Source organism: Heterodontus francisci, chromosome 2 (assembly GCF_036365525.1).
Source record: "Heterodontus francisci isolate sHetFra1 chromosome 2, sHetFra1.hap1, whole genome shotgun sequence".
Taxonomy (NCBI): domain Eukaryota; kingdom Metazoa; phylum Chordata; class Chondrichthyes; order Heterodontiformes; family Heterodontidae; genus Heterodontus; species Heterodontus francisci.
In genome coordinates, this window is record NC_090372.1 from 122,641,445 (window position 1) to 122,785,623 (window position 144,179).

General features: G+C 44.3%; 1 protein-coding gene across 1 annotated transcript; it reads right to left on the minus strand.

Moving 5' to 3' along the window:
* Nucleotides 1-30,420: 30,420 nt before the first annotated feature.
* galnt12 (UDP-N-acetyl-alpha-D-galactosamine:polypeptide N-acetylgalactosaminyltransferase 12) lies at nt 30,421-105,623 on the minus strand. Its single transcript, XM_068010024.1, has 10 exons — nt 104,853-105,623; nt 74,215-74,384; nt 68,877-69,066; nt 63,157-63,342; nt 48,062-48,179; nt 46,622-46,798; nt 46,073-46,204; nt 38,627-38,740; nt 34,293-34,448; nt 30,421-33,765 (listed from the first exon to the last, which is right to left on the minus strand). Exons 1-10 carry the CDS (start codon nt 105,248-105,250, stop codon nt 33,625-33,627), a joined length of 1,782 nt encoding a protein of 593 aa, XP_067866125.1. The 5' UTR covers nt 105,251-105,623; the 3' UTR covers nt 30,421-33,624.
* Nucleotides 105,624-144,179: the final 38,556 nt, after the last annotated feature.

Sequence of the window (144,179 nt, forward strand, 5' to 3'; positions counted from 1 at the left end):
GAGAGCCGTGGGGAGCGAGCAGCCAAAGACCTTGGTGTCGCCGGTTGTGGGGACCGGCTGGTAAGTCTTTTGCTGTTGCATTTACGGCGCATGCACAGAAAAACGCACTCCTCCTCCGCTCCGCTGCTTCCCCCCAACCCCCGCTCTGCTGCTCCCCCCCGGTCCCCCCGCTCCACTGCTCCCCCCAGGTCCCCCCACCCCCCCCCCCGCTCTGCTGCCCCCCCCCCGCTGCCATGTGTCTGTTAGGTTGCCTCTGTGTGATTCTTTGAGCAGCGCCATCTTTAGTCCTGGCAGCTGCTACAGTCGCAAGCTGTGACGTTTTAGTGGCACATGCTGTATTTGCGCATGTGCCATAGCAGCGCCACCTACCGATAGCGTTGTCAACAAATGCAGTCTTAAAACTAATCCCACAGGCCTCCGTGGTGGTTTCCTGGCTCCATCCCATCCTCAGGCCATTTCCTGGAGGTGGGATGGTGATTGCGGGGTTGCAGCAGGACTACCCAACTGCATGCAGTGAGTAGCTAATTAAACCAATTAAGGGCCCATTAAGCATGTCAAGATGCCAGTTAAGGGAGGCAGTTTAACGGACTGGAGGTAACTTCCTGGTGGCAGACCAGGGGCCAGTGTTCCAGGTAGGTTTAGAGGCCCTTCCTGCCTGCCTGAGTGCAAGAGCAGCCACTGACCACCATGTAGAGGGGATCACACCACCTCCCCACCCTGCCCCCAACCCCCCCCCCCACCCCCTGCCAACCCCATAGTGGTGGCCTGGCTGCATGGCTGCAAAAGCCATTGTTTATTTTAACTTTTATAAAGTTGGAGAGAGATTACCTCCATTTTGAAGTGTCCTCTCCCTCACTTACCTGCCATGATATCCTGCTGCTTTCAAGTTGGAACAACTCTGATTAGCCCTCCAGCTTCGAGAGGCTGCCTGCTGTACTTAATTAGATGGCGAGCCTGCCCTCTGGCCATTGATTGGCTGTTCTGGGTGTATCCCACATAGTGCAGGTTTCTGACATACATTTAAGCCAGACAGCGGGTTTCAGAAGCCTGCAGGGAAAATTCTGCCCATAGAAAGGATACAAACAAAGGAACATATGAGTTTGGAGCAGGAGTAGGCCACTCAGCCCCTCGAGCCTGCTCCGCCATTCAACAGGATCATGGCTGATCTGATTGTAACCTCAACTCCACATTCCCGCCTACCCCCGATAACCTTTCACCCCCTTGCTTATCAAGAATCTATCTACCTCTGTGTTACAACCAGGTGAGAGGGGTCTAGGGGTTCCGTTTCAGCCTTTGCCTGGTTTAACCGTAACAGGGTTTAATTTTTAAAAACACCATGTTTTAGCTCCCCCTTAGTGAATCCTTGTTCATCACTTTCCAATTGTATGGCAAAGATATCAATTCAGAAATGTTTTCTTAGATTTTAATCAAGAAAGGTAGAAGTTTATTAATCTTAAACTATAATCCAGTTACCGACGACAAATATGCGACACGACTACACTAGCATGCATACGCGATAAACACATTCACAGTTAGAGACAGAAAAGTAGAAAAGAATAAAGAGGAAAAGTTTGAGGCAATAGATGGGATTCTATTTTACTGCAGCACCACCTAGTGGTAGCGTTGTCAGCAAACGCAACCTTTACATAAATTGTAAAAATTTGAGGCTCCAGCACTGATCCCTGTGGCACACCACTCATTACATCTTGCCAACCAGAAAATGACCCATTTATGCCTACTCTTCTGATTCTTCTGACGCCCTACGACATTTTGATAATTTCCAGTTTCCTGGCCCTAACTACCTCCTCTTAACTATGGACGTCCAATCTCTCTACACCTCCATCCCCCACCAGGATGGTTTGAGGGCTCTCCGCTTCTTCCTTGAACAGAGGCCCAACCAGTTCCCATCCACCACCACACTCTTCCGCCTGGCTGAACTTGTTCTCACATTGAACAACTTCTCCTTCAACTCCACTCACTTCCTTCAAGTAAAAGGTGTTGCGATGGGTACCCGCATAAGGCTTTTGGATAGGTATATGGATAAAGGAGAATGATGGGGTATAGATTAAATTGTCCTTGACAGAGGACAAAGGATCGACACAACATTGTGGGCCGAAGGGCCTGTTCTGTGCTGTATGTTCTATGGGTCCTAGTTATGCCTGTCTTTTTGTGGGATATGTTGAACATTCCTTGTTCCAGTCCTACGCAGGCCCCCTCCCCCAACTCTTTTTCCAGTACATTGATGACTGTATTGGTGGCGTTCCCTGCTCCCGCCCAGAACTGGAAAACTTTATCAACTTTGCTTCTAATTTCCACCTTTCTCTCACCTATACATGGTCCATCACCAACACTTCCCTTCCCTTCCTCGACTTCTCTGTCTCCATCTCTGGGGATAGGCTGTCTACTAATATTCATTATAAGCCCACCGACTCCCACAGCTACCTCGACTATATTTCTTCACACCCTGCCACTTGTAGGGACTCCATTCCATTCTCCCAGTTTCTCCGTCTCTGACGAATCTGCTCTGATGATGCAACCTTCCATGACAGGGCTTCTGATATGTCTTCCTTTTTCCTCAACCGAGGATCCCCCCTCCACTGTGGTTGACAGGGCCCTCAACCATGTGCGGCCCATTTCCCACACCTCGACTCTCACCCCTTCCCCTCCCTTCCAGAACCGCGACAGGGTTCCCCTTGTCTTCACTTTCCACCCCTTCAGCCTCCATATCCAAAGGATCATCCTCCGCCATTTCCACCACCTCCACTACCAAATGTATCTTCCCCAACCCTCCCATCAGCATTCCAAAGGAATCGTACCCTCCGCGACACCCTGATCCACTCCTCCATTACCCCCACCATCTCATCCCCTTCCCACAGCACCTTCCCCTGCAATCACAGGAGGTGTAATACCTGCCCATTTACCTCCTCCCTCCTAACTATCGAAGGCCCCAAACACTCCTTTCAGGTGAAGCAGCAATTTACTTGTACTTCTTTCAATTTAGTATATTGTATTCGCTGCTCACAATGTGGTCTCCTCTACATTGGGGAGACCAAACACAGACTGGGTGACCACTTTGCAGAACACCTCTGCTCAGACTGAAAGCATGGCCATTTCAACACTCCCCCCTGCTCTCATGCCCACATCTCTGTCCTGGGATTGCTGCAGTGTTCCAGTGAACATCAACACAAGCTCGAGGAACAGCATTTCATTTACTGATTAGGCACGCTACAGCCTGCCGGACTGAATATTGAGTTCAATAATTTCAGAGCATGACGGGCCCTCCTTTATATTTTTATTTTTAGTTATTTTTTATTTTTTTATGTGTTTATTTTATTTTAGTTTGTTTCTACTGTGCCTACCCACTGTTTTTTTTTTCATGTTTGTGCTTGGGGCCAGGCTGTTCAGTTTTCTGTCCATTAACACCCTCTCTGTACTAACGCTTTGTCTTTCACCACACCATTAACATCCCATTTGCCTTTGCTCCATGACCTTCTGGTCGGTTATTCTCTATGACCTTGTCCTATCAACATCTCTTTTGTTATCTCTTGCCCCACCCCCGCTTTACTTGCTTAAAACCTATTACATTTCTGGCTCTGCCAGTTCTGATGAAGGGTCACTGACCTGAAATTTTAACTCTGCTTCTCTCTCCACAGGTGCTGCCAGACCTGCTGAGTATTTCCAGCATTTCTTGTTTTTATTTCAATTATGCCTACTCTCTGTTTTCTGTTAGCTAGCCAATCTTCTATCCATGCCAATATATTACCCCCTACACCAAGAGCTTTTATTTTCTGCAATAACTTTTGATGTGGCACCTTATCAAATGCCTACTGGAAATCTAAGTACAGTACATCCACCAGTTCCCCTTTATCCACAGCACATGTTACTTCTTCAAAGAACTCCAATAAATTGGTTAAACATGATTTCCCTTTCACAAAACCATATTGACTCTGCCTGATTACCTTTAATTTATATATGTGCCCTTCTATAACGTCTTTAATAACAGTCTCTGTTATTTTCCCTCTGACAGATGTTAAGCTAACTGGCCTGTAGTTTCCTGCTTTCTGTCTCCCTCACTTTTTGAATAAAGGAGTTACATTGGCTATTTTCCAATCTAATGGAACCTTCCCCAAATCTAGGGAATTTTGCAAAATTAAAACTAACGCATCAACAGCACAGAGGAGGCCTTTCGGCCCATCGAGCCTGCGACAGCTCTCTGCAAGAGCAATTTAGCTAATCTTACTCTCCAGCCCTTTCCCCAGAGCCCTGCATAATTTTCTCCTTCAGGTGCTTTTTCCCATTCTCTTTGAAAGCCACAATCGAATCTGCTTCCACCACACTCTCAGGCAGTGCATTCCAGATCCAAACCACTCGCTGCATAAAAAGGTTTTTCCTCTTTTGCCAATCACTTTAAATCTGTATCCTCTGGTTCTCGACCCTTCCACCAATGGGAACAGGCTCTCTATCTACTCTTTCTAGAACTCTCATGATTTTGAACACCTCTTATCAACTTTCCTCTCAACCTTCTCTTCCCTAAGGACAGCACCCCCAGCTTCTCCAATCTATCCATGTAACTGAAGTGCCTCCTCACTGGAAACATTCCTGTAAATCTTTTCTGCACCCTCTCTGAAGCCTTCACATCCTTCCTAAAGTGTGGTGCCCAGAATTAGACACAATACTCTAGTTGAGGCCGAACCTGTGTTTTATAAAAGTTTATCATAACTTCCTTGCTTTTGTAAACTATGCCTCTATTTATAAAGCCCAGGGTTCACTATGCCTTTTTAACCACTTTTTTAACTTGCCCTTCCACCTTCAACGATTTGTGCCCATATACCCCCAGTTCTTTCTGTTTCTGCAACCCCTTTAGAATTTTATCCTTCATATTTTATTAGCTTTCTTCATTCTTTCTACCAAAATATATCACTTCTCTTCGCACTTCTCTGCAGTAAATTTCATCTGCCACGTGTCCATTCATTCCACTAGCCTATGTCCTCTTGAAGTCTATCACTATAATTCCAAGTTTTGTGTCATCTTCAAATTTTGCAATTGCGCCCTGTACACCCAAGTCCAAGTAATTAATCTCTATCAAGAAAACCACTGACCCCTGGGGAACACCACTGTATACCTTCCTCCAGTTTGAAAAACAACTTTTTTTTACAAAAATCATATGTGAAATGTGTTTAGAGGGGATTATCTTAAAACTTGATCAAATTATTAATTACTTAACAAATGGCAATGAAATGATGCAAAATGTATTATTGCCATGTCACTTGTACATGATATCATTATGATAAAAATGGCTACAGTTTACCTGGCTCATTTCATTCCCAAACAATAATCAAGAAAGAACCTTCTTAAGCAGCCATAACTCAATTCTTGATGGAGAGCCACAGCAAAAAAAATGGTCTGTGATTTGTGACTAATGGGCACTAAATTTCCAGACTTATTACTATTCTGGTTATACAGTACTTGCCAATTGGAACAACTGAATTTGGCAAAGATCAGCTATCCAATAAAAATCCTCTCAAACTGGGCAGGAGTGGAAGTAAATTAATGTAAAGTGCTGCTTTCCATCCAGTTTGCCCAAGATCCAGTTACAGCACATCCATCAGCTGGGTTTGGCTCTTGCGTGCACTGCACACCCAGGATACATTATGTGACACAGTGCCATTGTGTTGTTGCTCAGAGATGTAGCAACACTCCACAGATGTGTGATTTTTGTGCAACTAGCCCAACTGAGTGAAATTTAATTTGCAAACTTCAAAAATAGAAAGTAGAATGACTTTGGAATCACGATGCAGATATATATGAGTATAACATGAGCTACAAAGTATGGAGAACAGAATCACACTGATGCAGTAGAGCTGGGTTGTCCAACTTTTCGGGCAGAGGGCCACAATGCAATTTTTGCTCGGCCCAGGGGGCCAGTGAGCAAATTTCGAAAGATAAAAGCATTAAAAATTTATCTTTCTAATCAAAGCAACAACAGCTGTGCATTTTTGTGAAGAAGCTTTAAATGAGAAGATTAATTTATTGACTTGCTTTCTCATCACTATATTGAAAACTGATTTAGTGACATACCTGGCATTGTTTTTGCTTGCATAAGTAGTCAATCCCTGCCCGCACATTTGATGTAGCGATGCAGAGTATTCTGGATACATAGCCATCTGTCAGGAGACACCTTGATCTCTCTCTCCCCCCTCTCCCTGCGCTCTGTGTGTGTCTCGTTCTTTCTTTCCCCCAAACCTCCCCCCAGCCCCATCTCTAGGACTAGAGGACACAGATTGAAAGCTTTGTGCAAAAGCTGCAGGGGGAATACAAGGAAGCACTTTTTTGCATGACAGGTGGTAATGACCTGGAACTCGCTGCCCACAAGGGTGGTGGAAGTGGAGATAATCAATGACTTCACAAGGAAGTTCAATGACCACCTGAGAGAAATAGGCTTGCAGGGCAATGGGGATCGAGTCAGGGAATGGGACTAACTACATAGCTCCATGAAGAGCCGGCATGGACTCAATGGCCCAAATGGACTCCTTCAGTGCTGTAAGTAAATGACTCACTCCCGCTCCCCTCTCTCTGTCCCTCTCCCCCTCATTCTGTCTCTCTCACCCCCCCACACTCTGTCCCTTTCTCCCCCCGACCATCTCTCCCCCACTCCCCCATCCCCCTCTCCCCCCCCCTCTCCCCACAGCTCCCCCCACCGTGTCTTCCGTGTTCGCTGCTCCATGTTCCCCAGTTAGTGTTCCCAACTCAGTCTTCCCGGTTCCCTGTTCAGTGTTTCCCGCTCCCCATCCCCATTCCCCGCTCAGTGCTCCCCACCCAGTATTCCCAATTCGCTACTCCCTATTCCTGGTGCCCCACTCCCCGCTCAGTATTCCCCATTCAGTCTTTCCCATTCAGTGTTCCCCACTCTGTTCTCGGTTCACTGCTCTTCGTTCAGCGTTCCCCACTCAGTGTTCCCGGTTCACCGCTCTCCGTTCAGCGTTCCCCACTCAGTGTTCCCGGTTCACCGCTCTCCGTTCAGCGTTCCCCACTCAGTGTTCCCGGTTCACCACTCTCTGTTCAGCATTCCCCACTCAGTGTTTCCCACTCCCCGTTCAACATTCCCCAATCAGTCTTCCCAGTTTCCCGCTCAATGTTCCCTGCAGCAGCCATCCCCACAACCGGATACTTACCATGCCCGTTTTAATTAAGTTGAGGTGAATGGAGGCGGGAACCTGCCCAATGTGCAGGATACAGGACATTAAAGGCCTGCTCTGGTCTGAAATTGAAACCCAACCTGGGCCCGACCCGACCACATCCAACCCGAACCCGACCCGAGTCCTTTGATATTTTTCCCTCTCCCAAGCCGACCCAACCCGACTACCGTCATAAAGTTAATTATATCAAACAGGTTATTGTGCTCTACCTTGTCCACATGTTGTGATCCTCCGTTCCGGCAGCAGGCTATTCCTGCAGAATCGTGCAGATGGAGTTGGGAATCTGAGCTTGATCTCGTCACCAATGGCATAACCCCCACCACCGCACCCCCCCCTCCCCCTCCCCCCCAACACAGAGGCCAATTATTATTTTCTTACCTGCTATTCCACCCAATGAAGGTCTTTGTGAATTGTAGTCACTGTTGTAAAGAAGGAAATGCAGCATTGCCCACAGCAAGCTCCCACAAACAGAACTGTGATAATAACCAGATAAAGCAGAAACAAATCGTGTCAGACCGTAGATTAAAAAGAAAACAAATAGCCTACTCCAACGAAGCACCCAATAGGCAGTCAGGTGAACATTTGATTTAGTAGTCTCAGTTACAGACAGAGCAAGTAAGTAGTCTCAGTTACAGACAGAGCAAGTAAGTAGACTCAATTACAGACCTGGCAAAAAAAAGAAAAGAACAAAAGGTTTTATAAATTGTCATGTAAAAAAAGAATAGAGTCAACAGTGGAAGGCTTAAGGACAGTCCTCCGCTGGTCGATTGTCCTTCCAGCTATGCTGATTTCGTCTCACTGCTGCTACTGCTCGTCAGAATGCAAAGTATACTTCTAGTCAGCCTGGCCAACTTTGGGGAACGCAACACTGTGTTCCTTCCACCAGCCCAACAGATCACACTCGTTTGCCATCACCAACACAGCAGGCCCCTGTGCTGTGTACTGCCGCACTTCCTCATTTGTGTCCATTTCTTCATGAACATTCTCCCATTCAGCAAATTCGGTCACTCTGCTTTTTTGGCAGCTGTAGGTTCCTCGTCAACCACTTTCATTTCCTTCACAGGGTCTTCTGTTTTAAAGTTCTGATACGTCTGCACATTTCAGAATGAACTTCATCCCCATCATGGCTGGACAACATTCGCAGCTGATTAAATTTAGGCCAGAGAAATGTTACTATCTTGTGCACGTCATTTACTTCAACTTTCTTCAGAAGTCACTCTCTGTGCTGTTGCCTGACAACTGCTTGCATTGGAGTATCTGAAGAAAGTGGCATACTGAGTGGCAAACCACAGAATTACCAGGTTCAATGTAGAATACTGGTCTCCCTCGAGTTCCCTCTGAGCTTCATAAAATGGCCGGAGGAAATCAACCAAAAACTGCAAGACATCGGGGGAGATGTTTTCCAGCTTGTAGTTTTCCCCACACTGTTCCAGTTTCTCGTGCAGCTCATGATAAATATCCTAAATTGAATTCAGTGTCAAATACACAGTCTTTCTTTTGGGCCTCCTTATCTCGAGAGACAATGGATACGCGCCTGGAGGTGGTCAGTGGAGTGACCTCTCCATGGCGCATGCCTGGGCAAATTTATGGAGTTTGAGAGTTGCCCTTTAAAGTTTTAGACAACTGTGCAGCAAGACCAGACTGCTTAACGTATGTCAACAAGGCTTTGGCATGATGTATAGTTTCTACAACATCCGGAGCTTCGGAAGCTAATTCCTTTGGATCAAGTGAATGTCGAAGGACTGTGTTATATACGTGGTCCTGACAATCCAAGTATCGATATGGTCTAAGAGTAAGCACTATGTTAGGGCCTTGATCTGTTAAATTTGCTGGGTCAAATCCAAAAGTATTCACTAGCAGCTTTAAAATCTCACGCCTGATGTTTTAGCCAGTTTTGGCATCCTCCAGTGGAAACATTGCTGTTGTTAAAACTTTGGCATTTTGAAAATCTATTGTGATGTAATGACAAGTTATCGACATATAATGGATTTTACGGTAGTCATCCATCCACGTCAGTTGTCATTCCCACAGTCACATCCTTCAGTATGTCAGTAATCTGGGAAATGAGTTGTTTTCTCTTTTCTGCAGCCACATCACGACACCTTCTTGAAACTGTACTTGGATTTGCTAACACACTTGATGCTGATACTCGACCGTATGTAGCACCCACATTGATAAACTCTTGTGCTAACTGAACAAACCCTTCGTCAGAGACAGTTTGGAAAGGTCGTATATCCTTGCAACTGAGACTCACGCATTTGTATGTAATTTCTGATTTCTTGTGAGCGGGTATGCTTTTTTCGTTCGTCTGTACAAACTAAGTTATGTATGACTGACTTGGCCCTGCTGTGGGTCGAGTACAACCTTTTTCAGTGTGCCACTGCAAAGATGAATTTCCCGTCTTTTTGCTGGCATATTTTAGTAGAAGTTTGCAAGATTTGCAGTGTACAAATCCACTTGAACTTTTACTATCGTGGAAAACAACAGCATTGAAATGTTTCCAAACAGAAGATTTACCTTTTCCGGCTACAGGACTTTCCACTGCTAAACATTCTCCAGTTGACAGCATTTGTTTTACATCTGTAGTGCACTGTGCTTATCACTTTTGGATGGATGGAATGGAAGCTACAGCATGAGCGCGATGACATTGTAGAGACGCTCACTCGCTCTCTGCAGAGTGCGGAGTCCAGACGTCCCGGCTGAATGTTCAAATTTTGAAGATTATTTCCCTCCCTGAGCAAGGCAGCACTGTGTCCACCTCCAGCCCGACCCGACCCAAGCCCGAATGCCAGACCTGGAAGAGCGACCCGACCCACCCCAAACCCGACACGTCGTCGGGTCTGGTCGGGTAGCTATGCTTTACAGGGCATTTACTAAACCGTGCAAAAGCAGCAGGGTGCCTGTGCCTCATTCCACCAATCAGTGCTAATGCTGCCTGGGCAGGCCCTGTCAGTCACTGGGAGTGACCAATCACAGACAGAGGTCCCCCTGCCCATCAGACAGAGGTCCCACCTAAACCCACTGCCTGACGTACAGGGAGTTGTCAATCAGAGGTGAGCCACAGGCAGATTGGCAGGCCGGATGGAAACCTTTGGTGAGCTGGGTTCTGGTCCACGGGCTGTATTTTGGACAACGCTGCAGTAGAAGATACCATCCTGAGATAGGGATACGCTACATTGTTGGAGTATAGTGGAAGAAGCTTTATTGAATTGATCATGGAAATGGAAAAGGGTTAATTTCTCAACTCTTCATCTCTCATCTTAAAGGGCATAAAATTCAAAAATGTTGCAAGTGTAATAAATTTCCTAAACCTTTTTTTAATCAAGGAGCCAAAAGAAAGAATGCAAATTGGCAATTTGCCCATTAAGCCTGCACATACTATAAACTTTGTACAACATTCTATTCTGCACCACCCAATCAAAACCTCCAAGAAAATAAAGCTACATGAAATATTCTTAAGAGCAACCAACAAAAATTGCAGCATAATGGTCTAGACTTGCAACTCACAATCTCCAATTCTAACCAATCATATCCAACAGGTCACTCACCCATTATCTCAAAAGCACAGCAGGCAACATTTTCCACGGAGCATTATTACATTTGTAATTGCCTTTACTTTTATGACTTCCAATGGCATTCCTGCCCAGATATGAACTAACTTGTTTTTAAGAAAAACAATATGCATAATACAAGGTTTCTATACCTTGAATTTATGTACCTTTTTTTTTTATTTAGAGATACAGCACTGCAACAGGCCCTTCGGCCCACCAAGTCTGTGCCGACCAAGAACCACCCATTTATACTACCACTACAGTAATCTCATATTCCCTACCACCTGCCTACACTAGGGGCAATTTACAATGGCCAATTTACCTATCACATGCAAGTCTTTGGCGGTGGGAGGAAACCGGAGCACCCGGCAAAAACCCACGCAGTCACAGGGAGAACTTGCAAACTCCACACAGGCAGTACCCAGAATCGAACCCGGGTCCCTGGAGCTGTGAGGCTGCGGTACTAACCACTGCGCCACTGTGCCGCATATATAATGATTTTGCAGTCAGCAGCAAACAAACAACACTTGTCATTCAATAACACTTACACTTGCCCATACATGGACTTTCTATGAGCGTTTGCACTGGAACTTGCAGCAATTAGAAATTCATTTTGGTGTAGTGCTCACTATAGGGAGTTTGGGACTTGCTTGAACAAGCTATGCCTAGAGCACTCCGACAAGGATTTTGATGGACGAGGCTACAGTCATCCACAACAAAATGCTTGGTGCATTGGGAAGCCTGCCAAAAAGCCTGCAGTCAATGTCAAGGAGAATGGGGAAGCCTGGGACCAACTTCGCACAGGACTTTGTGCAGAGGATGGAACTGGTGGCCAACTCCATCAACACACTTGTGGACCCAACTATGATGCAGCATGTGTTGGCAGATGTCTCAATTTCCATTGCAGCAAACATCTGAGTGCTGCAGTGAAAGCTCAGACTGAAATCATGTAAGGTCATCTTGTTGTCTTGCAAGCTCAGAGGGCTGCCATCATAGATGTGGATAGCAGTGTTCAAAGTGGCTTGCAAGGTGTCACAATAGTCCAACATAATAATCTGTCCTCCAATAGATTGCTAGTATTGTTGAGGTGCCACCCTGAGGAAGTGGCAGCAGCTCCACTGAGAACAAACTGCTCTCCTCCTTCCAAATGACAACATTCATCTTCCCACCACTGCCACTCCACCAGTGTCCTTCCTGTTGCCTGTCAGCCAGACAGCCCAGACAGCTGCTGCCCATCCTGAAATACAGTCTGAAGCCGGGCCTTCTAGGCCCAGAGCTGCTCGAGGTTGTCCTCCAAGGCCTGCTGCAGCCTCCTCAATGGAAAGTCAGCAACCTTCCACCAGCTATGCTGCAACCATTGGAGTAGCACTTCATAGGAGCATTAGGGCATGCAGAAGACAGGCAGCAATGGAATGCACAAGGAACATTAGTTTGTTTGTATGCAATATGGCATGATTCCATTTATAAATTTTATTTGGAATGTGTGTGTTGTGTTGGCTTTTATTTTTGCATTGTGGACAAGAGGAGGATCTGGTGGTCAGTGACAGAGGGAAGGTAAGAAGTGTGGGACTGATGGTGAATGGGAAATTGGAGTTGAGGTTACTGGTATCGCACCTGAATTAATTCTTCACATACAGCCCGGGCAGAAAGGGGTTGTCTAGGTTATAGCCTTCCTTCCTCTTTGCCCTTCGGTTCCTCAGCTTCTCACCTGATACGTGGTGACAAGGTCGGCCCCTCTTGATGGCTGGTTTGTGCAGTTTGCAGCAGACCACCACAAATCCTGAGACCCATTCAATCAAGTACTGCAGGGCTCCTCTAGAATGGTTCAGACAGTGGAATCATTGCTTCAGCACGCCAATGCTCTATCACAATTTTTGTGGCAGCATGGGTCTCCTTGGATGCATGCTGCACATATGTAGGTGGGGCGTGCACCAGATTCATGAGCCAGGTCATCAGCGGATAGCGCTTGTCACCTAGTAGCCACCCTTTGGTTTGCCATGGTGTTTGAAATACAGCTGGCCCAGCGGACTGCTACAGAATGAAGGCATCAGAACTGCTGCCAGGATACCGGACATTGACCCGCATGATTCATTGCCTATGGTCACACAGCTGCTGGGCATTGAAGGAATGGCATCTTTTCAGCTCAAATACATGTGGCAGAGTTGACATGCGACATCCACAGAGCAATGTGCTTGCAGTCAATGGCACCCTGCACCATGGGGAAGTGTGAAAACCTTGCAAACCCGCATACTTGCTCTGTCTGCTTGCCTCTGGCAAAAGGGAAATAAATTAATTGAACTCTCTTAAGTTGAGAGTCTCAGTGACCACCATTATGCAAATTGCAAGATGTTGCTAATATCTCCAAAAACTACCTGGAAAGAGCCAGACTCAATAAAGTTCATAGCCACAGTTATCTTCACAGCCACTAGCAATGCAGTCCTTGGTTTGCCTTCAGTTTGGAATTGTGGGTGCAGCATTTGACAGATGTCAGTGACAACCTCCTTAGTGAAACACAGACAACTCAAACATTGGTCATGCTGAAGTGCAAGTAGGAGAATTGTTTCCTGAAGACTCTGGTAAGATATGGCTTTCTGCTGAGAGCTCTTCTCTCTTTCCTGCTCTTTGTGGTCTCTGCTCATTTGTCCAGTTATGCTTGACTCCAAGAGGAAGGCCTACTAGCGCAACCATTTAGCAACTGGTTTGTGCAGAAGCCTTCAAGTCAGCGAAAAGTGTTCAGCATCAGCCACAGCACTCCCTGCAGAAATTTGAAGCTTGAAACAAAAACATGTAGAATTGCAGCAACAGCTTGAAGAAATAAGCCAGGAACTAGCTTGTAAGTAGTTGATGATTGCTTGAAATAGAGCTGTTGGAATCCTTCCTGTTGTTTAACTTATGCTCAGCTATGTGAGCTTAAGAGGTCGTCGGCTGGAGCATTGAGCTCTAGCTTGGCAATGCTGGCATCAAATCACCTTTGCACGCTGATTGACGTCATGATCTGCCTGCTCTGAGGGTGTTAACTGTGCGCATTAACGCCTTTACAAAACTGGCATCTGGCAAGCTTTGCATCAGAAGTGTGCACACACACCGTGGGCACTATTTTGAATCTCTAACAGCTCTCAAAGCGCCCAAAACACGGGCGCTACTGAGGCCAATTTCTCGGCCATTGTGCTTTCACATTTTTCCTACACTTGGACAGTTGTTTGATTCAGGAAGCTACTTGCAATATGATGAGATTACAAGGTGACTGCCTTATCAGTAAGGGAAGAATTTGCTTATTTGAAGATGCATTGATTCAAAAGGCTGTTTGTGCAAAGAAATTAGCAGAGAGTATTTCCATCACAACAGACTTTCTGCTGCAAACTAAGAAAGGCTTCAGTGTATTTCAGCAGAAATACATCAAAGAACCCAAGATGAATGGCTCATAAATATTCACATCAAGACCAGGTTTTCAAAATCTTAACAAATGAAGCCAGAGCAAATTTAGTCACCTGATTTAGGTATTAACATTTTCAAACTCTTGCTTTGATGTAATTCATGGAACAAAATATTTATTATTATATATAACCATGCAACACAGCTTTATTGTACATTACCACCCATTTGAAAGAGTCTCTCCTTTGAAAAATGAAGTGATTTTTAAACTGGAATGCAAATCTTTGCAAATTGTGTTTTAAGACAACTGGCAGTTACCTGGCATATGCCTTCATTATTCTGGGATGAAAATAATTAGTGATATTTATGCAATTGAACTTTATCATATTAACCTGACATTAAAAGTTGTCCAAAATCAGAATCCTAGTCACATATCTTCAATTCATTTTTTTCCTTTTCTTCTTTCTCCCCTGAAGGTATGGCTCCTTGCTGGGGTATGATTCCACTGTTTCCAGCCATTCCTTGTTACCTTAGCCAAGTGAGCATCACTAGGTTACTTGTCTACAAGGGGCATCACAGCCAAGTCCAAGACAATCTATACCTGCCATTGACACACGCATTTCCAGCAGGGGTCATGGACAGCAATCTGGAGCAGGAACCCTGATTCATCTTTCTCCCATCCTTAGCCCAGGTCTATTGAGATCGATTGCAGCAGCTCTTACTACAGTGACAGCTGACATCGGTTAAACCAGTGCAGACAAGGAATCGCATCTGGGACACTTTTGGTCTGTATTGCTCCACTATTCATTGGGTATATTTGAAGTGCATACAGGAAAAAAAGAACCTAGATTCAGTCCCTACTTTGCAATAGCCAGCAGATTGGCGGGATTGCCACAATCGGACTCAGTATTCCTGGACTAGAAGTATACCAAAATAAAAATAAAATTTTATTTCCAAAATATACTTTATTCATAAAAATCTGTAAAAAATTACATTCCCAAACAGTTTAAAACAGCATCAAGTCAGAAAATACAAACAGTGCAAAGGTGATCAGTTTCCTTCTATACAATCATGAGTTGCCTCACAATCCTTCCATTTCATTGTCATGCCATATACATTTTTACATTTACAGCACACAAAATTTCTCCGATACAGTTCGAGGGGTTTCCCATGGATCCAGCCCCTCAGTTCAGCTTGGTGGGGGGACCTTACACTGTGGTCTTTCCCCATTGAGCCTTTGCTGCGGCTGCCCCAAGCTTCAGTGCGTCCCTCAGCACGTAGTCCTGGACCTTGGAATGTGCCAGTCTGCAACATTCGGTGGTGGACAACTCTTTGCGCTGGAAGACCAGTAGGTTTCGGGCAGACCAAAGGGCGTCTTTCACCGAATTGATAGTCCTCCAGCAGCAGTTGATGTTTGTCTCGGTGTGCGTCCCTGGGAACAGCCCGTAGAGCACAGACTCCTTTGTTACAGAGCTGCTTGGGATGAACCTCGACAAAAACCACTGCATCTCTTTCCACACCTGCTTTGCGAAGACACATTCCAGGAGGAGGTGGGCAACCGTCTCTTCCCCACCACAGCCACCGCGGGGGCATTGTGCGGAGGGGTCGAGACCGGGTGTGCATGAAGGATCTGACGGGGAGGGCCCTTCTCACCACCAGCCAAGCTACGTCTTGGTGCTTGTTTGAAAGTTCTGGTGATGAGGCATTCCGCCAAATGACTTTGACGGTCTGCTCGGAGAACCATCCGACAGGATCCACCGTCTCCTTTTCCCGTAGGGCCTTGAGGACATTCCGTGCAGACCACTGCCTGATGGACCGGTGGTCAAAGGTGTTTTCCCGCAGAAACTGCTCCACGAAGGATAGGTGGTACGGCACCGCCCAACTGCATGGAGCGTTCCGCGGCAATGTGACCAGGCCCATCCTTCGCAACACCAGGGACAGATAGAACCTCAGCACGTAGTGACACGTGGAGTTTGCGTACTGGAGGTCTACACACAGCTTGATGAAGCCGCGCACGAAGGTGGTCATCAGGATGAGGGCCACGTTGGGTACATTTTTCCCGCCCTTGTCCAGAGATTTGAACATCGTGTCCCTCCGGACCCGGTCCATTTTACATCCCCAGATGAAGCGGAAAATGGCTCGGGTGACTGCCACAGCGCAGGAGTGGGGTATGGGCCAGACCTGCGCCACGTACAGCAACAACGTGAGCGCCTCGCACCTGATGACCAGGTTCTTACCCACAATGGAGACAGATCGCTGTCCCCACATGCTCAACTTTTGTTGTACCTTGGCTACTCGCTCCTCCCAGGTTTTGGTGCACGCCCCGGCACTTCCGAACCATATCCCCAGCACCTTCAGGTAGTCTGACCTGACGGTGAAGGGGACAAAGGTTCGGTCAGACCAGTTCCCAAAGAACATGGCCTCGCTCTTGCCGTGGTTAACTTTGGCTCCCGAGGCAAGTTCGAACTGGTCGCAGATGCTCATCAGTCTGTGCACGGACAGCAGATCCGAGCAGAAGACGGCGATGTCATCCATGTACAGGGAGGTTTTAACCAGAGTCCCTCCGCTGCCTGGGATTGTCACCCCTCTTATGCTCGCATCCTTCCTAATAGACTCAGCAAAGGGTTCAATACAGCAAACAAACAAGACCGGGGAGAGAGGACAGCCCTGTCTGACTCCAGATTTGATCGGGAAACTTTCCGATTCCCACCCATTGATTGTGACTGCGCTACTGATGTTTGTGTAGAGCAGTTGGATCCAATTGCAGATTCCCTCCCCAAACCCCATTTTGGAAAGCACGTCCATCATGTAGGTGTGCGATATCCTGTCAAAAGCCTTCTCCTGGTCCAGGCTGATGAGGCAGGTGTCCACCCTCCTGTCCCGTACATAGGCGATCGTATCCCTGAGTAGCGTGAGACTATCAGAGATCTTCCTGCCGGGTACAGTACAGGTCTGATCGGGGTGAATCACCAACTCCAGAGCAGATTTGACTCGACTGGCTATGACTTTGGACAGAATCTTGTAGTCGACATTAAGCAGTGAGATGGGCCGCCAATTTCTGATTTCTGCCCTCTCCCCTTTCCGCTTGTAAATGAGGGTGATGATGCCTTTCCTCATGGATTCTGACATGCTGCCGGCCAGGTGCATACTCTCGTATACTTCCAGCAGGTCCGGGCCGACCCAGTCCCACAGGGCCGAGTACAACTCAACCGGTAAGCCGTCGCTTCCGGGAGTTTTACTCGTCTCGAAGGACTCGACGGCCTTTGTCAGTTCATCCAGAGTTAGCGGCTTGTCCAGTCTCTCCCTCCTGCTGTCATCTAAGACCTCTGATAGATGGCAGGAAGGACTGGGAGGTTCTGCTGTCTGTGGGCTTCGCGTCATACAGCCCAGCATAAAAGGATTTGCTGATCCTTAGTATGTTGGACTGCGAAGACGTTACCGAGCCATCTTCTTCCTTCAGGCTGCTGATAACAGAGCTCTCTCTATGTACCTTTTGGAAGAAGTAACACGAGCACGTCTCATCCTGCTCGATGGAGCGGACTCTGGACCGGAAGATGATCTTGGAGGCCTCCTTGGCAAAGAGCGAGGCCTGCTGGCTCTTCACCTCTTGGAGGTCCTCCTTGACCTTGACCCCCATTGACTGCAACCGGAGCAGATTTTGCATACTTTTCTGGAGTTGGGACATTTCCCTCTGTCTCTCTCTTGCTCTCTGAACACCTTTGTGGATGAAGAACCTCTTGATGTTCTCCTTGATTGCTTCCCACCAGTGAACTGGAGACTCAAAGAGGGGTTTCACGGTCCTCCAAACTTTGTAATCCCTTTTGAGTTCCTCAACGTTCTCTGGGGTCAGCAGTGTAACATTGAGCTTCCGCGTCCCTATGCCGACCCGCTGGTCGTCCTGGAAGTGACAGTCGGCCAGTAAGAGGCAGTGGTTGGAGAAGAACACCGGCTTGACGTCGGTGGATCCGACCGTGACGGGACGGGACACAAACAGGAAGTCAATCCTGGAACGGGCAGACCCGTCCGATCTTGACCATGTGTATCTGCGCTGCGCTCCGTCTGCAGGTTTGCTGAAGACGTCGTGCAGTTTGGCATCTTTAACTGTTTCTATTAGGAATCTGGACGTAGCGTCCAGTTTGCTGTCGTCACTGCCGGATCGTCCAGCCGCATCGATGATGCAGTTGAAGTCACCGCCTAGGATGACCGGCCTGGATGTCACCAGCAGCAGTGGGAGCTGCTGGAAGACGGTCAGCCGCTCGCTGCGTTGTACCGGGGCGTACACATTGATCAACCGGAGCGGAGCGTTGTTGTACATTACGTCTGCTACGAGGAGGCGACCGCCCACCACCTCCTTAACTTCGGAGATGGTGAAGTTACCTCCCCGCAGCAGAATACCCAGGCCATAGGAAAGGCAATCATTACCCCCCGACCAGATCGATGGCCCGTGGGACCACCATCGCGACCACTGCCTGTAGGTGCTGAGGTGTGGTATTCCACACTCCTGCAGAAACAGTAGGTCGGCTTTGACCTTGGCGAGGTAATCCAAGGTTGAAACACATCGCGTAGTAGATTTAATGCTACGCACATTAATGGAAGCAATCTTTATACCAATTTCTTTAAAGTTAGTTGTTGCTTCCCGTACCATTTGTCCTTGCTTGTCCCAGTCCTTCGGGATGTTCCTGCATACCCATCGTGTGAGCAAGCTGTTTCACAATAGTTGGGCTCAGAAACCCCTCCTGGCTTTTCATGCAGGGGTTGTTCCGCTGCGGTGACATCAGGGGGGTCTTGTAGGCAGCAAAGATTGGGTTATCCTCTGCTGCTTCCATCTGTTCCTCCTCGAAAACATCACTGCTCCCAGCTTCCCGGAGCTGAGGTGCGCCAGACGTGTCTTTGCTCTCGGTGTCCCGGAGCTGAGATGCGTTGGCCACGTCGTTACATGTGGCGCTTTGGGGTTGGGGCACGCCGGGCCCATCACAGCTTCCCGTGCCCGGGGGCTGGGATGCTTTACCTTCCATCTCCTTGGAGTTCTGCCGCCTCTTTTGAAGGGACTGTCGTTCCAGCATTCCCCCGTCCAGTGAAGAGGAGCTGTTGCAGTCTGATTCAGAAGGTAGCCTCCTCTTGCCACTGGTTTGGGTGGTGGCCTGTTCCGCTTTTGGATGTTTTTTCTTGGTGGTTTTCCTCTGGACCACTTGCCACTGACCTGTTTGTCCATCTGCTGCCTCCTCCTCCATTGATTCTGTCTGTGGAGGAGGGGTTTCCGAGCGCAGGGTAGGTGCTGGGTCGCTGGTTTCAGCTGCCTCCCCTTCCTTCTCCTTCTCAGGTTGAAGTTCCTCACTGCGGAGAAGGTTGCTGGTCTCCTTTCGAACACCGGACGCCTTCGTCGAACCTTCTCCTGGCCTTTCCTTGGACCTTGCCGCCTGAGCATAACTGAGGCAGCGTTTGGGGCAGGTTTTGTAGAGATGGCCTGCCGCACCGCACAAGTTGCAACATTTAGTCTGCTTACAGTCCTTGGTCTGATGGCCTTCCTCCTTGCAGTTCTTGCAAACAACCGTGCTGCAGTTGGCCGCCACGTGACCAGATTTGCCACAAGTGCGGCAAACTCTGGGCTGCCCAGCGCAGACCAAGAAGCCTCGACTTCCCCCGATAGCGAAGCTGGAGGGAGGGTGGATGATGGCTCCATTGGCATCGACCTTCAAGCTCACCTTGATCTGCCGCTTGCTGGTCCAAATCCCAAAGGGGTCCTCGACATCAGTGCTGCTGCCGGCCACCTTGACGTACCTGGAGAGAAAGGTGAGTACATCCACCACCGGAACATGGGGTTGTAGAGGTGAATCATCACCACCCGGTCCCTTTGTGACGGAAGCGTGAAGAACGGCTCCGCTGTGAGGATCGACAGTGGCGCCCGGTCCCCTTTCTCCTTGAACGCCTTCAGGAACTTGATGCATCCTGCCACGTTCCGGAACGTCACGTCGAAGTATCCACTGCTGGGGAAATCCTGCAGGCAGAAGACGTCCATCGCTTGAATACTAAAATAAAAATTGGACCAAGTTCCTGCTCTTGATTTCTATCAGTGGCCTTATGAACATTGAGTGTGGAGAGGATTGGGCTCAACTGCAATGCACCGTATGGTCAAATGGCCAGCTGATACTTAGCCATGAGACTCCAATGAAAAATGCAGGCTCGAGTTACTATACTCAAGAGAAAGGATAAAGGGGGGAGTGGGGCTAGGTGAGTTGTTCTTGCAGAGAGCCAGCACAGACATGATGGACCAAATGGCCTTCTTCTGTGCTGTAACCATTCTCTGATTTTATGAGAGAAATAAGAAATCGTGCAATTTATGTTTGAAGATATAAATTGTAATGAGTTTATTGGCAAAGTTAATTATCATCTATTTGTATTGTCAATGATAAATGCAGATGCACCTTGTTGATGAATGCTGAGTTCAGGGTTAAATATCCATAAAAGCTGAATCAGCAGAGAATGAACGGCCTGACATAACAGTGCACTGGGGCTCCACAAGAGGAATTCTCAATCTAACACATAGCAACACAAGGCAATACACATGGAACTGCAAAAATTGTGAGCTAATTTTCATGTCTAGACAAGGCTTGGCAAAGTGATTAAAATGCAAATGACCCTTCCTGTCGTAATGGTTGCATTTCTCCAATTAATAAAAAAAAAAATGGGTTTAAAATTCTGGTCCCCCCCACCAACCCCACAAGAGAAAGGTTATGAAATGGATTCCCCATCTGTGGCTAACTAAGGAAGTTAAGGATGGTATCACAGTGAAAGAAAAGGGATACAATGCTGCGAAGATTAATGGTAGGCAAGAAGACTGGAGAAATTTTAGAAACCAGCAAAGGATGGCTAAAAATAAGGAGAAATTAGAATATGAGAGTAAACTAGCAAGAAATATAAAAACAGACAGTAAAAGCTTTTACAAACCACAAATTTACCATGGGAAGTATGATGGAGATCTTATTGCAAAAACCTCAGAATCTTCGATTCCATCATGAACTACAACCAACTCCAGCTCATGAAAGGGAAGTTGAACAAAGGGTTTAGTTGTAAATAAGAGGGTGGGGATTATGTAGAACCGACATTGGAACATGAGGTGGTCATTTAGTGCCTCGAGGCTGTTCTGGCACTTTATGATATCATGGCTGATCTGCAATCTACTGGGATCGAGCAGGCAAGTGGAACAAACTGAATAGCTCTGTGGAGAGCCGACATGGACTCAATGGGCTGAATGGCCTCCTTCTGTGCTGTAAATGACTCTAGGACTTTATAAGTATATAAAATCGAAAAGAGTAGCTAAAGTAATTGGTGGCCACTTAGAGGATGAGACTTGGGAATTTATAATAGTAAATAAGAGGAATAAACTTTGGACAAGTATTTTCTATGTGGCTTCACAATAGAATACATAAAAATCATCCCAAGAATAGTAGAAAATCAAGGGGCAAAAGGGAGGGAGGAACCTGAAACAATCACTATCACTAGAGAAAAAAGTACTAGGAAAACTAATGGAATTAAAGGCTGACAAATCCCCTGGATCTGATGGCCTGCATGCTAGAGTCATAAAAGAAGTGGCTGTAGAGATAGTGAACACATTGGTTGTAATCTTCCAAAATTCTCTAGATTCTGGAAAGGTCTCAGCAGATTGGGAAACCACAAGTGTAACATTTCTATTCAAGAAAAGAGGAAGACAGAAAGCAGGAAACTATAGTTTAGTTAGCCTAATGTCTGTCATTGGAAAAAATGCTAGAATCCATTATTAAGGAAGTAGTAGCAAGATATTTAGAAAATCATAATACAAACAGGCAGAGTCAGCATGGTTTTATGAAAGGGAAATGGTGTTTGACAAATTTATTAGCATTCTTTGAGGATGTAAAAAGCAGAATGGATAAAGGGGAAATCAGTATTTGGATTTCCAAAAAGCATTCAATAAGGTGTTATATAAAAAGTTACTACACAGGAGCTCATGGTGTTGGGGGTAATAGACGATGGCTAAGTAACAGGAAACAAAGTCAGAAAAAATGGGGCATTATCAGATTGGCAAAGCGCAACTAGTGGAGTGGCTCAGGGATCACTGCTGGGGCCTCAATTATTTGCAATTAATATTAATGACTTGGATGAAACCAAATTTGATGATGGTACAAAAATGGTTAGGAAAACAAGTTGTGAGGACACAAAGAGTCTGCAAAGGGATATAGATAGGTTCAGTGAGTGGGAAAAAAATTGACAATGGAGCATAATGTCATAGAGTCATAGAGAAATACAGCACTGAAACAGGCCCTTCGGCCCACCGAGTCTGCGCTGATCATCAACCACCCATTTATACTAATCCTATATTAATCCCATATTCCCTACCACATCCCCACAATTCTCCTACCACCTACCTGCACTAGGGGCAATTTACAATGGCCAATTTACCTATCAACCTGAAAGTCTTTGGATGTGGGAGGAAACCGGAGCACCTGGTGGAAACCCACGCAGTCACAGGGAGAACTTGCAAACTCCACACAGGCAGTACCCAGAACCAAACCCAGGTCGCTGGAGCTGTGAGGCTGTGGTGCTAGCCACTGCGCTATGGGATTGGCCATTTTGGTAGGAATTACAGAAAAGCAGATCATTATTTAAATGGAGAGAGACTGCAGAATGCTGCAGTACAGAGACTTGTGGGTGCCCTTGTTCATGAATCACAAAAAGTTAGCATGGAGGATGGGTTATTAAAGGCTTTCTGAAGGGAATTAGATAATTATCTAAAGAGAAAGAATTTGCAGAGCTACAGGGAAAGAGCAGGGGAGTGGGACTAACTGAATTGTTCTTGCAGAGAGCCAGCATGGACTGAATGGCCTCCTTCTGTGCTACAACCAATCTGGCAGACCTGTGGTTTAGCCATTCACCGCCTTAACTGGCTGGACCACATAAACCAGTATTGGGTCCTGCTCGTGTCTGCAAAAACTGACGACTATTCCAGGATCATCCTGCAATGTAAAGGCAACCTCCAGCTTTTCTTTATTGCAAACCATCTTCTCCCGAGTCCCCTCCACCCTCATCTCCAACAAAGTGAGAGCAACGCATTAAATTTCTTTGTCATTAAGATTCAGACCATCTGATCAACTACCTTTGCCATTTCCCTCAGTTCCCCAAACCCACCGGGCCAACTTGCTCTAAGGCTACCACCCCCCCACTCCCTCGCCCAAACCGCCCGCCTTAGCCCTGAACTTGTTTCCTTCTGTAGTTTCTCTCCCATCTCCCGTTATGCCCTTTCCGAGCTCATCTTGTCTATGAGGCTCAACTCTTGCTCTCTCAACCTTATTCCCAATAAACTACTGCCGACTCAACTTCCCTTCCTGGTTTTTATATTAGCTGATGTTGTTAACTGTTCTCCCTCCTCGGGTTCTGTTTCCCCTCTTTCAAATCTACTGTCATCACCCCTCTCCTCAAAAAATAAAACCATTGACAGAACTAGCCACACCTCTAGTCCAGTTGTTTTAGTACAGCTACAGCACTGGCATCTACCAGGCAGGGATCGGCAACGTGTCCATACACATACACCAGTATTCATGATAAAAGATTTTGGTGCCCGTGACTGATAATTTCAGGGATGAGAAATTTCCAGTTGACTTTTTCTTCCAAACCAATCCACCTTTAAAAAAATTGCAGCTGTCACTTTCACAGCTGATGGGTGCTTGAGCAGAAACAGCACTTCCAATTCAGACAGGTTCGGGCTTTTCCGATTTATTTTAAAAGCCCACTGAAAGCCCGAATTTCCTAATTGGAAGCATTGTTTCTACTCAAGCAACTGTCAGCTGTGAAAGTGACAGATGCAATTTTTTTTAAACTGACCAATCACAAAACTGCTCTACTGAGAGTCTCCATGCTCTGCAACTATCAGAGAGAGAGAGAGAATGGGATAGAGAGAGAGAGGGACAGAGAGAAAGAGAGAGAGGAAAGGACAAAGAGAGGAAAGGACAAAGAGAGAGGAAAGGACAAAGAGAGAGGGGGTAAGAGAGAGAATGGTGGACAGAAAAAGTGAGAGGGGGACAGAGAGAGAGGAGACAGGGACAGAGGGACAGAGAGAGGGGGAAAGAGAGAGACAGAGAGCGACAGAGAGAGAGAGAGGAGGGAGAAAGAGTGATCAAGATCACTCCTGACAGATGGACATCTATCTGGAATACGCCACATAGCTTCAAGTGTGCAGGCAATCAATGAATACTTGTCCAAGCAAAATAATGCCAGGTACCTCACTAAATCAGTATCCAACATAGTGAAGAGAAAGTAAGTCAATAAATTAGTCTTCTAACTTAAAGCTGAACAAAAATGCACATTTGTTGTTGTTCTGATTAATACTAAGATCATTTTTTAATGCCTTTATCTTTCTGAAATTGTGTCACCGGCCCCCTATGCAAGGCAAAAATTGTCTCACCAGCCCCCACGCAAAACAGTTGGATACCTGCTTCAAGACTTTAACCTTGTGTTTTAAAATAACCTAGCAGCTATGTAGCAGCTACCTAGAAGCTAAGTACGTCAAAGATTAGTAACTGCAATGTGCATCATTTACTATCCAGTTTGAGGGCAGATAACCTGAGTGGCCAATGTTATTTTAAAGTTGTCTGTATCATACAATTACATTATGTTAAAAGTGCACATTTGCTAACAGGTAATAGATTTGACTTGGACATAAATTGGTTAGTCTGGAGTACAATCTTACAGATAGCGACTAAGCGTTTTGTAACTGAATAATACATGTAGTAACAACTGCTCAACTTTTGCAGAAAAGTTTTTTGTTAATAATTATCTTGTCAGAGTTGAATCGGAATTGACAGTGATAGACTGAGATATAGGCATGTGAATTTAAGAGAATTGTTTTATTGGAGGAACTGAAGGGTGCTATTTATTTGTAATTGTGTTTATCCAATTTTGTCACTAGCTTTGGTAAGCAAATTACATCTTGTCCATGAGATTCTGTGGTTTCTGTATTTTAGAATCCACCTGTCAAGATGAATAAACTAGTCTTAGCTCCCTACCATGAATCTCTCTGCCCCTTCCTGCCCCACTCTGCTTTTCTGTTTGATATGACTCTTCTGAAGTACTAACTGCTTCAGCCTATAAAATTCTCCTGATTTGGAGATCACTGCCCTTTTGTTGGCTGCCCTGTCTTCAGATACATATTACAAGCAGGTGGAGAAGTTGCACAAACAGAGACTATCATGAGTTAAATTGCCTTGTGGCAACAGCAGTTTGAGAAATGGCCCGTCCTCCTATTGCTGATCTCTCTACTGCTTCAGCTCAATGACTACAATAACAATCCTCTCTGAGTTTCAAGGTTTATTGGATGAATTTGCACTCCTGATACAGAGTGAATCCAGAAGTCATCCAATAAGGTCCATCCATCACCCTGTGACATGATGTAGCTAGCTCTATTCTGTCAACAGAATTAATTCGCCTTAGCATTGCACAGTATTTTGCTTGCTAGCCAGCTAATATGGTTGTGCTGCTCTCCATTGATGTTTGTATGCTTAGCCACTTTACTTATTGAGAGAAATGTGTTTTGATGGCATTAGATTGGCTATACACTATATATACAGCTCCTTGTCCATGGCTGAGTCAATAATTGTCAAATGTCTGTTGTGCAACATGTCGGTGCCTATCCCTGCTATCAGGTATGTTCCAGCCACAAATCCAATCTGCCCAAATTACCACCGCAGCAATCCTAGTCTATTCTAAATTAACAGAAAAGTGATGAAAGGTGCTGTTGGTGGTGCTATCAAACGGCACTTGTTCACCAACCTGCTCACCAATGCAGTTTGGGTTCTGCCAGTATAATTTGGCAGCAGACTTCATTACAGCCTTGTTCCAAACATGGACAAAATTTCCAGAGCTAAGATGAGAGTGACTGCCCTTGACGTCAAGGGAATTTGACTGAATGTGGCACCAAGGATCCCTAGTAAAGCTGAAGTCAATGAAAATCAGGGGGGAAACTCTCCACTGGCCAGTATCACACCTAACACAAAGGAAGATAGTTGTGGTGGTTGAAAGCCAATCATCTCAGCCCCAGGCCATTACTGCAGGAATGCCCTAGGGCAGTGTCCTCGGCCCACCTATTTTCAACTGCTTCAACAATTACTTTCCATCTACACAAAGTCAATAGTGAGGATGTTAGCTGATGATTTCCATGCTCAGTTCCATTTGTAATTCTTCAGGTAATGAAGCTGTCCATGCCCAGATGCAGCAAGAACGGTCAGTATCAAAGCTCGGACTGATAAGTAACCAATAACATTCACACCACACAAATGCCAAGGAATGGCCATCTCCAACAAGAGAGTGTTTAACCGTGATCTGTTGATATTCAATGGCATTACCATCACTGAATTCCCCACCCCTCCTGGGGGTTACCATTCACAAGAAACTTAAGTGGCTCAGCCACATAAATACTATGGATACGGGAGCAGTTCAGAGCTTGGGTATTGTGGGTGAAGTGAACAATGTCATGAATTCACAAAGCCTTCCCATGATGTAGATGTCTGGAGTGTGATGAAATATTGTCGACCTGGCTAGATGAGTGCAATTGCAACACTCAAGAAGCTTGACACCAAGACAAAACAGTCTGCTCGAGCGACACCACATCCGCCACTTTAAACATTCACTCCCTGCACCAGTGATGCACACTGGCTGTAGTGTGTACCATCTACAAGATGAACTGCAACAACTTGCCAAGGCTTCTTCAACAACACCTCCTAAACTTGTGACCTCCGCCACCTAAAAGGACAAGGACAGCAGGCACATAGAAACATTACCATCTCCAATGTTCCCTCCAAGTCACCCCAGCTTAACTTAAAAATATATTGCCATTCTTTCAGAGTCACTGGGTCAAAATCCTGCAACTCCCTTCCTAACAGCACTGTGGGAGTACCAACACCACACAGAATGCAGTTCACCACCTTCGAGGGCAATACATGCTAGCCTTGCCAGCAATGCCCAGATCCCATGAATGAGTAAATTAAAGAAAAAAATGGCCCCCTAACCTTCTGTATTTCAGGAAATTCAAGCCTAGTTAATGTAATCCATAATCATAATCTAACCCTTGGAGCCCTGAAAACATCATGAATCCATGCTGCATTCCTTCCATGACCAGTATATCCTTTCTAAGGTCTAGTGCCCAGAGTTGTATATAGTGCTGCAGATGTGGTCAAACCAAGGCTTTGTAAAGCTATAGCAAAAATCCTTCCCCTTATATTGTAACCCTCTGGATGTAAAAACTAACATTGCATTAACCTTTTTGAATATTGTTTGTACCTGACCACTATATTTTAGTGAGGTGTACATGGACCCCTAAATCTCTCTGGTTCTCCACAGTTCCTAGATTTTCACCATTTAAAATGTTCACAAGTCTATCCTCTTTTGTGCAAAATTGATGACCCCACACGTACCTGCATTAAAGTCCATCTGCAACAGTTCTGCACACTCAATCTATCAATGTCTCTTAGAAATGTTATGCTTCTGTCTACCTTCCTTACTATACCACCAATCTTTGTGCCATTGGCAAACTTAGATAACTTCAGAGTCACATATTCACATCATTAACAGTGAATTGTTGAAACCGCAGCATAGATTTTTGTGGGACTCCACTGGTCATTTCCTTTCAATTTGAGCATATACATGTTATCACTACTCTACCATATAATCAATCTCCTAACAGAGTCAATAATTTGCCTTTTTTAAATTATTCATTCATCAGATGTGGGTGTCACTGGCTAGGCCAATATTTATTGCCCATTCCGAATTGCCCTTGAGCTTTTATTTTAGCTAACAGTATCTCATGTGGGACTTCGTCAAATCCCTTCTGAAGACATCCACAGACATTTCCCTGTTCACTAGCTTAGCTTCCGCAAAAATTCTGATAGGTCATTGACCTGAAAAGCTAATCTCACATTCCTGTCAACAAACACTGCCCAACCTGCCAAGTGTTCCCAGCATTTTCTGTTATAGATGAACAGCTTAGAGAGGAACAGTGCCAGGGAGAAGTGGGGTGAAGCGAGAACAAAACAGGTCTGTGATTGGAAGAATTACAGCAGAATTATTAAATGACCTGACAAAGGGTCTGAAGAAAAACAGTCGATTAAAACTGTATTTTACAAATTTAAGGTGTGCTCTAGACAATGGACCCTATATCCTCTACATATATATTTACTGCTGAATATTTAGTTTATACAATAGCATAATCCAGGAACCACAATAAGACCCATTGCCTATACTAGATAGCGTGATTTCACGTGCACTATGTTTCTCTCATCTTTCAAAATGCAAGAGAGATGAGGCCAATGGTAAAATTGATAAATTTGTTTATTGGCTTCTTATACACAAAAGGAGTGACATAACTAAACAACATGATTTACCTATTTCCCATTGCTCCTTGCAATGTGTAAAGAAAAGATTACACAAACTTTTCCCTTGATATTGGTTAATCTTCACTTTACAGGTTAGTTATCACAGAATTGACATTAACTTTTGAAAGACTTCTGTGTCTGGCATCTTTACCACATCCAAATCTTGCTGCAGACTGACTTTCAGGAGTGTGACACAGAGACAAAAGTGCTTAAGCTTTGCCCCTGCACCTCCCCCCCCCCCCACCCCCTCCACTTTATTGTTACAAACATATTGATTGATCAGCTAGGACTCATGCAGTGCTCAATGAAAGAAACCAATCCAACATCATAGATGCAAATCGCTCTAAAACATGCTATCAACCCCTATTGTGTCTTACACTGATATGGTACTCCAGCTAATCGGTTGATCAACATCCGAGATAACAAGTGTGCTTCACATAAGTGGACAAATTCATAGCTACATCATAATATAGATTGACTCAAAAAATCTTTCTAGTGGAAAATATGCATGAAATGTGACACATCTGTTTCAATAGGCAGTATTCACGTGTTGATAGTGGGATAGGCCCACCTCCATATTCATCTTTCATTTCTGTTACTGAAAAGCAAGAGGAAGCAGCAGAAATGCTGGCAAATAATAGCAATCTATACATCCATGAGATTGTGATTCAGACACTGGAGGTCAGGAGATTGCAATCGCATGAGACCGTCACTGAATGTGCAGAAAATGGATATTCCATAGAATTTCATGAAATTATGCAGCACAGAAACAGACCATCCAAACAACAGGTCTATTCCAATGTTTATGCTCCACATGAGCCTCCTCCCATGTTCCTTCATCTCACCATACCAAAATATTCTTCTATTCCTTTCTGCTTCATGTGCTTATGGCCGCTATTTTTGGACACCCCCACAGGTAGAAACATCCTCCCTACATGTATCCCATCAAAGCCCTTCATAATTTTCAAAACTGCCATCTGGTCATCTCTGTCTTTTTTCTGGAGAAGAGAACCCCAGCACATGCCATCTTTTGTAACAGATGTACACTCCTAGTTCTGGTGTCATTGTACATCTTTTTGCACTTTCCCAGAGTCATAGAGTTATACAGCACAGAAACGGGCCCTTTGGCCCATCCTGTGCTTCTGTATCATTTTTGTAATATTGGGATATATCTGTCAAAATATTAGTGAGGAAATAAGCAAGATTGTTTAATATTTCCAGACTCCAAAAATATAGGAAGTGTACCCAAGAACAGGAAAATGAAAGATGAAAGCAGGAAAAGCCAATTGAAAATTCAACCACAAGTAATTAAGGTAGTGATTTACTATGATTGCACAGAAATTACAAGTAAAAAGTCCATTCAGTCCTTGTTGTTTATTCTCCACATGAGCAGTAGCCCTAATCTTATGTTTCACTATGTTCCAATACCTCTACTTCAATTACCTATCCAACTTACTTTTAAATATTAACATGGTCTTTGCATCAATCACTAACTCTGGTAGTGCAATCTCAGCCACACAACCCTAAAGTGCAAGGAGGTTTTCCCTGTTCTCTGTCCTAGATCTCAATCTTATATCGCTGCCCCCTCATTGTAGATCCCACAACCACTGGAAATAACCCATTACTGTTTTGTCCCATCCTTTTAAATATCTCTATAACAGAGATTAAGGGGTAATTTGATAATGAAACCAGGCCCATTTTTCTAAGTCATTGTTGAATTTGTCTTTTCTCAGTTTATCCTTCCACAGACTAAATTTCTACTGCATAAGAAGCAAGTCTGCACTGTACCAAGTCCATTGCCTCAACCCAAAACTTCAGACAGAACTTCAACTGTCAGTTTAAGATTTTATATAGATTCACCATTACATCCAAATGATCACACAGAAGTACAAGGAAATAACAGAGCACTTTTTTTTTTTTAAAAAAGAGGTATCATTTGCAGTTCCCTGCAATCATTTTATTGAAGAAAATGGTGGGACACAGTTGTACACATTTTGCAAATTTATTTCCATAACTCCCATAAGAAAATTCTAACATACCTGAAAGTACCACAAAGATTAGATTTAGGCAGCATTTCTTTTGTAATTTGCACAATATTTTATTCAAAAAATTATAGTATGTTTAAAGTTCAATCAGTTGGATGGAGAATTCTCAAAGAGCATCATCTCAAATCTCACCAAGATGTATAAGCACGTGAAAGTGTTTTGTGACTATTCTCTCAAAATATTATTGTACAATCCAGACACTTATTTTATAAAAATTAATGACAATCAATCCATTATTCCTCTCCCAGCTATATTTAAAAAGTTTAGTCGGCCTGCCAGCAAGCCAGCAACTGCAGAACCAAAAATAAATATCCTACATTTTCAATGTATTCATGCTAGGAGATCTGTGGGCAACAGGGCAACATACAATTTAACCACTGTAAGGCTGTGCATTTCTTTTGTTGAGACTCAGGTTAGACGCAGGTATTTGATGCTGGACAGCAGCAATGCCGTGACAATTTATAAAACAGGTCGAATAGAAAATTTTTGTTCATTTAGAAACCCACCAAAAATACAAATCCTTTCATATTTAAATTCACATCCAAAGTAGTAAATTCTGTAAATATTTGCAGTCACAACCCAGCTATTCTCAAGACCAGGTGTAGTTCTAATGCCACCATGGCTGCAGGTTACTAACAACTGAAACATTTTACCATCTTTCACCTTAATTAAAAGTTCTTAAAATTGCTGTACAAAGATATGTCAATAAAGTGAATAGATTTAAACAAAAAACAAGTTCCCTCAATAAGAATGTAAAATAAAAATAAAAATATTACATATTTTGGAAGCCCAAGAGATAATATATTTTTCTAGAAGTCAATAAAGCCCTTTAGCACAGTGATTTGTTGCCTGGTTCAATCAATATCTATAAAAATGACTTACTTAAAACTGTTCAGTACATTCTCCAGCCTTCAGGATACAGTTAGCATTACATCAATGATAAGGACAGCAGAGGAGGCCATTCAACTCATCCTTCCAAAGACTACAATATTGCTACTGTTTGGTAAGCAAGTCTTTTCATACACATATGCAACGTTTGTAAATGCTTTATACATTTTTGGCTATTTACTTCATTTTTATAAATTTGACTGAGGAAAGAAAACAGCATATTTTCTACACTTGATACCAGATTACTAATAACTCAAGATAATTACATTTTGCAATTACAGGGCAAAAATAGAGTTCCTTCAAATTTTATCAAAATAAAAAACATCTACTGTATTCAAATGAGCCATTGTACATGTACTTTTCATTTGTGCCAAATGATATTACAGCCACATAGGCAGGAGTGAACCATTACACATTAATCTAAAAGCAGAGAATATGAAACCAGTTTTTTTTTTACAATCTTCCCTGATGTGGCTACAAATCAATATTAAACTATGGATAGAGGATCCTTTAAAACAGTTCAAAAAATTCTTGTCAAGGTGAAGCATATTTATCATCCCACAACGAGACAAAGAATCATCTAAAAGTGAAAAGCTTGAGCTCTTCCAGACTCTATTCTCAAAAGCACTGCTGGTAATTTTGCCACAAATGCCCACCTATATAGTTAGTTCTAAATCAAAGACTAATTGGGACAGTAGAATTTAGCAATATGCCTGAGTCCACAAAATATCACAGTAAAGATTACTTCTCATGCCCTCATTTCACACCTTATTTAGGTTGGGTCCCATGTTTCAAGGGTAAAAAAGGGTGGGGTAAGTTCCACCATTGCAGTTGTGTCAATTTGTCAAAGTGGTAGTACTTTTGCCTTTGAGTCAGAAGGTCCTGGTTTCAAGCCCAGTCCAGTGAGTTGAGTACCTAATCTAGACTGACACTTTAGAAATGAGCAAGTGCTGCATGTTCGAGGTGCTACCTTTCAGATGAGACATTAAACTGAGGCCCCATCTACCTGTTCAGGTGGATGTCAAAGACCCCAAGGCCCTATTTGAACAAGAACAAGGGAGTTTTCCACGTCCTGGTCAACTTTATCCCTCAACGAACACTACTAAAATAGATTAACAAGTCATAAATCTCATTGCCTGCAAAACAGTGACTGCACTTCAAAAATAATTCACTGTCTGTAAAGCACTACATAAAATATAGATTATTTTTAACTGGACCTACAAAAAACAGGTTATGTGTTTACAGAGTTCTCTCCAGCTCTATACACATGGTGCAAGACCTTAGTGTTCTCCATTCCACCTCCTCACATAGTTCAATTCCAGAAATGGAAAAAATCAGTCTTAGTATCAGCTGTAGATTTGAAACAATTTTATTCTCTCACGACCTGGCCCCTTTTAAACCCTACAGTCGTTGAAAAATATGAAGGTCATCTGTTTAAATAAATCTTACAAGAACTTCAAAATATGCCCTCTATTTTCAGGCTGATTCTTTGTAGACTCTGATGGCTTCAGTTTCTCCGACTGAAAGGTGGCAAGATTATGGAATTCAAGAGAACAGCATCAAAAGATATATTCACTAAGTGCACCAAAACAAGTCGATAACCTCAAAATTGCAGTGTTTTACAGAAAAATACCTATATTTCTTATTCCTTCCTTGTCCCCAGCAATGGCAAAAAAAGTAAAAGGTTCTATGCTCTTATCTTAAATGAATTGGGAATCGCAGTTTTGTCTCCCTTCACGTAGCTGTGACATCAGAGATCATGGACTTCTAGATATAAAATGGCTTGTATAAAGTTCACTTTTAGTTTCCAAACCATACAATTGTTTTAAAGCCTTTAACAAGTCAGTTTGAAACAAGTACGTTCTTCGCCATACATATTCATCGAATAGATATGCAGTCACTTTACCAACTATTTGCTTAAGAAAACTGCATTTAAATTGCCCTTTGGAAATTGAGGGATTTTTTTTTATAAATTCAAGTCATTATTAAAATTAAACTGCTCACTGATAAAATCGGTACAAAGATGCCATTATATTATACAAATATTAAAATCCCATACTGAAGTATTCTAAAGGAGACTATTCAAAGATTTGATACAATCCTGTACTTCATAGGAAAACTCAGTAGTATTTTTGGTAATGGTAGCTTTCTGAAGTTAACAAATCTGAACATGTACAAATCAACTTTTTACTTGAAAGAACCATTTCTGGTGGTCGATATCCGTACATGGTCGCAGTAATGGTCCTGGACGACCATTAGTGAATGCACTGGGTACAGCCTGCAGACACTTCTGTGTCTGAACATGGTAGATCGAACCATCCTTTGGAGAAAAAGAAAGAGAAACAAACATAATCAAGATCAGAGACTAATTAAACTAAGAGTTCAGACAGAATGCAGTCCTGTAATCATGCCTTAATCTGTATATTTGCAATTGTCATAATTCTACCACATAAGTCAAAGTCTAAGGTTACATACAGGGGAGTGGGACTGACTGAATAGCGCCATGGACAGTCGGCATGGACTCAATGGGCCAAATGCCCTCCTTCTGTGCCATAAATTACCCAATGACTATATTTCTCTTAAGTTTTCCATTTCTATTAGGCAAAATAGAATAATTTGCAGCTTAAAGAAAGATACAGGTAGTCTTTCTCTTAGCAGTCTCTTTGTGTGTGGCACTTGTAATTTGAGAATCCTTTTGTACTCACTACTGACAGGCAGTTACTCTGTCATACTAAACACACCTTATCACAGTTGTCATTTAGTGAAAACGTGGAAAGTCTTGAAAATTAGAAAATGTACACATGATCATTACCTTTGGAGTCATATTATGAATAACGGGAGTCTTACCTCCTTAAAAATGAATTTTTGGTTTTCAGGCACAGGCCAATTATTCTCTCGACAAAGATACATTGTCAGATAGTCACTTCCAGCATCTGCTGCAGCACAGGCCTCAGGCTGGCGAGTATTATAACGGATTTCATTTTGTAAAGAGAATTCAAAAAACTAGAAACACAAAGAAGAACATTTGCTGTTTAAAGAAAACCAATGGAGTCAGAGCTTTATTTGTGATAATTAGAAGGTCCACTGCAGTGACTATCCAACCTCACCACATTGGAGAGCACGATTTTGGAATCTAAATTTTGGTCAATGATTCTGCAAGGTGAGCCTTCTTAAATTAATTACTGTCTTCTCAAAATGAAATTGATGCATGGCACAGTGAAAAACAGAAAAGAGAGTAAATGATAGCTATCATTTCTGTTGAGTTCACTTACACAACTGTTACAAAAATATTCAAAATAATGTTGCATGAATATATAACTGGTGAAAATAATGTAGCTCAAAATCAAAAACTGAAGTGGCAATATGAGGAATCCAACTGAAGAGTGCACAGCTGGAATCCTACAGTAAGACCTGTAGATCAGGACAAAGTGGTTGGTATAGACAGGTCAGGTTGTATTTCAATGTAAACGCAATCACTGCAATCTGCATCACTATGTATAAAAGTTTTAGAATAGCCAAAAAATCCCTATACAATTTCAGAAATTCTTCATGAAGCTGTAATTAATGAGATGCATATATACTTAAATGGTCCAATTTCCATGATGGGCAGGAGAATAACTTTAATCGAAAGCATTCTTTCCTTCCTTCCCACCAAGTACTATAAAAAAGAGTTATATAGATAGAGAATGCATTTTCTCCGACAGAGCAAACTACGTAATTTATTTGGGGTAAAAATATTTGTAGTGAGACTGGCCAGATGAGAATTCCTGACAATAACAGACAATAAGGATATTTATTTATGAACTACTTTCAGAGTGGAGGAAGTGAATAAAATGCCAGCAGTACAAGGGAATTTAAAAATAAATCATGTATTAAAATAAATAAGATGTTCTCCCAAGTTAAGAAAAACGTAATGGAGAAAATAGGGATTTAAGATAAATCTCCAGGACTTGATGCTTTCCATCCAAAGTATTAAAATAAATTGGTGAGGAAATTGCAAGTGCATTTATCACAATTTCCCAAAGTTCTCTAGATTCAGGAAATGTGTCTTTGAATTGGAAAATTGCAAATGTTACATTATTTTAAGAATGTAGAGGAGGGAGGTAATTATAGACTTGCCAGTTTAATATCAATTCTGGAGAAGTTAGCAAAACCTATCAGAGTGACTGAGTATGTGGACAAATACGAACTGATCAACAAGAGGTTTTTGTTTAGAGATACAGCACTGAAACAGGCCCTTCAGCCCACCGAGTCTGTGCCGACCATTAACCACCCATTTATACTAATCCTACACTAATCCCATATTCCTACCACATCCCCACCTGTCCCTATATATCCCTACCACCTACCTATACTAGGGGCAATTTATAATGGCCAATTTACCTACCAACCTGCAAGTCTTTTGGCTTGTGGGAGGAAACCGGAGCACCCGGAGAAAACCCACGCAGACACAGGGAGAACTTGCAAACTCCGCACAGGCAGTACCCAGAATCGAACCCGGGTCCCTGGAGCTGTGAGGCTGCGGTGCTAACCACTGCGCCACTGTGCCGCCCTAGAATGGATTTTGAAGAGTAGGTCATATATGACTAATCTAGTTGAATTTTGTTTGAGGATGTCATCAATAGGAATGTCCAGGAGACATCCGATAAGGTTCTACACAAGAGATGAATAAAAATTAAAGCACACAGAATTGGAGGCAGCCTTATGATATGGGTTGGGAATTGGCTGGAAGATAGGCAAAGAGTAGAGATAAAGGGAATGTGCCAGGAAGTGTTCCCAGGGATCTGCACTGGGGACTTAGCTTTTTGCCATATGTATCAATGGCTTGGATGAGGGAGTAGAGCATTGTATATCCAAGTTTGCAAATTACACTAAGTATCATGCAGACCCCCTGCCAAGAATGAGGCACACATTATTTTGCCACATGAACATTAAAACTTGGAACTGTTGCTGTGAAGAAAAGAGGGCCTGTCATAAGAAATTGCCAGGCCCCTCACCGGAAAGACCTTTTTTGCATACTAGCGGACAGTGTTGGAACAAAGGAACCAGTCCCTGCTTCCCCAATACACAAACAGACGTGGTCAGACCAGTTTAGTCACACGACTAACTGGCTATTGGAGTTTTTTGAATTTGAACTTGTCACAGAGAATTTGAACTCAGAAAGCTGTTTGCTCCTGGACTGGAAAAGACCTCTCTCCTGTCTGCTCCCTTCTCGCTCACAGAACTGAAGACCCATTGAAGACACATGAACCCCAAGAGAGAAAAGTCTCCTACAGTGAACAAGGTTTAAGAAGAATTCTGGGCCCCAACAAAAAGCAAGAATTGCCTACAAAAGGACTAGAGTGAGTTCGAAGCACAGTAACAAAAAACTCTTCTGATATTGCCTCAAACTTCTCTATTTTTGTCTTCTGCTCTTTTCTGTCTCTATTTGCATGTGCGTATCGCGTATGCATGCCAGCATGGGGTGCAGCGTGTATCTGTAGGCATTAACCAAATGAGTTTAAGTTTAAGGTTTAATAAATTTCACTTTTCTTCTTTAAACCTAAAAAAGCCTGTTTATGCTCATTTCTTTGCCTTATAATTAGAAAGTGGTGAACAAGGATTCACCAAAGGGGAGCTCGAAACACTGTTTCAAAATCTAAAGCCTGTTACAATAAGACCAGGTGAAGGCTGAAAGAGACCCCAAGGCACCTTTCACACTTGGTCATAACACTAAGTCAGGAGGGCAAAGTGAGTTATGTGGCTGGGAGCAGGAGCTTACAAAGGAACATAAACCGACGAAGTGAGCAGGCAAAACTATGGCAGATGGAGTTCAATGTGAGAAAGTGTGCGGTCATCCACTTAGATTAGATAAGGCAAATCAAAGTTTTCACAATGGGGAGAGGCTAAGAGCATACAAAAACTGAGCAAGATGAGTTCCTGACTAAAGTTGGCATCACTGCATACAAAAAGTTGGTTGGAATGTTGTGTGATGTGCTTCATGGTCTTGAAACACATTTGATCGTCTTCAGGGGTCAGAGAATATTCCTGGATTTTTTCCCCTTAAATTGACCCAGAGTTTTTAAAATATATATTTTTAAACAAATTCCATACTCTTAGCACTGATTCCATGCCCCTGCTCATTAAATGCAACTGTTCACAACTTCAGCACTCTTTTCAACCAAGCTGAGCTTCTTCCTGCATATCGCCTCAGTCACAAAGACTGCTTGCTTCCATTTGCATTACAGTTTTTTTCCGCCCCACCTCAGCTCTGCCGAAACACTACGCCATGCCTTGGTCACCTCTAGACTTTGAAATTGCAGAGCTCTCCTGGCTGGCTGCCTATTTTCCAGCCTTAGAATCTTCAGCTCATACAAACTTTTGCTGTCTGCATTCTATCCAGCAACAACTCCCACTTATCCATCACCCCTATTCTCACTGATCTACATTGGATCCCAATCCCCTCCAAAGCCTCAAATTAAAAATTCCCATCCCACTGTTGAAGTCCCCATTTGGCCTAGCTCTCCCTGTCTACCTCAAAAAAACTGAAGAGTTTCAAACTTTTTCTGCAAATGTCTCCAATTACCTCCCCTTCTATAAAAGTGGCAATCTTGCTGAAATTCATGTATAATGGCAATCCTCCAGGACCCTGTCTATTGCAAAATCTTCATGTGTGTCTCTAGACAAAAAATGCTGACTGACCATTCAACAATGGAGGGCACCACAGCCAAGTCAGATAAAGTTAGGGACGGCACATTGGCTAGCACCGCAGTCTCTCAGCTCCAGTGACCCGGGTTCGATTCTGGGTACTGCCTGTGTGTAGTTTGCAAGTTCTCCCTGTGACCGCGTGGGTTTCCACTCACATCCAAAGACTTGCAGGTTGATAGGTAAATTGACCATTGTAAATCGCCCCTAGTGTAGGCAGGTGGTAGGAGAATTGTGGGGATTTGGTAGGGAACATGGGATTAATGTAGGATAAGTATAAATGGGTGGTTGATGGTCAGCACAGACTCGGTGGGCTGAAGGGCCTGTTTCACTGCTGTATCTCTAAATAAAATAAATAAAGTTCTCTCAAACTGTTCACATATATGCATATGCACTTTGCAGCAGCAGTACAATGTACATACTAGACTCCGGAATGGGCTGGGGCTTAACAAAATTTTTAATACTTCAGTAAGTAAACAAAATAAACTACCACTTACTTGATTTTGGCCCATGCCATGACACTGGTACAGGATGATTTTTTCTCCTGCAACATTGTGTTCACTTGGTGGATTGTAATCAAAACAGTAGTTCTTCATCCCCTTGTTCTGTAGCTAAAGAAAGCATGGAAATTAGGTTTTATTGGAGTGGACAGACAGTAAAGTATAGCTCCCTAGTCACTTCGAAAAACAAATATATTTCCTACAATGTTCTTAGTCAAACTCGTGTTACAACAGCCAAAACCTCCCTCAGTTGGAACTGTATAATCGAAAGGGTCTTTTGATGCCAGGATGTTGTGCTTTCCACCATCCAAAGATAATAATGGTAAAAACAGTGACTATTCCTTGATGTGTTCATGGGATAAAGGCTTCTTGATACCATAGTGAAAAAGACATTTCAGCCAATAATTTCAAGAGGCAATTTCAAAGCATCAATCTAAATACAATTTTTGATGTCTGGAAATTATCTGAGATATGAGCTAGTTTTTAAAACAGGTATCAATATTTCTCCATAAATGCAATATAAAAATCAGTAATCCAAGGGTACATTTTCCCCACAAATGTCAAATGCAGTTATCAGCAGCTCCTTTCCCCATCACATACTACTCAACCTCCTACCTGCAAGGAAATGCCAGAGACAGAACAGAGAAAAGCAAAGAGTTAAGAACATTGAAACACAGTACAGGAGGCGGCCATTTAGCCCCTCAAGTCTGTTTCTCTCTCCCCCTCCCCCCCCCCCCCCAAACCCTTCAATGAGATTATGGCTGATCTGTGACCTAACTCCATATGCCCACCTTTGCCCCATATCCCTCGATAACTTCGGCCAACGAAAATCTGTTAATTTCAGATTTAAAATTAAGTGATCTAGTATGAATTCCCATTTGCAGAAGAGTTCCAAATTATTGCCACCCGTTGCATGAAGTCTTTCCTAATTTCACTCCTGAAAGGTCTGGTTCTAATTTTTTGACAATACTCTAGTCTTAGAGTCCCCAACCAGCGAAAATAGTTTCTCTCTATCTGTTCCCCTTAATATTGAGAAACCAGAATAAAGACCAACCATATCCTTCAATGTACCATGTGTAACAGTACAGAAGATCCATCAGTATTGAAAAATCTGCTGTGTGTGGCCACACAGACATACCAGAGTCCTATAATTATCATTTTCTGCAGTTGCCAATCATAACAACAACAGTGGTTCAAGGCAGCAGCCAACACTGTGTAAGGTCAACCAGAGATAGGCAATTAACAAAGCCTTGCTATATTGTCTCTATCCCGAGAATAACTTTTAAAAAGAGTTGCCTGCTAGGTAGTTTCTGCGCTTTTTAGAAATCAAATGCATTCTATGAAAAACTGCAGGCTTATAGCATCACTTGATAAGATTTTGGTGAAAGTACATGCTGAATGTGAGAAAATGCATGATATTGTTGATGATGGTCTCCAATTTCCACATCATATAAAACCTTATGACATGCATCATTGTACCAGTTCATTTTAACTTGAAGCTAGACTGAAACAAATCAATTAAGACAAATTCCTCCCTAAAAACAGAATATTTGAATTTGCAATATTAGAGAGGATGGATGAGTGGGTGCGATTGTCATGCATGCAGGAGCAATACCCTTGCATAACAACCATTAAGGCCAGCTTTCCGCATCAATCTTAAACATTCACTTCCTCCACCACCAGTGCAACATGGCTACAGTGTGTACCATCTATATGATGCGCTGCAACAGTTCTTTAAGGCTTCTTTGACAACCCCTTTCAAACCAATGATCTCTACCACCTAGAAAGACAGGAATACTGTCACTTCCAAGTTACACATCATCCTGACTTGGAAATATATCTCAGTTCCTTTATCATCGCTGGATCAAAATCCTGGAACTCCCTCCCTACAGCACTATGGGAGTACCTTCACCAAATGGACTACAGCAATTTGGGATGAACAATGAATGCTGGCTTTGCTAGCGACATCCAAATCCCATGAATGAGCAAATAAAAAAAAGTTTCAGTGCTGGGCTGAATTTAGACAGCATAGTTTATTTTGCATGTGTTGACATGTCTTGTGTGGGTCAGCACTAAATGGTATACAGCAAGACCAAGAGTACACCATGTGGTGTACAATTTCCAATTGTACACAGATGCTCGAGTTTTTTTGGCCACTTTATTTGTACTCTGATCATTTTTGGACAGTTTAGGATATTGTAGTTTCTTACAAAACTGAAAAGAAAAGCAAAGAGACTGAATTAAATAGCAAAACATTGATACTCTTGATGGTGTCGTAAATAGGAGGATAGCCTTAGTTTACAGAACAATATAGATGAGCTGGTAAGATGCGCAGAGCAGTGGAAAATGGAATTTAATCCTGAGAAGTGTGAGGTGATGCATTTTGGGAGGACTAACAAGGCAAGGGCATATACAATGGACGGTAGGACCCTAGGAAATACAGAGAGTCAGAGGGACCTTAGTGTACTTGTCCATAGATCACTGAAGGCAGCAGCACAGGTAGATAAGGTGGTTAGGAAGGCATATGGGATACTTGCCTTTATTAGCTGAAGCATAGAATATAAGAACAGAGAGGTTATGATGGAGCTGTATAAAACGCTGTACTGTGTACAGTTCTGGTCGCCACACTACAGGAAGGATGTGATTACACTGGTGAGGGTGCATAGGAGATTCACCAGGATGTTGTCTGGGCTGCAGCATTTCAGCTATGAAAAGAGATTGGATAGGCTAGGGTTGTTTTCCTTAGAGCAAAAAGGCTGAGGGGGGACCGGATTGATGTATACAAAATTACGAGGGGCATAGATAGGAAGAAACTTTTTCCCTTAGCTGAGGTGTCAATAACCAGGGGGCATAGATTTAAGGCAAGGGCAGGAGGTTTAGAGGATTTGACGAAAAAAATTTTAAATCGGAATCTGGAACACAGTGTGAAGGAGTGGTAAAGGCAGGAACCCTAACAACATTTAAGTATTTAGATGAGCACTTGAAATGCCATAACATACAAGGCCAATTGCTGGAAAATGGGATTAGAATACATAGGCTTGATGGCCGGTATGAACACGGTGGGCCGAAGGGCCTGTTTCTGTGCTGTCTGACTCTATGACTCTATAACCAAACCTACTTCAATGAAAAGGATGGAGAATTTGTCCAAAAGCTCTAACAGGAGTTTTGGTGCAATAAGCAAAGAACATTTACTTGGGAGGGAAAAAGTCATCAGACAACGGTTTACATGAATTAAAAACAAGAAACGCTGGAAATACTCAGCAGGTCTGGCAGCATCTGTGGAGAGAGAAAAGCAGAGTTAACACTTCAGGTCAGTGACCCTTCTTTAGAACTGGTTTTGAACCAGGGTTTACATGACATGGAAATAAACAACCACATGCCTATCTGAAACACTTAAAATATTGTCATGCATATGTTAAAGAAACTAAAAAGCAAGGTTGCATTCCCACTGTGAGCAGTGGATGTGGAATGACAAGACAAATGCAGAATATTCAAATTTTTACAGTCACAATATGTCAACATCTACATGAACCTCACTTACATATTCATCATATAAAACAAGTACTAAATCAGTATTCTATCTCAAATCATAAAGCAAACTTGACAATAAATAGCCTACATCATAAAATTGTTCACAGTACATCACGAATTGGTAACTTTCCTCAAACAGCTCCTGAAGTTTTACACTGGCTCCATAGAGGGTCAATGTAAAAAAAACTCACCACGGTGCAGCAAGAGATGTTCTTCAGAAGTTCAGATAATGAATAAAGATACATTGAAGGAACAAAGTAAAAGGAGCTTTAGTGTGTATCTAACCTTATACTCTGGCTTGAGGGCATCAACAATGGTTGACTGAAATATCGGTGTTCAATTTCCAGTGCTTTTGAGGAAAACTTAAATAATGCAATTCTACCACAATACGCGGGAAGGAAGGACACATGCATGGAACTGTTAAATTAGCATATTTAAGTTATTCAGGTGATAATTTCATGTTTACAAGTAGCAAGAGGGACACCAACAGAATATAATATGCTCCCTAAATTTCTAGAGTTTCAAAGTCCAGAAATACTTTAAATGGCTTAGTAGCAAGTTCAGAACCATTGTTGCTTTCAGCAAATTTTGATAAAGACTTGTATTTATAGAGTGCCCTTTGCAGCCTCAGAACATCCCAAAATCCTTGACACCCAATGAAATGCTTTTGAAGTACAGTCACTGCTGTACTGAATGAAACACAGCAGGCAATTTACCCACAGTAAGCTCCCACAAACAGCAATGCAATGATGACCAGATCAATTTTTTTCAGTGATGCTAATTTAGGGATGAATATTGGCCGGAACACCAGGGATAACCCATTTCTTGGGATCTTTTACAACTAGCTGAGAGTGCAGACGAGGTGTCTCATCTGAAGGACAGCACTTCCAATAGTGCAGCAGACCCTCAGTACTGCACTGGAGTGTCAGCCATGGATTTTTGTGTGCAACTCTCTGATATGAGACTGGAATCCACAATCTTCTGATACAGAAGTGAGGATGCTACCAACAAGTCACGGCTGAGGAACGGCAACCAAACTGAACTTCAAAAATGCAGTTTATCCTTTAACTGACATTTGGAAGCAGAAGTGCAAAGATACAGATTATTGGCGCAGAGGGGCGGGGAGGAGAGGAGAGGGGCGGGGCGAGGGGGGGGAGGGGCGAGGGGGGCGGGGCGAGGGGGGGGGGGCGAGGGGGGGGGGGCGAGGGGGGGGGGGGCGAGGGGGGGGGGGCGAGGGGGGGGGGGGCGAGGGGGGGGGGGGCGAGGGGGGGGGGGCGAGGGGGGGGGGGCGAGGGGGGGGGGGCGAGGGGGGGGGGGCGAGGGGGGGGGGGCGAGGGGGCGGGGCGAGGGGGGCGGGGCGAGGGGGGCGGGGCGAGGGGGGCGGGGCGAGGGGGCGGGGCGAGGGGGCGGGGCGAGGGGGCGGGGCGAGGGGGCGGGGCGAGGGGGCGGGGCGAGGGGGCGGGGCGAGGGGGCGGGGCGAGGGGGCGGGGCGAGGGGGCGGGGCGAGGGGGCGGGGCGAGGGGGGGGGGGCGAGGGGGGGGGGGCGAGGGGGGGGGGCGAGGGGGGGGGGGCGAGGGGGGGGGGGCGAGGGGGGGGGGGCGAGGGGGGGGGGGCGAGGGGGGGGGGCGAGGGGGGGGGGCGAGGGGGGGGGGCGAGGGGGGGGGGGCGAGGGGGGGGGGGCGAGGGGGGGGGGGCGAGGGGGGGGGGGCGAGGGGGGGGGGGCGAGGGGGGGACCAGGGGCGGAACCAGAGAGGGGCGGAACCAGAGAGGGGCGGAACCAGAGAGGGGCGGAACCAGAGAGGGGCGGAACCAGAGAGGGGCGGAACCAGAGAGGGGCGGAACCAGAGAGGGGCGGAACCAGAGAGGGGCGGAACAAGAGAGGGGCGGAACAAGAGAGGGGCGGAACAAGAGAGGGGCGGAACAAGAGAGGGGCGGAACAAGAGAGGGGCGGAACAAGAGAGGGGGAGAAAAAAAAAAGAGAGGTGGGAGATTTCCAGCCAAGCAGAAGGCACATGCCCTGCTGCTGAATCCTACATCTATATTATGGTTGGCTGGCATCCTTCCATCTACGAAAGATGATGGACATGCAACAAACAATCCTTTTAGGTGGGGTGTCTTCTCCTGGTGTACCTTTGTTGATGGCCAATTGTTGAGAGGCAGGTTCTGCCACAAGTGCTGCACGTGAAGCTGCCAAGTGACGTTACAAGTTGTTTTCAGCGTTGGCGCCTGTTGCCAAGCTGCTATATCAACTGGTCATCGTGGTAGTGCACACACCAGTCCACAGGATGTGTTGCCATTTTCCTCTTTTGCCAGCTGGTAACTCTCAAGTGCGACTGTCAGCATTTAGGGCCTTTATGTCACGCTTGCAAGTATCCCTGAAGTGGAGCTTTGGGCGACCCACTGGTCATCTGGCCCTAGCTTTCACCATGCAGAAGGTCCTTAGGTATGCGACCGTCTTCCATCCTGCAGACGTGTCTGATCCACCGCAGCCGCCTCTGTTTGATTCGTGCCAACAAGCTTGGGAGCTCTGCCTTTGAGAGGACTACCGCATTTGTGATTTTGTCCTGCCATGATATACCCATAATGTACTGCAGACAGTGCAGACGGAAATTATTGAGCTTCCTTGCCTAGTAGTTGCCCATGCTTCACAGCCATACAGCAAGGTGCTGAGAACACAGGCCTTATAAACCATGCGCTTGGTCCTAAGGGTGAGCTTGGTGTTATTCCATGCGCGTTTCGCGAGTTGGCCAAAAGTGGTAGCTGCTTTCCCTATACGTGTATCAAGCTCTGCATCAAGAGATAGATTGCCATTCACGATTGACCAAAGTCAGCAGAATTTACCAACCACTTCCAGTGGGGTGTTATTTAGTGTGATCAAGGACGGAAATGCAACACATTGTCCCATGACTACAATTTTCTTGATGCCTGTAGTCAAGGAGAACAAGTTACAGGCATGGGACAGACAGTCCATGAGTCTTTTTAACTGAGTTTCTGTGTGAGCAACTAGTGCAGCATCATCAGCATAAGGTGTTCTCTGATCAGGACGTGATGCGTTTTTGTCTTTGATTTCAGCCTTGATAGATTGTAGAGCGTGCCGTCTGACCTAGTTTACAAATAGACTCCTTCCACATCTGCACGGAAGGCAAAGGTCAGGAGCATGGAGCAGATGATGCCAGAGTGGGGGCTAGAACACATCCCTGTTTCTCTCCATTCTTCACTCCAAAACTGTTGTAAGCGGGGCCATCAAAATGTACAGCACAGTGCATGTTGGCATAGAAGGAGCGGATGAGACTGAGGAGCTTTGGTGGACAGCCAATTTTTCCCAAAATCTTGTACAGCCTTGCTCTGCCTAGTGTCGAATGCCTTAGTGAGATCTACAAATGTAAGGTCAAGTATACTCTGTTCCCTACACTTCTCTTGTAGCTGGTATATGGAGACGATCATATCCATATATCTGCATTATACAGCAGTGAGAACTAGAAGTGACTCACTTTCTTCAACTGAGCCTTCAATCAAGAGAGAAATCTGCAATCATTTCAGGCCTGCACCCATTGAGAACCTGATTTCCAAAAGAATTCAACAGGTTTATTGTGACCTTCCCCTCCATGAAAAGTCACCTTCCTTTTTCCCTTCTCTATCTGTCTCTTCGCGTGCTTGTACGTGCGTGAATGTGTGAGTGGATGCAGTTGTGACAATTTTGGGATAAAGCTTATTGATCAATAAACAATTTTCTGTCGCTGTCTATTTGAAAAATAAAACACCAAGGAGCTAAACTCTAATAAAAATACATTTGCTGCAGTCAGATGGGGAGCTGAACAGTGGGAACAACCCACATCATACTACGTGGTCGTAACACTGTATTTGGGGATGGGGATAAAGTGACATCGCCCAGATATAGCACAATATAGTTACCATTCCAAAGAAACCTGGACGATCCTCAGGTACATGGATATCTGGGTAAACATTCTCCAATAACCATTTGAAGCTTTTACATTGTAGCTTCTCTCTGAGTTTTCTCCTCTCTGTTACATCACCATAAGGTTCCTGTAAATCAGCAAATGTGGAAAAATATTAAAACCAGATCATAATAACTGCAGAAACAATGAAATTCAAAAACTTTTGCCTTTGCAGTTTTTACCAATTTCAAACCAGCTTACTCCAATTTCTTAATGTGCAATCAAGTTTTTGATTCATGGTGTATTAACGAATGAACTCCCCTCATCCAAATACAGCACACAATACCAGACATTTCCTTTATACTCACTAGCATTGAGTTAATTCTAATTTCTGCATTTTAAAGATTAAACCAACTTCAAAAATCAGAAAGTGGCTCTCTATACACACAATTAAGTTCAACCCCTAAAATCGGTACAATGCTTCAAGTTTTAAAATTAGCTATTGTTCACTGTTCATGTTGGAACACTTTCTGTTAAGTATAGAACTTTAATGAATACTACTCACCAAACGGGCATGTGGATTCCTGTGAAAATACAGTTCTTTATATTCATCCATCCACACCTCTGCAGCACGTACACTATTTGCCAGGGCTTTACTCCTTGAATAAGGAGCTTGTTTAGGAAAAACATGGCCTACATGAGAACAGGGATGTATTTCTAGTAAACCTCCACACTGCCATATCTGAAAAAAAGCAAGTTGCTTTGATAGAATATAAACAATTTTTAAGTTGACCAATATTTCATACTCCCATTAATTACATCTAGTATGTTTCAATAAGTTCTGATTTGCTCCAAACTGAATTTTCCAAGCAATAATTCTTTAAAACTGACCATTTCTAAAATACATTTTTATGGGATGGAGGGGTGATAGCATATGAATTAGTAATAATTAGGACAAGAATACTGGCCAATTTTTCTCATTACTTCCCCAGATGCTGAGACTAATTGCAGCTTCCCCACTACTATAGTGACGGAGATCAGCACACAGGCTAGGGATCAACACCAAGACGCCCTGGGTCTGTACAACTCACCATCAACCAAGTGATGGATATACACATTCAGCTAGCAGGAAAGCCACGACTGCACCTTCACATGAGGCACTGAAATAATGCAGTTTTCATGGAGCTTTGTGCTAGATACATTCACAGACTCAAAATGTGTTACATATGTTATGATTTATTATAAAGTGTCACAGAATTTTGAGGAACTTGTATATAAAACAGTAAATATAGTTTGCAATTAAATGATTCCTTAATGAAAGTGGTCTAAATACAGCATTGAAATATGAATAGCTGCTGCAAACCAACACCACATCTAATTAAATAATGTAGGGGAGGCAGTGGCGTACTGGTATTGTAATCTGATTTATTTATATATATTCCATTAATAAATCTGGAATTAAAAGCTAGTCTAATAATGGCCATGAAACCATTGTCAATTGTTGTAAAAACCCATCTGGTTCACTAATGTCCTTTAGGGAAGGAAATCTGCTGTCCTACAAGTGACTCCAGATCCACAGCAATGTGGTTGACTCTTACATGCCCTCGAAATGGCCTAGCAAGCCACTCAGTTCAAGGGCAATAAGGGATGGGCAATAAATGCTGGCCTGGCCTGCGACGCTCACATCCCATGAATGAATAAAAAAAAATTATTAAGTCAGGAAGTGAGACAAGATAATTAAATGGCAGATTTATGAGCAAACTCACTTGCAAAACACACAGTTTTGAAATGTATTTTCTTCCTATACCCCAGCCCCCCATTTTGCAAAGTAGGGGAAGAGTAAATATAGGTCACTACCATTACCACAGCAGTATCTTTAGCAGGACAGGCCTCCTCCAGAGAATTAACTTAAGACCATTTAACTTTTCCTCCAAAGTATGACCAAAGAAATAACTTTCAATTTAAAATTCTACACTTGTGTTATAAGGGTAAACTAAGTTCTTACTCTGAAGGAAAATTCCAAGTTCTCTCCTCCCCAGACTTCCATGCCTGTGTCATACGTGCCCAGATACTCAAAGTACTTTTTACTGACAGCAAACAACCCTCCAGCCATGGTGGGAGACCTGTTGAGACAGAGGTACTTCCATTATTTAGAAATAACCTTTGACAGGATTCTAATCAGCAAAATACATGATCAAAGCAGCAACTGCTGTAATTTTTAACCAATAGCTACGTTTATCTGTTTATAGAGTCTGTGGCCCAATCACAAAGAATCAGTAGTCCTGGTTATAAACTAATATTTGAATTTTCCATTAAATATTAATTTCAAATAGTTAATTTTAGGTCACATGTTGATTAGACAAGTTCATATACATGCATACGATGATTGTATTAAGTTAAGAAAATTTTATGCAACCTTAATATAGTAACACATATAGATAAGGTACTGCATTATGAATAAGAATATTGCAGATGGAGTTAGGGAACAAGTAGTAGAATTAAGTGACTGCACGACAGACAGCAAGGTAAAGAGTGACTATTCAGAGTGAAAGATGAAGAAATGTGGGGTCCCGCAAGGATCAGTACTGGGACAACTGTTGTTCACAATTTATATTAACGATTTAGATTTGTGAATCAAAAACACAATTTCAAAATTGCGATGACAAAATCAATCCAAATTAAATTACACAACATTAATAAACTTGTAGAATAGAATTGTGGGTAAAATGTTGGAAAAGGTTATAAGAGACAGGATTTATAATCATCTTGAAAAGAATAAGTTCATTAGAGATAGTCAGCACAGTTTTGTGACGGGTAGGTCGTGCCTCACAAACCTTATTGAGTTTTTCGAGAAGGTGACCAAACAGGTGGATGAGGGTAAAGCAGTGGATGTGGTGTATATGGATTTCAGTAAGGCGTTTGATAAGGTTCCCCACGGTAGGCTATTGCAGAAAATACGCAAGTATGGGGTTGAAGGTGATTTAGAGCTTTGGATCAGAAATTGGCTAGCTGAAAGAAGACAGAGGGTGGTGGTTGATGGCAAATGTTCATCCTGGAGTTTAGTTACTAGTGGTGTACCGCAAGGATCTGTTTTGGGGCCACTGCTGTTTGTCATTTTTATAAATGACCTGGATGAGGGTGTAGAAGGGTGGGTTAGTAAATTTGCAGATGACACTAAGGTCGGTGGAGTTGTGGATAGTGCCGAAGGATGTTGTAGGGTACAGAGAGACATAGATAGGCTGCAGAGCTGGGCTGAGAGATGGCAAATGGAGTTTAATGCAGAAAAGTGTGAGGTGATTCACTTTGGAAGGAGCAACAGGAATGCAGAGTACTGGGCTAATGGGAAGATTCTTGGTAGTGTAGATGAACAGAGAGATCTTGGTGTCCAGGTGCATAAATCCCTGAAGGTTGCTAACCAGGTTAATAGGGCTGTTAAGAAGGCATATGGTGTGTTAGCTTTTATTAGTAGGGGGGTCGAGTTTCGGAGCCACGAGGTCATGCTGCAGCTGTACAAAACTCTGGTGAGACCGCACCTGGAGTATTGCGTGCAGTTCTGGTCACCGCATTATAGGAAGGATGTGGAAGCTATGGAAAGGGTGCAGAGGAGATTTACTAGGATGTTGCCTGGTATGGAGGGAAGGTCTTACGAGGAAAGGCTGAGGGACTTGAGGTTGTTTTCGTTGGAGAGAAGGAGGAGGAGAGGTGACTTAATAGAGACATATAAGATAATCAGAGGGTTAGATAGGGTGGATAGTGAGCGTCTTTTTCCTCGGATGGTGATGGCAAACACGAGGGGACATAGCTTCAAGTTGAGGGGTGATAGATATAGGACAGATGTGAGAGGTAGTTTCTTTACTCAGAGAGTAGTAAGGGCGTGGAACACCCTGCCTGCAGCAGTAGTAGATTCGCCAACTTTAAGGGCATTTAAGTGGACATTGGATAGACATATGGATGAAAATGGAATAGTGTAGGTCAGATGGTTTCACAGGTCGGCGCAACATCGAGGGCCGAAGGGCCTGTACTGCGCTGTAATGTTCTAAAAAAAAAGACAGAGAATTGGCAAATGAATTACATTTTGCTAAGAAAAATAAGGTGGTCACAGATTACTTGGAAAAGAAGAATCTAGATGGGATAGGAGCAAAGCAGCACAAACACACAAATCACAAAGTTGCATTTTAATAAGGCCATACCAAGCACTAGGGTTTATTTCTAGAATGACAATTAAAAAGTAGAGAAATTATCTTAAAATTGTATCAAACCTTGGTTAGACCACACTTGGAGCACTGTGTGCATTCTGGTCACCATGTTCTAAAAAATATAGAGGCAATGGAGTAGGTGCAAAAAAGATTTACAAGGATGATACCAGAATCGCGAGGCTACACCCATCAGGAATGGATGAACAGGCTGGGTCTCTTTTCTCTTGAAAAGAGAAGCCGGAGGGGTGACCTAATTGAGGTCTTTAAAATTATGGTCATGCTAGGCCCCAACCTGCCCAGAATGAGGCACATAAATTTTGTCATGAACACTGAGTTTTAAATGTTGCTAGAGCGAGGAAATGACTTGTCAAACAGATCAGCCGTGGCTGGAAGAAAAACTTTTACTTACTAAAAGACATCGAAGATGAGGAAGCACATTTCAGGGCCTAAGGAGGATATAATCCACAAGGGCCAGGACTGGTTAGACCAGCTGGTCACATGACTACCTGGCTGTTCCAGGGGTTTTTTTTTGAAACAGCCACAGAGTTTGAAGGCAGTGTCTGTTTGCTCCTGGACTGAAAAGATCTCTCCTGTCTGCTCCCATCTCTTTCTCACAAGCCTCTGAATCCACTCAAGACGCATGAACCCATAGAGAGAAAAGTCTCCTAAAGCAAACAAAGTTTAAGAATACTGGGCCCCAACGAAAAGCAAGATCTACCTACAATCAAGGATTCTACAGTGAGCTCGAAGAACCGTAACAAAAACTCTTCAGATATTGCCTCAAACGTTTCCACATTATTTTTCTTCTCTTTTCTGTCTCCATTTGCATGTGTATAGCGTATGCATGCTAGCGTGGGGCGTGTCATGTATCCGTAGGCATAACCGAATTAGAGATTAAGAACAAAGAACAGTTCAGCACAGGAACAGGCCATTCGGCCCTCCAAACCTGCGCCGATCTTGATGCCTGCCAAAACTAACACCTTCTGCACTTCCGGGGCCCATATCCCTCCATTCCCTGCCTATTCATATATTTGTCAAGATGTCTCTTAAACGTCGCTATCGTATCTGCTTCCACCACATCCCCTGGCAGCAAGTTCCAGGCACTCACCACCCTCTGTATAAAAAACTTGCCTCACACATCCCCTCTAAACTTTGCCCCTCGCACCTAAAACCTATGTCCCCTAGTAACTGACTCTTCCACCCTGGGAAAAAGCTTCTGACTATCCACTCTGTCCATGCCGCTCATAACTTTGTAAACCTCTATCATGTCGCCCCTCCACCTCCGTCATTCCAGTGAAAACAATCCGAGTTTTTCCAACCTCTCCACATAGCTAATGCCCTCCAGACCAGGCAACATCCTGGTAAACCTCCTCTGTACCCTCTCCAAAGCCTCCACGTCCTTCTGGTAGTGTGGCGACCAGAATTGCACGCAATATTATAAGTGTGGCCTAACTAAGGTTCTGTACAGCTGCAACATGACTTGCCAATTTTTATACTCTATGTCCCGACCAATGAAGGCAAGCATGCCATATGCCTTCTTGACTACCTTATCCACCTGCGTTGCCACTTTCAGTGACCTGTGGACCTGTACGCCCAGATCTCTCTGCCTGTCAATACTCCTAAGGGTTCTGCCATTTACTGTATACCTCCCACCTGCATTAGACCTTCCAAAATGCATTACCTCACTTTTTTTTTTTTAGATATACAGCACTGAAACAGGCCCTTCGGCCCACCGAGTCTGTGCCGACCATTAACCACCCATTTATACTAATCCTACACTAATCCCATATTCCTACCACATCCTCACCTGTCCCTATATTCCCCTACCACCTACCTATACTAGGGACAATTTATAATGGCCAATTTACCCATCAACCTGCAAGTCATTTTTTTTGGCTGTGGGAGGAAACCGGAGCACCCGGAGGAAACCCACGCAGACACAGGGAGAACTTGCAAACTCCACACAGGCAGTACCCAGGATTGAACCCGGGTCGCTGGAGCTGTGAGGCTGCTGTGCTAACCAATGCGCCACTGTGCCGCCCTAAATTTGTCTGGATTAAACTCCATCTGCCATTTCTCCGCCCAAGTCTCCAACCGATCTATATCCTGCTGCATCCTCTGACAATCCTCATCATCATCCGCAACTCCACCAATCTTTGTGTCGTCCGCAAACTTACTAATCAGACCAGCTACATTTTCCTCCAAATCATTTATATATACTACAAACAGCAAAGGTCCCAGCACTGATCCCTGCGGAACACCACTAGTCACATCCCTCCATTCAGAAAAACACTCATCCACTGTTACCCTCTGTCTTCTGTGACTGAGCCAGTTCTGTATCCATTTTGCCAGCTCACCTCTGATCCCGTGTGACTTCACCTTTTGCACCAGTCTGCCATGCGGGACCTTGTCAAAGGCTTTACTAAAGTCCATATAGACAACATCCACCGCCCTTCCCTCATCAATCATTTTTGTCACTTCCTCAAAAAACTCAATCAAATTAGTAAGACACGACCTCCCCTTCACAAAACCATGCTGTCTCTTGCTAATAAGTTCATTTGTTTCCAAATGGGAGTAAATCCTGTCCCGAAGAATCCTCTCCAATAGTTTCCCTACCACTGACGTAAGGCTCACCGGCCTATAATTTCCTGGATTATCCTTGCTACCCTTCTTAAACAAAGGAACAACATTGGCTATTCTCCAGTCCTTTGGAACCTCACCTGTAGCCAATGAGGATGCAAAGATTTCTGTCAAGGCCCCAGCAATTTCTTCCCTTGCCTCCCTCAGTATTCTGGGGTAGATCCCATCAGGCCCTGGGGACTTATCTACCTTAATGCTTTGCAAGACACCCAACACCTCCTCCTTTTTGATAATGAGATGACTGAGACTATCTGCACTCCCCTCCCTAGGCTCATCATCCACCAAGTCCTTCTCCTTGGTGAATACTGATGCAAAGTACTCATTTAGTACCTCACCCATTTCCTCTGGCTCCACGCATAGATTCCCATCTCTGTCCTCGAGTGGGCCGACCCTTTCCCCGGTTACCCTCTTGCTCTTTATATACGTATAAAAAGCCTTGGGATTTTCCTTAATCCTGTTTGCCAATGACTTTTCATGACCCCTTTTAGCCCTCCTAACTCCTTGCTGAAGTTCCTTCCTACTGTCTTCATGTTCCTCAAGTGCTTCATCTGTTCCTAGCCTTCCAGCCCTTACAAATGCTTCCTTTTTCTTTTTGACTAGGCTCACAATATCCTGTGTTATCCAAGCTTCCCGAAACTTGCCAAACTTGTCTTTCTTCCTCACAGGAACATGCTGGTCCTGGATTCTAATCAGCTGACATTTGAAAGACTCCCACGTCAGACGTTGATTTACCCTCAAACAGCCGTCCCCAATCTAAATTCTTCAGTTCCTGCCTAATATTGTTATAATTAGCCTTCCCCCAATTTAGCACCTTCACCCGAGGACTACTCTTATCCTTATCCACAAGTACCTTAAAACTTATGGAATTATGGTCACTGCTCCCGAAATGCTCCCCCACTGAAACTTCGACCACCTGGCCGGGCTCATTCCCCAATACCAGGTCCAGAATGGCCCCATCCCTAGTTGGACTATCTACATACTGTTTCAAGAAGCCCTCCTGGATGCTCCTCACAAATTCTGCCCCATCCAACCCCTAGCACTAAGTTTAATAAATTTCAACTTTTCTTCTTTAAACCTAAGAAAGCCTGTTGGTGCTGGTTTCTTTGCCTTATAATTGGAAAGCAGTGAACAAGGATTCACCAAGGGGGAGCTAAAAACACGGCTTGTTTAAAATTAAACCCTGTTACAGTAAGACCAGGTGAAGGTTGAAAGGGAACCAGAGACCTTTTTCTCACCTGGTCGTAACATTATGAAAAGTTTTGATATAGTAGACGCAGAGGGTGTTTCCACTTGTGCAGAAGATCAAAATTAGAGGCATCAATCTAAGACAGTCAACAAAAATCAAAAAGGGATTTCAGAAGAAACTTCTTCACCAATAGTGATTTTCAAAGTGTGGTTGGTCCAAGAGAATCTTCCAGGTGACCCGCGACGCCACAGCTGAAGACATACAAGAAAACAAGCTAGAACCCTCATCCCCACCACTCATGTGACTGCACACAACCAGACCAGCTCCCACTTGCGCGGTACGAGTCATAATAAGCACGTGCAACAATGTAGTTTTAGAAGCAAGATTTATGTTACTGTTGCAACAGACAACTGAAGGATTGGATTTTCAAGACTTGTGGTGCTGAGAACAAAGAGGAGAAACTAGCTGAACGAGGAGCCTGACAGGAGATTGAAACTCTCCAACTAGGAACCAGACATTACCTCATTGGTCTCTCATCAAAAGCAGCATAATTCTTCCCATTAATTCTGATGAGTTTGTTTTGCGTTGGCAAGCGAAAGTGGATAGGATAGGTTCTCCGTGTAGCCTAAGTGGTCCGCAGACAAAGAAGTTTGAAAATCACTAACCTAGAGAATGGTGAAAAGTGGAACTCGCTAGCACAGGGAGTAGTTAAGACGAATAGTATAAATGCAATTAAGGGAAGCTAGATAAGTATGTGCTGATAAGAGTTAGATAAGGATCAATGGAAGGAGGCTCAAATGGAATATAAATGTCACATGAATCGGTTGGGCTGTACATAAAAAAAAGTATCAAACTATTTCATTGAATCCATATACAAGGACTGAGAATGAACACATTACAAACTTATATCCTTTATTAAACACTAAATTTATACATCGCCCTTGTAGATACCATCAAAACTAAGAATGAAACAACTTAGTGGCAAAACAAAGCACAGATCTGATGATTTTAAAGGAGTGGAGCCAGTGGGTATTCTTCATGAAATGAAAAACACAACAGGAGATCTTTCCTGCCTAAACAGGAGGTAAAACAATGCCCAAACAAATTCCGTAATCAACTATGTCCTTCAGTAAAGGTTCTAGATCAACTGTCCAACGTGGCAAATAAATGCCACATGTGAAGACAACTTAATTGAATTTCTCAAGGAATTTTCACTCCAATTTAATTGGTTATGTTTGCGTTAACTTTAAATATTGTTAGAAAGAAATTCATCAAAGTCTCTCCACGGATAGGGTCACACGAAGCAGACTGTGCGTAAAACTTCACATAAATTAGAAGAACTCATTTTAATTTCAAGGACTGGCATATCATCATTTCAGGAGGTGGGGGAATTAATGGTATTTTTATGTGGTACGAGAGCTAAAATTTCCACTGTGATATAGAAGGTTCTAGCTTCAATCGCTGATCTGCGCAAAGTTTGTTGATCTGAGCCGAAACAACCCTTTAGGCACAACTGACATCAGCACCCCAGAGCTGAGCTGAGAGGGCAAAAGTGAGGCTCAGTTCTCAATATCAATTGCTTTCTAGTGAGGGCAGCTAAAGAATGTGAATTCTAGTTGTGGACAGGATCCACCAGCACTGGGATGTTCCAGTGGTCAAGAGTCTAACACTGGCACATGAAAATGACTGGATACTTATCCCAGCTAGCATCACTGTCTTAAAAGGAAGGGAAAAAGACATCTTTCATTTCATATGAATGACAAAACTCTACCTGGTATTTTTTTTCAAATGGTGATAAAAATGTTGTCACTACATTTAACTTAACATGATTTCTGTGGTCCATTTATTATAAAGTGGATCTATTCCTGCTAGTAAGCACGCACCAGTAGGATGGACTACAGGAATAACTCATCATCTGTATTCCAAATCCTACCCTACACAGAGATGCAGCATATGCTCGGAGACTACTAAAAAATTTATTAGATCTACCAGCCTAGATACATTGGGCTAGATTTTGCTCTCAGCGGCAAACAACTAGTGCCAGCCATTCATTACAAAACACTTGCACATAAACTATGAGTTTGCACTGGAATTTACTGTAAATTAGAGCGCCAAAATGGTGCAGCACCCACCACAGAGGATCTGGGGACTGTGAACACGGCAAGCAACTGTGCATCCCCTTAACCCATCAGATTGAAGAACAGTTAACAAAGAGCACAGATTCTTTAAGAAGTGGTTGTTAAAATATTTAATTCAATGTCAAAACAGGTACAGAAAGCAAAATACAGCTAAAGAAATATGGGATTAAGAGAGCGAGGTAAGAGTTTAAGGAAGTTTAAGAAAAATTACTTTCTTTTAAAATCTCTGACAATAATTAAAATCTGAAAGACTGAGACTCTGCACTTATAAAAGGTGAATTTTCAGTGTCAGAGGGGCTGTTTGGCAGGAATTAAGACTTACCATGTCATTAAAAGTTTACTTACACTGGAATGAATAAGCCCCATGAGTCTCCTCATCTCTGACTGACAGGCTAGTCGGGAGGACTTTCAGGTGGGAAGCCTGTTTCTGCGGAATCGAAGCCTACAACAGGTATGTGCATTGGGGGAGTGATGGAGATCATGGTGTTGGGAGGAGGGTCTGATGGTAATCTGGGGTGTTCCGAATTGTGGGAGGAGGCTTGGTGGCAGAGCAGACAGATCGTAGGGTTGGGGGAGGGGGGGGGGGGGGTGGGGGGAAGTAAGGAGAAGTGGGGTGGTGTTAGACAAGGTAAGCTTGCTGGACTGGGAGGATGCACTACTACACCTTCTGGCTCACAAGCAGCATTGTAAAGGCACTGAACTCATGGATTCAGTCTCTCTCACCTTCAAACTGCTGAGTTTCCTGAGGCCCAAGAAACCTGACTGCCCGTGGTTAAAAACAGAATGACTGTTTCAATGAAGGCATGCAGTCCCATTAAAGGATTTAAATGACCAACCCGCTTCCTGCTGGCGGGTTGGTCACCCATCCCTCCTCCGTTAAAATCAAAGTCGGTTCCTGTTCTAGATTTTTTTGCATTTTAACTTCTGGCACGATCCCAACCCACCCATTTTTTGGGAACGAAGGTGTGTGTTTCTGTGTATAAAAGAACAGAGGCAAGTGAGCACAAACAATCCATCAAATTCATCCTATTCAAACGTGTGACATACCTGCTAGAGAAGCCTGCTTGATTATGGGAGCATTATTCAAGTCTTAGGCAAACTTGGGTTATATGCAGAATGAAGAGTCCCTGAGAGGAAAAGGGTATGTGCTGTGAAAGAGATCAGGCTTCCTGGAGGCTGTTTCAGACGTGTGGGAATTCCACAAGATCAGAAAAGATAATAAGATCAAATATGATACTTGGATTGGGAAAGGACTAAAAACTACTGCAAAGGGAAGGTGTGGTAACTTTTAGCTGCATAAAGCAGCTGCATATATGAAAAACAGAGTAATATGATTTCAAAGAACCGTGAGTTCAATGTGGAGATAATCTAATTGTAACGATTCATACAAGAAAAGTGAAATTTCACATTTTAAGAAAAAGGGCAGGAAGGAATTGCGGTTCCACAATCTCAGTTTCAGAAAATATAAACCACTTAAGGTCCTGCAAAATAGATTCTATGAATCCCTTCAACTATATTACTGCCTTGTACTAATCCATTAGTATACACAATGCAGACATTGTAATTTTATCTGTTAGGGCTGGAGGGCTATTTGTTTTCTTTTAATAGGAAGTTTTCCACCACATTGCCTTCCTAAAAATATTCTGAAAAGGCAATACTGAATACATTATAAAACACAATGAGCACAAAGTACAGCCACAGGGAGCACATCTCAGCTTGAGAATTAAAGGGAAAAAAACAACCTTGTAACTACTTTTGGCTTCAATGTTGCAGTCTTTGGAATTCAATATTGACTAGATACACTTTACATCAATAATATGCAAGGGTGCTCGAAAAGCCAGGGTTTAAGTTTTTTTTTAAACTTTAGACAATATCCTCTATAATGGCAACATTATAATTTTTTTTCCTGATGTGCTTTTGTAATGGTCACTGTGAATTGGCATGCATAAACCTTCCTCACCACTGCAGCATAAAATTTAATGCATGGCACATCTGGCAGAAATACAAACGTAAACTTAATATACATTTGATCTTAATGCAATATATGCAAAGATGCAAGATTAATTTTCTATTCATCTGCATATCAATGTATGGTCCATTTTACACACGATTGAACACAACAGTATCCAAATATCAGCCATCTCTACAGTATAAAAACAAAGGAAATACTGCAACTATTAAACTGGAAATGGCCATAAATATATTCCAATGAAAAAAAGTACATACACCCCTAAAAAACAAAGTCAGTAACATGATGTACTCTCACATATGTAATCAGTGGGCCTGTTTCAAACAAAAGCACATTTTAAAATTGCATCCAGGCACTAAAATAGAAGAGAATAAAATTGCTTTTATTTTGGTAGTCAGTGTAACACTATTTTTAAAGTGCATATTTGTGCTATTAGGCCTTGGAACAAATTTGCACCATACTGAAAAATGTTTAGTGTTTGTTAATACAAGCATAAGTAAAAGGTTCTCAACATACTGCAAATGACACAAGATGGAGTTCCAAAGTTGGAATAAATTTGAATCTAACTTTAAATACAAGTTTTAAGTACTTAAGCGGAAACAATTTCTAGCTCTAATAAAAGGAAGAAAACATCTTGCACAAGCCAAATCTATTAAGACACATTGGGCTGAATTTTCTAAGCTCTCTGGCGTCGGAAACCGTGGCCAGGGGGCCTGGAAAATTCTTCTGGGAGAGGGCCGCCACAAAGGTCCCGCCGCATTTTAGCGGCGGAGGCGAGGCCTTGGTGCGGCTCCCTGCCGGTGCCTTCATTTGTCTAAGAAAACTTATGCTAATATACGATCATTAATTAAACTGGACCGGCGGCCGTCCCACGTCAATATTCCAGCCACTGGCTGGAAGTCCTGCACCTTCCGATCCCTGTTTGGGAATTCAAGGCAAGACACTGGTGAGGAGTGGGGGAGGGGGGAAGGAATGAAATTTTCAGGGTGGTGGTGGAGCGGAGAAAAATGTTTCTATGGATGAGGAGATGGTGGGAAAGGGTTGAATGGCAAAGGTGACTAAGTTCAGGGGTGGGAATGTTCAGCTTGGGAATGAAGGTTGTTTTTTGGTGGGAAAGGCCCAAAAATAAAATGTGGTCATTGGGGGCAGGGGTGGAAGAGGGGCTTTCACAGCTTTTATTGAAATCTTTATAAATAATGTCAAACAAAGGTATGTGTAAAAATGTAAATTCAGATGAAGGGTTTGAAGACCTTTAAAAATAGCACCGGTGCCTGTGCGTTGATGCCAGACGTCATTGCCGGGGGCGGAGCAGATGCCCCCTCTACGTCATCGGGGCAGCCGTTCCGCCACCCCATTTAAATGAGACCCCACGCAAAATATTATGGGGGCTCAGCGGCAGCCACTGCACACAGGCGGACCGCAGACTTCAAAGCATGCCGCCGATTTGCGGCACGCTAATAAACTTTAGCCTATTAGACTGCATAGGTTTGGTATTTGCCATATAACAGCAAAATACTGCAGATGCTAGAAATCTGAAATAAACAGAGTGCTGGAAATATGGCAGGCCTGGCAGCATCTGTGGACACAGAAACAGAGTTAACATTTCAGATTGATGACTTTTCATCAGAACTGGCAAAGGTTAGAAATGTAATAGGCTTTGAGCAAGTGAACGGGTGTGGGGCTGGGGGTAGTGGGAGTAAGAGAAGAACCAACAAAAGGGTAGGTCTGTGATGAGTTGGAACAGGAGCGGGGGTTGGGCAGGGAGAGATTAAATGACAAAGGTGTCATGGAACAAAAGGTAAAGGGAGTGGCAATAGTTGCAGTAAAAGACAAAGCATTTATCCAGATAGAAAGTGTTAATGGCAGAATAATTGACAGTTTTGTCCAAAAGCAAAACCATGAAAAAGTTTAAGACCGGCACATGGTTAAAAAAAAAGGCACCCAATCCGTGTTTAGTCTCCCCAATGTAGAGGAGACCGCACTGTGAGCACGAATACAGTATACTAAATTGAAAGAAGTACAAGTAAATTGCTGCTTGACATGGAAGGAGTGTTTGGGGCCTTGAATGGTGAGGAGAGAAAAGGCAAAAAGGTAGGTATTACACCTCCTGCGATGACTTAAGGAGGTGGCGTGGGAAGGGAGCAGTGTGTTGGGGGTGACGGAAGTGTGGACCAGGGTGTCACGTAGGGAGTGATCCCTTCAGAATGCTGACAGGGGAGGGGAGCTGAAGGTGTGTTTAGTGGTGGCTCCATGCTAGAGGTGGTGGAAATGGCGGAGGGTGATCTCTTGGAGGTGGAGGCTGGTGGGCTGGAAAGGGAGAACAAGGGGAACCCTATTACGGTTTCGGGAGGGAGGGGAAGGAGTGAAGGCAGAAGTGCAGGAAATAGGTCAGAGATGTTCAAAGATAGAATAAGTTCAGCCAGGCGGAGGAGGGTGGTGGTGGAAAATGGGGACTGATTGGGCCTCCAATCAAGGAAGAAGCGGAGAGCCCTCAAACCATCCTGATCTTGGTGAAGGATGGAAGTGTACAGATTCGATGTTCAGAGTGAAGAATAACTTCTCTTTCAACTCTACTCATTTCCTCCAAAGAAAAGGTGCTGCTATGAGTACCCGCATAGGGCTTAGTTGTACCTGTCTTTTTGTGGGTATGTTGAACATTCCTTGTTCCACTCCTACTCAGGAACCCTCCCCCAACTCTTTTTCCAGTGCATTGATGACTATATTGGTGCTGTTTCCTGTTCCTGCCTAGAACTGGAAAACTTCAACTTGGTTTCTAATTTCCACCCTTCTTTTACCCTCACATATCCCATCTCTGACAATTCCCTTCCTCAACTTCTCTGCCGCCATATCTGGGGATAGATGGTCTATTAATATTCATTATAAGCCCACCAATTCCCACAGCTACCTCCCACCCTGTCTCCTGTAAGGACTCCATCCAATTCTCCCAGTTTCTCCACCTCCGTCACATCTGTTCTGGCGATGCAACCTTCCACAACAGCGCTTCTGATGCGTCTTCCTTTTTCCTCAACCGTGGATTTCCCCCACCCCCAACTCACGGAGGTTGACAGGGCCCTCGACCATGTCTGACCCGTTTTCCACATTTCTGCCCTCACCCCTTGCCTTCTCTCCCAGAACTGCAACAGGCTTCCCCTTGTCCTCACCTTTCACCCCACCAGCCTCCACATTCAAAAGGATCATCCTCCACCATTTCTGCCACCTCCAGCATGATGCCACACCCAAACATACCTTCCCCTCCCCTCCCATCAACGTTCCGAAGGGCCCGTTCTCTCCATGACGCCCTGGTCCACTCCTCCATCACACCTGACACCTCATTCTCTTTCCATGAGATTGCAGGAGGTGTAACACCTGCCCTTCTACCTCCTCTCTCCTCACTACCCATGGCTCCATACATTCCTTCCATGTGAAGCAGCGATTTACCTGTACGTCTTTCAATTTAGTATACTGTACTCACTGCTCACAGTGCGGTCTCCTCTAACCTGGGGAGACTAAACGCAGATTGGGTGACTGCTTTGCGGAACACCATTGCTCAGTCCACAAGCATGACCCCGAACTTCCGGTTGCTTGCCGTTTTAATTCACCACCCTGCCCCCATGTCCACATTTGTCTTTGGCCTGCTGCGGTGTTCCAGTGAAACTCAACGCAAGCTCAAGCAACAGAACTTCTTCTAATTAAGTGTTTTGCAGCCTTCTGGACTCAAGTTTAACCATTTCAGATCATGACCTCCATTTTAATTGTTTTTATTTAAAACCATGTGCCGGTCTTAAACTTGCTTTTCATGTTTTGAGTTTGCAAAGAGCTTTTCATTATTTTGCGATTAACAATCTCTTTGGACAAATGCTTTGTCTTTTACTATAACTATTAGCATTCTCTTTGCCTTTTGTTCCATGACATCTTTGTCATTTAATCTCTCCCGCCCTCCACCCGATCACAAACCTTCCCTTTTGTTCTTTATCTCTCCCCAACCCTCCCGCCACCTCAATCACTTGCTCAAAACCTATTACATTTCTAATCTTTGCCAGTTCTGATGAAAGATCATCGACCTTAAACATTAACACTGTTTCTTTCTCCACAGATCCTGCCTGACTGCTGAGTATTTCCAGCACTTTCTGTTGGTATTTGCCATGTTGGAGTCAAACATTTTCAACATTGCAGACTTGCTGAGTTATCAATCCTCTCCAAAATCATGGCTAAATAGCATCACCAGCATTGACATTACTTAAACTGGATCGAGATATTTATGCCAGGAATGCAAGATCTACTAAAGCTGTACCTACCCAACCAACCCCTCCCCACACCCCCCACTCCAAAAAAAAAGATCCATATGCATCATCAGCACTGTGGCTTTAAATGCTGTATCAACTGTTTGTAAATCTGTTAGTCTGAAACTTGATCTCTTGTACACAGCAATTCAAATAAAGTTAAGCATGTTCTGAATAGGTGTCATTGAAGGAAGACTAGACCATAGGAAAGCTGCGGCCTTACCCTTGATCCTCAAATCAAATTCTCTGGGGCTGCTGTAGTCTCTGCAACCAGTAGGATCAATCTGGTAATACATCTGTTCGCATTACAGTTAGAACTAGTTGGGTCCTGATGAAAGGTCATTGACCTAAAATGCTAACTCTGATTTTCTCTCCACAGATGCTGCCTGACCTGCTGAGTATTTCCAGCATTTTCTGTTTTGTTTTAGAACTGACTGGGTCCTGTCATGTTGCCTAATAATTCATTTTGTATGAATGCTGAGATACTAACTTAATCATTGTCCTATGCACCAATTGTTTTCAGAAAGCTAATTTTCAAAAGAACAAAGCAGAATAAATTCTCTAATTTGTTTTTAGGGTCATGGTACCCATTAGACTTTAGTGAACTAGTTAAGAATTGTAATAAATATTGGACTCATCCAATATATAACCCCAGTAATCGGTGAACTGCAACTCATACAAACATACTCACCTAATAACGTCAATTGGGGATCGCCTTCGTTTCCGCTCATGCTCAGGAATTACATGCCAAGTAAAGACTAGCCTCCAGTCAAAACCACCAATCTGCGGCTCTCCAGAATTTCCCAGGAACTCAAAGGTATTCCAGTCAATGACATCAATAACAGGACATACCACAGCAGTTTCTTCTTCATGGATTCTGTCAGAAGAAAACTCAAATCAAGTACCAGCACATGTCACAGAAAGTTCCTGCATATCTCCAGTCATTGCAAAGGTTCTTGCTTTGAGTTAAAATATTTCCAAATAACATTGTATTATCTATATCCACACTCCTTATTTTATAGTTGATTATTGAGGAGAGAGACAGCAGCACTAAACAAAATCCCTCAAACACCATCTTTTGGCCAACATCAGGTAAACACTCCATCAACCAATCATTACCCATTTGGGAGAAAAAGCAAACAGTAGCTTCAGAAGGTTTAACAGATTGCTTTAAATATAATGTAAGGAAGTGAAGACTCACAGCTTCCAGTATATAACCACTTACTATTCGTGAAGCTGGAATTCCCGAAGCAATACGATCACGGAATCTCCCTCTAACATCTGGGGGTTACCACTGACCAGAAACCGAATTAGATTAGCTATATAAATAACATGGCTACAAGAGCAACTCATCGCCTGACTCATCATCTACAAGGTACAAGTCAGGAGTGTGATGGAATACTCTCCACTTGCTTGGATGGGTGCAGCTCCAACAACACTCAGGAAGCTCAACGCCATCCAGGGCAAAGCAGCCCGCTTGATTGACACCCCATCCATCACCTTCAACATTCACTCCCTCGACCAGTGGCAGCATTGTGCATCATCTGCAAGACGCACTGCAGAAACACACCAAGGCTCCTTCGACAGCACCTTCCAAATTTGTGACCTCTCCCACCTAGAAGGACAAGGGCAGCAATGCATAGAAACACCACCACCTGCAAGTTCCTCTCCAAGCCCACACACCATCCTGACTTGGAACTATATCGTCATTCCTTAATTAGCGCTGGGTCAAAATTCTGGAATTGCCTACCTAACAGCACTGTGGGTGAACCTGCCCCAGCGGTTCAAGGCGGCAGCTCACCACCACCTTCGCAAGGGCAATTGGGAACGGGCTATAAATGCTGTCCGACTCAGCCATGCCCAAATCCCACGAACGAATAAAAAATAAAGCTGTTTCACTGAAGTAAATTCAAAGTTCTTTACTGAAAAACCGACACAGAATAATCAAATAGTATTTTAAAGTGGCAAACCTCACTTTACCAGAGAATCATCATCAGTATTTAACTTAAGTCTTAATCTGTTATTATACCTTTGAAAAGCAAATTTATATAATATATTCTCATGCATATGACTGTTCATTGTAGATTTCTGGGGTGAGGAGAAAGAGCCACAGAGGGTACAAGCCAGAGCCAGCGGGCAAGCCAGCAATGCATGGTGTCCGTAATAAAACAGGGGAACTGGAAGCATAAACACATTGCAAGGAATCAGATACAGTAGAGATTACAAAGACATGGCTACAGAAAAATCAGAACTGAGAATCAAAGTTTGCAGGGCATGACATATTTAGAAAAGATTGGGGGAGGGGGATAAAAGGGAGATGGAGTAGCTATACTTAGTGGAGATGACATAATAGCAGTAGAAAAAAAGTGACATGGCCATCAGTAAGACAGAAATAGAATCCACGTAGGTAGATATAAATGACAAAGGATCAATCACACTTATGGGGGAAGACTCTTCTTCTTTGGCCTCCATGTCTCGAGAGACAATTTGTAAGTGCCTAGAGGTGGTCAGTGGTTTGTGAAGCAGCGCCTGGAGTGGCTATGAAGGCCAATTCTAGAGTGACAGACTCTTCCACAGCTGCTGCAGATAAAATTGGTTGTCCGGGCTGTTACACAGTTGGCTCTCCCCTTGCGCTTCTGTCTTTTTTCCTGCCAACTGCTAAGTCTCTTCGACTCGCCACACTTTAGCCCCGCCTTTATGGCTGCCCGCCAGCTCTGGCGATCACTAGCAACTGACTCCCATGACTTGTGATCAATGTCACAGGACTTCATGTCGCGTTTGCAGACGTCTTTAAAACGGAGACATGGACAGCCGGTGGGTCTGATACCAGTGACGAGCTCGCTGTACAATGTGTCCTTGGGGATCCTGCCATCTTCCATGCAGCTCACATGGCCAAGCCATCTCAAGCGCCGCTGGCTCAGTAGGGTGTATATGCTGGGGATGTTGGCCGCCTCAAGGACTTCTGTGTTGGAGATACAGTCCTGATGCCAAGGATTCTCCGGAGGCAGCGAAGATGGAATGAATTGAGAGGTCGCTCTTGGCTGACATACGTTGTCCAGGCCTTGCTGCCGTAGAGCAAGGTACTGAGGACACAGGCTTGATACACTCGGACTTTTGTGTTCCGTGTCAGTGCGCCATTTTCCCACACTCTCTTGGCCAGTCTGGACATAGCAGTGGAAGCCTTTCCCATGCGCTTGTTGATTTCTGCATCGAGAGACAAGTTACTGGTGATAGTTGAGCCTAGGTAAGTGAACTCTTGAACCACTTCCAGAGCATGGACACAGATATTGATGGATGGAGCATTTCTGACATCCTGTCCCATGATGTTCGTTTTCTTAAGGCTGATGGTTAGGCAAAATTCGTTGCAGGCAGCCGCAATCCTGTTGATGAGTCTCTGCAAACACTCTTCAGTGTGACATGTTAATGGGTAGACTACAGACCACTTAATAGTGCAAAGGAGGTGCAAGAGGAAGAAATATGCAAAGAAATTAAGAAAATAAGAAAAAAAGTCATGCAGGTTTTCAAACACACCAAAATTAATTGACCAGAAGAGATAGATGAAGGGATAAGGGAATAGAGTTCGTACAAATGCGTACGAGACTCCTTTCTAACCCAGTATGTACGAAGGCCAAGGGAGGAGTCACTACTGGATCTAGTAATGGGTAATGAGCTAAAGCAAAAAGGAGAAGTAAAATTAGGGGAACGGCGAGGCAATGGAGACCATAATAGAATACTGAAGGATAATAACTGAAGAACATAAACTTGACAATGTAACAGATTGGAGAAAAGCAGATTTTAAGGGCTGAGAATAAAATTTGGAAAAATAAATTTTGGGAAACAATGATGTAGAACAGCAACAGGAAACATTTAAAACTGTGTTCAACAAAGCACAGAAAGAATGCATAAAAACAACAAGAAGTTAAAAACTAATGAGCTACCATGGACGAAAAAAAGATTAAGGGAAAAATTAAGGATAAGGAAAAAGACACACTAAGTACACAGACAGCAGGGAGAGCATGGCAAGGGAAATACAAACAGCCTAAGAGAAAGTCAAAAATAAAACAACTAGGAATGCAAAGAGAAACTATGAAATTATCAATGAATATAAAAAATAGGAAAATAACAGAATAGATAGCTAGCTGGTTGCAAGACAGAAAGCAGAAAGTAAAGATAAAAATAAAGCTATTCAGACTGGCAGGAGAGAAGTTAGGTCCCACAAGGATCAGTACAGGGACCCCTGTTGTTCACAATTTATATTAACACTTTGGACTTTGGAATCAATAGCAAAATAAAATGTTTGGTCATTGGGGGCAAGAGGCTGGGGGGGGGGGGGGGTTGGGAGAGGGACTTCGATCTTTTATTGAAGTTTTTAATTAATATCTAACCCGCACTTTACTTTAAAAATTGAAGTGACATGCAAGGGCTTAAAGCCCTTTAAAAATGTTGCTAGCACCTGCACAGTGGCACCAGACATGAAACGCCCGTCCACTGCACGTCATTGGGGGAGCGGTCCGCCCCATTCATTGAAATGAGCCGTTGCACTAAATATCGCGGCGACCCCGAGTCTCACATCTGGCGCATGCTCTGCACTGGTTTTGAAAAATTCAGCCGAGGATTAAATTACTGACCTCATAGTAAAGGACCCTCTAGGTAGCAGTGATCATAACATGATTGAATTTCACAATCAATTTGAGTGAGGGAAGTATAGGTCTAGGAATCATGTTTGAAATTTAAAGGCAATTGTGGCTATAAAGGCAGAGCTGGCTAAAGTGAACTGGGAAAGTAGGTTGAAGACAAAGAGTAGTAGTAGAGGTGCAGTGCCAGACATTTAAGGAGATATTTCATAACAGCAAAAATACAATCCAGTGAGAGAGAGTATGAGAAGGATGCACCATTCGCGGCTAACTAAGGAAGTTAAGGATAGTATCAAATTAAAAGAAAAAGCATACAATTCTGTGAAGATTAATGAAAGATCAGAAGATTGGACAAAATCTAAAAACCAGCAAAGAATGAAGGAAAAAATAAAGGAGGGAAAAATTAGAATACAAGCAGCTAGAAATATAAAAACAGATAGAGTTTCTACAAGTATTTAAAAAGGAAAAGAATAACTCAAGTGAACATTGGTCCTTTAGAGTGTGTCTGAGAAATTAATAGTAAATAAAGAAATGGCGGGAGCATTGAACAGATATTTTGTACCTGTCTCCAGTGTAGAAGTGAGAAATAACATCCCTGCAATGCTTGTAAATGAAGGATGTAAGGGGGAGGAGCTTAAGACAATTACAATCACCAGGGAAAGGATATGAGAAAACTATTAGAACTAAAGGCTGACAAGTCCCCAGGACCAGATGGTCGGCATCCTAGGGTCTTAAAAGAAGTGGTGGCTGAGATAGTAGATGCATTGGTTGTAATTTTCCAAAATTCCCTAGATTCTGGAAAGGTCCCATCAGATTGGAAAATAGCGAACGTAACTCCTCTAGTGGTTAGCACCACAGGCTCACAGCTCCAGAGACCCAGGTTCAATTCTGGGTACTGCCTGTGTGGAGTTTGCAAGTTCTCCCTGTGTCTGCGTGGGTTTCCTCCGGGTGCTCCGGTTTCCTCCCACATGCCAAAGACTTGCAGGTTGATAGGTTAATTGGCCATTATAAATTGCCCCTAGTATAGGTAGGTGGTAGGAAAATATAGGGACAGGTGGGGATGTGGTAGGAATATGGAATTAGTGTAGGATTAGTATAAATGGGTAGTTGATAGTCGGCACAGATTTGGTGGGCCGAAGGGCCTGTCTCAGTGCTGTATCTCTAAACTAAACTAAACTACTCAAGAATCAAGGGAGACAGAATGTGATAAACTACAGGCCAGTTTGCCTAATGTCTGTCATAGGGAAAATGCTAGAATCTATTATTAAGGAGGTTATAGCAGGGCTAGATGCCACCTCCAAAATCACTGGGAAGTGGAACCACATTGGGAATCTATCACACCATTCAAGGATCCCAAATTGCCAGCTTGTCTGCCACTGTTCCCAGCTCCTCAGCTCAACGAAAATCCAGCCCAGAGTGTTTCTACTTGTGGCAAAAAACAAAACTAGAGGCCATTAATATAAGATAGTCACAAAAAATTCAAATAGGGAATTCAGAAGTAACTTCTCCACCCAGAGAATGGTGAGAATGTGGAACACACTACCACATGGAGTAGTTGAGCTTAATAGTATGAATGCATTTAAGGGAAGTTAGATAAGCATGAGGCTGAAGGGAGTAGAGGGTTATGCTGATAGAGTTAGATAACAGAGGATGAAAGGAGGATTGAGTGAAGCATAAATATCAGCATGGACTGGTAGGACCGAATGGCTCGTTCTGTGCTGTTCATTCTATGTGAACACTTACATGGGGATATACCAGAATTGAAAGTTCAACCTACCTTTGCAATAATGGTTCCAGCCATCCTACATGGCACTCACAGTGGCAGTCGAGGAACGTCAAGACATCACCTGTTGCTACAGACGCACCCAGCAATCGCGCACGAACTAAACCTTCGCGCTTTTGTGCGCGAATCAACCGCACTTTGCGAAGACCTGCTACATAGTCTTCTAAAGGCTTCTTTAGATGTTCTGTTAAAACAAAAAAAAAGGCTAGATGTTAACTGCATGGGCTTCTGCTTTCGTTCAACTTTTTGGAGAATTGCAAAAATGTATCTATGCATTTAGCTATACTAGACTCACTGTACCTACACACAACAGTTTTTATGTTTTATTTTTAATACTCTTCAGTTACAGCTTTAAATCCCATTCAAGAGGGCTTTATGCGTGGGAGACAATTTTTCTTGCACAAGGTTCGCACTGCTTCAGCAGGAATGCAAATTTCCTTCCAATACACTTTGTGTTTGCAATAATGCGTATGGGAAGCAGTTTATATACAAGATACAAAAAAGAAATTGATGTAAAATATTTTTAAAGAACAATGAAACGGAAGGAAATAATTATTATTTATAACACACCACCACTTGGGAATTTTTCTGTATGACCCAGCTTAATATCATTCCCCTTCTTGTATTAACTGTAGTTTAACTACCTACTGCAATGGCAACTACTTACATTTACATGCATTTAATGTAAAACATTTCTCCAAGTGTTTCACAGTGAGGGACATCTGTGGGAACTGAAGAGGCGAGTTCTCAAAAGGCTTTGAAGGCAGAGAAAGAAGTGGAAGGGTTTAGCAAGGCTAATTCAGAAAGCTTTGTCGAGACTGCTAATGGTGGAACAGAATAGACTGAGGATTAGATACATAAAACTGGAGAAGGGTGCAGCAGGAGAACGATTCAAGGCCGGGAGAGATTTGTACTGACTTAAATTGAATGCATTAGAAACCAGGAAGCCATGATGGTGATGGGCTAGCAGGAGAAGAAAGGAGATTAGCTTAAGTTTCTAAAGGATACTGATTAGGAGACCATTGCAGTGTTGGAAAAATACAGTCTAGAGGTGACAAAAAAATGGAAACACTAATTTAGAAACTTAGCTACTTGCTCACACTACCAACTTATGTTCTCATGTTTAGCACAAGCACATAGCCTTGTACAAACTGAAGCTGTATTTTGTTCTCCCCTTCTTACCAAACGACATTAGTTCTGTTTGAGTTACTTCAACGAATGAGCTTTACATGTTAACGCAATGAACTCTGAAACTTCCTTCAATACCATTTAAAAGAGCAGTCCGTGTAGAAATGCAACAAGACCTGGACAATATCCAGGCTTGGGCAGCAATGTGACAAGTAATATTCATGCCACACAAGTGCCAGGCAATGACCATCTCCAACAAGAGAGAATCTAACCATCTCCCCTTGACATTCAATGGCATTACGATCGCTGAATCCCCATTATCAATAACCTGGGGGTTACCATTGACCAAAAACTGAACTGGAGTAGCCATATAAATACCACGGCTACAAGAGCAGGTCAGAGGCTAGGAATCCTGCGGCGAGTAACTCACCTCCTGACTCCCCAAAGCCTGTCCACCATCCACAAGGCACAAGTCAGGAGTATGATGGAATACTCTCCACTTGCCTGGATGGGTGCAGCTCCAACAACACTCAAGAAGCTCAACACCATCCAGGACACAACAGCCCGCTTGACTGACACCCCATCTACAAACATTCACTCCCTCCACCACCGACGTACAGCGGCAGCAGTGTATACAGTCTACAAGATGCACTGCAGAAATGCACCAAGGTTCCTTAGACAGCACCTTCCAAACCCACAACCTCTACCACCTAGAAGGACAAGGACATCAGCTGCATGGAACCACCACCTGCAAGTTCCCCTCCAAGCCACACAGCATCCTGACTTGGAACTATATCACTGTTCCTTCACTGTTGCTGGGTCAAAATCTTGGAACTCCCTTCCCAACAGCACGGTTGGTGTACCTACCCCACATGGACTGCAACAGTTCAAGAAGGCAGTGTGCCACCATCTTCAAGGGCAATTAGGGATGGGCAATAAATGCTGTCCCAGCCAATGATGCCCACATCCCAGGAACAAAATCAAAAAAAAGTAATGTTAGGTGTCTGATTTTTATCCCCCCATTTCCCTCTTGGAATGCTAACATTCATCCACAATAACACCATTTTCTTCTAGTGCCATTACAAATTTACATTCCTGCACTTTCATCCTCCACCTGCTTATTGAATGCATCTTTTGTTTCCATGACATTAGAAAAAAAGCACATCCTCTTGTCCAGCTTTTAAGTTTTCAAATATCTTGCCTGTTGATGCAGTCTCTTATAATTATTAGCAAGATTTAACCTGGAGTTTGCACCAAAATAGAAAGCTAGAAAATAATCATTTTATCAACTTGCCAGTTACCTCAGGCTGGTTCTTATTTGTAACTCAACATACATAGAAACAAAAGTTAATCAGATAATTTATCCTCTAAACCCCTCTCTCCCGCCTTAATCAATTGCTCCTTAAAAAGTACCTCCTTGACCAAGCCCATATCTCCATGTGGCGAAGTGCCAAATTTTGTCTGATAACACTCTTTTGAAGCTCCCTGGGACATTTTACTAAAAATGCCATATAAATAGGGAATATTACACATAAGTTGCACAAACTGATGTTAAAGCAAGCAAACACAGACTTAGCAAGCTTTTAAGTGAAATTTCAGAATGCTGCATGTCTACCAGATCAGCAGTCACTGAAGGACTTAATTACTACCCACTGGAACAGCACAGAAACTTTTATTTGAAAATTGTAGAACATGATGAGTTTCAACTTCAATACAATAAGGATTTTTGAGAGGCGAAAGAGTAGGCAAGATTCGGAACGTACCTGTGCTTTTGTCAAGCCAACATGACCACAGAATTTTTTCCTATTTAGTATGGATGCTAAACAAATCTTTTGTGAACAGTACTTCTAAGAGTTTTGCAGCACCATGGGAAACTCCAAATAAAGAATCAGAGCACCTTATTCATGGATCTGCTCCCTCACCAAACAGTTCTCCGAAGATGCATGATAAAAAAGAAAATTGTGCACCATCACCTCTGGATTATTGCTCAGTTGAAGGGAAAGTGCAAAAGGAAGCCGCTTTTTAGGATTATATGAAAGTATTTAGATGATGTAACAACTATACTCAAGTTTTGTCATTGCTGCAAAAGCTTCAGTAGCATTTCCTTATCCATCAAGGATTTATGGAGTCAGACTCCTAAACCTTGGGCTCTGTTCAAGTAGCCTTATCAAAACAAAATATGTATGAAAATCTACAGGACTTTTCAGAACACATCAGAATCTGAAGTGGCAATGATAATAGCTAATTTCATGTAGACTGGAACACATTCATAGACAAGATGTTGACTAATAAGGACATCACTGCTGTAGCTTTTAAAAAAAGACAAACCCAAGGACTTATCAAAACAAGCCTTTGAGCATCTTAAATAAAATGCAAATTTGAAGCATCTGAAGTTTAATCCCATCAAATTCATGCCAAAGAATCTTAATCAATGCTTATTTTGGTCGAGATCCTTTGAGCTACTTTTTTCCCCGTAAACTTGTTTAATGTCATGATTATCTTGTGCTATACATTCTGGACAAAGCATAAAATCACCTAAAACCTGTCAATGCTGTAAAGTTATACTTGCATATTTGTAAAACAAAAAGTCAGCCTGTAATGCTTAACAGTAAAAAAGTAAACTTTCTTTTCTATACAGGAACATTTTCTTGAGACAATTACACATGAAATAACCTATGGAACATTCAATTTTTTTTTTTTAAGTTTTGAAAATCTGAATCTTGAAAATCTAAGTCAGACAGCCAGGGAATTGAGTAATATATAGCATTACACCAAAAGTAAAATGACACCAATATTGTAAATAATGCAGCTATGTTCAATTAGAGGTTTTGCATCATAGAAAGAAGTTAATTATTTGCTGTCAAAGCATTTTGGACATTACTGCATACTCCCTGAATCACCATTATTTCTACTGCAATGGTTATGTAAAACCCGAGGCAATAGGGCTTGAAGATGACAGAATATGCAAAGCATGCTCTTTCCCTGCAACATTCATCCAAACAAGTTCACATCAGTGCAATTCAGACCTTAGGAGCATTCAGAGGGTAGAGTGTTAAAGAAAAAAAACACATACAATTATTTACCTCGACACGAGAGGTTGTAATCTGCTACAGCTGAAATTTCAAAAGCTAGCCTATAACTATACTATTTTATAACTAACCATTCAATAAAGACCCTAAAAGTTGCATACCAGCATATAAATATTTCATCTATTTAAAACATTAAAAGCCTGCATGATGTACCTACTTCAGGCCATTAACTGCATTTAGGAGCAAGTGTCAAGGCAGTATGGTATTCAGTGTTTGGATGATATCAAAGAGGAAAGCCTTGTTCTTTCAGTTTATGTATTTTTTTTTTTATTATTGGGTCACTACACTTCACATCAGCTTTCAAACATGCATTCAAAAATTACTTCACAAATTAACTTTAAAATGCTCTGGTTAGGATATGTTGAAGAACAGCTTCTGATAAAGATCACTTGGAGCAAAATACTAAAGCTACAGTAACGGGGCAGAGTATTGTAATAAACAATAGCCCCTTTACCAGGGATTGGAAGAGGTAGTGGCACAGCTGCTTTTTGTACAAAAGCCAGGTCCAGAGAATTTCTAAGACGACTGTTAAGTTGCCCAACTGCGAGGTAAAGCAGAAGCTTAGTAGGGCCAGATTAAGTGGAAGATCGTATGTAATTACACAACCACAATTAGAGTTCTGATGCAGTCATTGAGCTCATAGATATACCAGGGGCTAGGAGAATGAAAAAAGATTTACCACTAGACGCCATGGAAGGTCTGAGTGTAGTGCCTGGAAGCAGAACATGTTTGGTGGAGCTGCACAAACATCTACAGAAAATAATTTCTGCTTAGAAGCAATAAAACCAGAGAAAATGCAGAATTTCATTTCATCAGAAATACTTGCAGCTGGACAAATAAAATGACTGCAGTAGCACACAACTTCGGATAATATCACTTGGACAACAGCTACTTGGTCTTTGGATTACATTTTGGGACTAAATAATACAGGGAGAAAGAGAACTCAAAAATTCCATTCAGTATTTCAGCTAAGACTGAACACATAACTCAAATTGAATCTTTAATGAGTTGCATTACAAGTAGAATTCAAATCTATGTATATTTACACGCATGTGCTTCAATATACAGTATTCAAATATGTAACAGAAAAATGCAACTGGCAAGACTGTATCTACCTCGGTCACTGTAATCATCCACTATGATGAGCTCCTTCAACAGAATATCAGGTGAAGTGTCAAGAACGCTGTGAACTGTCCGTAGGAGTGTTGACCAGGCCTCATTATAAAACGCTATTACCACAGAGGTGGTTGGAAGGTTTCGATAATCATATTTCTTCTCTTTACACCTGAAGATGCAAGATAATAAACATTAAAATCAGTATCAAGTTTGCAGCAGAATTGCAAGACATTTATTTATTTTACACAGTATATGAATATTTTGAAGATAGACATTTTCCTAGTAAAAACAATTCTCCTCCCTTTTCCAAGTCGAAGTGTGAGATACATTCAACATTCTTTTAGAATTTTCTGGCTCAAAGAAATATTTTCAAAATGTGGCTTAAAGTGTATTTACTAAATAATGCACTTTATTGATCTTGAAGATAATTTAAAGGAATTCACAGTTGTGAGAGCAGTTTTCTTTTTTATACAACGTAACATACGAACATGCGAATTAGGAGCAGGAGTAGGCCACTCGACCCCTTGAGCCTGCTCCGCCATTCAATAAGTTCATGCCTGAACTGATTCCTCCACATTTCCACCTACCCCTGATAACCTTACACCCCTTGCTGATCAAGAATCTATCTACCTCTACCTTAAAAATATTCAGACTCTGCTTCTACTGCCTTTTGAGGAAGAGAATTCCAAAGACTCACGACCCTCAGAAAAAATTTCTCCTCATCTCTGTTTTAAATTGGCAACCCCTTATTTTTAAACAGTGACGCCTAGTTCTAGATTCTCCCACAAGAGGAAACATCCTTTCCACATCCACCCTGCTAAGACCCCTCAGGATCTTATATGTTTCAATCAAGTCACCTCTTTCTCTTCTAAATTCCAGCAGATGCAAGCCTAGCCTATCCAATCTTTCCTCGTAAGACAGCCTGCCCATTCCAGATATTAGTCTAGTAAACCTTCTCTGTACTGCCTCCAACGCATTTACATCCTTCCTTAAATAAGGAGACCAATACTGTACAAAGTACTCCAGATATGGTTGCACCAAAGCTCGGTACAGCTGAAGCATAATCTCCCTACTTTTGTATTCAATTCCCCTCGCGATAAACGACAACATTCCATTAGCTTTCCTAATTACTTAATGTACCTGCATACTAATCTTTTGCAATTCATGCACTAGGACACCCAGATCCATCTGCATCTCAGAGCTCTGCAATCGCTCACCATTTAGATAATATGCTTCTTTTTTATTCTTCCTGCCAAAGTAGACAATTTCACACTTTCCCACATTATACTTCATTTGCCAGGTCTTTGCCCACTCACTTAACCTATCTATATCCCTTTATCGCCTCCTTATGTCCTCTTCAAAAGTTACTTTCCAACCTATATTTGTGTTATCAGCAAATTTAGCAACCATACCTTCTGCCCCTTCATCCAAGTCATTTATATAAATTGTAAAAAGTTGAGTGCCCAGCACAGATCCCTGTGGCACTTGCCATGAAGAGCAGGATTTAGTTTACACTAGTTTTACACATACAGCACAAGATTCACTGTGTATAGTATGAAAGGTCAAAATGATACCAATGACAGATGTTTAGTATGAGCCAGCACAAGAGCCTACCAACTCTTCTTCTGATTACAAGTGTCACATGCATACAGCATAGTCAAGAATCAGTCAATATAACATTACATTTGCTGGATTTAACTTAAATAGATTTAATTAACGGACAGAGATCTGTACAGCAAAAAGGAATGCAAAAAAAAGGTTCCAATGACAAAAGGGCATTTAGCCCCAACAAGTCTGCAACTTCCAAAAGTCCATTTATAATCTACAATCAAGGATTCTCCTAACTTATAAAATTTCTTGAGGCAAGAATTTTTAAAAACATCCTGGCAAGGCTGGCATTTACTGCTCATCCCTACTTGCCCTGAAGATGGCAATACAACTGAGGGCAGTCAAGAGTCAACCACATTGGCATGGGACTGAAATCAGCAGCAAGACTGAAAAGGATGGCAGGATTCCTTCCCCAAGAGAAATCGGTGAACCAATTGGGTTTTTACAATAATCCAAAAATTTCATGGTCACTTTCACTTTATTATTGTAATATTGATCAATTATTTTTGTATAAACTGAAATCAGATCCTCAAACTACCATGAGGGGATTGGAGCTAATGTTCTCTGGATTATTCGGCCAGGCCGCTGAATTATAAGTCCAGTAACATAATCACTCGGCCATAATTGAAGTTGGCCAAGATTTTGCAGTCACTGCTGGCATCGAGAAAAGTTGCCCATAAAGATCTCGTGAGCTCTATGACACGAATATTACCTTTCCTAATGTTAGCTATGCGGGATCTCTGGCATCCAGAAGCAGTGATGTCACCTAATAGGCTAAGCAAATAATCATATTGAAGAATTTTCACAGACAGCAACAAAGTTTTATTATTCATGTTTTATAATTTTACAGAAAGCAAACTAAAGATTGGGAATCAAAATTGGCGCAGTGGTTAGCACTGCAGCCTCACAGCTCCAGGGACCCAGGTTTGATTCTGGGTACTGCCTGTGCAGAGTTTGCAAGTTCTCCCTGTGACCGCGTGGGTTTTCACCGGGTGCTCCGGTTTCCTCCCACTGTCAAAGACTTGCAGGTGATAGGTAAATTGGCTGTTGTAAATTGCCCCTAGTGTAGGTAGGTGGTAGGGAATATGGGATTACTGTAGGGTTATTAGAACATAGAACAGTACAGCCCAGTACAGGCCCTTCGGCCCACGATGTTGTGCCAAACCTTTAACCTACTCTAAGATCAAACTAACTACCTACCCTTCATTCTACTATCATCCATGTAACTATCCAAGAGTTGCTTAAATACCCCTAATGTATCTGCTTCTACTACCACCGCTGGCAGCGCATTCCACGCACCCACCACTCTCTATGTAAAGAACCTACCTCTGACATCTCCCCGAAACCTTCCTCCAATCACCTTAAAATTATGCCCCCTGGGAATAGCCCTTTCCACCCTGGGAAAAAGTCTCTGACTATCCACTCTATCTATGCCGCTCATCATCTTGGGTATTAATGGGTGGTTGTTGGTCGGCACAGACTCGGTGGGCCGAAGGGCCTGTTTCAGTGCTATATCTCTAAATAAAATAAATTAAAAAAAATTAAAAACATTACTTTTAACAATCTATGCAATTTTTCTCATGAAATGGAGAAATTTGGCATTTCACAAATATAAAATTAGGTTTTCGGGGCCAGAAAGTTATCGAGCAGTGATTATGAATTAGTACATCATTAAAAACCCAGTTACACCTCATTCAACAAGATGCGACTAATCCAAGGGTTTTGACAGCGAGAATACTAATGCAAAAAATTGAAGCTCATGCTAATTCAGTGATTTCTTAATTGATTTTCATCTGCAAGGACTCCAACACTGCATACTGTGGAGGAGTGGGAAAGCAGTGACAGTAACTTCTGAATTTCCACATTTAAGTGAGGGTGTGTGAATACTCGAAGTTGCTTCACAGAGGAATGACAGAGACCGTTGACAGTAGCCATCAATACAAATGCAAAATCCAGACCATTATCTTAGCTAGTTATTTATCCCAATAAAACGATGAGCTATGAGTCAATATCTTAGACAAAAAAATACCTGCGTGGTAAAATTTTCACCCTTATTCTTGGAGACGCAAGCTTTTGAACTTTAGGATGTCAATCTTTGCTATTTGATTCTGAATGATTGCATACCATAAATTACATTTTCATGTCCTAACAGCACAGTAATCTCTGTAGTAGAGCATAGGTTTATCCTTATCTTTTTAGCCATCCAGTTTTTTTTTAAAAAGAGGATTTAAAAAAAAAATGAAAACTTTCTTTATCTATCTGGGAGTTAATGAGGTGGGGGGGGGGGGGGGGGGGTAGGGAAAGAGGTGAGATTTCTGGTCATTTCTAGCCTTCGATCAGCATTTTTTACTTTCCTCCTCCAGCTCTACTAATTGTTTAACTTAAACAACTATAGGACGACTCTCAAAGTAAAATTGCCCCAACCTACAATAGTGTCTGATCCCAGCCCAAACAGTGCTAGATCCTAAGACCACCTCAATCTCCAGCAGCCCAAGGCTCCTCTCCCCACTCCTCACAGATGTTCAGAATTCTCCTGCAGTACTTCTACAATGGAATGCCCATTGTTTGCATACCCCAGACCCGACCATTACCAGGTATCAGGTGTACACAGTCACAGGCTGACTCAATATAACAAGGGTTCATTCACGGGAGCTGACTTGGTGTGCTGAAAGAGGGCAATATCGGCTGATGCCCAAAAAAACACAACACATCATCAGCTATAAGCTCTTTAAAAAGCAAAAATTGCTTTCAGGAATTCATAGCATTTCCAGGTAGCAGAGACAAATGTGGCAATACCACTTTTATCAATGTCACCCTTTTCCTGCTTTCCCCCCAATGCTCCCATTTACTAGCAGCACTCTCCCAGTGCTCACACACCAAGAGAATTCCTTCCAAAGTGACTTCATACCTCACCCACCATCATCCCAGTGGTGCCACAGCCCAAGGTCACCCTCTACAACAGTCACACATCGCCAATCCCCACCACACCCAGGCTCCAAAACCGCCTACCACTATGCCAAGGCCCAAGGAACCACTGCCTCCAAATTTCCACAACCCAAAACTCCTCTTAGATTCCACCATTCTTCCAAACAGCTCTTCCAATCCACATCAAAACCTCTCCATAGTCAGTATTTCTAACTGCCTTCCACTTGGAACAATTTCCCAACATCTTGATATAGATTCTGGGCTTTAAAGTAATACATTAAGGACTGTATATAGTTAAGCAGATTAATCAATTTAGACAAAAATAAGCATTACAACATCGAATTGTAAAAGAATGCTAACACTTCACATTAATTGAATAAAATCAAAATTTCACTTATTGACAGTACTAATCAGTCATCCTGATAATATATGTGTTATCACCCTCTACAAATGTCCAATGGTACATGAGATCCAGTAGGACTACTAATAATTGGAGCAGGATTACATGGTAAATGCAGCACAGACCTAACCCAGTCGCACAGGTACTCAGCTTCTGGACAAAACATCATAGGTCAGAGTTTTCTCTTTGGCACACAAACATGTATTTCACAATTGGGCTGTTTTAAGTCCGTTTTTGGCAAGGTTTTTGGATTACCTGAATATCGAAGTAGGCTATTTACCTCTGAAAAAGAATGAACACATTCCAGTTTTCTCTCCACCCTGTTAAACAAAAATTAATCTCCAAGAAACCTGCAAGATTAAATGCAACTTAACTGGTCATTTCTCCTTGGGTAAGTGGGAGATTAAAGTTTGATTTTTTTTTCCAGAATCTTTTTGTTTTTCACTAATATAAAAATAGCTTACCTTCCAAGCAGAATTAAATAAACAATGTTCTTCTATTACAAGCTGCAAATCCTGCAGCAAGTCATTCAGACAGTGGGAAGGGCAGTCATATATATTGCTATGTAACTGAAGCGAAATAGCATCCTTGACTTGATAGAATGGCAACAGTATGATCCTTCCACAGAATCCTACAGCATAAAAAATGGCCATTCAGGCCATCATGCCTGAGCCAACTCTTTGAAAGAGCTTCCTTTACGTTCTAAGACAAATCTTGCATATCATGAGCATATTTGTGCCGATAACAAGATCGGGGGAATAGACAGGGTCGATAGAATCAATTTTCCACTGGGTTGGGGAGTCCAGGGTTAGGGGGCATAGTTTAAATTAGAGCCAGACCTTCCAAGGGTGAAATTAGGAAACACGTACACACAAAAGGTGGTAGAGGTTTGGAACTCTCTTCTGCAAACGGTAATTGATGTTACATGCATTGTTAATTCTAAATCTGAAATTGACAGATTTTTGCTAACCAAAAGTGTTACACAATATGGGGCAAAGGCGGGTATAGGGAGTTAGGTTGCAAATCAGCTATGATTTCATTGAATAACCAAACAGGCTTGAGGGGCTAAATGGCCTACTCCTGTTCTTATGTTCCAAACAGTGATCCTTAAGAGCAGAAAACAATGCATTTCATGCTTTCTTACGAGGAAGGAGAACTTAATCATGCTCGAAGAAACCTTTTAAATTATCAGTATTCCTTGATAAATATAACCCACCTTATCTTGGAAGACATTCTAAAAGCTAAGCTAAGTTGGACAAGATGATCATGTAAAGAGGATTCCTCATCTTGTAAAGTGGATGAAGTAATTAACTTATATCCATTACTGTGGGCAAAAGGAAGTTACTCAATGCAACTTCCACACTTGGATATACCCAGCATACATATTAAATTTGCTATGAAAAGGCTTTCAGCTCCGATATTGGGAGCTTTCTCTTTTCCCCCTTTGCCAAAGTTCATATTCTTGACCTTGCAATCTTACATTCATAGAAGCATAGAAAAATAGGAGCAGGAGTAGGCCATTTGGCCCTTCGAGCCTGCACCGCCATTCAATATGATCATGGCTGATCATAGAAACTCAGTACCCTGTTCCCTTTCTCCCCATACCCCTTGATCCCATTAGCCCCAAGAACTATATCTAACTCTTTCTTGAATATATTTAATGATTTGACCTCAACTGCTTTCTGTGGTAGAGAATTCCACAGGTTCGCCACTCCCTGGGTGAAGAAATCCCTCATCTGAGTCCTAAATGGCTTACCCCTCATCCTTAAACTGTGACCCCTGGTCCTGGACTCTGCCGCCATCGGGAACATCCTTCCTGCATCTAGTCTGTCCAATTCTGTTCGAATTTTGTGGGTTCCTATGAGATCCCCCCTCATTCTTCTAAACTCTAGCGAATACAAGCCTAATCGACCCAATCTCTCTTCATTAGTCAGTCCTGCCATCCCAGGAATCAGTCTGGTGAACCTTCGCTGTACTTCCTCCATAGAAGAACATCCTTCCTCAGATAAGGAGACCAAAACTGCACACAATAATCCAGATGTGGTGTCACCAAGGCCTTGTATAATTGCAGCAAGACCTCCTTGCTCCTGTACTCGAATCCTCTCACAATGAAGGCCAACATACCATTTGCCTTAACTGCCTGCTGCACCTGCATGCTTACTTTCAGCGACTGGTGCACAAGGACACCCAGGTCTCGCTGCACCTCCCCTTTCCCAATCTATCGCCGTTCAGATAATAATCTGCCTTTCTGTTTTTGCAACCAAAGTGGATATCCTCACATTTATCCACATTATACTGCATCTGCCATGTATTTACCCACTCACTCAACTTGTCCAAAATCACACTGGAGCTTCTCTGCATCCTCCTCACAGCTCACACTCCCATCCAGCTTTGTGTCATCTGCAAATTGGAATATATTACATTTAATTCCCTCATCTATCTCATTAATATATATTGTGAATAGCTGGGGTCCTAGCACTGATCTCTGCTGTACCCCACTAGTCACTGCCTGCCACTTGGAAAAAGACCCATGTATTCCTAGTCTTTGTTTCCTGTCTGCCAACCAGCTCGCTATCCATGTCAGTACCTTACCCCCAAATCCCATGTGCTTTAATTTTGCACGCTAATCTATTAGCAAAAGCCTTCTGAAAGTCCAAATACACCACATCCACTGGTTCTCCGTTATCTATTCTACTAGTTCCATCCTCAAAAATTCCAGCAGATTTGTTGAACATGATTCCCCTTTCATAAATCCATATTGACTTCGTCCGATCCTGTCATTGTTTTCCAAGTGCTCTGCTATTACATCTTTTATAATGGACTCTAGCATTTTCCCCACTACTGATGTCAGGCTAGCCAGTCTATAATTCCCTGTTTTCTCTCTACCTCCTTTTTTAAATAGTGGGGTTACATTAGCTACCCTCCAATCAGTTGGAACTGTTCCAGAGTCTATAGAATTTCGAAAAATAACCAGCAATGCATCTATTATTTCTAGGGCCACTTCCTTAAGTACTCTGGGATGCATAGCATCAGGCCCTGGGGATTTATCGGCCTTCAATCCCATCAATTTCCCTAACACTATTTCCCTACTAATACTAATTTCATACAGTTCCTCCTTCTCATTAGACCCTATGTTCCCCAACATTTCTAGGAGGTAATTTGTGTCCTCCTTTGTGAAAACAGAACCAAATTATGTATTTAATTGGAAGCCATTTCTCTGTTCCCCATTATAAATTCCACCGTTTCTGACTGTAAGGGACCCACATTTGTCTTCACTAATCTTTTTCTCTTCACATGTCTATAGAAGCTTTTACAGTCAGTTTTTATATTCTCTGCAAGCTTACTCCCATACTCTATTTTCCCCTTCTTAATCAATCCCTTTGCCGAATTCTAAACTGCTCCCAATCCTCAGGTTTGCTGCTTTTTCTGGCCATTTTATATTTCTCCTCCGTGGATCGAATACTATCCCTAATTTCTTTTGTAAGCCACGGTTGAGCCACCCTTCCGGTTTTATTTTCGCACCAAACAGGAATGAACAATTGTTGTAATTCATCCATGCATTCTTGAAATGCTAGCCATTGCCTATCCACTGTCAACCCTTTAAGTACCGTTCCCCAATCTATCATAGCCAACTCGCGCCTCATACCTTCATAGTTTCCTTTATTTAGATTCAGGACCCTAGTCTCAGAATCAAATCTCTCACTCTCCATCTTAAATGAAGAATTCTATCATGTTATGGTCGCTCTTCCCCAAGGGACCCCGCACAAGATTGTTAACAAATCTTTTCTGGGAGGCTTGCTTAATCATCTGAAGAAAGGCTCAGCTCTATATTCATAGTAGGTGTTAGTCATATTGCATAAGATGTCATGGGAAGCTGCTGCACCCTATCAATTTTTTTAAAATCTAGGCTATTACACAGGCAAATCAGATAAACCAGGCTTATATAGGAGTAAAGAACACTCCTTCAGAGAACAATTACTGTTGAGTTTTTATTTATACTGTACTCAGTAACTAAGCCTATAATTAAAGTAACTGCATTAGCAAGTCGAAAGAGTACTACTGCCCTCCAGTGTCAAATATAGAGACGGCTAAATTCCATGCATACTAAAGTGAATAAAGTAGAACGAGCCACGGGGACAAATCTGCAAGTTCTGTCAGGAGAACCATCCGATCATTAAAATACTAAGCCAGGATTCAAATCTTTCAAAGCAAGCGCATTATGACTCATGCTATTTAAGTATGTTCTTTTGGGCCTCCTTATCTCGAGAGACAATGGATACGCGCCTGGAGGTGGTCAGTGGTTTGTGAAGCAGCGCCTGGAGTGGCTATAAAGGCCAATTCTGGAGTGACAGTATGTAAGTATTTAAGTATGTAAATTAAGAAAATTCATAATAAGGCAAAGTAAATTCTCCATTTATACAATGCAATGCAAGATTTCTTTATTAACCATCAAAACTAAGTAGATAGAAAAGCAAAAACAAATTACTTGTTCAAATATTTACTGTAATTTGGCTGCTGTATTGCCTGTAACAGCCACTACACTTCAAAAGTAATACAAAATACAAAAGGACAGGTCAAGGCAAGACACATTATATGGGACAGGCTGGATGGACCAATGTGTTGAGGAATCAACTAGGGAACAGCCTATTTAAGATCTGCATTACAACAAGAAATAGGAGCAAAAGCAGATCATTAGGCCTCTCAAGCCTCCTCTGTCAGCCACTACAATCATGGTTGATCTTCCACCTCACCTCCGATTTCCTACCAGCTCCACATAACTGACTCCGAGAGGCCAAAGATCTGTCTATCGCAGACTTAAATACACTCAACAATGGAGGATCTACAAACCTCTGGCGTACACAATTCCAAGGATTCAAAGCCTAGTGAAGAAATTTCTCCTCATCTCTGTACTAAATGATCAACTCGTATCACGAGACTATGCCCCCATGTTCTAGATTCCTCAGCCCGGGGAAACAACCTCTCAGTGTCTACCCTGTTAAGCCCCTTCAGAATCCTGTATGTTTCTATGAGATCATCTCTCATTCTTCTAAAGTCCAGATATTATATAGGCTCAATTTACTCAGTCTTTCATCACAGAATTACCCTGTCATCCCAGGAACCAATCCTGTGAATATGTGCTGTTCCATCCCCCGAGGCAAGTATATCCTCCTTAGAACACAATAACACAAGAAGTAGGAGCAGAAATAGACTATATGGCCCATCGAGCCTGCTCTGCCATTCAGTACGATCATGGCCGATCTTGGGCTTCAATTCCACTTTCCTGCCCGATCCCCATATCCCTCGATTCCCTGCGAGACCTAAAATCCATCGATCCTAGCCTTAAATGTATTCAATGATGGAGCATCCACAACCCTCTTGAGTAGAGAATTCCAAAGATTCACAACACTTTGGGCAGCACAGTTGCGCAGTGGTTAACACCGCAGCCTCACAGCTCCAGCGACCCGGGTTCAATTCCGGGTACTGCCTGTGTGGAGTTTGCAAGTTCTCCATGTCTGCGTGGGTTTCCTCCGGGTGCTCCGGTTTCCTCCCACATGCCAAAGACTTGCAGGTTGATAGGTAAATTGGCCATTAGAAATTGTCCCTAGTATAGGTAGGTGGTAGGGAAATACAGGGACAGGTGGGGATGTGGTAGGAATATGGAACTAGTGTAGGATTAGTATAAATGGGTGGTTGATGGTCAGCACAGACTCGGTGGGCCGACGGGCCTGTTTCAGTGCTGTATCTCTAAAACTAAAACTTTGAGTGTAGTCATTTCTCCTCATCTCAGTCCTGAATGGTTGGCCCCTTATCCTGAGACTGTACCCCCGTGTTCTAAATTCCCTGACCAGTGGAAACAATCTCTCAGCTTCTACCCTATCTTGTATGTCTCAAATAGATCACCTCTCATTCTTATAAACTCCAGAGAATATAGGCCCAATTTACTCAGCCTTTCATAGGACAGTCCCTTCATCCCAGGGACCAATTTAGTAAATCTTTGCTACACTGCCTCCAGTGCAAGGACATCCTTTTTTAAATGTGGAGACCAGAAGTGCACACAGTATTCCAGGTGCGGTCTCACCAAAGCCCTATACAATTTTCGGAAGACTTCTTTATTCCTGTACTCTAATTCCCTTGCAATAAAGGCCAAAATGCCATTTGCCTTCCTAATAGCCTGCTGTACCTGCATGTTAACTTTGTGCGTTCCTTGTATGAGTACCCCAAGTCTCTCTGAATATCAACACATAGCTGTTTCACACCTTTTAAAAAATATTCTGCTTTTCTATTTTTACGACCGAAGTGAACAACTTCACACTTCCCTACATTATACTCCATTTGCCATCTTGTTGCCTATTGACTTCACTTGTCTATATCTCATTGCAGTCTCTCTACATCCTCCCCCTAGCTTGCCTTTCCACCAAGCTTTGTATCAGCAAACATAGATACATTACTCTGTCTCTTCATCCAAGTTGTTAATATAGAGCATAAATAGCTGAGGCCCCAGCACTGATCCTTGTGGCACCCCACTAACACTGCCTGCTCCATTTATGCCCACTCTGCTTCCTGTCTGTTAACCAATCCTCTCTCCATGCTAACATATTACCCCCAACACCATGAGCCCTTATCTTGCCTATTAATCTTTTAAGTGGCACCTTATGGAATGCCTTTTGAAAATCCAGGTGCACTACATCTACTGGTTCCCCTTTATCTACCCTCCCAGTTACATACTCAAAAATCTCAAATAGATATGTCAAACAGGATCTCCCTTTAGTAAACCCATGCTGACTTGTTCTAACCATACTATGTTTTACCAAGTGCAATGTTAAGACTTCTTCAAAGATACTTTCCAGCATCTTCCCAATGACTGATGTTAGGCTAACCGCCCTATAGTTCCCTGTTTGCTCTCTACCTCAGTTCTTGAAAAGCGGCATTATATTAGCCAAATTCCAATCTGACAGGACCATTCCTGAAACTAAGGAATTCTGGAAAATCATAGCCAGCACATCCACTATCTCTGCAGCTATCTCTTTTTGAACCATAGGTTGTAGGCCATCTCGTGCCAGGGACTTGTCAGATTTTAGTCACTCAAGTTTCTCCAATACTTTTTCTCGGCTAACATCAATATCCTTAATTTCCTCACTCTTTTAGCCTCTTCTTAGATATAGAGATATGGATATGGAGATGTACTATTGTGTAAGAAGACAGGGTTATCTTATAGCAAAGGATCCTCTGTGGAGAAGTGATCACAATATGAAAACAGTGAATAGGAATAAATGAGTAATTTTCAGAATGGCAGGGTGTAAATAGTGGAATGTTGCAGGGATCAGTGCTTGCATCGAAGCTATTTAAAATCTATATTGATGACTTGATGAGGGAACCAAGAGGACATAGACAGGCTGGTGAATGGGTTGACACATCGCAGATGAAATTTAATGCAGAGAATTGTGAAGTGATACATTTCGGCAGAAATAATGAGGAGAGGCAATACAAAAAAAGTTACAATTCTAAAGTGGGTGCAGGACCAGAGGGACCTGAGGGCATATGTGCACAAATAGTTGAAGATGGCAGGGCAGGTTGAGAAAGTGGCACAGTGGTTAGCACCGCAGCCTCACAGTTCCAGCGACCTGGGTTCAATTCTGGGTACTGCCTGTGTGGAGTTTGCAAGTTCTCCCTGTGTCTGCCTGGATTTCCTCCGGGTGCTCCGGTTTCCTCCCACATGCCAAAGACTTGCAGGGTGATAGGTTAATTGGCCATTATAAATTGCTCCTAGTATAGATAGGTGGTAGGGAAATAGAGGGACAGGTGGGGATGTGGTAGGAATATGGAATTAGGGCAGGATTAGTATAAATGGGTGGTTGATGGTCGGCACAGACTCGGTGGGCCGAAGGGCCTGTTTCAGTGCTGTATCTCTAAACTAAACTAAATTAAAGGGGTTAATAAAGCATACAGGATCCTGAGATCTATAAATAGAGGCATCGAGTACAAAAAGCAAGAAGGTTATGATGAACCTTTATAAAACTCTGGATTGGTCTCAACTGGAGTATTATGTCCAATTCTGGACACCAAACTTCATTAAGAACGTGAAGGGATTTGAGAGGGTGCAAAAAGAATTTACAAGAATGATTCCAGGGATGAGAGACTTCATTTACACAGACAGATTAGAGAAGCTGGGGTTGTACTCCTTATAAAAAGACAAGGTTCAGAGGAGATTTGATAGAGTGCTCAAAATCATGAGGGGTCTAGACAGAGTAGGTAAAGAAACGTTTGCAAGGCTACAGGGAAAGGGCTGGGGAGCGGAATTAGCTGATTTGTTCTTGCAGAGAGCTGGCACAGACACGGTGGGCCAAATGGCCTCTTTCTGTGCTGTAACCATTCTATGATTCTATGTCTAGAACTAGGGGGTGTAGTCTCAGGATATGGGGTCGACCAGTTAGGACACCTGTGCTCCTCTATTCCAGCTTCTTGAGAAATCCCCAATTTTAATTGCTCCACCATTGGTGTCTGCACTTTGATTTGCTAGACCCTAAGCTCTGGAATTCCCTCCTTAAACCCCTCTGTCCATCTACCTTACTTTCCTCTAAGACACTCCTTAAAACCTACCTCTCTGACCAAGCTTCTGGTCATCTGCCCTAATGCCTAACGTGGCTCAGTGTCATATTTTGTTTTATAATGCCGTTATGAAGCGCCTGGGGGGATTTTATTGCATTAAAGGCACTCGCAAGTTGTGTTATTTCTGATTTGTCACATTTGCTTTGTTTTGGTACAGCTGACAGAGCTTTAAATTGTACCAATTTCTGGAGCATGCAGGAAATCTGACTACCTATTAGTAGCTCCCTACAATTTATCCAACCAATTCTAGGCTCCCAGCAACAACCAATGCCTCCTCACTGTTCTCTGGAACTACACGGCACAATAATAGAAAAAAAACATAGGGATGTTTTTACGACACTCAAATTAAGAGGCACCATTAAGACCTAGGAGCAGGAGCGTGCCACACAGCCTATTACGATCAGGTGAATAGGGGTCGCAAGACTCCCCTCTTGTCTTTCTCCTTGTTTGACTGCAACTGGGTTTATTCCTTTTTAAACAGTACTTACCAATTCAGTGAGTCTTTAACCTTTTACATTTGTGATCCTAAAAGAACCAATTGTACAGGTGCCCTCGAGTTCAAACAAAAAAGAGGTAAGTTTATTGTACTCAACCAAAAACCCAATATAAAATAATAAACTATACTACTCTTTCTCTCTCACACAGACACACAAATAGATTATAAGAGCAAAGAGCAATTGTTTGGATTGGATTAGAGTTCAGAACAAATAAAAATAATATACAGTCTGTGGGGTCTGATAAATGAGTTGTCTTCGGGCTGAAGTTGTGATCCAGAAATCCAATGTTGGTAGATGGTCTTGGAGACAGTGGAGCAGGTGGTCTTCTGCCCCGGGGTTTTTGTCTTGGATCTTTTCTAGCCAGCAGGCAAGCTTTGAACGCCCCAAGATCACCTAGAGGGGGTAGGGAAGAGGGAGGGGAGGCGTGGAAGGGGAAGAGAGAACGTGAGCAGGGGAGGGGGGGGGAAGCAGAGAGTGCGGGAAGGGGAGGAGAGTGAGCGAGAGACACCACCCCCCACCCCACCCCCATGGGTTCTGCCACTTCAAAGGCTGGTTTTTCACAGATGGGGAGGTGGTCACATGGTTGTCCAGTGTCCTCGTGTGCAATTTAACTAGATTCAAGTCTAGAAATTCTCAATCGCTCCTGGGTCACACTGTTTAAATGTTTACCCACTGGAGGTATGTCTCCACTAGTGAAGGCTCCAAGATGGCTTTGAATGTCCCACTGTTGAGGGTGGTGCTGGATAATCTACTCAGTTGTCCAAGCCATTGTCCTGGACGTGTCTCCAATGGCCCAGGAATGCCAAGTGAAGGCCCGCTACCCAACCCGAACCAGACAGGACCAACGACATGTGTCGGGTTCGGGTCGGGTCAAGTCCAGATCAGACCGGACACACACGGTAAGGGCATTAAATTTTTTTTAAAAACATACCTCAGCTGGGAGTCCATGCACAGCGAGTGATGTCACTATGATGTCATCACGCATGCGCTGCAGCTTCCTGGAGGTTCCCAGTCCGAAGCTAAGTAAAGGGATGGTCGGGTCGGATCGGGCTTGGGTCAGCTGTGGTTCAGTCGGGTTCGGGTCGGGTTCTTTTTCCCGACCTGAGCAGGCCTTTAATGTCAAGTATTTCAATGCAAAATGTGGTGGCCATCTTAGCTGCTAGCTTTTTAAAAAGTTTAATGCAGGTTTCCAACCGATCAATTAAAAAAATCCTCATTTGGCAAAGCATGTTTTCTTGATAAGCCCATCAAGCCTACTCCATCATTAAATAAGATTATGGCTGAACTTCTACTTTCCCGCATATCCTTTAGCCCTTGATTCCCTTAGTGTCCAAAAATCTTATCGATCTCGGCCTTGAAAATCAAATCAATAGAGCATCCTTGCCCCACTTGGACAGAGTATCTGAAGGCTCTCAACCCTCTGAATGAAGAAATTTCTCCTTGCCTCAGTCCTAAATGGCCAACCCCTTATCCAAAACCTGTGCCCGCCCCCAACCTCCCACCAGGAGAACTCACTTAGAATTTTATAAGTTCCAATGAGATCACCAAAAGATGGATTTAGGCTAACCTAAAAAAAGCAACACTAAAGAGGTGAAAAATCATAAGCCTATAATACTGAAATAGCTAAGCTACAAAATATCAGAAAGGAAAAAAGAAGCTCCATTTAGGTATCAACACGAAAATCCTATCTGACTATCAGCTCTAATCTAAACATGGCACGGCCTGCTCAAATAAACTGAACATACTTCTAATTTTCAAACCAAGCATACATAGAAACATACAAAAGTTACAAAATATTCAGTCCAATCAGTCCATGTTTACTCTTCACATGAATAAATAGCCCTAATCACATCACCGCCCTCTTTCTATATTTATCGCCTTCAGTATTTGCTGTTTGCTTCCTGCTCCAATCTAAAGCTCTGCCAACTGTACCAATTTCGTAAGCATGCATGAGACTACTGAAAGCAGAGGAGAATGTTAAAGGCTTGCATTGTTACGATTTTAGAAATTGTTTCCTGACTCTTGTGAACGAAGGTGGGGGGCTTGGGGGTGGTCAAATGCGGCACTTCAGAAAACCTACAATGATGCTTTTTGCCTTCCCTACAATGAAGAAATTATAATAGGATAAAGATCAAACAATGCCTGTTTTAGTGCCTATGGTGCAAATACAGTACATTCACAAATATCTCACACATACACACAAATGCAGGTGAGGATTGAAGGTAACTGATCCGAGAACGCTGATCAAACAATGCATCCAAATATCCATAGGTTCACAGGTTTTAAAAGTCTGTTAGCTAAGGGGTTGTAGCAGCTGAGTGTTTACTGAACTGCATACAGGACATTACTGAACTGCATACAGGATATCCTGGTGAAGCTTGAAGATGTGTTTAGAATGAGTATTGTTACAACATAAAATTTAGATTACATTACCAGAATCCACCTTTCCTCAAACCTAAAGGTTTGTGGTTTCAATATTCAAATTAGAGCAGTCTTCCTTCCCTAAAGCATTACAGAATGCACGTTAACATTCAAACAAACAAGAAAATCCATAAAGCCATTATATCTCATTTTCTCTTTAGTTTCTGAAGTTTTTAAGAAACCCCATGCGTAGTTCACAAACAGCACTTCAAAAGTAATTCACTGCTTGAGTTGTTATAGCATAGTAAAGGTGCTATACAAATGTAAATAAATATTAAATAATTTCCTATCATACCACATCCATAGTTCATATTCACAATGGTTACTGTTAGTCCATATGAATACAATAATCCAGAAAACAGACAAAATAGATATAGTACAGAATAAAGTTACATTCTTTAACACTTCATGAGACATCTTGACAATTATTGTGCTAACGTGTCTTTTGGATGCTGACCACAGTTCCACATGGTGCAAATTTCACAGGTCTTGCTATGAAAATGTGGCAAAAACTTTCCCAATTGCGTTAAATATTGGAAAAGTGGAGATTGTCTCAATCTCTGCCATGTACATCTTCAACAAGAAACTTGTTAATGCATTTAGTGAAAAAAACTTGGTACACAACACTGACCAGTGAATGGAGTATCTATGAAGTACTGTCCAACTTATAAATCAGCACCTTTTAGGACAACCTCAGGTTTTTGTGATACAGTTATAAAATTGCCGTGACTAAAATCTGATGTGCGCTATACAAAGATGGCACAACTTAAATATTTGACATCAAACCTTACAAAAGATAGGTAGGTAGTAAGCAATGTGCCACCCAGTCACTGTTCGCCCCTCTCCTGCTGAATTGATCCAGGGTTTTTTTTCCCTATTGTTCATGTGGTGGCTGGGATGTGCAGGCACAGAAATGGGGTCATGGTATTAGGTTAACCGTAACAGTATGGGGCAGTCTTGATAGACCAGCTGGACTTGGCAGTTCTGTTTGTTCATATCCATGCACTACACAGCAAGGTAATAAATTAAATGCATTTTTTTGAAAATTCTTACTTGTCCTCATCACCATCATAAAATAAGATTGAAACTGTCTGCAAGAACCAAGGATAGTGATTAAAAACCCAAGATTCAACCTGTTACATGATTTCCTGTGGGAGTCACTGAGAAATTGAGAGCTGTGTACTCCGACAGTCCTCTTACCGAAAAATAGGTAGATCAGTATATAGAGGAACCAGAGGATTTTTATTTGAACTTACAACTTCAGATTAATGATAGCAAGCCATTCAAAAAAACTATACTAAAAGAAAATAAGTGGAATAGATTGGTTTCAAAACTGCTAAGAGTGGGAAATTTTAATCAAGTTCATTCCTCAGCAACTTCAATATTGCGCACAGCCTATATTCACTATGCAATTCCTCCTCAGACCCAGTACTGTACAAAGACATGATGAATACCATGAGGTCAGCCTAATTGATTCAAAACAGGGATGCATGGTAAAGCATTCTGCTATTGGGTGTAGCGTTGGTACAAACATAGGTGTGGTCAATGGTTCTGAAATAGGCAGAAATTTATTAGAAACAAAAATTACACAAACTATTATAGACAATGAGTACATCTGCTGCTTTCATGTTAAAGCCTGCTTTAGGGATTAAAAACAAATTTTCCTCACAACTGTTCTTATTGCACAATATGCATACGCCCTTCTCTAAAAAGCACTTAGTTTATTTGCAACCATAAAACTTCAATAACTGCTACAGCAGCTCAACAGTTGCAAGGACTTTAGACGGATCTCCATCTCTATAGTAACATAACAACTGCTGCTATTCTGCAACACTATCAGTCCAAATTCTTAGCATGGAATACCAGGAAAGCTTCACAGCTCACTTGCCTAACCTGTAAAACCCTTGCCTGGATCTTAGTTCCTTATATACAGGAGTTCGCATGTAGAAGTGACCACTATTTGCTGAACCTGGTTTACAGGAGCAGACATACAGTTGTAGGGAATCAGATTTACTCATCAGTATGGAGCAATCTCTCCAAGTCTTTCTATGCTCCCAACCATCAGGTTTAACATCATGAGATATCCGTTCATGCTATCATTGCTCACTGCTACACCATAATTAATAACAAATGCTGTGCTAACCACATAGTGTTAAGTGAGTAGGGTTATGTGCAATATATATTAAGCAGTACAGTTAACATTTTCCTAGTAAAATAAAAGCAAAATACTGTGGATGCTGGAAATCTGAAATAAAACCAGGAAGTGCTAGAAATTCACAGCAGGTTTGGCAGCAACAGTGGAGAGAGAAACAGAGTTAACATTGCAGGTCTGTGAAAGTTCTGATGAAAACTGTTTTATTTCAGATTTCCAGCAACTGCAGGATTTTGCTTCTATTTTAGTGTTTAATTCACTGCCACTTCTCTTCTAGGAATGCCTACCTTGAAGAAGTTCTGCTCTTCTCTCTGACAGGATATTCTTTTGTCTCTTTTACCTTGTTCACTGTAATTTCCATTTCCCTCCTCGTGTTTGATAAAACTTGCTTTCACAGCCACATCTTCTTCCTCAGTGACAGTCTCCGGCTCCAGCTTATTCCACATGGATTCCAACTGAAGTTCCATCTTTTATGTTTTGAATCCACCCAGGATTACAGGTATCTCCAAGAAATACAATGTTCCTCGAACTGCTGCTCTCGTCGTATCCTGAGATCTACACTCAGTGCCATGCATCGCCACATGTACACACTTGACCTCTCTCTCCAGAAGCACCATGTCACCTTATCTCAAAGGTGTTCCACTCCGCAGTTTCATTTCATCCTTCGTCTTAGCTGACACGTTAACAAAATTTTTTTAATTTTCCTTTCAGATGTAAGGAATGCAAGCTCCAGCAGCTCATGGGAACCAACGCCCCTCAAGATCCTTCTTCCCCTTCACATCCCTCTGACCCTATCTCCTAATCTGACCCCTTGCCGTGTATTCACAATACCCTTTGACTTTCCCATGTCTGACGTTCAACGATTTGTACTTAAAGGACTCAGTTTTATCCCCTTACATCCCCACCTCAATGAATTTTGCACTCATCATGACAATGAGCTCTTTTCCCCTCGTCTACACCTCCAGGCTGACTTTGATCAGGAATCCTCCCCCCGACCAGCAGACCCTTTCACCCGCCTCCAGTATTCTCCCTCCACCTGGACCCCTCCCCCTGGCCTATTACCCACTCTTGATCTTTTCATTGAGAACCATCGGTGTGACATTGGCCATCAATTTCTCCACTCCCCTCGCTCACTCTAACCAGTCTCCCTCCGAACATGCTGAATTCCGTTCTCTCAGGTCTAACCCCAACATTGTGATCAAAACTACTGACAAGGGTGGTGCTGTTGTTGTCTGGTGTACCAAACTCTACCTTGCAGAGGCTCAGTGCCAACTCAGACATTTCTTCCTACCTCCCCCGGACCATGACCCCAGCACCGAACATCACGCCACTGTATCCAGGACTGTCACTGATCTCATCTTCTCCGGAGATCTTCCCTCTACAGCTTCCAACGTCATAGACCCACAACCCTGGACAGCCTGCTGCTACCTCTTTCCCAAAATATACAAACAAGACCCATCCTTTCAACCGGTACCTGCCCTGCTGAACTTATTTCTTCCTATCTTGACTATCTTTTCTCTCCTGGTCCAGTCTCTTCCCAGCTACATCCGTGACTCTTCTGATGCCTTATGCCATTTCGACAATTCCCTGGCCTAACCGCCTCCTCTTCACTATGGATGTCCAACCTTCCTACACCCCCATTCCCCACAAGGACAGTCTGAGGGCTGTCCGCTTCTTCATTGAACAGAGGCCCAGCCAGTCCCCATCCACCACCACCCTCCTCCGCCTGGCTGAACTTGTTCTCACATTGAACAACTTCTCCTTCAACTCCACTCACTTCCTTCAAATAAAAGGTGTTGCTATGGGTACCTGCATAGGTCCTAGTTATGCCCGTCTTGTTGTGGGAGGTGTCGGACATTCCTTATTTTAGTCCTACTCAGGACCCTTCCCCCAATTCCTTTTCTCAGTACATTAATGACTATCGGTGCCGCTTCCTGCACCCTTTTCTCACCTTTACATGGTCTATCGCCGGCACTTCCCTTCCCCAACTTCTCTGTCCCCAACTCTGGGGATAGGCTGTCTAATATTCATTATAAGCCCACCAACTCCCTCAGCTACCTCGACTACATTTCCTCACACCCTGTTCTGATGATGCAACCTTCCACAACAGTGCTTCTGACACGTCATCCTTTTCCCTCAATCAAGGATTCCTCCCCACCACCACTCCGCCCCCCACCGTGGTCGACAGGGCCTTCAACCGTGTCTGACCTATTTCCCGCACATCTGCCCTCACCCCTTCCCCTCCCTCCCAGAAGCACAACACGGCTCCCCTTATCCTCACTTTCCACCCCACCAGCCACCACCTCCAAAGGAGGCCATCACCAAACACATGTTCCCTTCCCCTTCCTTGTCAGCATTCCAAAGGGATCGTTCCCTCCGTGACACCCTGGTCCACTCCTCCATCACCCGACACCTCATCCCATTCCCACGAAACCTTCCTGTGCAATCACATGGGTGTAATAGCTGCCCTTTTACATCCTCGCTCCTCAGCATCCAAGGTCCCAAATATTCCTTTCAGGTGAAGCAGCGATTTATTTGTACTTCCTTCAATTTAGTATACTATTTTCGCTGCTCACAATGCGGTCGCCTCCACATTGGGGAGACCAAACACAGACATGGAGACCACTTTGCAGAACACCTCCGCTCAGTCCAAAGCATCACCCCGAGCATACGGTTGCTTGCCATTTCAACACCCTGCCCTCCTCTCATGCCCACATTTCTGAGCTTGGCCTGCAGCAATGTTCCAGTGAACATCAACGCAAGCTTGGGAAGCAGTACCTCATCTTTCAACTAGGCACTCAACAGCCTTGCGGACTCGACCTAGAGTTCAACAATTTCAGAGCATGACTGGCTTTATTTTAATATTTTACTTTTTTTTTAAGCTAGTGCCTTTTTTTCCCATGTGGACAGAGCTGCTCATTATTCTGCCATTAGCACTGTCTCTGGACTAATGCTTTGTCTTTCACAAGCATTAACATGCTCTTTGCCTTTGTCCCATTACAGCCTTATTATTTAATCTCTCCTGCCCTATCACACACCTTCCCTTTTGTTCTCTTCCCAACCAAACCATCCCCCCAATCATTTACGTAAAACCTAATTCTTTTCTAACTTTTGCCAGTTCTGATGAAAGGTCACCTGCTGAGTATTTTCAGCACTTGATTTTTATTATAGTAAATTTTCCATATCAAGTCACTGGATGGTAATGAGAAACATGAATGCTGGATGAGCTTTGCAGGCCGTTGCGGAACGGCTACAAGAATCATAACAGCACAGAAAACCAGGACAATCATGCCTGTGCTGGCTTTCTGAACAGCTTCCCCTTTTCAAGTACATATCCAATTCTGTTTTACAGAAACTATTGAATCTACTTTCACCACCCTTTCAGGCAGTGTATTCCTGATAACTTGCAGTGTTTAAAAAAAAGCTAATTCACTCTTGAAAATGAAGTAAACTTGTGCTCATAAAAAGTAACAGATCAAGCAATTTTCCAATACGTCAAAGTTGAGAATTTCAAGGCATCATGAAAGCCTGCTATGCCAAATGAGGAATTTTAATTCATTGGTTGGAAACTTACATTAAACTTGAAAAAATCCTGGTTAACTTTTAAAAACGGACAGCCAGGATGGCCACCACAATCTGCATCTGAAACACCTTGTACATTTAAAGGCTTTTTTTTTTTTTATTCGATTATGGGATGTGGACGGCACTGGCTAGGCCAGCATTTAATCTTCAACCCTAATTGCCCTCGAGAAGGTGGTGGTGAGCTGCTGTCTTGAACCGCTGCAGTCCATGTGAGGTAGGTACACCCACAGTGCTGTTAGGAAGGGAGTGCCAGGATTTTGACCCAGTGACAGTGAAGGAACGGCAATATAGTTCCAAGTCAGGATGGTGTGTGACTTGGAGGGGAATCTGCAGTTGGTGGTGTTCCCATGCATCTGCTGCCCTTGTCCTTGTAGATGGGAGAGGTCATGGATTTGGAAGGTGCTGTATAAGGAGCCTTGGTGCATTTCTGCAGTGCATCTTGTAGATGGTACACGCTGCTGCCACTGTGCGTCAGTGGTGGGGGGAGTGAATGCCTGCAGATGGGATGTCAATCAAGCAGGCTGCTGTGTCCTGTATGGTGTCGAGCTTCTGGAGTGTTGTTGGAGCTGCACCTATCCAGGCAAATAGAGAGTACTCCACCACACTCCTGACTCGTGCCTTGTAGATGGTGGACAGGCTTTGGGGACTCAAGAGGCAAGTTATTCGCTGCAGGATTCATAGCCTCTGACCTGCTCTTGTAGCCACGGTATTTATATGGCTACTCCAGTTCAGTTTCTGGTCAATGGTAACGCCCAGGATGTTGATACTGGAGAATTCAGCGATCGTAATGCCATTGAATGTCAAGGGGAGATGGTTAGATTCTCTCTTGTTCAGATAGTCATTGCCTGGTACTTGTGAGGCGCGAATGTTACTTGCCACTTATCAGCCGAAGCCTGGATATTGTCGAGATCTTGCTGCATTTCTACACGGACTGCTTCAGTATCTGAGGAGTCACAAACGGTGCTGAACATTGTGCAATCATCAGCAAAGATCCCCATTGCTAACCTTATGATTAAAGGAAGGTCATTGATGAAGCAGCTGAAGATGGTTGGGCCTAGGACACTCCCTGAGGAACTCCTGCAGTGATGTCCTGGAGCTCAGATGATTGACCTCCAACAACCACAACCATCTTCCTTTGTGTTAGGTATGACTCCAACCAGCAGAGGGCTTTCCCGCCCGCACCCCCCACCACCCCCCCACCACCTCCCCGATTCCCATTGACATCAGTTTTGCTATGGCTCCTTGACGCCATACCCGGTCAAATGCTGCCTTGATGTCAAGGGGCAGTCACTCTCACTTCATCTCGAGTTCAGCTCTTTCGTCCACATTTGAACTAATGCTGTAATGAGGTCAGGAGCTGAGTGACCTTGGTGGAATCCAAACTGAGCGTCACTGAGCAGGTTATTGCTAAGCAAGTGCCGCTTGATAGCACTGTTGATGACACCTTCCACCAGTTTACTGATGGAGAGTAGACTGATGGAGCAGTAATTAGCCAGATCGAACTTGTCCTGCTTTTTGTTTACAGGACATACCTGGGAATTTTCCACATTGCCAGGTAGCTGTCAGTGTTGTAGCTGTACTGGAACAGCTTGGCTAGGGGTGCGGCAAGTTCTGGAGCATAGGTCTTCAGTACTATTGCCGGAATGTTGTCAGGGCCCATAGCCATTGTAGTATCCAGTGCCTTCAGTCACTTCTTGTTATCACGAGGAGTGAATAAAATTGGCTGAAGACGGATATCTGTGATGCTGGGGACTTCAGGAGGAGGCCCAAGATGAATCACCCACTCGGCACTTCTGGCTGAAGATTGTTGCAAATGCTTCAGCCTCATCTTTCGCACTAATGTGCTGTGCTCCCCCATCATTGATGATGGGGATATTTGTGGAGCCACCTCCTCCAATTAGTTGTTTAATTATCCACCACCATTCATGACTGGATGTGGCAGGATTGCAGAGCTTAGATCTGATCCATTGGTTATCAGATTACTTAGCTCTGTCTATCGCATGCTGCTTACACTGTTTGGCACACAAGTAGTCCTGGGTAGCAGCTTCACCAGATTAACACCTCATTTTGAGGTAGGCCTGGTGCTGCTATTGGCATGCCCTCCTGCACTCTTCATTGAACCAGGGATGGTCCCCCAGATTGATGATAATGATAGAGTGGGGAATATGCCGGGCCATGAGGTTACAGATTGTGGTTTAGTACAGTTCTGCTGCTGCTGATGACCCATAGCACCTCATGGATGCCCAGTTTTGTATTGTTAGATCTGTTCGAAATCTATCCTATTTAGCACAGCGGAAGTGCCACACAACACAATGGATGGTATCCTCAATGTGAAGACAGGACTTGGTCTTCACAAGGACTGTACAGTGGACACTCCTACCAATACTGTCATGGACAGATGCATCTGCAGCAGGCAGGTTGGTGAGGTCAAGGTCAAGTATATTTTTCCCTCTGGTTGGTTCACTTACCTCCTGCCGCAGACCCTGTCTAGCAGTCATGTCCTTTAGGACTCGGCCAGCAGTGGTGCTACCGAGCCACTCTTGGTGATGGACATTGAAGTCTCCCACCCAGAGTACATTCTGTCCTTGCCACCCTCAGTGCTCCCTCCAAGTGGTGTTCAACATGCAAGAGTACTGATTCATCAGCTGAGGGAGGGCAGTAGGTGGGAATCAACAGGCGATTTCCTTACCTACGTTTCACCTGATGCCATGAGACCTCATGGGGTCCAGAGTCAATGTTGAGGACTGCCAGGGCAACTCCCTCCCGACTGTACACAACTGTGCCACCACCTCTGCTGGGTCTGTCCTGCCGGTGGGACAGAACATAACGGGGATGGTGATGGCAGTGTCTAGGACATTGTCTGTAAGATATGATTCAGTGAGTATGACGATGTCAGACTGTTGCTTGACAAGTCTGTGGGACAGTTTTCCCAACTTTGGCACAAGCCTTAAGATGTTAGGAAGGAGGACTTTGCAGGGTCGACAGGGCTGTGATTGCCATTGTCGTTTCCAGTGCCAAGGTTGATGCCAGGTTGTCCATCCAGTCTCATTCCTTATTGACTTTGTAGCGCTTTGATACAACTGAGTAGCTTGCTAGGCCATTTCAGAGGGCACCTAAGAGTCAACCACATTGCTGTGGGTCTGGAGTCACATGTAGGCCAGACCAGGTAAGGACAGCAGATTTGCTTCCCTCAACGACATGAGTTAACCAGATGGGTTTTTACAATCGACAATGGTTTCATGGCCATCATTAGATTAGCTTTTAATTCCAGATTTATTAATTGAATTCAAATTCCACTTTCTGCCGTGGTGAGATTCGAACCCATGTCCTCAGAGCAATACCCTGGGTCTCTAGATTACTTGTCTAGTGAAAATACCACTACGCCACCGCCTTCCAAAGAGGAGACACTTGTCTAATGAACCTATACCCAAAACTATGTCTTGCTCTATCGATTGAACTACCAGAGATTGCTTTCATTAGCACAATATTCAAAGCCATCCTGGAACATTAATACTAAAAGGGCCAAACCTTCCAGGTGCAAACATTGTCATCCTGAGGTCTGAGAGAATGAAATTCCTAAAATTGAGTCTCATTCGCAAATTCCAGAGAATACAGTGAGGCAATCATGTGGCCATTTGTCCGTCTCTGTGAAAGCTGGGAGTTTCCGTTGGACAACGGAGACAAGCCAGTGACTTAGACTGTGCAGAAGCCAGAAGGGCTGTCTCTCTTTCTCTCCCCCTCCAGGAGACCTGGTGGGACTTGTGAAGTCCAGCTGCTGGTTGCTAGATCCAAGAAAGACACCAGGGGAAGAAAGCCACCTACAAGAAAACCCTTAGCCAGGTGGACCAGCCACAAGGTGCACTTCAACCAGCCACCGACTTCAAGACCACAACTTCAGCCGGATGACAACAGAATTATCCAACCCCACAGACTGTATTAATTTTTATTTGTTTTGGACTCGAATCCAACCACAAACCTACTCCTCTTCTGTAATCTGTGTGTGCGATCCTCGTGGGAATGTGCGCTTGAATGTGTAGCTTTATTATTTTATTTAGATTGGGTATAAGATTGTTCAGTATAATAAACTCACCTCTTTCTTGCTTAAACTCAAGAAAATCTGAGATTGGTTCTTTTACGATCACAAGATAAAAAAAGTAACGCACTTGAAGTGGTAAGCACATCCACTATTTTTTTTAAAAAGGAATAAACCCTGTTGCAGTCAAATAAGAGGAAGGGCAAGAGGGAGCCTGTGACCCCTCCTCACCTGGCTATAACAAAGGTCAAACATTATACAGAACACTGGATACATAGGAACACAGGACTAGGTCATTTAGCTCACTGAGCATCTTCTGCCTTTAAATGAAATAATGGCTGATCGATGACCTAACTCCATATACCTGCCCTTGCCCCATATCCCTTAATGCCTTTGGTCAACAGAAATCAGTCAATCTCAGATTTAAAATTAACTGACCTAGAATCAATTACTGTTTGCAGAAATTCCAAATATCTATCATCGTTTGCGTGTAAGAGCATTTCCTAACTTCATTCCTGAAAAGCCTGGCTCTAATTTTGAGGCTATGTCCCCAGTCCTAGACTCCCCAACAACAGAAATAGTCTCTCTCTCTATGTATTATGAGGAATTAATAGTGGGGGGAAGATTGCAACAAATCTTAAAGGGCATCACAAGGAATTAACAAAAATTTGTATTCATCAGCCTTCCATTGTGAACAGCAACAGCAGCCTAGCATATCAGAAAAACTCAAAGTACTTCCACCGATTAGGCTTGTATTCGCTAGAGTTTAGAAGAATGAGGGGGGATCTCATAGGAACCCACAAAATTCAAACAGAACTGGACAGACTAGATGCAGGAAGGATGTTCCCAATGACGGGGGAGTCCAGGACCAGTGGTCACAGTCTAAGAATAAGGGGTAAGCCATTTAGGACTGAGATGAGGAGGGATTTCTTCACCCAGAGAGTGGTGAACCTATGGAATTCGCTACCACAGAAAGCAGTTGAGGCCAAATCACTGAATATATTCAAGAAAGAGTTAGATACAGTTCTTAGGGCTAATGGGATTAAGAGATACGGGAAGAAAGCGGGAAAAGGGTACTGAGTTTGGATGATCAGCCATGATCGTATTGAATGGTGGTACAGGCTCGAAGGGCCGAATAGTCTACTCCTGCTCCTATTTTTTCAATGCTTCTATGTTATCAACACTTAACAGTAAATTACTTTAAACTTTCCTCTCTATATATCTTCTATTCTTCCGATAGAAAGTTGATTTTCAAAATTGCATATAACATAGGAAATAGGAGCAGGAGTAGGCCATTTGGTCTCTCGAGCCAACTCCACCATTCAACTACATCATGGCTGATCTTCTACCTCATTTCCATTTTCCCACACTATCCCCACAACTGTTGATATCTAGAAAACTATTGATCTGTCTTGAATATACAGAATGTCTGAGCCTCCACAGCCTTCTAGAGTACAGAATTCCAAAGATTCACCACCCTCTGAGTGAAGAAATTCCTCCTCATCTTAATCCTAAATAGCCTACCTCTTATTCTGAGACTGTGTCCCCTGGTTCTCGAAACCCCCCACCACCCCCCAAACCCCACCAAGCCAGGGGAAACATCCTTCCTGCATCGACCCTGTCAAGCCCAGTAAGAATTTTGTATGCTTTAATGAGATCACCTCTCATTCTTCTAAACTCTAGAGAATACAGGCCCAGTCTCCTCAATCTCTCATCGGATAATCCCACCATCCCAGGAATCAGTCTGGTGAACTTCTGTTGCACTCCCCCTATGGCAAGTATATCATTCCTTGGGTATATAAAAGGAGCAGCAGCCTGTCCCATCATTAACATTATTTGTTCTTGCTAATCAGTTCATATTGCAGCAAAAGTAGCACAAAATTCTCAAAATTAATCCAAAATTTGTGCAAGTCTATTGCTTCCAATTATTTGTTTTCCTTTCTCTACTTATCTCACTCCTGTACCCCTCTTTTTATCTGCATCCCTATAACTTTTAACTGTGGTTCCCCAAAATGAATAGTAATTTCAATTAACAAACTTTCCAGTGAGCCCATGTTTTAGTCAAAACCATCCTAACTCCTGAAAAAGAGCCATGAAAAAGTGTCATTGTAAAACACAGGTTTACAGGCAAATATACAAACAGATGGAGTATAAACACAATGTACGGCAAGAACTTGTGAATAACTTATACATTGTTTCAACCTTGGCTCGGTGGTAGCACTCTCACCTGAGACAGAAGTTTGTGGTTCAAGTTCCACTCCAGAGTAGAGGCCTGCTACCCGACCCAAACCCAACGGGACCCGACGACATGTGTCGGATTGGGCCAGGCCCACCTTCAGGGTGCAGTTTTAGGGCTCGGGTCGGGTCGCGCCGAGTCCAGGTCGGGCCGGACACATACGGTAAGTGCTCTGCTGCTCAGTACTGAAATTAAAAAACCTATCTGAGCTGGGAGCCTGGGACGAAACTGAGTCTGCACAGTGAGTGAGTGACGTCACTGTGACATCATCACGCATGCACTGCAGCTTCATGGAGCTTCCTGGTCGGAAGGTAAGTAAACAGATGGTCGGGTCGGGCCGGGCCAGGTCGGCTGTGGTTCGGTCGGGTTCTTTTTTCCTGACTTGAGCAGGCTTCTATTCCAGAGACTGAGCACACAAACCAAACTGACACTTCACTGCAGTACTGAGGGAGTGCTGCACTGTCAGAGGTGTTGTCTTTCGGGTGAGACGTTAAACCGAGATCCTGTCGGCCTTCTCAGACAGACCTAAAAGATCCAATGACACTATTTGAAAAAGGGCTAGGGTGTTCTCCTGGTATTCTGCCCAATATTAAGCCATCAACCAACACCACTAAAAACAGATTATCTGGTCATCGCATTGCTGTTTGAAAAACCTTGCTGCGGGGGCAAATGGCTACCTTCATTACTACAGTACAAGCGATCACACTTCAAAAGTTATTCATCAGCTCTATGACACTTTGGGACATGCCAAAGTTGTGAAAGGTGAACTGTATGTAAATCTTTCTACATACACCCTTTGTTATAAAATAGCTGGCCTACCATAATCAAAACTTTGCCAATTTAGATACACATTGTAAACTTTCTACACTGAAAAAGATCTGGTAAATGGAATATTGTAGTGATTAATCAATTTCATTTTGCCTTTACAAAGTCTGGATCAACAGTTAAACTGGAGTGTTGCAAAACACTCTCACCTTACACGACATATTATACACAATGATTAAGTAACAAGAGAAAACATGTTTCACTCATGTGTGAGGGAGTTTTTCTAAAGCTTTCAGACTCAAAGAATGACCAGTAAACCACCTCTCTCCCCGCGCCCTCCCTTGCAACTCAGTTGGCAGCAAAGAAACAAAGTACAATTTTATTCAACCTACTTAACTGATGAATACCATGGGACAGCAACTAGTCATAAATTATCCCCTTAACTGCACAGCTGATTTAATTAACTGACCTTTCAGTGGATTTTCTTAATGCATTAATTGGTTATGCCTACAGGTTGCTCTACATGCAGACAGATATCTGTCTGGTTTGCAAACAATGCAGTGGGGCACACAGGAGGGCGCAGTATGGTATGTAAGCTGACGACAAAGCTCTACCTCACCAACACCTCTTTCTGACCGCTCCACTTTCCCTAAATTGTCACACTGCTTGCCCCACATCTAGTACAGGATGAGCAGCATTTCCTCCAACTAAATATTGGGAAGACTGAAGCCATTGTCTTCATTCCCTAGCCGACTCCATCCCCTCGCTCTGGTAACACCCAGACTGTTCATAACCCTGGTGTTGCATTTGACCCCAAGATGAGATTCCAACCACATTGCCGTACCATTGTTAAACCCACCTACTTACAACCTTTGCCTGATCTCATCAGCTGCTGAAACCCTCATTCATGTCTTTATTACCTCTAAACTTTAATATTCCAATGCACTCCAGCCAGCCTCCACCTACCAACCTGTATAAACATAAGGTCATCCAACACTCTGCTGCCCATACCCTAGCTCCCATTCACACATCACCTCTATGCCTCTGACCTACACTGGCTGAGCAACCTCTCAATTTTAAAATTCTTATACTTGTTTTCAAATCACTCCCTACCTCTAATCTTCTCCAGCCCCACAAACCTTTGAGATAGCTCTAATTCTAGCCTCTTGGGCTCTGCCTTCAGTTGCCACGCCCTTAAGCACTAGAATTTCCTCCTACCTCTTCCCTGCTTTAAGACGCTCCTCTTTGAGCGAGCTTATTTCCTTACAATGACTCAGTATCAAGTTTCATTTGAAAACACTCCTGTGAAGTGTCTTAGGACATTTTATTATACTGCAAGTCTTTGGCATGTGAGAGGAAACCAGAGCACCCGGAGGATGTGAGCTTTGCCCCAGCCTTTCCCTTTACTTACAGTGGGTTCCATCTCTCAGGCAGCCGGCGGCGCAGGGAGATCTTGTCACTCACATAGATGTTAATCTGATGTTTGCCGACACTTTCCTCCTCCCTCCTCTTCTCCTCACCCTCCAGGTTCAGGTGAATCGCTCTGCCCAGCTCTCCCAGCGCATTCATATCCAGCGGAGGTTTCTCATACACAGGTCTCTGTAACTTTTCATACTCGGTGTCCCTGAGACTGTCGGAGCCGCCGACACCCACGCCCCCCAGGGCAGCTCCAGGGCCTCGGGCCCGGCGCTCCGTTTGCTGCTCGATTTCATTTTGTCCGCTCCGGGTGAGAATCACGAAGCCCACGGCGATCATTCCGCAGCAGAGTATCAGGAGCGGCTTGAAGCGCCGCCGCCTGCCCAACATCATCGTCCCGAAAGCAGCAACAGCACTTTGGAGCCCCCGGATGGGGGGGAAAGGGAAAGGACGACAACGGCCGAGCAGCCACCACAGAAGCAGGGACTAGGGGGGGGGGGGGAGATGAGTGCCGGGGTTTCAAACCCCAAACATCCAGCGGTCGGAACGGGTCAGAGGGAGCCCCCGGCAGCAGCAGCTCCCGGGCTTGGCGAGTCCGAGGGTGCCTGCGGTCACCGAGCTCCCTGTAAACCCCGGGCCGGAGCCGCCACCTCTCTCACACCCGGTCTGCTCCAGCTCAGGTCCCGCCAAAGCCGCTCCACAAACTTTCTTGTGGAAAACTCTTGGACCGTCCCACACTCCAGAGCCACTGCCGCTGTCGTCACCTAGAGTGGGAGGGGCTAGTAGCGGAAGCGTGCCGAATGCTGAGTCGTTACCCTGGAGACGGGTGATTGGGGGACCTTGGCAGTTGAAGGCAGGGCTGCTGGTGATGGAGCTATTCGAGAGGCCGGAGTCAGAGGAACACAGTTATCTCGGAGGGTTGTGGGGCTGTAGGAGATTATAGAGATCGGGTGGGGTGAGGCTTTGGAGGGTTTGACAGCAAGATTGAGAATTTTAAAATCAAGACTTTGCTTCACTGGAAGCCAGTGTAGGTTAATGAGCACACGGGTGATAGGTCAGAGTTATACAGCACAGAAACTGGCCCTTTGTGCTGGCCATCAAGCACCTATCTATTTTAATCCCATTTTCCAGCACTTGGTCCGTAGCCTTGTATGTTATGGCGTTTCAAGTGCTCATCTAAATACTTCTTAAATGTTGTGAGGGTTCCTGCCTTGACCACCCGTTCAGGCAGTGTGTTCCAGATTCCAACCACCCTCTGGGTGAAAAAAAATTTCCTCAAATCCCCTTTAAACTTCCTGCCCCTGACCTTAAATCTATGTCTGCTGCTAATTAATACCTCTGCTAAGGGAAAAAGTTTCTTTCTTTCTAACCTATCAATGCCCCTCATAATTTTGTATACCTCAATCATGTCCCCCCTCAGCCTTCTCTACTCTAAGGAAAACAACCCTAGCCTATCCAGTCTCTCTTCATAGCTGAAATGTTCCAGCCATGGCAACATGCTGGTGAATCTCCTCAGCAACCTCTCCAGTGCAATCATATCCTACATATGGTGTGGCGACCAGAACTGTATACAGTACTCCAGCTGTGGCCTAACTAGCTCCACCATAACCTCCCTGCTCTTATATTCTATGCCTCGGCTAATAAAGGCAAGTATCCCATATGCCTTCCAAACCACCTTATCTACCCTGCTGCTGCCTTCACTGATTTATGGACAAGTACACCAAGGTCCCTCTGCCCTTCCTAGGGTCCTACCATCCATTGTATATTCCCTTGCCTCGTTAGTCCTCCCAAAATGTATCACCTCACGCTTCTCAGAATTAAATTCGATTTGCCACTGCTCTGCCCATTGTACCAGCCCATCTATGTTGTCCTGTAATCTAAGGCTTTCCTCCTCACTATTTAGAAACCACCAATTTTCAGATCCACTGCGAACTTACTGACCATACCTCCAATATTCATGTCTAAATCATGAATGTACACTACAAACAGCAAGGGTCCCAGCACCGATCCCTGTGATACACCACTGGTCACAGGCTTCCAATCGGAAAAACAACAATCGACCATCACCCTCTGCCTCCTGCCACTAAGCCAATTTTGGATCCAATTTGCCAAATTGCCCTGGATCCCATGGGCTCTTACTTTCTTAACCAATTTCCCATGTGGGACCTGATCAAAAGCCTTACTGAAGTCTATGTAGACTATGTCAACTGCTTTACCTTAATCTACATATCCAGTCACTTCCTCAAAAAATTTAATCAAGTTTGTTAGACATGATCTCCCCCTGACAAAGCCATGCTGACTATCCTTGATTAATCTCTGCCTCTCCAAGTGGAGATTAATCCTGTCCCTTAGAATGTTTTCCAATAGTTTCCCTACCAATGATGTTAGACTCACTGGCCTGTAATTACCTGGTTTATCCCTGCTACCTTTCTTGAATAATGGTACCACATTCGCTCTCCTCCAATCCTCTGGCACCTCTCCTGTGGCCAGAGAGGATTGAAAATTTGTGTCAGAGCCCCTGCTATCTCCTCCCTTGCCTCACATATCAGCCTGAGATACATCTCATCTGGACCTGGGGATTTATCCACTTTAAGCCCACTAAAACCGCTAATACTTCCTCCCTTTCAATTCTAATTTGTTCAAGTATATCATAATCGCCCTCCTGATCTCTGCACCTACATCATACTTCTCCATAGTGAACACAGATGAAAAGTAATCATTTAAAACATCACCTACGTCCTCCGGCTCCACACACGGATTGCCACTTTGGTTCCTAATGGACCCTACTCTTTTCCTCGTTATCCTCTTGCCCTTAATATATTTATAAAACGCCTTGGGATTTTCCTTTATCTTGCCCGCCAGTGTTTTTTCATGCCCCCTCTTCGCTCTCCTAATTACTTTTTTATGTACCCCCCTACACTTTCTATACTCCTCTAGGGACTCTGCTGTTTTCAGCACTCCGAATCAGCCATAAGCCTCCTTTTTTTCCCTTATCCAATCCTCTATATCCCTTGACATCACGGTTCCCCTGGACTTGTTGGTTCTACCCTTCACCTTTACAGAAACATGTTGGCCCTGAACTCTCACTATTTCCTTTTTGAATGACTCCCACTAGTCTGATGTAGACTTTCCTACAAGTAGCTACTCCCAGTCCACTTTGGCCAGATCCTGTTTTATCATATTGAAATCGGCCTTCCCCCAATTCAGTACCTTTATTTCTGGTCCATCTTTGTCCTTTTCCGTAACTATCTTAAATCTTACACATTATGGTCACTATGCCCAAAATGCTCCCCCACTGACACTTCTACCACTTGTCCGGCTTCATTCCCTAGGATTAGGTCCAGTACCACCCCTTCTCTTGTAGGACTTCTACGTGCTGGATCAAAAAGCTCTCCTTTGTGCACTTTAAGAATTCGGCCCCCTTTAAGTCTTTTGCACTAAGACTATACCAGTTAATATTGGGGAAGTTGAAATCCCCTACTATTATTACGCTATTATTTTTACACCTCTCTGAGATTTGCCTACATATCTGCTCCTCTATCTCTCCCTGACTATTTGTAGGCCTGTAGTACACTTACAGCCAAGTTTTTAAGTCCTACGCTATGGCCTCATTTGAGGAACCTTCTAAGATATCCCTCCTTACTGCAGTAATTGACTCCTTGATCCCTGGACCTGGTAGCCTGTATCCTAGGGTCTTAAAAGAAGTGGCTGCGGAGACAGCGGATGCATTGGTTGTAATCTTCCAAAATTCCCTCGACTCTGGAAAGATCTCAGTGGATTGGAAAACCACAAATGTAACTCCTCTATTCAAGAAAAGGGGTGACAGAAAGTAGGAAACTAGAGGCCAGTTAGCCTAACATCTGTCATTGGGAAAATGCTCAAATCCATTATCAAGAAAGTAGTAGCAGGACATTTAGAATATCATAATGCAATCAGGCAGTGTCAACATGGTTTTGTGAAAAGGAAATCGTGCTTGACAAATTTGTTAGAGTTCTTTAAGGATGTAAGAAGTAGAGTGGATAAAGGGGAACTGTAGATGCAGTGCATTTGAGTTTCTAAAAGAAATTCAGTAAGGTTTTTTTTATTAATTCACGGGATGTGGATGTCACTGGCCAGGCCAGCATTTATTGCTCATCCCTAATTGTCCTTGAGATGATGGTGATGGTGAGCTGCCTTCTTAACCTGCTGCAGTCCTTGGGACGTAGGTACACCAACAATGCTGTTGGGAAGGGAGTTCCAGGATTTTGACCAATGACAGTGAAGAAATGGTGATATAGTTCCAAGTCAAGTGTGGCTTGAAGTGGAACTTGCAGGTGGTGGTGTTCCCATGCAACCGCTGCTCTTGTCCTTCTAGGTGGTAGAGGTCGCGGGTTTGGAAGGTGCTGTCTAAAGAGTCTTGCTGCAGTGCATCTTGTAGATGGTACACACTACTGCCACTGTGTGACAGTGGTGGAGGGAGTGAATGTTTGTGGATGGGGTGCCAATCAAGCGGGCTGCTTTATCCTGGATGGTGTCGAGCTTCTTGAGTGTTGTTGGAGCTGCACCCTTCCAGGCAAGTGGGGAGTATTCCATCACACTCCTGACTTGTACCTTGTAGATAGTGGACAGGCTTGGGGGAGTCAGGAGGTGAGTTACTCGCCACAGGATTCCTAGCCTCTAACCTGCTCTTGTAGCCATGGTATTTATATGGCTACTCCAGTTCAGTTTCTGGTCAGTGGTAATCCCCATGATGTTGATAGTGGGGCATTCAGCGATGGTAATGCCCTTGAATGTCAAGGGGAGATGGTTAGATTCTCTCTTGTTTGAGATAGTCATTGCCTGGCACTTGTGTGGCGCGAACGATATTTGCGACTTATCAGCTCAAGCCAGGATATTGTCCAGGTCTTGCTGCATTTCTACACCGACTGTTTCAGTATCTGAGGAGTCGCAAATGGTGCTGAACATCATCAGCGAGCATCCCCACTTCTGACCTTATGATGGAGGGAAGGTCATTGATAAAGCAGTTGAAGATGGTTGGGCCTAGGCTACTACCCTGAGGAACTCCTGCACTGATGTCCTAGAGCTGAGATGATTGACCTCCAACAACCACAACCATCTTCCTTTGCGCTAGGCATGACTCCAACCAGCGGAGAGTTTTCCTGACTCCCATTGACTCCATTGATTTGCTAAGGCTCCTTGTTGCCATACTCGGTCAAATGCTGCCTTGATGTCAAGGGCAATCACTCTCAACTCACCTCCTGAGTTCAGCGGTCTTTTCCATGTTTGAACCAAGGCGGTAATGAGGTCAGGAACTGAGTGGCCCTGAGGGATCCCAAACTGAGCGTCGCTGAGCAGGTTATTGCTAAGCAAGTGCCACTTGATCACACAGTTGATGACACCTTCCATCACTTTACGGATGATCGGGAGTAGACTGATGGGACGGTAATTGACCGGGTTGGATTTGTCCTGCTTTTTGTGTGCAGGACATACCTGGGCCATATTCCACATTGCCAGGTAGGTGCAGTGTTGTAGCTGTACTGGAACAGCTTGGCTAGGGGCACGGCAAGTTCTGGAGCACAGATCTTCAGTACTATTGCTGGAACGTTGTCAGGGCCCATAGCCTTTGCAGTATCCGGTGCCTTCCGTCGTTTCTTGATATCACGTGGAGTGAATCGAATTGACTGAAGACTGGCATCTGTGATGCTGGGGACTTCAGGAGGAGGCCGAGATGGATCATCCACTCGGCACTTCTGGCTGAAGATTGTTCCAAATGCTGCAGCCTGATCTTTTGCACTGATGTGCTGGGCTCCCCCATCTTTGAGGATAGGGATATTTATGGAGCCACCTCCTCCAGTTAGTTGTTTAATTGTCCTCCACCATGGATCGTTAGCAGTTAGAAGTTGGCAGGAAAAAATACAGAAGCGCAAGGGGAGAGCCAACTGTGTAACAGCCACGACAACCAATTTTATCTGCAACACCTGTGGAAGAGTCTGTCACTTTAGAATTGGCCTTTATAACCACTCCAGGCACTGCTTCACAAACCACTGACCAGCTCCAGGCACTTACCCATTGACTCTTGAGACAAGGAGGCCAAAGAGGATTCACGACTGGATGTAGCAGGACTGCAGAGCTTAGATCTGATCTGTTGGTTACATAAGGTGTTACATAAAAGGTTACTGGATAAGAGCACGTGGTGTTAGGGGAAATATATTAGCATGCATAGAGGATTGGCTAACTAACAGGAAGCAGAGAGTCGGAATAAATGGGACATTTTCAGTTTGGCAAACTCTAACTAGTGGAGTGCCACAGGGATCAGTGCTGGGACTCAACTATTTATGATCTATATGATTGACTTGGATGGTACAGATAGGTTAAGTGAGTGGACAAAAATTTGGCAGATCGAGTATAATGTGGGAAAAATGCATGGAATCACTGCAGAATGCTGCTGTCCAGAGGGATCTGGGTGTCCTTATATATGAATCACAAAAGGTTAGCATGTAGGTACAGAAAGTAGGGATGTCTTGCTATAACTGTATAGGGCATTGGTAAGACTGCACCTAGAGTGCTGCATACATTTTGGTCTCCTGACTTAAGGAAGGATATACTTGCATTGGAAGCACATCAGAGAAGGTTCACTGGGATGAAGGCGTTGTTTTATGAGGAAAGGTTGAGCAGGTTGGGCCTATACTCTTTGGAGTTCAGAAGAATAAGAGGTGATCTTATTGAAACATAGATTCTGAGGGGGCTTGTCAGGGTAGCTGCTGAGATGATGTTTCCCCTCTTGGGGAATCTAGAACTAGGCAACACAGTTTCAAAATAATGGATCTCCCTTTTAGGACAGAGATGAGGAGGATTTTCTTCTCTCAGAGGGTCATTAATCTTTGGAATTCTTTTCCCCAGAGAGCAATGGAGGCTGGGTCATTAAATATATTCAAGGCTGTGTTAGACAGATTTTTGATCTACAAGGGAGTCAAGGGTTATGGGGGAGCAGGCAGGGAAGTGGAGTTCAGGCCACAGTCAGATCAGCCTTGATCTAGTTGAATAGCAGAGCAGGCTCGAGGGGCCGAATGGCCTACTCCTGCTCCTATTCTTATGTTATTATGCAAACAGTCTGCTTCAGCCTCAGACAGTTGCCAGGGAGAGGAATGGAGTTGATGACTAGGAAATGGAGTTTGTGATGGGGACTGAAAACAATGGCTATAGTTTCCCAATATTTAGTTGGAGGAAATTTCTGCTCATCTAGATGTCAGACAAGGAGTCTGACAATTGAGAGTCCATGGAGGGGTTGACAGAGGTGATGGTGTGGCAGAGCTGGGTGCTGTCTGTATACATGTAGATGATGTCACCGAGGGGCAACATGTAGATCAATGTTCTCTCTAATTTTCCTTTGTTGTGAACAATCTAACTGTTGTACAATCTCTTTAAGATTTCTGCGTGGCTGTGCACATGTATATTGTAAAGGGAACTTTGGCTGTGCACAGCCTGTTTGCACTGTGTGTTATGTTCCAGATTGATACACAGCCGTGGACCTCCGTAGCTTCGAGGAAATATTGATGTCGATATGAAATAGGATGGCCAAGGATAGATCCTGAGGGCCACCAGAGTTAACTGTGCAAGAGCTGAAAGAGAAACCATTGCAGGTTATTCTCTGGCTACAATTAGATAAGAATGGAACAAGGTGAGTGCAGTCCCACCCAGCTGGTTGATGGTGAGAGGCATTAGAGGAGGATGGTAAGGTCAACCGTGTCAAAGGCTGCGGACAGGTCAGAAAGGATGAATAGGGATAGTTTACTTCTGTCACTGTTGCACAGGATGTCCTTTCAGGAAGTGGAACTTGCAACCAGTATCTAGTGGTTACTAGTGGTTACAATTCCAGTCTCACACTATATGGTTAATACTCTCTGAAGTAGTCTAGTCAACTACTCAGTTGTAAAAATAATTACAACACACCCAAGAAGAAAGTCCTTCAGCACTTTTTCATGGCAACAAAAAACACAACCTTGCAAGTGTCACCCAAGACCCATCAGCAAACAAAAAAACATTTTCCTTAACAGAATGTGGTCTGTGTGAGAAAAGGATAACTTAAATGAGTCACAAATACCACAACCCACTTCTTTTGCTTGGGCAGAAATAAGTTGACACCACCCAGTAATGAAAATTCAACTCGTTTAAATATTTTTGACACTCCTGGCACATTGCCCATGATATACCAGAAGCACAGGGAAACCAGAATTTTAGGCACCAGCATGCAGAGAAGGGCTACTAGCTATCTTTGGAATCCCTGCTGCTGTACCTGCTGGCACAAAAGCAAGGGAAAGAGAGACAGTGGAGCTGTGAACAGCCAGAATTGTGAGAGAACAATGCAGTGAGGGAACAGGCTATTTTTTAACTCGGGTCTCCTGTTGGCAACAGTGGACCGTCCTTCAGTCCCATTATGAAGAGGATCCTCCATTTACATCTTTTTTCAGCAGCTCTTTTTGCATCTTTGTGATGGGTGGCCAAATTGGGGTATGCTGGGTGACTCAGGCACAGCAAAAGGAAGAAATTGACTGCATCAGTCCAGGGAATCACAATGTTATAAAATTAAGGAAAATGTATACACAGTGTCACAAAACTGCACTTTTACATTGTTATATGCTGTAATTTGAAATGCGAACGTTCTATATAATCCATGAAGTATATGATAAAAATACAGAACTTGTACACATCAAAGTGAATCAGAAGTGTAAAAGATTTTTAGTTTAGACATCCATTGTTAGCATCAAGCATTTATGGGTCCAGATTAGCATACACCTGCAAGTTCCCCTCCAGGTCATACACCATCCTGACTTGCAGCTATATTGCTGCTCATTCACTGTCACTGGATCAAAATCCTGGAACTCCCTCCATAATAGCACTGTGGGTGTACCTACACTAGATGGAATGCAGCTGTTCAAGAAGGCGGCTCACTACCACCTGCTCAAGGACAATTAGGGATGGGCAATAAATGCTGGCCTTGCCTGTGATACTTATATCCCAAGAACTAATAAAAAAAAGATAAAAGGTAAAGCTGTCATTAATGTGCCCCAACAATAGGCTAGAATTTATGGGCCCGCCACCGGGAGTAGTGGTAGTTGAAAAAATGGCGGCCTGCACACGCAAGGTGTGCGTTGCTATGCCACAGCGATGTTGTGCCTGGCGTCTAATTTACATGCGCATGTCGGCCCACCCCCCCACCCCCCCAATCACGTGGAGGGGATGGGCTCTCTGACGCTGGGAACAGCGTCAGCTGATTTGTGAGCAGGTGCTGGCGTCATCTTTAAAGGCAGGCAGCCCTGCATGAAAGCTGCTCCAACTTTTATCTTGTGCTGCTGGAGCTGAGCAGCCAGGAGTGCCTGCAGCACAGCTTCATCTTTGAAGGAGCACCCCCTGGAAGGCAAATGCAAATGGCAGATGTGCGAGGAAGGGTGACCCCATGGTTCAGCAATGCCTCCCCGCTCACTCTCCTCCAGGCTACAGCGATGGTAAGAAGAGGTCCTCCCACCTGACCAAGCAAGCCTGGATGGAGATCGCAGAGGAAGTAAACTGTCATGGGGTTATCCAATGAGACTGGGTCCAGCGCAGGAAGAGGGTCAACGATCTCATGAGCTCAACAAAGGTAAGTGGCACATTGCAGAACTGCTCCGTTTGACCGGGGTGTCCCCACATGGTATGATACATGGGTGCCACTGCCATGTCAAAGACAGAGAGGTCAGGCGGGGAAGATTGATGCCACATGAGTGGTTGCATACGCAAATCAACTCACTCTCGTTTGCACCTCTGAGCATGTCACATCCATGAAACAGTGAGTTCGCATACCAGACTAAGCTTCCCCCACCTGTTGTTGAAGCACCCCTGTTGTGACAAGCGTCATGTTGTTGTTTGGCAATGTTCAATATCTGCATCCTTACTCTTCCAGGCGAAGAGGGCCCACAATAGTCGAGAGGCATGCAGGACCGGTGTCGGGGTGCCAGATCTAAGGCAGCTCACCCAAACTGAGGAAGAGGAGCTGGAGCTAATTGGCAGCCAGAGAGCAGATGCAGTTTTGGATGTGGAGCTTGGGGTCCCGGGTGAACAGACTGCTTTTTGACAAACAGAATTATTCCTCATAGCATTTCATATTTTGAGACTGTGCTGTCATCATTTGTAACATAAAACCTAAATGTCTGCTCTTCACATTGTATCTTGCAGGGCGACATTCCGAATCGACATTGGAGGCCCCCTCGAAACTTCCACCACCTCTGAGGAAGAGACAACCTCAGAGGATGCAGCATCCCATGACACTCCTGCACCTTCCATTAGCATCGATACACTCAACTCGGTGGAAATTCATTCGGCTTTAGAATCTGGGTCACAAGCTGGTGAGAGCACCACACACGCCCAAAGAGCTGGCTGAAGCTGAGAAAGGCAAGCCCTCTGACAGTCGGAGGACTGGGTGGCCAGGCCCGTGCTGAGCCCCAGGCTGATGATCCTCTGGTGTCGGTCGCACAGGGCATGTTGGAGTTGCAGAGAGAGTTAGGCAACATCTGGCAGAGATGCTAGAGGCCATGCACAGCCTTGAGCGGATGATAGGGGAGTCCATCCAGGCCATGACAGCTGCCAGGTCCCAGGCATAAGAGAGCATGGCTTCATCCATCGAGAGGTTGGCGAGCCACATTCCACAGATGCTCGCCGACCTGCAAACCCTCGCCTCGGCCATGAGCTGGACGCAGCAACGGCAAGGCGAGAGAGGGAAAGCAGCGAGGTTCTTACGAGTCTTGAGAGGGAGGAGGCGAGCCTGCACTCCACATCTGGGGTCACCCCACAGGGTGATTCCAATGTGGACACTGGCTCCTCAGCCCCTCCACCAGTGAGTCTAGCTCCAGCAGCCACAATGTCTGAGGATAGACCTGCACTTGTGCAGGAGGCCCTCAGGCAGCCGGGGCCCTCCAGGCTTCAGGTGCCCAGAGGATGACCGTCGAAGTCATCCAAAGCCAAAGGGTGTCCTGATTAGCAGCCTACCTCCAGTCAAGCTGCTAGCGTAGAAGTCGCACTGTGAAGGAGCACCCACAAACATTTCAAAAAGACACTTTGACACATATGGGTTTTCATGGGTGACACATCTATGTCTTAACCAATGTCAGTAAATGTGCTTTTCTAACATGCGTATCCTTTTTCCTATTTGAATAACATTTGCCACCATGTACCGATTATGTGTCCTCCCATTACATCATTAGCCTGATAGAACTGCCGATGTAAGGAATAACATCATTGGCATGCCAGTAAGCGTGACGTGGCACTGCACGGATGCAGTCACATGGGCAATGGTTCAGTCAGCTGCTGCCAGTAATGCTGGAGAGACAGATGTCACAGATGCAGAAGACTGCAGACAAGATGAAGGATGGTGATGTGTGGTGTGGGAAGCATACGGTGCACTTCAGGGATTGTGGAAGCACTCAGTAATCAGGCGTTGTCTTGCATTCCTTACTCGCTGCTCACCATGTATGCCCTCCATCAATGCTCACCGTGCTCGCATGCATGGCTGCTGCTATTTCCCTTCTATGTCCGCATCATCAAAGGATGTCTCCTCCTCCTGTACCTCATCATCCTGCAAGGCCTCCCCCCTCTGTAATGCAATGTTCCGCAGAACACAGCATACAGTCACGATTCACCCAACCCTGTCTGGTGCATGCTGTAGGGCCCACCCGATCTATCCAGGCAGTGGAAGTGCAACTCGAGCCAGCCAATGGCCTGCTCGAAGTAGCTCATGTGGAGCTGTGGCAGGCATTGTATCGTTCTTCTGTATCGCTGCTGGGGTTCCTCACTGGCGTCAGAAGCCATGTCTGCAAGTGGCAGTCCTTGTCCCCAGAAATCCACCCCTGAATTTGAGCCGGTGGACTGAACAGCAACGGCACCTGGAACTGGCACAGAATGAAGGAGTCCTAGCAGCTGCCTGGAAAGCGGGCACACACTTGCAGGAAGCTTTTCCTGTGGTTGCATAGTTGAGTGAATAGAAGCCCTTTCTATTGAGGTATGTGACTGGTTGTTCCGTTGGAGCCTTGATGGCCACATGTGTGCAGTCGATGACTCCTTGCACTTGTGGGAATCCTGCAATGGACCCAAATCCAATGACCCTCTCAGACTGACTCTCAGGGTCCCTCCTGAAGCTTACATAGTCACTGGCACTCCTGTACAAGGCATCGGTGACCTCTCTGATATAGCAGTGCACTGCTGATTGAGAAATCCCATACAGGTTACCAGTGGATCCCTGGAATGATGCGGAGGCGTAGAAATTTAGTGCCGCTGTCACTTTGAGGGCCACAAGCATAGGGTGTCCAGCAGACCCCAAAGGCTGCAGGTCATCATCCAGCAGTGCACAGAGATGTGTCACTGCTTCTCTGGACATCCGCCGTTTCTGACAATGGCGCTCCGATATCTGCAGGTAAGGTATGGCATGCCAGTCCTATAGACCCGCTGTCTTCTCTGGGTTCAAATGCGCCTTGGTGGCTGCTGCTGTTCGCATCTGGGAGCTTCTACATGGGCTGCACCTGCCTCTTGGTTCCACCTCCACCGGATATGGCTCCTCACAGCATGCGGATCAAGAAAGACAGGGTGGACCAGTCTCATCTCTATGCTGAAGGTCAATGCGGTTCCTTCACAAGGTCATTGGCACCCATCAGGGCAAAGAGTGATGTGAATTGGTACTTCAGTTGCGTTCCGGCATGAGCTGTATGGTATGGCATGACATTGCCTGTCTTAACTTTAAATAAGGGCTGCATTTGCTGACAACGCAACTACTAGGTGGCTCAGTACCTACACATGCACAAGTGCAGGCTCTTCAACTGGAATGTCAGTGTCTGCGACGTTCAGGCAGCTGCCAGGATTAAAGATGGCGCTGCTCAATTTATCACAGGAAGTGCTTATAGCTAGATCGTTCTAGCAAACTAACCTCACATAAAGTTGGATGGAAGCTCAGTAATATGCTATGTAGTTATAGGATACTAACTGTAATCCTCAGATCCACTTAATATTCCAGTAATCCTATAATTACAAAAGGAATGTTATGAGTACATTTCCATTGGAAGACAGTGAATTGGCACCCTGATGGACGGAAAGGAAAATCGGGCAGAGTATAAAATGTGCTGCCAATTCTTTATTGTGATTCGATTATGTTGGAGGAGAAAATCCAGATTATGCCAAATTGTTGAACAAATTCTCCGGACTCAGACTTTGAGAATAAACACTTTATTGCATGATATCATGGGGTGCACACCTTCCCTAAAGGCGGTCCAGTGCTACTCCACCGGACAAAGGAAAATCCACAACGGATATACAGTTACTCAGCCCATCCCGGCTGGACAGAATCCAATCATAACGGTTATTGATTACATACATTACACATATTACCAATTAGATTTCTCATTAGGCATCATGTGGCTACGTGATCAGCTCATGCAAGCCCCTGATCACCAATTGATGATCTCAGGCCCCATCAATTATCCTTGAGTCTTCCAACTGTCACTTTTAATTGGGTCTGCATTCCTGAGGGTTTCGCGCAGTCTGCAGTTACACTGATAAGAGGGGCCCCCTTTTGGTATCTGTGCCATGCTGTACCAAGCTCCAACTGTGAGCTAACTAATCTGTCCCACAATGCCTCGGTCAAATACTCCATTTTGTACCAATATGTAGCGATACTTTCAACTCATATATGAAAGAATATATGTATACGTATTCACTAGGATTATATTAATCTACTTACTCAAATAACAGTTATAGAAGCAAAAGCTCAGCAAACTTCTCCAACAGATTATATGACTGACCAGGACTAATTTCACCCAAATGCAGCCTCTCGCTCCCAACCCAACGGCTGCACTCCCCTCCCCACTGGCCGCTTCCCCCCCTCAACCGTTCGCTCCAGACTTCGCTGCTCCCCGACTCCCCTGCCCGATTGTTCTCTGCTCCTCGGCACCCCTTTCTCCGGTCGCTCACTCCCCGCTTCCCCCCCCCCCCCCCCCCCACTCCAGCCACCAGCTCCATGCCACTTCCCTCCTCTCGGTCATTCACTCCTATGTTTGATCGGTCTCAACGTGCTACCCGAAGAAGCAAGGACAAGGATGACATCTGGCGCATGCGCCACTTAGTCCTGGCAAGATGTAGCGGCCCATGTACACAGCTTGGCACACTCTGATGATGTCAGCGCACTGCTGCATTGTCAGGAATCACTTTGTTAAATAAGAGCAGGGCAGCCTAAACACCCTCCTAATATTCCAGTGGCCTGGATTGGACCACTGGCAACATGAGCTTACATCGTCTAACATTTGTTCCCTCTACCCCTCATAAAGGACTCATCGACCACCATTGTTTCCCCCCCACCTCCCCACACATTGTTGTATGACTGCAGGGTCATCCCCTTCCCTCCCCCTAAATATTCACGGGCGCAGAGTGGCCCTGTCAGATTTGATATGATAGGGATGGTTTACTCCCCCATCTAAGGTGGGAACAGACTTGGCAGCACAAAGCTTGCTGTGAATCCACTTTATTGAGATAAAGATAAAGGACAAGTTTATTAAGTTTTCAGATAAACCATAGTCACAAACTCAGGCAGTGATTAACAGTCTAACATAGATATTATCCGTATTAGAAACTGGACGGAAGATCACACGACTCTTTCTCTTGCAGCTTTTGGTCTTCACGTTTTTTTGGTCGGTCTCTCTCGTCTCTTGTTGTTTGAAAATTCTCTGCCACACAGTGTCAAGGACAAGACTTCTTTTATCCTGGCAGCTTTCCAATTAACCCTCCCTTCTCCTAATCAGTGACCAATCTTGTATTCAAGGATACCTTTCTTAACCAACCAAGGATCATTTTGTGATGGTTGCTAACCTTTAGGATTTACATAAGTAATACCCCTTTGTGTTGACTACTTTATCTCAATGCTTTTACATTCCGTGGTTCCTATCTCATTACGAGGCAAATCTACACAGAAACTGTTTTTACTGTCTGCTCTCAACGTCTCACCCTTTTACTGCAAGTAAGCATTTTAAAACTTGACATAGGCCGGAATTTTCTGCCCCCCAAACGAGCGGGCTGTGGTGGGGGGGGGCATAAAATTGAGTGGGAGGCTGTGGGGTGGCAGTTCCCCACCCCCTCCTGCCTCTGCTGCAACTTTATGCAGTGCAGCAGTGGCGAGAAATGGCCCGCCCACCCCAGGCCAATCAAGGCCCTTAAGTGGCCAATTAGCTGACACTTAAGGGCTTTTGCCCACCGCCACGGGTATTTTACCCTTGGCTGGCAGGCAACTGAGGCCTCAGAAACACCCCCTGGTAAAACCAGACAGCCTTCTTACATGCTGGTGGGGGACCCTTCTGATCGGGCACCCGGTGCCCCACGGAGGGCCGCCCTCAAAGCCCTAACAGCCCTCAACGCACAACACTCCCCCCACCCCCTAGCTGATCCCCCCTTTCCTCGCCAGCGCCTGACTGATTGTCCTCAGCGAGATCCTAAAAACTTACCTACTTTCCTGGGTCCATCCTTCCTCTTCCTTCTGAAGTTGGGTGTAGTCCCAGCAGTGGCCACTGCTCCCAGTGGTACTGCTGGGACTAAGAGCTCCCAGCTTGCTGATTGGACGGCAGCTCCATTAGGTGGGACTTCCTGCCTCAAGGAGGGGAAATCCCACCCAAGACCAATTAAAGGCCTGGGGAGTGAAAAATCCCAGTCTGGCTGCCCAGGCCCGGCAGAGGCGGGCTCACCACCGACTTTTTGGCCAGTTGACGGGGCATCCCACCCAATGAAAAATTCCAGCCATAATCTCCCAGAATTCCTGTACCTTGACATCTTGTCTATACTGTGCCCTATTTCCTAAATTTTCCCACTTCAGACGGCAAAGAAGGGTTCTAATAAAGCTAAATGTTAGTTTATGATAAGTTAGTTGTTAGTTTCTAATAGCTCGATTTTAACAATTAGTATTCTGATTAATAACTTTTTAGTAACCTAATAATCTTGCAGCCCCATTTACAGAACAAGGGTACAGCGTACCACCCTTCATGAATGCAGAGTTCAGACCCCCTTCTTACAGCTACTCACCACCCTTCATGAATGCAGAGTTGAGACTCCCTTCATAAGAATCACCCACCCACCTTCCCAGGCTCTAAGGACTGACGCCTTGATGGCGCCAACTTTTCTCTGACGTGAAAATGAAGGCAGATGAGTGCCACACATCCAGCTGAAAATTGTGAACTAATGGCTGAATCACTCCGGTATACATATTAATGCATATAAAGAGGCTATTTGAATATTTAAAGTTGGGTCCCATCGCTGAGCGGTGGGGTGATCGCCATGGAGCCTCGCTGCCGCCAAGAAGATTGGGGCTGGCCCTCCCAGTTGGGTTCCATGGTGAACCACTGCCGGAACAATCTTCCGGCCCCCCTCTCCCCAATCCCCCCACCCCCCCCCCACTCCCGTCACAGAGCCTGATGTCAGGAGCCCTGTAAAATCCCAGCCAATGTGTCTGAATAACAATTTCAGCATAAGTGTTACATCATTAATCTTTAAATTTCTTCACGTCAGCCCTCTTGGTCTATCCATGTCTTCCCTAATTTTTGGAATTTCATCTCATTCAAGTGTGTTTTTTGAAGGAACTCCCTTCCTGACAGCACTGTGGGTCTACCTACCCCAAATGGACTGCAGCGGTTCAAGAAGGCAGCTCACCACCACCTTCTCAAGGGTAATTAGGGATGGGCAACAAATGTTGGCATAGCCAGTGACACCCACATCCCATGAATGAATTAAAAAAAATACACCTCAGCTTTTAGACTTCTGAGATGCAAAATCGAGAAGCATTTGGTTCAGCAGTCAGATTATCTGCTTGTCATTTTGTAATGCTAGTTTTAGATTTTTATTGTAAATTACCAGATTAGTATATTCATCATCCCCTCCTCTACTGCTATATGATAGATAAATGTTTACACAACCACAGCAGTTGTGCCCTAGAATCTTAACATCTGTTATACATTAAAATTACTGGGCGAGTTGCAGCAATCCATTTGAAAATGCATTACAAGTTCCTACAGAGGCAAAAATCAATTTTAAAACTGCATATGTAGCTGCAGTACTAGTAAGTGTGAATGTAATAATGGTTTCCAATGTAATTAAATGTTCAGCCTCTGCTTTTCTTAAGAACTTACGTTATGTGACAGAGTATTGATAGTGATCTTCGATGAAAGCGCGAAAGCTCTTTGGAATTCTTACCTCTGTAAATACAGGAGGCTTTTGCTAATACACAGAGTAAGTAGCACAGAGGCCAGCTCAATGGAGTACAGCTCCTACAGAATACTTATCTCGGGAATTTGATGAGTGAGGGAATTCTAAGTGTTTTAAGGGTTGATCTCTTTCTAAAATCTAGTCACGTTTTGCATTCAGCATTTAACTTAATTTTAACCTTAACTTGTAGTTTCTTCACAGTATTTGTCAGTGGTAAACAAGCTGCCTGCTAGTGGCTGCTTCACAGTTAATCAGGTGACTAGTTAGAACTGGTTACTTGGTCAGCAGGGCTGACTTAATTCTTTGAAATTCTTGTCTAAATACAGGAGGCTTTTGCTAAAACATGGAGTACAGTTTCTATACAGTACTTATCCCTGCAATGTTGTGAGTGAGAGGATTCAGTGCAATGAAGGATGAGGTGCTGTTCAGGTCTTATACAAATCATGGAGCAGTCCATGAGAGGGAGCAAGAGACAGCGAGACCTGAAAGTTGAGGGCTAGAGGCATTAATTAGGTGAGCAGAGAGGTGAGTTTTAAAGGTTTTTCTTTCTCTAAACTAGGGCAATTGTTTAAACTATGACTGGGGAGATATAAGTACTATATTAAATTTATAGCTTAACTAGTTAAACTAAATATAACTACAACTATTCTTTAATATTTCAAAACTTGAAACCCTTATTAGTTAAATAAAATAAAATAGACATATGGCAGGGCTGGTGATGTGTTGCAGCTGTAACATGTGGGAGCTGATGGACACCAGTGTGAACCACAGCAACCACATCAACAGTAAGTGTCTGCAGCTTGAGGAACTTCAGCTCAGAGTTGCTGCGTTAGAGTCTGAGCTTTGGACACTGTGATGCATCAGGTAGGGAGGAAATTACCTGGACACTTTGTTCTAGGAGACAGTCATACCCCTTCGGTTAAGCATTTCGGATTTGGTCCGTGGTCAGGAGTGTGTGACTGCAACTGAGGCAGGTATAGGGATCCAGAAGGTAGCATTGGAGGAGCCTCAGCCTTTTGTCCTTGTCCGACAGGTCTGAGGTTCTTCCAGCCTGTGTGGACAAGGGCAGGGGTTGCAGGGAGGATGAGCAAACTGACCCACAACACCATGGTACAGGGGGCCATTCAAGTAGGGGGAGTAAGAAGGAATGCAGCAGTAGTAGGGAACAGTATTGTTAGGGGGAGTATTGTTAGGGGGCTGCAGTTCACTGCAGCCAAGAATGCGAGTCCTGGAGGCTGTGTTGCCTGCCTGTGCCGGGGTTAAGGACATCTCCTTGGGGCTGGAGATGAACTTGGAGTGGGAGGGGAAGGATTTATATATCATGGTCCAAATAGGTACCAAGAAAGGGAGTACCTAAGGTGCTAAGGGAGTATGAGCAGCTGGGGCTAAATTAAAAAGGAGAACCACAAAGGTAATTATCTCTGGATTACTAACTGAGCCACAAGAAAATTGGCATAGGATAAATAAGATCCGAGAGTTCCTAGGAAATAGGAGCAGGAGTAGGCCATTTGGCCCATTGAGCCAGCTCTACCATTCAAACAGATCATGGCTGATCATCTACCTCTGCGCCATTTTCCCCACTATCCCAATATCCCTTCATGTCATTAGTATCCAGAAATCTATCAATTTCGGTCTTGAACATACTCACTGATTGAGCTTCCAGACCCCTCTGGAGTAGAGAATTCCACAGATTCACCACCATGTCAGTAAAGAAATTCCTCCTTAGTCTTAAATGGCCTGCCCCTTATTCTGAGACTGTATCTGCTGGTTCTTGACTCACCAGCCAGAAAAAACATCCTGTCCACATCTACCCTGTCACGCCCTGTAAGAATTTTGTAAGTTTCAATAGGATCACCTCGCATTCTTTGAAACTCTAGAGAATACAGGTCCAGTTTCTGCAATCTCTCCTCATAAGACAATCCTGCCATCCCAGGGATCAGTCTGGTGAACCTCCGTTGCACTCCCTCTATGGCAAGTATATCCTTCCTTAGATAAGGTGACCAAAACTGTACACAATACTCCAGGTGCTGTCTCACCAAGGCTTTATACAATTGCGGCAAGACATCTTTACTCCTGTACTCAAATGCCTTTACAATGAAGGCCAACATACCACTTGCCTTCCTAATTGCTTGCTGCATCTGCTTACTAGCAGTATGAACAAGGACACCCGGGTCCATTTGGACATCAACACTTTCCAACCTCCCACCATTTAAGAAGTACTCTGCTTTTCTGTGTTTTCTCCCAAAGTGGATCATTTCACACTTATTCACATTATATTCCATCTGTCATGTTCTTGCCCATTCACTTAGCCTGTCCAAATCCCCTTGAAGCCTCCTTGCATCCTCCTCACAATTTGCATTCTCACCTAGTTTTGTGTCATCAGCAAATTTGGAAATATTATATTTGGTCCCCACATCCAAATCATTTATATAGATTGTGAACAGCTGTGGCCCCAGCACTGATCCTTGCAGTATCCCACTAATAACAGCCTGCCATTCTGACAATGACCCGTTTATTCCTACTCTCTGCTTTCTATCTGTTAACCAATTCTCAATCCATAGCAGTGTATTACCCCCAATCCCATGTGCTCTAATTTCGATTACTAATGAATGCATGGCTCAAAAATTGGTGTGGGAGAAAATGAGTTTCAATTCATTGGGGAACTGGCACCAATACTGGGGAAAGAGGGAGCTGTTCTGTTGGGAAAGGTTCACTTGAAGTAAACTGGGACCGGTGTCCTGGCGAATTGAATAATCAGGGCTGCAGAGAGGTCTTTAAATTAAATAGTTGGGGGGAGGGTTCAGGTGAGGGGAAATTTGGAAAGTTGTGGAGAAAGGATAAGGCAATAATACAGGGTAGAGATTGTAGGTAATGATAACCAGAGTGTGACAGGAAAGGACAGTTTACAAACATAAAAGTGCTCGAGCAAACAGAATCAGAGTATGGAAAAATTGTAAAAAACAAACTGAATTAAAGGCTCTTTATCTGAATTCATGCAGCGTTCGTAACAAGATTGATGAATTGATGACACACATAGAAATAAATGGGTATGATCTGATTGCCATTATACAGATGTGTTTGCAAGGTGACCAAGGGCTGGGAACTGAATATTCAAGGGTATTTGACATTTTAAAAGGATAGTAAGAAAGGAAAAGGAGGTGGGTTAGCTCTGGTAATAAAGGATGAGATCAGTACAGTAGGCCGAATGGCCTACTCCTGTTCTTATTTATGTTCTTATGAAAAATGGGTGATAGTGAATTGGGATCCCACTTTATGATCTTGCCAAAGGCCAATTTCATTCCCAGGCTTTCCAGAACTAGATCTAATCCAATTCCATCTTTGTTTCAACCGAAAAGGACAAGTAAATCCAGAGGAACATAAGACACAGCCAAATATTTGCATCTACAAATATTATCAAGGTTTTTTTCTTTCTGGACACTTTTGATGTACTGCCAACCTTTCCCCCAACCCCTTCAAGAACCGGCCCCGGCCCCCCTCCCCCTAACCAGCTGGCAGTAAAGTTGGGACATCTGGGAAAATGCTGCCAATCCCATCCCTCTAACTGATGACCATTGTCAGTCTACTGGATATAGGGAAAAAGAAAAGAAAGGAATACAAATGAAGCATTACGTTATGATATGGGGCCGGATTTTAATCGGAAGCCGCAGATCCCCATGTCGGTACCGGAAGCGGGTGCGGCTTCTGTAGGGGCTGCACACACGCGATCAAGCAGCACCGACGACTGAAGTTCAATGAGGGGTGCGGGACTGTCCACTACAGTGGACAGAGGTGGAGACAACGGCATCGACTGATGCTGCAGCAGGTTCTGGCGTCATATTTTAAGGGCTGCCAGCCCTGCATTCAATTTTTTTTTTTCAAAATACTTATTCATTAAAATCTGTAAATCTTACATTCCCAAACAGTTTAAAACAGCATCAAGTCAAAAAATACAAACAGTACAAAGGTGATCAGTTTCCTTCTATACAATCATGAGTTGCCTCACAACTCTTCCATTTCATTGTCATGCCATATACATTTTTACATTTACAGCACACAAAATTTCTCCGATACAGTTCGAGGGGTTTCCCATGGATCCAGCCCCTTATTTCAGCTAGGCGGGGGGACCTTACACTGTGGTCTTTCCCCATTGAGCCTTTGCTGCGGCTGCCCCAAGCTTTAGTGCGTCCCTCAGCACGTAGTCCTGGACCTTGGAATGTGCCAGTCTGCAACATTCGGTGGTGGACAACTCTTTGCACTGGAAGACCAGCAAGTTTCGGGCAGACCAAAGGGCGTCTTTCACCGAATTGATAGTCCTCCAGCAGCAGTTGATGTTTGTCTCGGTGTGCGTCCCTGGGAACAGCCCGTAGAGCACAGACTCCTGTGTTACAGTTGCTTGGGATGAACCTCGACAAAAACCACTGCATCTCTTTCCACACCTGCTTTGCGAAGATACATTCCAGGAGGAGGTGGGCAACCGTCTCTTCCCCACCACAGCCACCACGGGGGCATTGTGCGGAGGGCGCGAGACTTTGGGTGTGCATGAAGGATCTGACGGGGAGGGCCCTTCTCACCACCAGCCAAGCTACGTCTTGGTGCTTGTTTGAAAGTTCTGGTGATGAGGCAGTCTGCCAAATGACTTTGGCGGTCTGCTCGGGGAATCATCCGACAGGATCCACCATCTCCTTTTCCCGTAGGGCCTTGAGGACATTCCGTGCAGACCACTGCCTGATGGACCGGTGGTCAAAGGTGTTTTCCCGCAGAAACTGCTCCACGCAGGATAGGTGGTACGGCACGGCCCAACTGCATGGAGCGTTCCGCGGCAATGTGACCAGGCCCATCCTTCGCAACACCGGGGACAGATAGAACCTCAGCACGTAGTGACACTTGGAGTTTGCGTACTGGAGGTCTACACACAGCTTGATGCAGCCGCACACGAAGGTGGTCATCAGGATGAGGGCCACGTTGGGTACATTTTTCCCGCCCTTGTCCAGAGATTTGAACATCGTGTCCCTCCGGACCCGGTCCATTTTAGATCCCCAGATGAAGCGGAAAATGGCTCGGGTGACCGCCACAGCGCAGGAGTGGGGTATGGGCCAGACCTGCGCCACGTACAGCAACAACGTGAGCGCCTCGCTCCTGATGACCAGGTTCTTACCCACAATGGAGACAGATCGCTGCCCCCACATGCTCAACTTTTGTTGTACCTTGGCTACTCGCTCCTCCCAGGTTTTGGTGCACGCCCCGGCCCTTCCGAACCATATCCCCAGCACCTTCAGGTAATCTGACCTGACGGTGAAGGGGACAAAGGATCGGTCAGCCCAGTTCCCAAAGAACATGGCCTCGCTCTTGCCATGGTTAACTTTGGCTCCCGAGGCCAGTTCGAACTGGTCGCAGATGCTCATCAGTCTGCGCACAGACAGCGGATCCGAGCAGAAGACGGCGACGTCATCCATGTACAGGGAGGTTTTCACCTGAGTGCCTCCGCTGCCTGGGATTGTCACCCCTCTTATGCTCGCATCCTTCCTAATAGACTCAGCAAAGGGTTCAATACAGCAAACAAACAAGACCGGGGAGAGAGGACAGCCCTGTCTGACTCCAGATTGGATCGGGAAACTTTCCGATTCCCACCCATTGATTGAGACTGCGCTACTGATGTTTGTGTAGAGCAGTTGGATCCAATTGCAGATTCCCTCCCCAAACCCCATTTTGGAAAGCACGTCCATCATGTAGGTGTGCGATATCCTGTCAAAAGCCTTCTCCTGGTCCAGGCTGATGAGGCAGGTGTCCACCCTCCTGTCCCATACGTAGGCGATCGTATCCCTGAGTAGCGCGAGACTATCAGAGATCTTCCTGCCGGATACAGTACAGGTCTGATCGGGGTGGATCACCAACTCCAGAGCAGACGTGACTCGACTGGCTATGACTTTGGACAGAATCTTGTAGTCAACATTAAGCAGTGAGATGGGCCGCCAATTTCTGATTTATGCCCTCTCCCCTTTCTGCTTGTAAATGAGGGTGATGATGCCTTTCCTCATGGATTCTGACATGCTGCCGGCCAGGAGCATACTCTCGTATACTTCCAGCAGGTCCGGGCCGACCCAGTCCCACAGGGCCGAGTACAACTCAACCGGTAAGCCGTCGCTTCCGGGAGTTTTACTCGTCTCGAAGAACTCGACGGCCTTTGTCAGCTCATCCAGAGTTAGCGGCTTGTCCAGTCTCTCCCTCCTGCTGTCATCTAAGACCTCTGTGATAGATGACAGGAAGGACTGGGAGGTTCTGCTGTCTGTGGGCTTCGCGTCATACAGCCCAGCATAAAAGGATTTGCTGATCCTTAGTATGTCGGACTACGAAGACGTTACTGAGTCATCTTCTTCCTTCAGGCTGCTTATGACAGAGCTCTCTCTGTGTACCTTTTGGAAGAAGTAACGCGAGCACGTCTCATCCTGCTCGATGGAGCGGACTCTGGACCGGAAGATGATCTTGGAGGCCTCCTTGGCAAAGAGCGAGGCCTGCTGGCTCTTCACCTCTTGGAGGTCCTCCTTGACCTCGACCCCCATTGACTGCAACCGGAGCAGATTTTGCATACTTTTCTGGAGTCGGGACATTTCCCTCTGTCTCTCTCTCGCCCTCTGAACACCTTTGTGGATGAAGAACCGCAAGCCCTGCATTCAATGTTTTATTTCTAGGTATAAGGATATTTTCAGAGGAGAAAGGCTGCAGAACAATGGCAGAAGGAAGACCTGGGTGGCCCCACACTTTAGTGATGCCTCCCTCCAGGTTCTCTTTCAGGCTGCCTGTGAAAGGCAGGAGATAGTCTTCCCAAGGGATGGAAGGAGGAGAGCTGGCAGCCTAACCAAGCAGGCCTGGATGCAGACAGCAGAGGAGTTCAGCGGCTGTGGGTTTACACCAAGGACCTGGATCCAGTGTCACAAGCAGCTCAAATTCCTCATCTGGGCAGCAAAAGTGAGTGCCTTTTAAAGCCTTCAGCTCTTGGGCCTTGCATTTGTCAGAGGAGGAGCGTGCATTGGGTCGAGAGGGAGTGCCCACCAAGTCATGGGCAAAGAGTCGGAGCATAGACAAGCTGTCTGAGGCATGGCAAAATGGCACTGAAAGGCAGCCTTTTGTCATTGGAGACCTTCTCGAAGTTTCTGGAAAGGGGCTGCAGGCAGGAGGCATCTGTCTGACCCCATTAGTAACAACTAGATTATCACCACTGGGAGAGCAACAACATTCACTTTTGTGTCTGCAGGAGAAGATAGTACACAGTCGCCGAGAGTGGGCCAAGACTGGTGCTGGACTCCTAATGCTGCATGTCCTGAGCCCAATGAAGAAGAGGCCATGAAGCTGGCATGGCCGAAGAATGGATGGTTTACTGTGGAAAGAGAGACAGTAAGTAAGGTCGCCAAGAGTGCATCAGCAGTGATGGAGCCATGCTGCTTGGGAGGCATCCAGTGCCTACAGGGGTCTCCTACGTGGGGTGTTTACTGTGTTGGGAGGAGATGCGCTTGAAGTTTTAATGGGCTCTGTTGTCTCATGCAGGTCACATAGAACATCCACAAAGAGCCTCAGAGACTGAGGGAGAGCATGCCATCTCTGAGGGGGAGGACAGAGCCTCAGAGGGTGCATCGTCATCTCATACCCCTGCACCCTCCACCAGCTCAGATACTCTCAAATTGGTGAGTATGCGTTCGCAGTTAGATTCGGGCACACAGACTGGTGGACACAGCGCAGAGATGTATGAGCAGCTGGTGGAGGCTGTGACAGCCCAGGCAGCTGACAGTCAGAGGACTGTGGGAGGCCAGGCCTATGCTGAGCCCGAGGCTGATGATGTGCCTCTGGTATTGCCAGCATCATGGGAAATGCTGCTGCTGCAGTGGGAGGTCAGGCAACATCTGGCAGAAATGCCAGAGGCAATGCGTGCCCAAGCCAGTGATGGAGGAGTCCATCCAAGCCTTGAATGCTGCACTGTCTCTGACCGTGGTATCACTGTCTCTGGCTGTGGTGTGTTGAGTGTTGTTCTCCATTGAGAGATTGGCGACTCTCCTGGGGAGCCACATCTAGCGTCTGCAAGACATTTGTGCAGACCTGTATACCCTCATCTTGACCATGAGCTCAAGGCAGCAGTGGCAAGGCGAGAGGAGGATGGGGGAACTGGAATGACTGCCAGGTCCTCTACCCTCTCAGGTCAGCAGGGAGGCACAAGTTTGCCTTGCAAGGAAGGAGGAGCGGTTGCCTCCCACAGCTGGGGGCACCTTTCAGGGTGCTCCTGGTGCGGGCAGCCAATGACACCAGGTCCTCCTTCATCCCTAATGACAAAGGGTGGTACTGCTTCTGTGTGAAGGCCCTCAACATGCCGGGGGCCTCCAGGCCTAAGGCAAATAGAAGATGACCGCCAAGGTCATCCTGAGCCAAGGGAAGCAAGGTCAGCAGCCTGCGTCCAATTCAGCTGACAACGCAGGAAAGCACGACATAGGAGTGCGCACAAAAGAATAATGAAGAGCACCTAGAAGCACAGGGGATTCAGAGGTGAATGTATGATGTAAATAGCAAGGGAAGAATTTGGTGTTCGTGATAATAAAGATTATTTTCTATCACACAAGATCTCCTTCCTCATTTTTTATGGCCTTTGAAGCTTCATTTCAATGCTGCCTCTGTCAAAGGGGTTAAGCCAAGGGAGCATGCTGCGAGGCATCATATCTGGAGCCTTGCTAGCTGAGTGCTGGGCAACTGGGCACTGAGCAAACGCCTCCTGAAGGAAAGAAGGTGACAACAGGTCTGCATGAAGGTAAATCTTTATTGGTCAACCTACAACTGGCAGTATGGACCAAAGGAAACAGGAATGTAAAAAGGCTTTGCGAGCCTCCCTTGCACTTATCTCATGGCATCTTTCCTGTATTACTGGGATCCTTCATTTGGCGATGCTTGGACAGCTTCCTGCTCTGCATCCTTATCGTCCAATGAGACAGCACACTCTTTGCTATCATCATTGTTCATCGCCTGCCCCTGGTGACAGGTTGTGTAGTGCACAGCGGACCGCCACAATATGTGAGACCCTTGCTGGGGCATACTGAAGAGCTCCACCAGACCGATCGAGGCACCTGAATCTCATCTTGTGCAGCCGAATGGCCTGCTCTGGTCGCTCACCTTGTCCTATGGCAGGTTTAGTACCTCTCCTCCACATTTATACAAGGGTTCCTCACAGGCATCAGTAGCCATGTCCTCAGTGGGTGGCCCTTGTCTCCAAGGATCCATCCCTGAAGGCAACATGGTAGCTTCCCAGGAAGTGTGCACACACTTGCAGGATCTGTTTACAGTGGTTGCAAATAAATTGTACATTGAGGAAATGGAAGCCCTTTCTGTTGATGAAGGCAGATGGCTGGTGTGCAGGATCCTTGATGGCCACATATGTACAGTAGACAACACGCTGCACCCAGGGGACTCTAATGATGACCCCAAACCAGTGGACCTCAGCTTGAAGATTGGGATCAGTGTGGAAGCACACATAATCGTTGACCCGCCTGAAAAGGGCATTGGTGGCCTCCTTGATGCACAAGTAGGCTGCTGACTATGAGATCCCACACATATCCCCAGGGGATCCCTGGAATGATCCAGAGGTGTAGAAGCTCAGTGCCACTGTGACCCTCAGCGCCACTGGCATTGGATTTCCACCAAATCCCCTGGGGCGCAGTTCATCCTGCATCATAGCACATTGGTCAGTGACGGCCTCCCCGGAGAGGTGGAGTCTTCGGTGGCACTACCTCTTGGATATCTGTAAATAGTTCAGCCTTGACCCTCTCTGGAGGTTAGCTTCTTCTGCTTGGGGAATGCTGCTGGCTTTCCCTTCTGCGCCCTTCTCCACCGTCTGAAGGTTGATGCTGATCCTCTAATGGGCTCACAGGTCATTGACACTGCCGGTGCCTGGACCTCCTTCCCATTCTGCTGCACCTCCTCTTCAATGGGGTCCCCAAAGACTGGATGAATGAGGTCTATGATAGGTGGCCTCTCCACAAGTTCAAGGCCTTCACTGCCAATAGGCCCCCCTTTCCACACTTGTCACCTCTGGTGCGTTGGCATTTGCTCATTGCCCTTCTGGTATGGCACTCCCACAGTGCTGGCACCTTTTCCCTCAGGTGATTCCCAATGCCCTCCCTTCTCCACTCCACCTGGCAATTGATGCTGCCTCTCCCGATGGCCTCCCTTAGCAGCCAGCAATGAGCTCCTGCCTCCATGTCGCCTCTGTCAAACAGGTGAGGCTCTGAAGTGCCATGATTCCTGAGCGCCGTTAATAAAATTTAAAATTAAGAATAAAATCACTGTCAACGGGCATCTTAACTACCTTAATTGCTTACTGCCGCATCGATGTCTTGTCTCCGCCCTCCATATTCACCACCATCATAAAATTGGGATGGGATGTCACCGGGTCAGACTTCCGGTTTGACTTTTCCTGTCCCGATTTAATGCCCTGCCCCCACGTCTGTAGCCATTCCCAAAGTCTGTAAAAAATTCTGCCCAGAGTCTGACCAGTGTAAACGTTTTGAGTTAAACCTATCAACTGATGACCTTTAGCAACTCATTGTTTATGTAAATGTTTGGAATATGAAAGTATTCATCATATGCAAATGAAGGGAGCAAACGACTTCAGTTTTTAGTGATGGCACAATTTCATACTTATTCAAGCAACTACAGCCTAGATTTCCCTCATAGAGCACACAAGGAAAGCCTATCAAAGAAATTATGTAGTCCCCAGCCTCTGATTAATCGTAATTATCAGAAAATCGAGTTGGCAGTGCAGATTTTCCCAATCAGCAATCCTGATGTGCAGTAGGAGCAGTGAAGTAGAAAATCCAGCCTACAACTTTCTTTAGATATGTGTGTAATTTTTTGACAATGTTAACATTTTTGTAACGCCTCTTTTGCTTGGAATTGTTTTGTACTTGCAGAGACCTGAAAAACATTTGCGGTCCACTTAGTATACTTAACCAATTCCATTATCTCATCCATCCCTCCCATGCCACCCTCATCCCATGCATCCCCTCCCTCCCACTCCTCCCATGCCATCCTCATCCCAATCCACTTATTATTTTCAAATTATTCCTGTAACAACTTCTGTATTGAAGGTAGTGACTCACCTTAGCATTTTGCATTAAACAGTCTCCGTCAAATATTCTTAAAATGATAAGATTTCCTCAGTAGACAGGAAAGACCTAAGTCAGTTGCAGCTCCACTAACTGCAATTCCAATCAGTACTGTATTTGTGAACCATTTATTGGTCAGCAATAATTTCTTGTGAATTCTCCATTAAAATAGTTTCTCAAATTAAAATATTTCTAAAATATATTAATGATTCTCATTATCAATGCACAGAACGCAAAAGTCCAAGCGTATCAAGCCTGTGTCCTCAGTACCTTGCTCTACGGCAGCGAGGCCTGGACAATGTACGTCAGCCAAGAGTGACGTCTCAATTCATTCCATCTTCGCTGCCTCCGGAGAATCCTTGGCATCAGGTGGCAGGACCGTATCTCCAAAACAGAAGTCCTCGAGGCGGCCAACATCCCCAGCATATACACCCTACTAAGCCAGCGGCGCCCGAGATGGCTTGGCCATGTGAGCCACATGGAAGATGGCAGGATCCCCAAGGACACATTGTACAGCGAGCTCATCACTGGTATCAGACCCACCGGCTATCCTTGTCTGCGCTTTAAAGACGTCTGCAAACGCGACATGAAGTCCTGTGACATCGATCACAAGTCGTGGGAGTCAGTTGCCAGCGATCGCCAGAGCTGGCGGGCAACCATAAAGGTGGGGCTAAAGCGTGGCGAATCGAAGAGACTTAGCAGTTGGCAGGAAAAAAGACAAGCGCAAGGGAAAAACCCACTGTGTAACAGCCCCGATAACCAATTTTGTCTGCAGCACCTGTGGAAGAGTCTGTCACTCTAGAATTGGCCTTCACAGCCACTCCAGGCGCTGCTTCACAAACCACTGACCACTTCCAGGCACTTACCCATTGTCTCTCGAGACAAGGAGGCCAAAGATTAAGATTAAAAGATTATCAATGCTTTAAAACAGTAAAAGAAACTGTTGCTTTTGAATCCTTGAATGTTGGCAGAACTGATAGTTCTTTGTAGTCCTTATCTAAACATTTTTCTTTACAGTTTGAAGGCAATCATGAAAAGAATAAATATTACAATGATTAATTGTAGTTTCTGAAATATAGGACGGTCCCTTGAATGCATAAGTACTGAGAGGGGAACTTTGGCAGAATATTTAAACGGAGCAGATAAAAAATACATTTTTCTCAAATGAAAGAGTCTGAATGATGATAAGATTACAATTGTTATGGATGCTACATAATCCTTCTACTATGAAGGGTTTGCCCCTTAATAGTAAATTTAAAAATAGAACTTTGTGTCAGCTGCAGAGTTGATCTATTTGGGAAAGTCATGGTATGCATAAGATCACATGATGCTAACATTTGCATACATTTTGCATATCTGGATCAGTTACTTTGAAATTTGGGTCTGTCATACGTACCTTTTTGTGTTCAGTAGTGTCAGTTGCTCCTGTAAGCGGATCCCACATCTCTTGCATCCTGGAATAGACACACACTGCCCAATAACTATTTATCTAATATAAGATTCCAAGACATGTAACAATGCATTCCCCTTGATAATTAAGCTGAATATTGTGTTTTTCGCTTGTGCCATCATACATACTTCTCCAATCTTTCACAACCAGAATAAAACATTAAGCTGAAATAAAAACTGAAAGTGTTGGAAATACTCAGCAGGTCAGGCAGCATCTGTGGAGAGAGATGCAGAGTTAACGCTTTAGGTCTGTGACCTTTCATCAGAACTGGGTTGGAAAATAAATAGATTTTAAGCAAGTGAGAGGGGCGGGATTGGGGGGGGTCGGTGGTGGTTGGTGGGGAAGAAAACAAAAGGGAAGGTGTATGATAGGGCAGAAATCAAGAGAGATTAAATAACAAAGTTGTCTTGGGACAAAGGCAAAGAGTGTGTTAATGCTTGTGGTGAAAGACAAAGCATTAGTCCAGAAAGGGTGTTAATAGCAGAATAATGAGCACCTCTGTGTACATGAAAAGCAGGCACATGGTTACAAAAAAATAAAAATATTTAAAAAGGCCAATCATGCTCTGAAGTTATTGAGCTCAATATTCAGTCTGCAAGGCTGCAGAGTGCCCAATCGAAAGTGCACGTGCTGCTCCTCAAGCTTACGTTAATGTTCACTGGAACACTGGAGCAGCTCAAAGACAGAAATGTGGGCGTGGTGTTGGGGGGGGGTGCGTTGCTGGTGGGGAGGGTGCTAACATGGCAAGCGACCGGAAGCTCGGGGTTATGCTTTCGGACGGAGCAGAGGAGTTCCACAAAGCAGTCACCCAATCTGCATTTGGTCTCCTCAATGTAGAGGCGACTGCATTGTGAGCAGCGAATACAGTACACTAAATTGAAGGAAATACAAGTTATTATGACTGAGGCAGGAACAATGCACTGTCAATTCAGTCCCATTACTCCACAGGTCACAGCATTTTATTAAAGTTTCCTACCGACTGGAAATTAGCCAAATTAAACACTTTAAAGATACCTTGATCGGTGTGTTTTATGCTGTGGGATAATAAACAAAAACAAATCAATGATTTATTAATAAACTAAACCTTAAACAATATTGAGATAAATCTGTCTGAAAAGACTTTACAACTTCTTATTCCTCCTAACTAACTTAGATCCATGGAAGAGGCATATAAATTTGTCAGGAGAAACAACAGACCTGCGGATTGGGAGCAGTTTAGAATTCAGCAAAGGAGGACCAAGGGATGATTAAGAAGGGGAAAATAGAGTACGAGAGCAAGCTTGCGGGGAACATAAAAACTGACTGTAAATGTTTCTACAGGTACATGAAGAGAAAAAGATTGGTGAAGACAAATGTAGGTCCCTTACAGTCAGAAACAGGGGAATTTATTATGGGGAATAAAGAAATGGCTGACCAACTGAATGCATACTTTGGTTCTGTCTTCACAAAGGAGGACACAAATATCATACTAGAAATGCTGGGAAACACAGGGCCTAGTGAGAGAGAGGAACTGAAAGAAATTAGTATTAGTAGAGAAATGGTGTTGGGGAAATTGATTGGATTGAAGGCCGATAAATTCCCAGGGCCTGATGGTATGCATCTCAGAGTACTTAAGGAAGTGGCCCTAGAAATAATGGATGCATTGGTGGTCATCTTCCAAGATTCTATAGACTCTGGAACAGTTCCAACAGATTGGAGGGTAGCTAATGTAACCCCACTATTTAAAAAGGGAGGTAGAGAGAAAACAGGGAATTATAGACTGGCTAGCCTGACATCAGTAGTGGGGAAAATGCTAGAGTCCATTATAAAAGATGTAATAGCAGAGCACTTGGAAAACAATGACAGGATCGGACGAAGTCAATATGGATTTATGAAAGGGGAATCATGCTCAACAAATCTGCTGGAATTTTTGAGGATGGAACTAGTAGAATAGATAAGGGAGAACCAGTGGATGTGGTGTATTTGGACTTTCAGAAGGCTTTCGCTAATAGATTAGCGTGCAAAATTAAAGCACATGGGATTTGGGGGTAAGGTACTGACATGGATAGCGAGCTGGTTGGCAGACAGGAAACAAAGACTAGGAATACATGGGTCTTTTTCCAAGTGGCAGGCAGTGACTAGTGGGGTACAGCAGAGATCAGTGCTAGGACCCCAGCTATTCACAATATATATTAATGAGATAGATGAGGGAATTAAATGTAATATATTCCAATTTGCAGATGACACAAAGCTGGATGGGAGTGTGAGCTGTGAGGAGGATGCAGAGAAGCTCCAGTGTGATTTTGGACAAGTTGAGTGAGTGGGTAAATACATGGCAGATGCAGTATAATGTGGATAAATGTGAGGATATCCACTTTGGTGGCAAAAACAGAAAGGCAGATTATTATCTGAACGGCGATAGATTGGGAAAGGGGAGGTGCAGCGAGACCTGGGTGTCCTTGTGCACCAGTCGCTGAAAGTAAGCATGCAGGTGCAGCAGGCAGTTAAGGCAAATGGTATGTTGGCCTTCATTGTGAGAGGATTCGAGTACAGGAGCAAGGAGGTCTTGCTGCAATTATACAAGGCCTTGGTGACACCAAGTCAGCCTGACGTCGGTAGTGGGGAAAATGCTAGAGTCCATTATCAAAGATTTTATAGCAGAGCACTTGGAGAACAGTGGTAGAATTGGGCAGAGTCAGCATGGATTTATGAAAGGGAAATCATGCTTGACAAATCTACTAGAATTCTTCAAGGATGTAACTAGCAGAGTTGATGAGGGGGAGCCAGTGGATGTGGTGTATTTGGACTTTCAGAAGGCTTTCGACGCATAAGAGATTAGCATGTAAAATTAAAGCGCATGGGATTGGGGGTAGTGTATTGCGATGGATAGAAAATTGGTTGGCAGACAGGAAACAAAGAGTAGGGATAAATGGGTCTTTTTCCAAATGGCAGGCAGTGACTAGTGGGGTACCACAGGGATCGGTGGTAGGACACCAGCTATTCACAATATACATTAATGATTTAGATGAGGGAACTAAATGTAATATCTCCAAATTTGCAGATGACACAAAACTGGGTGAGAGGGTGAGTTGTGAGTTGTGAGGAGGATGCAGAGAAGCTTCACAGTGATTTGGACAAGTTGAGTGAGTGGGCTAATGCATGGCAGATGCAGTATAATGTGGATAAATGTGATATTATCCACTTTAGTAGCAAAAACAGGAAGGCAGCTTATTATCTGAACAGCTATAAACAGAGAGGGGAACATGGCGCAGGTCTGGCCCATACCCCACTCCTGCGCTGTGGCGGTAACCCGAGCCATTTTCCGCTTCATCTGGGGATCTAAAATGGACCGGGTCCGGAGGGACACGATGTTCAAATCTCTGGACAAGGGCGGGAAAAATGTACCCAACGTGGCCCTCATCCTGATGACCACCTTCGTGTGCGGCTGCATCAAGCTGTGTGTAGACCTCCAGTACGTAAACTCCAAGTGTCACTACGTGCTGAGGTTCTATCTGTCCCCGGTGTTGCGAAGGATGGGCCTGGTCACATTGCCGCGCAACGCTCCATGCAGTTGGGCCGTGCCGTACCACCTATCCTTTGTGGAGCAGTTTCTGCGGGAAAACACATTTGACGACCGGTCCATCAGGCAGTGGTCTGCACGGAATATCCTCAAGGCCCTACGGGAAAAGGAGATGGTGGATCCTGTCGGATGATTCCCCGAGCAGACCGCCAAAGTCATTTGGCGGAATGCCTCATCACCAGAACTTTCAAACAAGCACCAAGACGTAGCTTGGCTGGTGGTGAGAAGGGCCCTCCCCGTCAGATCCTTCATGCACACCCGAAGTCTCGCCCCCTACGGGCAATGCCCCCGCGGTGGCTGTGGTGGGGAAGAGACGGTCGCCCACCTCCTCCTGGAATGTATCTTCGCAAAGCAGGTGTGGAAAGAGATGCAGTGGTTTTTGTCGAGGTTCATCCCAAGCAGCTCTGTAACACAGGAGTTTAGTTTAGTTTAGAGATACAGCACTGAAACATTCCCTTCGGCCCACCGAGTCTGTGCCGACCATCAACCACCCATTTATACTAATCCTACACTAATTCCTTATTCCTACCACATCCCCACCTGTCCCTATATTTCCCTACCACCTACCTATACGAGGGGCAATTGCTAATGGCCAATTTACCTATCAACCTGCAAGTCTTTGGCATGTGGGAGGAAACCGGAGCACCCGGAGGAAACCCACGCAGACACAGGGAGAACTTGCAAACTCCACACAGGCAGTACCCAGAATTGAACCCGGGTCGCTGGAGCTGAGAGGCTGCGGTGCTAACCACTGCGCCACTGTGCCGCCCGAGTCTGTGCTCTACGGGCTGTTCCCAGGGACGCACACCGAGACAAACATCAACTGCTGCTGGAGGACTATCAATTCAGTGAAAGACGCCCTTTGGTCTGCCCGAAACTTACTGTTCTTCCAGCGCAAAGAGTTGTCCACCACCGAATGTTGCAGACTGGCACATTCCAAGGTCCAGGACTACGTGCTGAGGGACGCACTAAAGCTTGGGGCAGCCGCAGCAAAGGCTCGATGGGGAAAGACCACAGTGTAAGGTCCCCCCACCAAGCTGAACTGAGGGGCTGGATCCATGGGAAACCCCTCGAACTGTATCGTTAATATTTTCATTTGCTGTAAGTGTAAAACTGTAATTGTTATGACAAATGTGAAATGGAAGGGTTGTGAAGAAACTCATGATCGTATTGAAGGAAACTGATCTCCCTTGCAATGTTTGTATTTTTGGTGCTGTTTGAAACTGTTTGGCAATGTAATTTTTACAGATTTTTATGAATAAAGTATATTTTGGAAATAAAAAAAAAACATGCAGCGCGACCTGGGTGTCCTCGCACACCAGTCGCTGAAAGTAATCGTGCAAATGCAACAGGCGGTAAAAAAAAGCAAATGGTATCCAGGGAGAAGACTCGGAGGGCGGAGTTCTGGACCGGTAAGTATAAAAAACTTACCTCGGGTAAAAAAACTGAAATTGACGTCACAGGAAAGCTGTGACCTGATTGGCTTGTAGGGAATTTGTACTGAATTTGAAAATAAAACATTGGTAAAAATTGATTAAAACCCTTAAGTAACTAATTAATAAGTGAGCAACTAAACCAGAGGGAGGAGATTACTGTATTTAGTTAGCATTTAATATTTATAGTAGAAATCTAGCACTAGGGAACATAGAGCTAATTATAACAATTTAGTAAGGATTTAATAAGTATTTATTTTAAATTAATTTATTAATTAATGCGAGAAATGTCAGTTAAGAGGGGTAAAGTGCTTCACCTGTGAGATGTGGGAAGTCTGTGACGCTTCCAGCGTTCCGGATGACGACATCTGCAGGAAGTGTACCCAGTTGCAGCTCCTCACAGACCGCATGGATCGGTTGGAGCAGCAACTGGATGCACTTAGGAGCATGCAAGTGGCAGAAAGTGTCATGGACAGGAGTTTCAGAGAAGTGGTTACACCAAGGTGCAGGCAGAGAGATGGGTGACCGCTAGAAGGGGCAGGCAGTCAGTGCAGGAATCCCCTGTGGCTATCCCACACGTATACGGTTTTGGATACTGTTGGGGGAGATGGCCTATCAGGGAAAACAGCAGCAGCCAGAGCAGTGGCACCACGGCTGGCACTGTTGTTCAGCAGGGAGGGACAAAGCGCAGAAGAACAATAGTTATAGGGGTCTCTATAGTCAGGGGCACAGATAGGCGCTTCTGTGGACGTGAAAGAGACTCCAGGATGGTATGTTGCCTCCTTGGTGCCAGGGTCAAGGATGTCTCTGAACGGACATGGGGCATTCTGAAGGGAGAGGGTGAAAAGCCGGAGGTTGTGGTACACATCGGTACCAACGACAAAGGCAGGAAGAGTGATGAGGTCCTGCAGGGGGAGTTTAGGGAGTTAGGTAGAAAGTTAAAAGACAGGACCTCGAGGGTTGTAATCTCGGGATTACTCCCTGTGCCACGTGCCAGTGAGGCTAGAAATAGGAAGATAGTGCAGCTAAACACGTGGCTGAACAGCTGGTGTAGAAGGAAGGGTTTCAGATATCTGGACCATTGGGATCTCTTCAGGGACAGATGGAACCTGTACAAGAAGGACGGGTTGCATCAAAACTGGAGGTGCACAAATATCCTGGCTGCGCGGTTTGCTAGTGTCACTCGGGAGGGTTTAAACTAGTGTGGCAGGGGGGTGGGAACCAGAGCAGTAGGACAGCAAGTGAAATAAATGAAGGGGAACTAGTAAATAAGGCCAGTAAGACTAAGAGGAAGAGCAGGCAGGGAGATGTTGCGGAGAACAGCGGGACTGGTGGTCTGAAGTGCATTTGTTTCAATGCGAGAAGTATAACAGGTAAGGCAGATGAACTTAGAGCTTGGATTAGTACTTGGAACTATGATGTTGTTGCTATTACAGAGACTTGGTTGAGGGAAGGACAGGATTGGCAGCTAAATGTTCCAGGATTTAGAAGCTTCAGGCGGGATAGAGGGGGATGTAAAAGGGGTGGGGGAGTTGCATTACTGGTTAAGGAGAATATCACAGCTGAACTGCGGGAGGACACCTCGAAGGGGTCCTGCAGCGAGGCTATATGGGTGGAGCTCAGGAATCGGAAGGGTGCAGTCACGATGTTGGGGGTTTACTACAGGCCTCCCAACAGCCAGCGGGAGGTAGAGGAGCAGATATGTAGACAGATTTTGGAAAGATGTAAAGGTAACAGGGTTGTTGTGGTGGGTGATTTTAACTTCCCCGATATTGACTGGGACTCACTTAGTGCTAGGGGCTTGGATGGGGCAGAATTTGTAAGGAGCATCCAGGAGGACTTCTTGAAACAATACGTAGATAGTCCAACTAGGGATGGGGCCGTACTGGACCTGGTATTGGGGAATGAGCCCGGCCAGGTGGTCGAAGTTTCAGTAGGGGAGCATTTCCGGAACAGTGACCATAATTCCATAAGTTTTAAGGTACTTGTGGATAAGGATAAGAGTAGTCCTCGGGTGAAGGTGCTAATTTGGGGGAAGGCTAATTATGACAATATTAGGCAGGAACTGAAGAATTTAGATTGGGGACGGCTGTTTGAGGGTAAATCAACATCTGACATGTGGGAGTCTTTCAAATGTCAGTTGATTAGCATCCAGGACCGGCATGTTCCTGTGAGGAAGAAGGATAAGTCTGGCAAGTTTTGGGAACCTTGCATAACGAGGGATATTGTGAGCTTCATCAAAAAGAAAAAGTAAGCATTCGTAAGGGCTGGAAGGCTAGGAACAGATGAATCCCTTGAGGAATATAAAGACAGTAGGAAGGAACTCAAGCAAGGAGTTAGGAGGGCTAAAAGGAATCATGAGAAGTCATTGGCAAACAGGATTGAGGAAAATCCCAAGGCTTTTTATACGTATATAAAGAGCAAGAGGGTAACCAGGGAAAGGGTTGGCCCACTCAAGGACAGAGAAGGGAATCTATGTGTGGAGCCAGAGGAAATGGGTGAGGTACTAAATGAGTACTTTGCATCAGTATTCACCAAGGAGAAGGACTGGTGGATGATGAGCATAGGGAAGGGAGTGCAGATAGTCTCAGTCATCTCATTATCAAAAAGGAGGTGGTGTTGGGTGTCTTGCAAAGCATGAAGGTAGATAAGTCCCCAGGGACTGATGGGATCTACCCCAGAATACTGAGGGAGGCAAGGGAAGAAATTGCTGGGGCCTTGACAGAAATCTTTGCATCCTCATTGGCTACAGGTGAGGTCCCAGAGGACTGGAGAATAGCCAATGTTGTGCCTTTGTTCAAGAAGGGTAGCAAGGATAATCCAGGAAATTATAGGCCGGTGAGCCTTACGTCAGTGCTAGGGAAATTATTAGAGAGGATTCTTCGGGACAGGATTTACTCCCATTTGGAAACAAATTGACTTCTTAGCGAGAGGCAGCATGGTTTTGTGAAGGGGAGGTCGTGTCTCACTAATTTGATTGAGTTTTTTGAGGAAGTGACGAAGATGATTGATGAAGGAAGGGCAGTGGATGTTATCTAAACGGACTTCAGTAAAGCCTTTGACAAGGTCCCGCATGGCAGACTGATACAAAAGGTGAAGTCACATCGGATCAGAGGGGAGCTGGCAAGATGGATACAGAACTGGCTCGGTCATAGAAGACAGAGGGTAGCAGTAGAAGGGTGCTTTTCTGAATGGAGGGATGTGACTAGTGGTGTTCCGCAGGGATCAGTGCTGGGACCTTTGCTGTTTGTAGTATATATAAATGATTTGGAGGAAAATGTAGCTGGTCTGATTAGTAAGTTTGCGGACGACACAAAGGTTGGTGGAGTTGCGGACAGTGATGAGGATTGTCAGAGGATACAGCAGGATATAGATCAGTTGGAGACTTGGGCGGAGAAATGGCAAATGGAGTTTAATTCGGACAAATGTGAGGTTATGCATTTTGGAAGGTCTAATGCAGGTGGGAAGTATACAGTAAATGGCAGAACCCTTCGGAGTATTGACAGACAGAGAGATCTGGGCGTACAGGTCCACAGGTCACAAAGTGGCAACGCAGGTGGATAAGATAGTCAAGAAGGCATACGGCATGCTTGCCTTCATCGGTCGGGGCATAGAGTATAAAAATAGGCAAGTCATGCTGCAGCTGTACAGGACTTTAGTTAGGCCACACTTAGAATATTGCGTGCAATTCTGGTCGCCACACTACCAGAAGGACGAGAGAGGGTATAGTAGAGGTTTACCAGGATGTTGCCTGGTCTGGAGGGCATTAGCTATGAGGAGAGGTTGAATAAACTCGGATTGTTTTCACTGGAACGACGGAGGTGGAGGGGCGACATGATAGAGGTTTACAAAGTTATGAGCGGCATGGACAGAGTGGATAGTCAGAAGCTTTTTCCCAGGGTGGAAGAGTCAGTTACTAGGGGACATAGGTTTAAGATGAGAGGGGAAAAGTTTAGAGGGGATGTGCGAGGCAAGTTCTTTACATAGAGGGTGGTGAGTGCCTGGAACTTGTTGCCGGGGGAGGTGGTGGAAGCAGGTACCATAGAGACGTTTAAGAGGCACCTTGACAAATACATGAATAGGATGGGAATAGAGGGATTCGGACCCCGGAAGTGCAGAAGGTGTTAGTTTAGGCAGGCATCAATGTATCGTAAGGTTTAGACTGACTATGGAAAAGGACAAAGAGCAATCCAGGATAAGAATAATAAACTGGGGGTGGCCAACTTCAATGGGGTAAGAATGGAGCCGGAGCGAGTAAATTGGAATCAAAAGCTAGCAGGAAAACCAGTAGATGAACAATGGGCTACTTTCAAAGAAGAGATAGTTTGGTCACAGTCAAGGTATGTTCCCTCGAAGGGGCAATGGAGAGCAAATAAATCCAGAGCTCCCTGGATGACAAAAGAGGTAGAGATTAAGATAAAGAAGAAAAAATACGCTTATGACAGATGCCAGGTAGAAAATACTATTGAGAACCAGGTTGGATATAGAAGGTCCAGTGGGGATGTGAAAAAGC

Excerpts from the sequence above, each read along its gene's own strand:
- galnt12 (XM_068010024.1), bottom strand. The coding sequence starts at position 105,250 with ATGATGTTGGGCAGGCGGCGGCGCTTCAAGCCGCTCCTGATACTCTGC. Across the intron at positions 48,180-63,156 it reads TCCCCAATTGACGTTATTAG|GTCTCCCACCATGGCTGGAG; the intron begins GTGAGTATGTTT and ends CTGTCTCAACAG. Across the intron at positions 38,741-46,072 it reads GTCCAGGTTTCTTTGGAATG|CTACAGAACAAGGGGATGAA; the intron begins GTAACTATATTG and ends TGCTTTCTTTAG.